Here is a 144,179-nt window from a genome sequence, read left to right as displayed (position 1 = left end):
GGTAACTCTGGGTCTTCCTTTCCTGTGGCGGTCCTCATGAGAGGCAGTTTCATCATAGCGCTTGATGTATTTTTGCGACTGCACTTGAAGTAACTTTCAAAGTTCTTTACATTTTCCGAATTGACTGATGTCTTAAAGTAATGACGGACTGTCGTTTCTCTTTGATTATTTGAGCTGTTCTTGCCAGCAGGTTTTTATCAATGATCTCTCTGTACTTCAGTCAGAATCAAGGGAAAGATGTACGTAGTAGTTTCCCAGTCCCTGCCGCTGAAAAACATCCCCACAGCATGACGCTGCCACCACCATGCTTCACCGAAGGGATGGTGGCTGGTTTCCTCCTTGGCATTCAGACCAAAGAGTTCAATCTTGGTTTCACCCGACCAGAACATTTTGTTTGACATGGTGGGACCTTTCCAAATATATATATATATATATATATATATATATATATATATATATATATATATATATATATATATATATATTTACAGTTGAAGTCAGAAGTTTACATACACTTAGGTTGGAGTCATTAAAACTCATTTTTCAACCACTCCACAAATTTCTTGTTCACAAACTATAGTTTGGTTAGGACATCTACTTTGTGCATGACAAGTCATTTTTTCAACAATTGTTTACAGATTATTTCACTTATAATTCACTGTATCACAATTACAGTGGGTCAGAAGTTTACATACACTAAGTTTACTGTGCCTTTAAACAGCTTGGAAAATTCCAGAAAATTATGTCATGGCTTTAGAAGCTTCTGATAGGCTAATTGACATATAGATAGATAGAACTGTTTGGCCATAATGACCATCGTTATGTTTGGAGGATGTTTGGAGGAAAAGGGGGAAGGCTTGCAAATCAAAGAACACCATCCCAACCGTGAAGCACGGGGGTGGCAGCATTATGTTGTGGGGGTGCTTTGCTGCAGGAGGGACTGGTGCACTTCACAAAATAGATGGCATCAGGAGGATGGAAAATTATGTGGATATATTGGAAACAACATCTCAAGACATCAGTCAGGAAGTTAAAGCTTGGTTGCAAATGGGTCTTCCAAATGGCAATGACCCCACACATACTTCCAAAGTTGTGGCAAAATGGCTTAAGGAAAGTCAAGGTATTGGAGTGGCCATCACATAGCCCAGACCTCAATCCTAAAGAAAGTTTGTGGGCAGAACTGAAAAAGCGTGTGCGTGCAAGGAGGCCTACAAACCTGACTCAGTTACACCAGCTCTGTCAGGAGGAATTGAAAAAAAATTCACTCAATTTATTGTGGGAAGCTTGTGGAAGGCTACCCGAAATGTCTGACCCAAGTTAAACAATTGAAAGGCAATTCTACCAAATACTAATTGAGTGCATGTAAACTTCTGACCCACTGGGAATGTGATGAAAGAAATAAAAGCTGAAATAAATCTATTATTCTGGCATTTCACATTCTTAAAATAAATTGGTGATCCTAACTGAACAGAAATGTTTTAAATGTATTTGGCTAAGGTGTATGTAAACTTCCGACATCAACTGTATATATACATACACACTATTTGAAGCCAGGTCTTACCTGGAGAGGCACCACTGTACAAAGCCCAGGCCGCAGTAGGGGTCCAGACAGATGGCTATTTGGCGCGAGGAGTAGAGCTCACACTGTAGCTTGATGGAGCGACACAGAGTACTGACCGCCGAGTGGGACATCTGACACACGCATACACACCACAGACAGAGACAAAAAAGGGAGAGCGAGAGAGAGACAGAAGACAGAAAGAAAGAAAAGAGATGCATTTCAATATATAATGCAAAACAATTACTATGGTGTGTTCCGAGTGGATACAGTATTTAAGTGTACATAGACATTGAGCAAATAAACTTTTTGTCTGTTCATGTTACTGCAGAGCCCTTACCTTGACCCCGGTCAGCATGCCTGTGGTGGACACACTGAAGTCCAGGTAGGCCAGCATCTCTGCTGTGGGGGGCTTGTAGAGCTGGGGGGGCCGCCTCCTGGGGAGGTCGTCTAGAAAGGGAGTGAGAGATTGAACTTAGGAAAAGATACGACCGTCTCAAAAGGTACGACTCTCACAATTAACAGCGGGTTCACTTCACTTCACTTCTCTCCTTGCGGTGAGCTTTGAATAGGTTACCACCAAATATCTCAGATCAGTACCTGTGTCTATGATAGTGGGCCAGGTCTTGACGTTGACGCTGGCAGCAGCCTCTCTGGACCGGAGGATCCTCATAAGGGGCTGGGTGGTTAGGATACAGGCTGCTTTACTCACCTTTAACACAGACAGAGACAGGAACGTTAAGAGTAGATGGGGGCTCATTTTTCAAGAACATTTCAGCGCTTACCAAAGTTTTCTTTGTACAACTATATGCATGTCTACATTTTATGTTGATCATTGAGGCCAAGCATCTTTTATAAAGCTGTTATGTGGCTGTAGTTGACTCACGTCGATGATCATGCGGACGGTGGGCAGGGTAGCAGCCAGGTTCTGGGGGTGAGGGGGCCGCACTGTTACAGGGATCACCCCCGCGTACAGACAGCCATAGAAGGCAGCTATCAGATCAATGCCTGGGGAGAGGGAGGGAGAGAGATGGGGAGGGGGGGGGGGGCTTTTAACAATAGCATATAACTGACTATTCTAAGGACTAGATTTAATTGAGGTGAGGAAGGCCAGTCGCAGCAGTCAGGTGTGTGTGTGTGTGCGTGTGCGTAGCTCCTCACCAGGAGGGTATAGCAGCACTACGTTGTCTCCAGTGTTGAGACCTCCTCTCTCCATCAGGGCTGAGGTTATCTTCTCTGCTCTCTTATGCAGCTGACTACATGTGGCCGTGCACACCGCTACCCCCTGCAGGATGGAGGTGGGAAAACAGATACCATATACACAACAGAACGGCTGCAGCTCAAATTCCCAGGAAAGTCTAGCAATTGTGACTGACCGGGGTTCGAACCCTGATCTCCTGCATGGTACCTGACTAATTAGCCCACTGAGCTGAAGGAACCGCAGATCATCCAGACGCTGTTACTCGTCAAGCGAGCACGGTTCCAAACTACCTGCCTAACGCGACCATGTTAATGCTTAGAAGCTCATAAAGAAAACGTGTGAACATGAATGTGTCGTGTCGTACCTTAGCGTTGAGCAGCACATAGAGGACGTGGTCAGGGTCGGTCTGGGCTCTCCACTGTAAGGCTTCAGACAGAAACTGGTGCTGAGAGAGAGAGAGCGAGAGAGGAGAAAGAGGGAGAGAAAGAAGAGAGAGAAAGCCGAGAGAGGGGGTGAGCTGTGAGAGCAGTCAGGATCATTCAATACAGATATTACGATTTCAGTTCAGGACTTTTCAGGGCCAATCACACAACCAAAGACCAGGGTACAAGAACAGGACGGTAAGGGTCACTGTAACTGGGGAGGGAGAACAGTTACAGTAGCAGGCAAGCAGCCACAGTAAAAACACACACTGACATAGTGAGTTCTCAGTTGCTCCCTGGACGGTAGCATGCTGAGCTTGATTCCCTTCTCAACCACAGCCAGCAGCAGAGGTGTACACTCAAATGACTATCACTGCAAAGCAGCATATCTGACAGAGGCAACAGGAGCCGAAGCAACACCCAGCTCAGCTAGTGGTAGACTTACCATCATGGTGGGCCAAGAACAGAGCTACCAGCGCCACCGACAGTAGAGACAGAACACAACACAACCTTAGGACAGGAAATCAGCAATAGTCACCCCTCCCTGACTCCATACCAGATATAAGGATCCTGCGTGGCCAACCTCTTTCGTACAATAATAAGGTTTAGTCAATGCTGGTATAATCAGTTGTGATGTGGTTTCTTCCAGGCGTCAGTCTGTTTAGGAGAGAAGACAGACAGTAGGGGCCAGCCTCACCAGGTACGTTAAGGTCTTACCTTCCTGACCAGGCCCTCTTCCTCCAGCACTCCCAGCTCTCTGCCTGCAGCCTGGGCCATCCTCTTCCCCGCTACCAGGTTACCAACCATGATAGAGGCCGGGCCCACACCAACTGTACAGGATAGGAGGATGGGTGAGTGAGTCAGAGATACACAAAGACTGAGACATTAGCGATTGGCTAGCCTATCACCCTGTTCTGTATACAAACACACAAAAGTTCAAGGTGCGAGACACAATCCCGAATCGCGCCAGTTCATGGGGAACTGAACCTCCCCCCAACATTCAGGACAGCCCATCGTCTTTACCTGGCTGTTTCTGTCGTGGTTTGGGCAGGTTGGTGACGCAGGTGTGTGGACAGAGGAGGATGTTACAGGGGTGCAGGTTCCCCTCTAGGAAGTTCTGTTTGGTCTCAGAGATGTGGATCCCTCCCAGCGGGGTCTTGGGTAACGTGTTGGCCGGAACCAGGGCCAGACAGTACAAACCCACCTGATGAATACTGTCTATGGCCTGCCGAGGAAAACACAGCATAATGGTCATGTTCAGCTAGGTGTGCTAACTAACAGTGTACATATCGATAGAAGATAGTGTACCCAGCTATACGTCCATCTAACTGTAACTGAAAGACCGATGCTATCCTAGATGAATGCTTAGGTGACATGCCAGGTTATGTGACAGGGTACCTGTAGTACTCGGCTCATCCACTGGAAGCTGTCCTCTTCACTGGCGTCAGGCCTCTGCTCTGCTACGATCACTATCCTCTCATCATAGAACACGGTCACTGAGAACACAGCGATCCTACACCAGGGGAGAGAGATTAGAGAGAGGGAGGGTCAGTCGGCAATAACACACAACCCTGTGAACTACCATAACACACACACACCAAAAGCAACGTACTCTGACAACACAACACAACACACAGTACATCAGGGAACACCGCCACAGAGAACACAGTGATCCTGGCCCCGGTGCCGAGAGGAAGGACAGCACGACCCCACACAGCACGGCACACTTTCATACCACGCCCTCACGCGGCCCTCTTACGTCACTTAAGGTCAGCACCACACGGAGACTACATTTGAAACGGATCCAAAACGTTTTCTCCAGTGTCGTGCCTACTAAACAGGACCCAGAAGCCTCTGTATATCTCACCTCCCTCCTCAAACCACACTTCTACAAAAGGCACACTTGAACACAGCATGTGTACATTCACACGAGAAACCTGAGCCCTCTGACACCCACCTCCCCCTGTAGACAGTTTTAACAGGCTCCACGGCCAGGGCGGTGGCCACCAGGTCATCAGCATTGTGTCGTCTACCACTGACCGTCAGGAGACCCTCGTTCTTTCCCACTACAAAGACCAGACTGCCCTGTGGAGAGAGGGAGAAGATCTTCACCTACTGCACATCAACCCACTAAAGAAGCAAATTCTAGATGGACAGGTTTTTTTCTATTCCTCCAGATCAGTAGAGAGCCTGGTCCCAGATCTGTTTGTGCTCTTGCCAACTCCATAGGTGTCAAGCCAAACTGTCTGGCCTCACTGCAAACTAGAAGCGGGAACTTTTTATCATTCAGCCAGACTGTACGGCAGGACAATTCCATAAGGAGTTGGCAAGAAAAAGGACTGGCACCCAGGCTAGCTCAGCATGGCAAGTCCAAGGGGGACTCAACGTGGTCTTACCGGCCCTACAAAGCCCAGCAGGCCAGTCCTAGTGAAGAGGATCTCTCCTAACGGAGCTCCCGCCTGGTTCACGGGAATCACCTGCATGGAAGACAGAGGGACACACGTTCAGTTATGGGGTTTACAGAAGGGGCCTGTATTAAATATATTTCATCGTGACCATCGTTTCAAAAACATCACATTAACAACACTTTTTTACTGTCAACACAACTCCTCAACTCAGTTTAAAGAGTAGAGAGTCCATAGGCAACCATGCCCAGTGAAGAATAAAGGTGGGGTAGAGCTTTTAGAAGTGTAATGCTCTGGCAGAGGAGTATTGTTTTTTTTTTAAGGTTGATGGCTACACAACAGTGCCAGTACACCACACGCCGGCCAGAGACGCAGAGGCTTGATGAGAGAGTACGGTAAACAGTCCTCTCCTCACCTCGAAGGTGTTCTTGGTGACTCCAGGTAGGCCGTAGTACATGGTTCCGCCAGCCCTGGAGTTCAACACTATCTCTCCGATCTCATCTGTCTTACAGAGCTGCGGAGGGCCGTCTGGCTTCACGATACACATCAGAGCTGAAACACGAGAGGACAATGACATTAGGGCTAAAACACGAAAAGCACACACACGTAAGAAACTAACTTTCCGAAGCGTCTTTGGGTCCAAGATAAGCGGAATATAAAATCTATGTATTATTGAAGCAATGACTCGAACGCTGAGCCAAGTAGACTTAACACCAGACATTGACATGACAGTAAAAGCCCCACTGTTAAAGTAAGCCAGTGAGGAACAACTGTGAAAAGGAATTGAACCATTACACAAACAGAATGTAAACGCGTGTACTGTAGTGTGGTGCACGGTGAAGTCAGTTCGCTGACCTCCAGGCATGACATGGCCCACGTCCTGTACAGTGAGGGCAGAGTTTTTATCCTCTGTGTTGACCCTGATGACCCCGTGACTCAGACCGCCCATGGACAGGATGGCTCTGGCTGGGAGGGCTGCACCACGGGCACCAGGCCTGGAAGGGGAGGGAGGGAGGGGGAGATGGAGAGAGAGGGAGAGTAAAGGCAAAGAAAATACGGGAGTGTGAGAGGGCTATGGAGACATGAGACACACGTTTTCTCAATTGATGTGAAGAAGATTACTTTATTGTTCATATACTACATGAGCACTGGAAACGGGTTGTGTGTACGTTTCCTTCGAGGTTGTATGTACAGTATATATATGTATGTACATATATATATATATGTAGTGCATCAGTAGCTGTGAACTGGTGCAGTGTAGTACCTGCGGATAGCCACAGTGAGGGCTTCAGGAGAGGAGGCACAGGGGCAGATGACCTCCGGCTTTAACCCGTGAGACTGGAACACGTTGAGGAAGGCGTCGCACGACGACACGGACCCTGACGGACATCCCAAATACAGTGAGTGTGTGTCAATATTCACACACACAATGCAATCTTGACTATACTTCCAATGTACTTTGATTAAGGTTAGATACAGTGCCTTGCAAAAGTATTCATTCCCCTTGGTGTTTTTCCTATTTTCTTGCATTGCAACCTGTAATCCAATTGAGAATCTGTGGTATGACTTAAAGATTGCTGTACACCAGCGGAACCCATCCAACTTGAAGGTGCTGGAGCAGTTTTTCCTTGAAGAATGGGCAAAAATCCCTGTGGCTAGATGTGCCAAGCTTATAGAGACACGCCCCAAGAGACTTGCAGCTGTAATTGCTGCAAAAGGTGTCTCTACAAATTATTGACTTCGGGGGGGGTGAATAGTTATGCTCAAGTTCTGTTTTTTTGTGTTGTTTGTTTCACAATAAAAATATATTTTGCATCTTCAAAGTGGTAGGCATGTTGTGTAAATCAAATGATACAAACCCCCCCAAAAATCTATATTATTATTTTAATTGTAAGGCAACAAAACAGGAAAAATGCCAAGGGGGGGGGGGTGAATACTTTCGCAAGCCACTGTATGATTGTTGACCGGCGGATGCACTGTAGCTTACAAATACTAAATCACAGTCTACCTTTGTAAATAAAGCAAGCACACTTCATGGCTTGCCATGTATATGCAACTCACAGGAAAGGTTATGTGTGTGTGTGTGCCCAAAGCATCCATGTGTCTGTAGCCCGCGCATGTGTGTGTTACTCACAGGGGTTGGCTCCATCGGCTACTATGAGCATGCGTATGGAGGACAGGTTGGTGTCTCTCTGGTCCCTGTGAGCCATCATAGCCCAGTGGAGGTCACGACACTTCACCAAGGCGACACGTGCTGCAGGGAGGGAGGAACAGTAGGGACAGCTCAGCCTCTCACACATAGTAGTTAATGACACAGGCGCTAATGCCAATTCCACACATTTAGGTTGTGTTCATTAAGGCACAAAATGGAAGAAACGTTCCAAAACAGAGTGAAACCGAGAGGTAATATCTGAATTTGCTCAATAAGAAACGCTTGTTTTCATTTCCCAGCAGACAACATCTTAAAACATTTTGCTACAATGTCTCCTAATGAACCCGACCCGAATTACCTTAATCCATAGTATGCAGTTTAGGATGCTAGTCTCTATGCAGTTTACAATACAAATGCTAACTGTAGCCTACCTTTGTGTATGTGGACCCTCTGCACCCAGGACATGGGACAGGCCTTCATGACAGCGTAGGGTACAGTGATGGTGTGGATCCTGTTCATCACACTGGTTAACACCCCATGCCACAAGCCCATGTCCTTCTTACAATCTAGCACGTTGACCAACGTTTCTCCTGAGAGAGGACACACACACTCAATTGAAATACTTGATGTCAATCCACAAATTACATTACATCCACAAAGGATTCCAACATTTCAACAGTTACAGATACTCGGACACTTAAGGATAGCGAAAGCAGCTTCTCCATATAGCTAGGCTGCCACAGGGCATATGATAATATGTCCTTTGATAAGTATGTAGGCTACAATAAAAGTAAACTAATTATGGACAGGGAAACACCGTGTTCCAGGAACAGTCTTGCTGCCTGCCTCTGTGGATTCCCCTCACAGGATCTAATGTTCTCTGAGACACAGAGGCTAAAGTTCCCTTTGTCTAACAGATGATCTGAGTAGAGAGAGGAGAGAAGAGAGACAGAAAGAGACAGAGAGAGTACAGGAGAAGAGACCTCAGGCCTGATCAATTATTTAACCTGAGCGTGAGTATTCATGGTGAAGACAAGAGTAACAACATCACCCTAACCTCCTACAAAGGTTCCAGTTCCTTTAGCTTCTTCATGCTCCTCCTTGCATAATTCACAAACTAGTTTTGGGTCATCTCTGTGTATCTAGGTTACTAAGAGGGCTTGAGTAGATATATTGTCACTAAAACAATGTGTCGGTGTGTGTTTTTCATGTACTGACCTTCACAGTAGTTGCAGGCCTGTGTCAGGGCCTGGCAGTGTGTCAGCAAGGCTATCTTAGACACGGCTACTCCCATCACTGTGCCCTCTTTACTGGCCTTGTACTGGAAGAGCAGAACACACACACACACAGTCAGTCATAGAGTTAAATTAATTCACAAAATAAATCTGCGATACACAGCATAAACAGAAAGACAAACGAGCATAATTTTTCTTATTTTTGTATTTATTTTTTCAAATCTGTCAAATACACGCATAAATTGTCTGTATACTTCCCACAAGGACTCTGGTCTCACCTCGATGTAAGCTGTGTCTGTGTTGGCGGTGGGGATGTGGGGCTGCCAGTCTTTAGAGGGCTTGGTCAGGTACTTGGTGTCTGTCACAACCCACTTCATACGGGGCCAACCTGGGAGGCAAAACAACATCATCAGCGGACACAGGACAATACTAGAAGTCAGTTTGACGACTGGACAAAGATCCACCGTGGATCGAAACCTTGTAGCTTTCAAAAAGGTGGTATTAGGACCATTAGTGTGTCGGCCTCATTTCGTTCATATGGGACAATGGATGTACAAATGTATATCTACCCACAGATAAACAGTATGATGAGCAATGATGAGTCCCAGAGAGAAAGTGAGTGGGGTGACAACTGCAGTGGAGCATTTTGTGGTGTGTGCTGACCTTTGAACTGCATGATCTCTCCCTGGGGTGTCTTGGGCAGTCCTTTGAGACAGATCTCGCTAGTCAGGGCCAGGCCTACCCCACAGCTGCCCAATAGGAAGCCAATCTGAAGACTGCCTGCGTCCTGGGATGTGAAACACAAAGGTAACCATTACAAATTGACAGAAAATCTATACTCCCACTATTGGTCTGTAATGAGTCAGGTGACCACTTGGATCTAGCTATGTTGTTTGTGTTGCTATAGCTGGTAAGAACTGGCCCATGTCTACTGCATAGTGACTGAAAGCTGGATTTATGCTACTCTGATTTGATTTGGTTATTTATCAGGAACCAAATATTCCATGAGATTGAGCTACATAGCTAACTAATGATGTCACTATAAAACACTCAACATCCTTGTCCCTTACCTGTCTAGACAGTGGTACCTCTATGGGTACAGGGATGACCTCTGCTAGGAGACAGCCATAGAAGGCCACCCAGAACATAGCAGGGTCACTGTTGGGGTACACCAGCGCCACCTAGGGGGCATAGACACGCAGTACAGTTTCAGAAAGAGCACCACACGTCACAACGGGAACATCTTACATGGTGTATTGTGTCGTCTGTTCATGTGCAATGCATCTAGAAGACACGTTTCACGTTTTTGAATAAAGATCAATCAATCAAAGTGGTCAAGTGGGAAGAAGAGGAATATCCCGTCTGAACGGCTGTGTGTTTTGACCACGTACCCTATCTCCAGGTCTCAGGACAGGCTCGTTCTTGGTGCCCAGTTTGTTCAACAGAGTGTAGGCCAGCTTCAGACTGCGGCTCCACAGTTTACCTGAGGGAGAGAGAGAGAGATACATACACCGTTGTCACAAGAGCAATTTCTTAGAGGAGATTAAAACGACTTGAGTTCTCCATAGATTGACTGAGAGGAGTGTGATCTTTGGTGTCGATGAACTACGTTAGCACAAGTCATAAACTAAAAAGGTCAGATCTGAGACACCCGCAATCCTCCTCCCACCTCGGCAACAGCATCCTCCAGGTCTGTGGGTTTCATGTTGCACTTGTAATGACTGGGAAGCCCCCTACCATGTTGCATGTAGAACACCCATGTTTCAGGAAATCATTCGCGAGCTATTGATGGTTTGATAGCCCAAATGTCTGGCGAATATCGAAACTCAAGCCAACTTGACCACGTTTTTTTTCACCAAGCTTTTAGCTTTGGATGTTTTTATCTGCTCTTAACGCGCACCTGTCTGGTAAGGTTGAACGCCTCCTCTCCTACTCAGCCTCCCGAAAAAAGCTGGTGTGACACCTACTCCCGTTGCCTGCTGCACTGCTGTTTGGATCCCACCCATCGATCTGTTCCCCGTCTGCCCTGGTCTGTCTCCCTACCCCCGGCACACTCTCCAGCACAAACGCACACACCGCACACACTGAATTTTATGTAGGCTAATTAACTTGTGGAGCTTATTACATGAACTTACTCAAACGCTTTAATTAACAAGTATAGGACTACTATTTATTGATTTTTATCTCAGACTTTTATAGCCTACTGGACTCAGAGAGCTACTCTCTCAAGTTAATTTGAGTGAGTGAGTGACTCTTTGAACTTACAATGGCTAGCCCAAAGTCATTTGTATCATTTTCATGTGCTTTACGTTACTTGCCCTATGACTCCTGCGTGCTTTGTTGACTACGAACTTGCTTGTTTACCCGACCGTGGGACAGCCAATGTTCGTTCCCACACTCGCGACTCGACTCTCTACTGGTTACTTCGGACTCTTGGCCTCCCATCCTATTCTAACCACCTCTCGCCGGCTTTGTATTTGTGTTACCTGATGAATTCGCTGTACAATACGATCTTGTTACCATCTGATGCACATTCAAATGTCATAGAGAATCAACACTGCAGAGCTCTCCCTGTCCTCTGCCGTGCCCTGATTGTATTACTGCTGATGATATCTGGAAATGTGCATGTACACCCTGGGCCATCTACTGTTGCTAGCCCCAATTCTGATTTATGCTCTGACATCCGTTTCACAGATTTCTGCTCTCGTAAAAGCCTGGGTTTTCTGCACGTTAACATTAGAAGCTTATTACCTAAAATTGAAAGTGTGGGTTCACAGCTCCAATCCAGATGTGTTGGTCATTACTGAGACGTGGTTAAGAAAGCGTGTTTTGAACACTTGATGCTAACCTTTCTGGTTATAACCTTTTTCTGCAAGACAGATTTTCCAAATGGTGGTTGAGTGGCAATCTTTACCAAGGAACACCTTCATTGCTCTGTTGTCTCCACCAAGTCTGTCCCCAAACAATTTGATCTGATGGGTTTAAGCATTACACTTTCAAATAGCTCTTTCTTGACTGTTGCTGGGTGTTATCTTCCACCAATAGCACCGGCGTGTACCCTACCTGCCCTAAACTCTCTCCTGGCCTCTTACACAAAGTCTGAATTTGTCCTGCTAGGTGACCTAAACTGGGACTCCCTAAATCTCTCTCAGATTATTACCAATCCCACAATGTATGACTCCAAATACCCAGAAAAGGCTACTCTCCTTGATGTTATCCTCACAAATAATCTGTTGTAATAATCTAATAATCTGTTTTCTGTAATGACCTTCATGATCACTGTTTACAGCCTGTGTTCATAATGGCTGCTCAGTGAAACAACCTGTCCTGATTTGTCAGACGCTTGCTGAAAAACTTTAAGGAGCAAGCCTTCCTTCATGACCTGGTCTCTGTAAATTGGTATAGAATCAGCTTGATCCCCTCTGTCGAAGACGCATGGACCTTCTTTTTTAATATTTTCAGTGGTATCATTAACAAACACGCCCCCATAAAGAGAAATTACAATTTTAAAAAAATGTTCAGCCCCTGTTTTGACCATGATCTGGCAGAGTTACTCCACCTCAAGAACACCATTCGGCGAAAGGCTCTGCACACAAATACTCAGGCTGACTGGCTGTCGTTCAGGCAAATGAGAAATAAGTGCAATCAAGCTATCTAGAAGGCCTTAGTTAGTTACTTTAAGGAGCAGTTTTCCCTCTGTGGGTCTAACCCCAAGAAGTTCTGGAAAACAGTGAAAGACCTGGAGAATAAACCCTCCTCCTTACAGCTGCTCATGGCACTTAATGTTTTTATTTTAAAAAGTAATTATTATTTAACTAGGCAAGTCAGTTAAGAACTAATTGTTATTTACAATGACAGCCTAGGAACAGTGGGTTAACTGCCTTGTTCAGGAGCAGTACAACATATTTTTACCTTGTCAGCACGAGGATTCAATCTAGCAAACTTTCGGCTACTGGCCCAATGCTCTAACCACTAGGCTACCTGCCGCCCCAAATGTTGATGATGTGGCTGTTCCTGACATGGAGCGCATGACTGAGCTCTTTAATCATCACTTCATTAAGTCGGGATTCCTATTTGCCTCCTTGCCCGTCCAACATTTCCTCATCTCCCAGCCCTTCAATGCAACTTTCCCCAATGCTCATCCCTATTTTCTACCTGCCCTGCTACACCACTTCTCCCCGAGGTACAAAGTAGCTCCTTAATGCATGACCATTACATGACCCCCAAAAACAGCTGGGTCAGATAGTTTAGATCCTTTCTTCTTTAAGGTTGCAGCCCCTATCATCGCAGAGCCTATCTCTGAACTTTTTTTTTTTTTACCTGTCTCTCCTCTCTGGAGAGGTTCCCATTGCTTGGAAGGCAGAACAAGCTGATCCTAACTGTTATAGGCCAATTTCTATCTTGACCTGTTTATCAAAAGTGTTGGAAAAACTTGTCAATCAACGGACTGGCCTTCTTGGGGTCTATACTATTCTCTCAGGTATGCAATCTGGTTTCCGCTCAGGTTATGGATGTGTCACTGCAACCTTAAAAGGTCCTAAATGATGTCACCATTGCGCTTGATTCTAAGCAATGTTTGTATTTTTATTGACTTGGTCAAAGCTTTTAATTCGGTAGACCATTCAATTCTGAGGGGTCCTTGGCCTGGTTTGCTAACTACCTCTCTCAAAGAGTGCAGTGCCTGTCACCAAGGGAGTACCCCAAGGCTCGATCCTAGGCCACACGCTCTTCTCAATTTACATCAACAACATAGCTCAGGCAGTAGCAAGCTCTCTCATCCACTTATATGCAGAAGATACAGTCTAATACTTAGCTGGTCCCTCCCCAGATGTTGTGTTTAACGCTCTACAACAATGCTTTCTTAGTGTCCAACAAGCTTTCTGGACCGTTTTATCTCCATCTCTAGATTCAAAGACTCAATCATGGACACTCTTACTGACACTTGTGTCTGCTTCGCGTTATGTATTGTTATCTATACCTTTTTGCCCTTTGCGCTGTTGTCTGTGCCCAACAATGTTTGTGCTGCTGCCATGTTGTGCTGCTGTCATGTTGTGTTGCTACCATGTTGTGTTGCTACCATGTTGCTGTCATGTTGTGTTGCTACCGTGTTGCTGCCAGGCTGTGTTGTCATCTTACGTCTTTCTTTTTGTAGTGTGGTGGTGACTCTCTAGTTGTGATGTGCTATATCTACATGTTTTATTTGAATCCACGCAGCAGGCCTTTTTCCTATTGGTAGGCCGTCATTGTAAATACGAATGTTTTCTTAACTGACTTGCCTAGTTAAATAAAAAAGCAAAATAAAAAAATTAAGTGGGTTAGCTGGAAATTACTCCCTATATAGCAGGGAATAGGGAGTCGAGTGCCATTTAAGACGGTGAGACCAACCGTATGTCAGCGTATAGAGGGGTTTCCCGGTAACGTCCAGGGCGGTGAGAGCGGGACTCTTGGCCTGTGTGGCTCCCCAGCGTGCCAGGGCTGCCTGAAGGGCCGGGGGCCAGTTACTGACCACCCCCAGGGGCTCCCCCTTCACTGGGATGATCTGACGGCCCTCTGGCCTGGGGGTGTTGGGGTCCGGCTGGGGCACTACGGACAGGGGAGGAGACGGGGATGAGGGTGAAGAGGAAGAGAAAAATAAAGTGGGGTATAGTGAGTTAAATGTCTACTGTCTATATATTTCTTTCAAGAAAGGAAGAATGCAAGTATTGGAATGTACAGTGCCTTCAGAAAGTATTCACACCCCTTGACTTTTTGTTGTGTTACAGCCTGAATTCAAAATGGATTACATTAATCTTTTTCCTCACCCATTTACACACAATAACACATAATTACAAAGTGAAAACATGTTTTGATAAATTGTTCCAAATGTATTTAAAATTAAATACAGAAACAGCTAATTTACATAAATATTCACACCGGGTCAATACTTGTTAGGAGCTTTCCGCACCTGGATTGTACAACCTTTTCCCATTATTCTTTTCAAAATTCTTCAAGCTCTGTAAAATTGGTTGTTGATCATTGCTAAACATACATTTTCAGGTCTTGCCATAGAATTTCAAGCAATTTAAGTCAAAACTAGCTTGGCCACTCAGGAACATTCACAGTCTTCTTGTTAAGCAACTCTATTGTAGATTTGAACTTAGGTTATTGTCCTGCTGAAAGGTGAATTAATCTCCCACTGTCTGGTGGAAAGCAGACTGAACCAGGTTTTCCTGTGCTCAGGATTTTGCCTGTGCTTTGCTCCATTCCATTTTATCTTGAAAAACTCCCCAGTCCTTAACAATTACAAGCATACCCATAACATGATGCAGCCACCACTTGCTTGAAAATATAGAGAGTGGTACTCAGTAATGTGTTGCATTTGCCCCAAACATAACACTTGTATTTAGGAAAAAAAGTAAATTGCTTTGACACTTTTTGTGCTGCATGTTTGGATATTTAAAAAAATCTGTACAGGGTTCCTTCTTGTCAATTAAGATAGTATTGTGGAGTTACTACAATTTTGTTGATCCATCCCCAGTTTTCTCCTATCACAGCCATTAAACTCTGTAACTGTTTAAAAGTCAGCATTGGCCTCATTGTGAAATCCCTGAGCGGTTTCCTTCCTCTCCGGCAACTGAGGAAGGACGCCTGTATCTTTGTAGTGACGGGGTGTCTTAATACACCCTCCAAAGGGTAATGAATTACTTCACCTTGCTCAAAGGGATATTTAATGTCTGCTTTTTTAAAATTTACCAATAGGTGCCCCTCTTTGTGAGGCATTAGAAAACCTCCCTGGTCTTTGTGGTTGAATCTGTGTTCAAAATTCACTGCTGGACTGAGGGACCTTACAGATAATTGTATGTTTGGGATACAGAGATGAGGTAGTCATTCAAAGATCTTGTTAAACACTATTATTGCACACAGAGTGAGTCCATGCAACTTAGTATGTGACTTGTTAAGCAACTCTACACCTGAACTTACTAAGGCTTGCCATAACAAAGGGGTTGAATACTTATTGACTCAAGACACTTCAGCTTTTAATTTTTTATTAATTTGTAAAACATAATTCCACTTTGACATTATGGGGTATTGTGTGTAGGACATTGACACAAAATCTCTTAATCAATTTTAAATTCAGATTGTAACACAGCAAAATGTGGAAAAGTCAAGCGGTGTGAATACTTTCTGAAGGTGCTGTAAGTATCAGAATGGAAGTATTGTATTTTATGGAGCCTTAAGTCTTGGAGCAGGTCCTCTGTGCTTCTTACCCTCTACGATCTCCTCGGAGTCATCCAGGAAGAACTCACTGAGCGCTTGTCTCTTGGGCCGCTTCAGAGTGTTCAGCAGCTGCTGGATCTTAGTGGAAACACGGCTGTTCACTGGCACACCTGGAGAGCACAGAGGTAGAGGCAGACAATCACAGACATGACCATAGACACAAACACACAATCACAATCACGCACAAAAACACACACACTCATACACTCAGACATTAAATAGGCAAGCACGCACAAACGGACACAAATGCTCACAAACGGACACACACAACAGGTAGATGCAACTTTATTCTTGGTCAAAAACAGAAGGATATTTCTATCTGTGGAGAGTAGATGGAGAGACAGGGCAAACAGACGACAGAAGAGGTGAAAAAGCAAGCTGATTGGAATTGATCCCTCCATCGCCCCTCCCCGGCCCCGTCCCATTTTGATTCATATTACCTTTTCGCTTTCCTTTTTTTAATGAAAGACACGACACGTACAGCCGAAAAAGGGATCACCCCAAAAAAGAACAAAATATAGTATGTTAGCAGCTTTCCCAACACAACGCCTGGAATGGGGATGAGAGTGAGTGAGATTCATTCAATGTTATTATGTCTTGTCAGTGTGTCATTATGTCTGAATAAAAATAGATTATTAAAAAAAGAGGGAGGTTGACATGAGCATGAGCACCCAAATCATCCGAATGGATTCACATAGGTACTGTCCCAAATGGCACCCCATTCCATATATGTACTGCACTACTTTGACCAGGGGGCTCTGGTTAAAAGTAGTAAAAGTAGTACACTATGTAGGAAATACGGTATCATTTGGGATGCTGACATAGCCATTTCAAACACGGTAGGGTAAACACACTGAATTGCCAGCTACATTCATAATTACTGCAAATGCAGTACAACAGTGCTTTGTCAGTTAGCCAAACCATCACCAGATTAAGGATGTTACAGACTAGAGATTATGGTTAAAACAGTGAGTGATCGCAGTGTGGTGGTTTTCTGCGGGGTGTTACCAGTCTGCTGCCGTGTGTGTGTGAGATCGTACATTCTGAAGTGTGTGGTTGTTGTTCTACAGTGTGTGGTTGTTGTCCTACAGTGCGTTCTATAGTGTGTGGCTGTTGTTTTACAGTGTGTTATACAGTGTGTGGTTGTTGTTCTAGTGTGTTCTATAGTGTGTGGTTGTTGCTCTACAGTGTGTTCTGCAGTGTGTGGTTGTTGCTCTACAGTGTGTTCTATAGTGTGTGGTTGTTGCTCTACAGTGTGTTCTACAGTGTGTGGTTGTTGCTCTAGTGTGTTCTACAGTGTGTGGTTGTTGCTCTACAGTGTGTTCTACAGTGTGTGGTTGTTGCTCTACAGTGTGTTCTGCAGTGTGTGGTCATTGCTCTACAATGGTTGTTGCTCTACAGTGTGCTCTGCAGTGTGTTCTGCAGTGTGTGGTTGTTGCACTACAGTGTGTGGTTGTTGCTCTACAGTGTGTTCTGCAGTGTGTGTGTGCATACCGTCAGCGGTGGTATCCAGCATGCTGGTGCGGCTCTGTCCTCGGGGCATCCCCCTGGTCATAGCATTGGGGGGCAGGTCCACCCTGGAGTCCACCCTTGAACCCCTCTCAGGGGTGTAGGACGTCACATCTGGGGGGACACTGTTCTCTGGAGGAGAAGGGACAAGGTTTAATACTCTGAGGTAAACTTGCCTAAAGCTGTGGAGCTACAGACAATACATGTTCTTAAAGAAAGTGTCTCTGAGGGTACGAAGAAGGGCTGTTATGTGTGTGCGCGCCCACCCTTGTGCGTGTGCGAGTCAGTTCTCCCAATGCGTGTGCGTTGGATTAAATGTGTGCAGGGTGTGTTTGTCTTACCTATGTGTGGGGTGTGTGTGTTTACAGAGTGTGTGTGTGTGTGTGTGTGTTACCTATGCGTGTGCTTGCCAGTATGTCGGCCAGTGCTGAGGTGGGCTGTGGCTGCGGTTGCGTCTGAGTCTTATTTTCCCCGTGGGACAGGGTGGAGGAGGCGGAGGAGGAGGTGGAGGAGCTCTGCACTGAGCGGTTGATCCAGTAGTCTGGGCTCTGGAGACTCTGGGCCAGCGCTGCACTCAGAGTCGCCTGGCGACGCAGAGAGCCTTCGTCCTCAGACGCTGACGATGTGTCTGACAGGGAGACAGAACGAGATCTATTTAGTAGATGGCGCGTGGTGAGCTTTGTCGCACAAAATGGCTGCCTTGGCAGCACCCCAGGTGGGTTATATACAGTGTTTGTGGACACCCAATACACCTTCTCTTATTGGGGCTGAAGCAGTGATAACCTAACCAACCATCCCTGGTCCTGATGATGAGCTACAGGGTATGCAGGATTTTGTCCCAACCCACACCTGAATCGACTCATCAAAGGTAGTCCACATCTAGACTTTGAATATGCTAAATCAGGTGTGTTAGTGCTGGGCTTTGAACTAAAAGCCTGCACAGCGTGCACCCTGTATTTTAGCTCTCTGGGTTAGTATTGAACACTACAGTGTACTACTCAAACATGGCAGGGTTGGGGTCAATTTCATTTCAATTCATAAAGTAAACCAAATTCCAATTCTAAAATCTCCTCATTGAAAAGCATTGAAGGGAATTGGAATTTCAGTGTACTTCCTGAATTGTGTGGAATTGAAATGGAATTGACCCCAACCCTCACACATAGAATATAGTTTGATCTCTATGGTAGTGACCTGGAGGGGTGCAGTTGTCTACGGGTGACTGGACGAAGGCTGAGCGGCGCTTGGTGGGCATGGGCAGTGCCATCTTCTCCTCCTTGTGTTTGGCCAACGCTGCCTGTACCGCCTCCGTGTGGATATCTGACAGAGACGGTGAGAAAGAATGAGAACAAGATCAGGACAGACCAAAAAACAGGGATGAGGAATGGAAAAAGTAGGTCAGTCACTGCATCAACTGTGTTCCATTAGACTCCTCTGTCACAATCAGAACCAACCACTATCCCTAAGCAAGGCAGCATCTCCCACACATCCCACTACTACTGTGGTGCCATGCATGTTAGAGGTCTGTGTCATTTTTATGAAATTGCACTTAAGTCTACTTCCCATGTAAATATCCTTTGCTATGTTGTTGCTTTTAAATCTGTAATTTCCTCTGAATGCACTGTGTTTTCTGCTAAATGAATGGCCTCATTGAGGACATTAACGTTTTTGGAATCTGAATCAGTGACGTATGAAAGTACAGTATGTGTGTGTCTGTACCTGATCTGTAGCGGTCATCCCTTGCCCCCCCGCTGCGGTTTCTGCGGCCCCCAGAGGAAGAAGAGGGACCAGAGGCCTCAGGACTGGCAGGGCTACGGTCAGAACTGGCAGGGCTGGGCTCACCACTGGTAGGCCCGGAGGACGACTGCTGCTGGACGTCTGGGAGAGGCAGATCCACACCTGGACAGAGAGGAACGATGAGATACTCAGCACCTAGCTCTAACACACACACACACACACACACCCTAGGGCTGGTCGATATGGCCAAAAATCATTTTTTTAAAAATTCAAACGGGCGATTCACAAAATACACTATATATACAAAAAAGTATCTGGACACTCCTTCAAATTAGTGGATCCGCCTATTTCAGGCACACACGTTGCTGACAGGTGTATAAAATTAAGCTCACAACCATACAATCTCCATAGACAAACATTGGCAGTAGAATGACCTTACTGAAGAGCTCAGTGACTTTCAACATGGCACTGTCATAGGATGCCACCTTTCCAACAAGTCCAGTTTGTCAAATTTCTGCCCTGCTAGAGCTACCCCGGTCAACTGTAAGTTCTGTTATTGTGAAGTGGAAAAGTCTACGAGCAACAACGGCTCAGCCACAAAATGGTAGGCAACACAAGTTTACAGAACAGGACCGCCAAGTCCTGAAGTGTGTAGTGTGTAAAAAATGGTCCATCCTCGGTTGCAGCACTCACTGCCGAGTTCCAAACTGCCTCTCGAAGCAACGTCAGCACAAGAACTGATCATCGGGAGCTTCATGAAATGGGTTTCCATGGCCGAGCAGTTGCACACAAGCTTAACATCACCAGCCCTAATATCAAGCGTTGTCTGGAGTGGTGTAAAACTCACCGCCATTGGACTCAGGAGCAATGGAAATGGGTTCTCTGAAGTGATGAATCACGCTTCACCATCTGGCAGTCCGACGGACTAATCTGGGTTTGGCAGATGCCAGGAGAACGCTATTTTCCCCAATGCATAGTGCCAACTGTAAAGTTTGGTGGGGGAAGAATAATGGTCTAGGGCTGTTATTCATGGTTCGGGTTAGGCCCCTTAGTTCAAGTGAAGAGAAATCTTAACACGACAGCATACAATGACATTCTAGATGATTCTGTGCTTCCAACTATGTGGCAACAGTTTGGGTAAGGACACTTCCTGTTTCAGCATGACAATGGCCCCGTGCACAAAGCGAGGTTCATAAAGAAATTGTTTGTCGAGATCAGGGCTCGCACAGAGCCCTGACCTTAATAACTCCATCAAACACCTTTGAGATGAATTGGAACGCCGACTGTGAGCCAGGCCTAATCGCCCAACATCAGTGCCCAACCCTCACGAATGCTCCTGTGGCTGAATGGAAGCAAGTCCCTGCAGTAATGTTCCATCAGTAATGGAAAGCCTTCCCAGAAGAGTGGAGGCTGTTTTAGCTTTATCAAGCTTTATTTATACAGCACATTTCAGACATGGAATGGAACTCAATGTGCTTTACAAGAAAATAAAAGCTGAAACATTTACTATACAACAAACATAAGATTAAAAAAACGAAAGAATGACAAACTGAACTACTAAAAAGCTCCTTTTAAAAATGTCCAGTTTCAGCCTCCTCAGGCTCTCTGGCAGGCTATTCCAGAGGCTGTGGGCACAATAATTAAAGGCTGCCTCTCCATGCCTCTTGGTCCTAGGCTTTGGGATAGTTAAAAGGCTAGTGCCAGAGGACCTGAGGGACCAACTGGGTGCTTAACTTAAAAGCATGTCTGACATGCATTGAGGTGCACAGACGTTGATTGATTTACAAAAAAAACAATATAAGAATCTTAAAATGAACTTAATTTTTTTTTTTTACTCGCATGCAGCTAGTACAGAGACATTAAAACTGGTGTAATGTGTGCTCTACATGTGGTCTTGGTCAGTACCCACGCTGCAGCATTCTGTATGCTTTACAGTTGAACAATGGCTTTCTTGGGTAGACCAGACAGGAGAGCATTACAGTATTCAAGCCTGCTTGTAATAAAAGCATGGATTAGTCTATCTGTATCAGCCGGAGAGAGAAACGGCCACAGCTTGGCAATGTTCCTCAGGTGTTTAAAAAAAAACATTTTTGGTTACATTCCTAATGTGCGATTCAAAATTTTGTTCAGAATCTAAAATAACACCTAGCTTTTTTACCTGGTTTTTTATCTCTATTGCCCGTGAATTAAAATGTGCGGCTCGATTCTCTCTCTGTGCTTTGACTCCAACAATAAGTACGTCGGCATTGCCTTGATTTAGCTGGAGGAAGCTGTGAGCCAGCAGTCTTATGAATATTAAAATCGCCCAACACATTGATTTTTTCATAGTTCTGAAGGAGTATAGACAATAGCTCAGATAAATCAGTGAAGAAAGTGGGGCAGTGCTTTGGTGGCCTATACAGGGTGGCCGACATTTAAACAGTGTGTCATGATGCTCAAAAGACCCAAAGTTGCCAAATGAAATTTACTAATGAAAGCATTTGTAAAAATAGAGGCTGTCTTCCCACCCCTTTTCTGATAGAGTATGGGGCGGCATGTAGCCTAGTGGTTAGAGCACTGGACCAGTAACCGTAAGGTTACCCCGAGCTGACAAGGTAAAAATGTCGTTCTGCCCCTGAACAAGGCAGTTAACCCACTGTTCCTAGGCCTTCATTGTAAATAAGAATTTGTTCTTAACTGACTTGCCTAGTTAAGTAAAGGTTAAACAAATACAAAATAAATGAAAAGCTGTAGTCCGGGGGCAGCCATGTTTCCGTGAGAAACATGCAATCAACTTTGCGCTCAATAAGGAGGTCATTCACGAGAGAGATTTTACTCCAGGCTGTATCACAACTGGCAGTGATTGGGAGTCCCATTAGGGCGGAGCACAATTGGCCCTGCGTCGTCCGGGTTTGGCCTATGTAGGCCGTCATTGTAAATAAGAATTTGTTCTTAACTGACTCGCCTAGTTAAATAAAGGTTAAATAAAAAAATATAAAAAATTGTGATTGCTCTAACATTTAAAAGCGCCATGTCCAATTGGTGTGGGCCACTGCCACTGGGGCATCTGCCTCGAGGTAACCAATGGAATAACAACCACGTTTTCTGACAGCCTCCAAATTTATCAGAATGGTAGGAAATAAACAGTTTGTATAAACTCGGTAGAAGGCCCGAGTTAAAGGAACATAAGTTAAGTTACTCATAGCGCCATTTCTACAGGAGTTTACATGCTTTCCAAGACCTGCCTTGCTTATTTTGAAAGGGAGAACTGGAGCACTAACAGACCAGGTACGTCCATCCCTAAAACAGTTTGCGATGTTGCGGGAAATAATACCGGAAGCCCTGCGGTTAGGGTGAATCCAGTCTCTCTCTTTTTTTTTTAAGTGCTGGTTGCTCCCACAGCAAATCAAAGGTTGTCACAAAAAGAGACATTCCTGTCGTTGATAAGCTTCTTCAAATACTCATCCAGGGCAATGAATCGGTTGAAATGTTCCGGACCCTTTCGGTACCGCGGGAGAAGGCCAGAGGTAACTACTCTCTTCCCTGTGCTAGCGACAGTGCTTAAAACGAAAGTCGTTAAAACCTACGTGAGTGACAATGGTGGCAATATTGTAGTAGTTGGCCAGAACCGTGGGCACTAGGGAGTTGATGTCATGTGCACGGACTCCTGAGTGACAGTGGACCTTGGTCAGTCCAAAATCTCTCACCATCGATCTTCCCACAATGATGGTGGATGTGATGGAATCCGATGGGGTAGCAACCTGCTGAACTGTGGTAGCCGTGGGGGAGGGGAGGGGGTGCCACTGGGCTTCGGAGTTGAGCTTAACGTTTATTTTTTTTATTTTTTAAGTTTATTTTTTAAGTTTATTTTTATTATTAACAACAAATCAATACATAAAGCACATGAGGGAACACAAGCATACATAGATTACAAATAATAGACAATCGAGCTAGGGGGTACAATATCACATTACAATTACACAAGGACCTTAAGGGACATGCATATACTTACAATTCTAACAGCTTTTTTGTTAGTAGAGCATTTAACCGTCTTAAAATACAGTTCAATTTCTTTTTGTAGGGTACGAAAATGTGGTTTTCTGTTTGTAAATTTACATTTGTGTATATGTAATTTGGCCAAAAGAATAATGAAATTAATTACATAAAAATGATTCCGCTTATTTCTATTGTATGTAAAGAATCCAAACAGTACATCTCTCCACAATAGTGTAAAATCTTCATAAATGTGTTCAATTATAAACCTACTGATGTCTTGCCACAGTTTTCTTACATGCATACAATGCCAAAAAAGATGCACAACTGTTTCTGGGTGGTCATTACAAAAGGAGCAATTTGAGTTGATGTTTTCCTTAAACTTCTTCATATAGTGGTTGGCAGGATAATATTTATGAATAATTTTAAAGGAAATTTCCTTAATTTTGTTAACAAGTAGGTATGTTTGTGGCAACATCCAAACTTTTTTCCAACAGATATTATCAATAAATCCATTCCAATAAGGCATGACATAAGGTATAGATACAACATCCTGCTTGTTGAGCTTAACGTTGGTCCGTTGGATTGGGACAGATCAACGCCACCCGACTCATTGACAGCTTTACCACAGGAGGCATTTAAAACTGAGATTTGGTTTGCCTGGGTTACAGCTAGGTCGGTGAACTTAGAAAGCAGGTTATCCTTTTCTTGCAACCGAGCTAACAGACGGAGGATCTCTTCCCTAAACTGCTTGATGGTGGTGCATTTAGGGCAGACAAATCCCTTGTCCATTTTACTGTTACACCGTATCTTCCTTCTGTGATTGTGTGGAAACATCTCACACCTGACGCACGTGTCCAGCTGTGGATAAAAACACTGATGGGCTAGCACAGCAAGCATTAGCCTGATCCATTTTCATGATGGCTAGCAGCTATCTGCTACATCTCCATTTTTTTTTTAAATGTTAAATTAGCGTCATTGTACAATTAAAGGTCAAATAGACTGCATTTAATTATTTTTGCCAAATAGTTCAACTTGCTTTTTTTGTTGTTGCAATAATCACTGATCTGGCTTTCAAGTCAGTCTATGAAAATTCAATTTTTTGTTACAAACTTAACTAGAACCATGCATAATGCACATTCACTAATAATGACTGAATTCTTGTAGCAGGCATTAGACTATAGAACATTAAGAGGTCTTATCAACAATCTCTCAAGCCCACGAGCTAGTGATTGGCCAGCTAATCTTCATATTTCAGGTTTAGCCAACTTGGAACTATTTGCTAGCTAACCAGGTTGAACAGTTGGATTGCTTTGAACACACCCTTCTGTCTGTCTCCAACTGTTTGAAAAACACGTTAGCCTGTCCAGATGTTGAAATGTAGTGGCCGACCTTATTTCTCAAAATGAAAACGAGTTGCCAATTCCTTATAGATTAAACAGCTAGTATAACAGTCTTCGGCTAAAATGCTGCTAGCGGTACATGGTACCCCAATAATGCTGCGCACGACAAACAGCATTCATTTTCCAGAATCAATGTTCAATAACACTCGTTTTAGTAGTGTCTGCTCTAAGCGCAATTAAAGTAGTGGAGACATAAAATGGGTATCGTTAGAAAATACCACTTCTCCTCTATTACAGTAAACTAAAGTCCCAATGTGTTTGAGTCCAGATGACCAATTATGTTGGACCAAACCTCAAATGCAAATAGCGAGTTAAAACCACTCGTCAGGGAGGAAGATGTGATATCTCAACGTTGTTGGCGTGAGAGGTTTCACTTTCTAAAATCTGTCCAAAATAAGGCCAATGTTTTTCTTTAGGCTTATTTTACACCTAAACTTGTCATCTGTTTTCCTGCCTTTGGGACAACAACTCCCATTGTTAGGGCTGAGACGTGCATCTCGTCATCATATAAAGATCTCTGTTAAAAATGGAAAGGCGCACAGAGGACCGAAGGAGACGAGACCAAAAATACAACACGAGAACAAGCGTACATAAACGCTCATAAAAAATGAAAACTAAACCTCGATTCTGCAATACAGGCATTCAAATTAATGTATTTAATATACCGCCCAGCACTAACACACCCACACAAACACACCATTTTGCATTGGTCAGGTAACTCTTGAAACAATATTTAATTTGATATAACCTTACTACTAACTAACAGACCACTTACAGTTGAAGTCGGAAGTTTACACAAAGTAGTTCTAATGACTCTAACCTAAGTGTTTCAACCACTCCACAAATGTATTGTTAACAAACAATAGTTTTGGCAAGTTGGTTAGGACATCTACTTTGTGCATGATACAAGTCATTTTTCCAACAATTGTTTACAGACAGATTATTATTTCACTTATAATTCACTGTATCACAATTCCAGTGGGTCAGAAGTTTACATACACTAAATTGACTGTGTCTTTAAACAGCTTGTAAAATTCCAGAAAATTATGTCATGGCTTTAGATGCTTCTGATAGGCTAATTGACATAATTTGAGTCAATTGGAGGTGTACCTGTGGATGTATTTCAGGGTCTACCTTCAAACTCAGTGCCTCTTTGCTTGACATCATGGGAAAATCAAAAGAAATCAGCCAAAACCTCAGGAGGTTTAGGCCTTTATGGCAAGACAGAAGCAACTCATTAAAATGCACATGACAGCCTGCTTGGAATGTGCCAAAAGGTACATAAAGACTCTCAGACCATGAGAAACAAGATTGAACCTGAATTGGCCTGAACGCCAAGCATAACATCTGGAGGAAAACAGGCACCGCTCATCACCTGGCCAATACCATCCCTAATGGTAAGGTGTGGTGACAGCATCGTGGTGTGGTGATGTTCTTGGGGACCTTCAATGCTGCAGAAATGTTTTGGTGTTCTTCCCCAGATCTGTGCTTCAACACTTTCCTGTCTCAGAGCTCTACGGACAATTCCTTCAACCTCATGGCTTGGTTTTTGCTCGGACGTTCACTGTCAACTGTGGGACCTTTATATAGACAGGTGTGTGCCTTTCCAAATCATCTCCAACTATTTGAATTTACCACAGGTGGAATCTAATTAAGGATGATCAGTGGAAACAGGATTAACCTGAGCTCAATATCTAGTGTCATAGCATTAGGGTCTGAATACTTATGTAAATAAGGTATTTCTGTTTCTCATTTTTATTAATGAACATGCATATCAAAAAAGCTGTTTTCGCTTTCTCATTATGGGGTATTGTGTGTAGATTGATGAGGATTTTTTATTTATCTAATACATTTTAGAATAAGGCTGTAACGTAACAAAATGTGGAAAAGGGGAAGGGGTCTGAATAATGTAGATACTGTAGAATTGATTCATCTAGCTCTAAACTCACGATGGCAGGTAGTCAGTTAGTCAGCCAACAGAGTACCACTGGATGATGTCCATGTCAAGTTTGTGGTGTGACCATCCCTGTAGTGCTCAGAAAAAAAGCAGAAGAAAGCAGATATGGCCTAACAGGCTTTGAGGGAAGTAGCTCACAGTTTTTAGTTTGTTTGTCATCTCGAACCAGTGGCCCAGAGGGACCTCTTGGGTCTTTAGTTGTTTCTACTCCCCAGTTGACCACAGCTCTCTGTTCAATTGGTTGGTTGTTCTCCCCAGTTTACCTCAGCTATGTCACATTGTGATTCTGTGTTTTCTGTGGACACAGTTGAATGGGGGGAACCTAATGATCAATTTGAAGTCGGAAGTTTACATACACCTTAGTCAAATAGATTTAAACTCACAATTCCTGACATTTGATCCTAGTAAAAAAATCCATGTCTTAGGTCAGTTAGGATCACCACTTTATCGGGTTGCCTTCCACAAGCTTCCCACAATAAGTTGGCTGAATTTTGGCCCATTCCTCCTGACAGAGCTGGCGTAACGGAGTCAGGTTTGTAGGCCTCCTTGCTCACACACGCTTTTCAGTTCTGCCCACAAATCTTCTATAGGATTGAGGTCAGGGCTTTGTGATGGCCACTCCAATACCTTGACTGTGTTGTCCTTAAGCCATTTTGCCACAACTTTGGAAGTATGCTTGGGGTCATTGTCCATTTGGAAGACCCATTTGCGACCAAACTTGAACTTACTGACTGATGTCTTGAGATGTTGCTTAAATATAGCCACATCATTTTCCTGTCTCATGAAGCCATCTATTTTGTGAAGTGCACCAGTCCCTTCTGCAGCAAAGCACCCCCCACAACATAATGCTGCCACCCTCGTGCTTCACGGTTGGGATGGTGTTCTTCGGCTTGCAAGCCTCCTTCCTTGGCCAAACAGTTCTATTTTTGTTTCATCCAACCAGAGGACATTTCTCCAAAAAGTACGATCTTTGTCCCCATGTGCAGTTGCAAACCGTAGTCTGGATTTTTTATGGCGGTTTTGGAGCAGTGGCTTCTTCCTTGCTGAGCGGCCTTTCAGGTTGTGTCGATATAGGACTCGTTTTACTGTGGATATAGATACTTTTGTACCTCTTTCCTCCAGCATCTTCACAAGGTCCTTTGTTGTTGTTCTGGGATTGATTTGCACTTTTCACACCAAAGTACGTTCATCTCTAGGAGACAGAATGCGTCTTCTTCCTGAGCGGTATGACGGCTGTGTGGTCCCATGGTGTTTATACTTGCGTACTATTGTTTGTACAGATAAACGTGGTACCTTAAAGCGTTTGGAAATTGCTCCCAAGGATGAACCAGACTTGTGGATGTCTACCATTATTTCTCTGAGGTCTTGGCTGATGTCTTTTGATTTTCCCATGATGTCAAGCAAAGAGGCACTGAGTTTGAAGGTAGGCCTTGAAATACATCCACAGGTACACCTCCAATGGACTCAAATGATGTCAATTAGCCTATCAGGAGCTTCTAAAGACATAACTTTTTTTTTTTTACAAGTTGTTTAAAGGCACAGTCAACTTAGTGTATGTAAACTTCTGACCCACTGGAATTGTGATACAATGAATTATAAGTGAAATAATCTGTCTGTAAACAATTGTTGGAAAAATGACTTGTCATGCACAAACTAGATGTCCTGACCGACTTGCCAGAACTATAGTTTTAACAAGAAATTTGTGGAGTGGTTGAAAAACTAGATTTAATGACTCCAACCTAAGTGTATGTAAACTTCCGACTTCAACTGCACATATGGTCACTGTGGGGACGATGTTGTCGATGCACTTATTAATGAAGCCGGTGACTGACGTGGTAAACTCCTCAATGCCATTGAATGAATCCCGGAACATATTCCAGTCTGTGTTAGCAAAACAGTCCTGTAGCTTAGCATCTGCTTCATCGGACCACTTCCCGAATTGAGTGTCACTGGTACTTCCGGTTTGAGTTTTTTCTTGTAAGCAGGAATCAGGAGGATAGAGTTAATCTCAGATTTGCGAAATGGAGGGCGAGGGTGAGCTTTGTATGCATCTCTGTGTGTGCAGTAAAGGTTATCGTTTTTTCCCTTGTAGTTGCACAGGTGACATGGTGGTAGAAATGAGGTAAGATGGATTTCATTTGTTCTGCATTAAATCACTGGCCACTAGCAGCTTCGCTTCTGGGTGAGCATTTTCTTGTTTACCTACGGCCCTACACAGCTTGTTGAGTACGGTCTTAGTGCCAGCATCAGTTTGTGGCGGTAGGCAGACAGGTATGAAAAATATAGATCTCTTGTAAATAGTATGGTCTACAGTTTATCATGAGGCATTCTAACTCAGGTAAGCAGAACCTCGAGACTTACTTAATATTAGAGATTGCCCACTAGCTGTTAACAAAGAGACACATACCCCCCCGCCCTTGGGTTTATGAGACGCTGGCGTTCTGTCCTGCCAATGTATAGAAAAAACAGAGATTTATATTAACCATGTCCTCGTTTGAAATTTAAAACGGTAAAGGTTAGGTACCGGCTTATGTTTAGAGTAAGGGTTTAGGGTAGGGTCGTCTGAAGGATTTCACTAAGCATCCACCATTGTACTTCGTTTGAGCAGCAATGCAGCTGTTCCGTCATCCACCACTAGAGTGCAGCAGAGAGCCATAAACTCTCCCATCGCCATAGGAACAAACAGAGGGAGGTCAAAAACAGATATAGTGGAAAAACAATCATGGGGAAGTCAGTTCAGTAACCCACTATTTGTGGAACAGTTTTGGTCTATCTGTGCATTCTTTCCCCATAAAAATGACTTGTTGGTACAAAACTGACTTAGTTGATGAGTTTGGTCATTGCTGTCAGTTGGATTGAAAAGGCATTTGTTTGAGTCTGGGGTTAGGCTGAAAACAGTCATGTCTTGTTCTCTCTGCTACTGTATCATCTGTGCGTGGATGACAAATCAAGGGAGGTCAGAAGAAGAGAGCAATGAGGAGGAAGACAATAGTGGAGCAGGAGGAGAAGGGACTGGAAAAGACGAGAGGAGATGTCATATGAATAATTTATAAAAGGACAACGACAAAAGGGACAGAAAGAAAAAGATAAGAGGGGGAGATGCATCTTACTGAGGAAGGTGAAAAGAGGAGGAGAAGGAGAGAAGAGAAAGGCCTGTACTTACTGGTGATCTGAGGGAGGAAAGGGGCCAGCAGCCTGGCTCGTTTCTTCTCATAGCCCTTCTGTGTGATGTCACCTAGCAGAGAAGAGAACAGGACACAGCCACATTAGTCACCTGTCAGTCAACACACACTACCATCAATCAATCAATCAACAAATCAATACACACACACACACCGACTGTCTGGGGTTTGAGTATTAGGCCTTGACTGATTGATAAACACTATTACAATCAATTAAGATATAGGGCATCAAGATTGAGAGAACACTAACTCTAAAGTCTCTGATTATAGACATGCACACGCTGGTCATCACCCCAGTTTTATTAACAGGGAGAAACATGAAATAAGGAGGGAGACCGATAGAGGACAGAGAAGTGTGTTGGGACTGGGTTTCGATCCCATGCGGTCAGGGGATTGCCTAGGTGCCGAGGGCGGCAACCTTAACCGCTCAACCACTCTCAGGTATCCTAACACACTTCAAAAAACCTTCCAGGGGAGATTCCATCAGCTTCGGGTACAGCTTCACATGTCCTGTGGCTCACTGCAAACAGAAACTAATGTTCATTTGTCACATGCGTCGTAAAACAACAGGTGTAGGCTAACAGTGAAATGCTTACTTCAGGGTCCTTATCCAACAATGCACAGTAGAAAAAAAGAACAAATATTGAAATAGTGACACGAGGAATAAACACACAGTGAATAATGTATAATAATATTGAGTAAAAAAGGATCAGGTAAGATTATCGTTTCCCCTCCTTAGTGGACACATATGACAAGAGCACACAAACCCCAGGGCAGGACAAGCAACTAACAAACGTTATTACAGCTACGGTTATAGTCTCCCACCAGAGAACAATACCAAAGTAGCTAATCGAGCCACAGAATAGTAAACATGGACATGGCTTGCATCTCAAATGGCACCCTATTCCCTACTATATATAGGGCACTACTTATGGCCCCTCGGGTACCATTTGGGATTGTAGCCATGGCAAAAAAAAGCAAAGAGGAAGCAATGGGAGGTAGTTTCACATGGAACCCAACTCCCCCCTCTCCTCTTTTCCCCTATTCTTCATTCTCTAGAGAGAGGGGTGTGGGGGTAGAGGGGAAGGGGGAGAGCATTTGGCCCAGCCCTCCCACAACTGCAAAGAGCAAAGTCCAAACACTCCCTAGGCTCCCCCAAAACACACACACGCACGGGCACGCAGGCACGGGCGCGTACACACTCACACACATCCCCTTATCTGTGACCAGCGATAGCGTCACAGGGAGAGATAAGAGTCGGTCTAAGTGGAGTAGAGAGGCCTGGGGGTCTGTATCTCCGCATCCCATTCCTCCTAAACCTCCCTTAAAACTGTGATGATTTGAAAAACTTTTTTTTAATAGAAACTCAGATGTTTTAGGCTTAGTTATAGTGAAACATGTCAATTCTGGTCTTCATTTTGACAGTTTGTTGCAAAAGTGATGTATTTTGATATTTTAGTAGGAAATCTAGCTCTTTTTGCCCCTAATGGTTCAACTCTACCATTGAAATCGTGATGTAGAGCCTCTCAGTCATCTCAAGGGGGGGGGGGGTTCGGCATGAAATACACTCCCTTCTAGATGTGCTGGGTGGTACCACCCCAAAGCTAACTATAAAAGCAAGTGACGGCGTGCCTTATTTGGCAATGGTTGTGATAAGTGGGGTGTGCCAAAATATTTAGCATATGACGCTTCCTTGACTAGACGACTGACGTATCACCACATTTGTTTTTAAAAGCAGTAAGGCACATTTCCATGTATGACCAAATTCAAAGTTTCTGCTTACCGTGCTTTTACGAAGAAAGAAAACGTATAGGCTATGAGGATTACACGCTTATACTCACAGCTACATCCATCGTAATAATGGGCAAAGGCTGAAATTGGGGTTGAGAGTTACCCTTTAAGGCAGAGTTACCCCCCGCATGCTTCCATCCGAAACAGTTCGACACAGCTTGTGCATGAATTATGTACGGTTTTGGTCTTCGGCAAGGTTTTTTTCCTGGCTGTTAGTGCACACGTCATTTATTCTTGAGCAAAGTCGAACTTCGGGAGCCGAAGTCTACGCCCCTTCATTTGTGATTCGTCAAATGTAAGGGTAAATCGAGGCTCTTCTTCTTCTTCTCGATTCAGCCGAAACTCAGTGTGGATTCAAAATGGCGAGCGACAACAACTTGCAGCGTCGCTTGGTCGAGGAGGTACAGAAGTACCTGCACCTCTACGATTCCAGCCCTTGCATCATATAAAGACTAGCATGTAAAAGGCCAATTCATCCTGAAGTACACAAAATGTTGCTCATCAATTGGGCGCATTTGTTGAACCAGCATGGCATACACCCCCCTCCGTTGTTCCTTCTCTGTTGAGTGGTCGCACTGACTATCTTCTCCCTTCACTCTCCTTTTATATGTGTTGCTAGGTAAAGTGATTTTAGTAGATACCGGGCCATTTTCCATTTTCTCGCCAGTCAAGTGTCTCTCTGTGAACACCATATTATTTCTATAGCGCGCCTCTTCCTTGTTTGGGTGTCGTCGTCACTTCCTTGTTTCGCCGTACTTGAGTATTACCAGCACTATTTCCGCTCTTCCCCTTTTCAAGCAAACGTCTTTAAAGGGAGTATGCAAGCGAGCACGCTCGTTCAGTTTGCTTAGCCAGGTTCTACTAGGCGCCAGCCGAACCTGTCTGGGACGGCTTTATACCCCTACACCACCTCCTACCACAACTCCCACTGACTTGTGGAGGGACAGGGGTGGTGTGTGCTGCAGCCCAGACTAGAGGAAGATAAACGTACAATGAGAGAAACTGGTTGGGGAAGTGAGAAGGAACAAATAACGCGAGGGAGCGAGAGAGAGAGACCGATGGAGGCGTTTGATAAGCTGCTGGGCCTGGGGTGGTGTGTGTTTTATCTTGAAGGCACCGGCATCTCTCTCTCTCTGCGCTTGATATTACTGAGTAGAACAACAACGATTGAACATGAGAGAACTACTGCTGTGGGTTGTTTTTGGGGGCAGTATTATTTGCAACGTCAATCAGAGAAAAGGGGCAGGGGCCACAAGAGCGAGAGAAAGTAGAGAGTGACTGCAGGAGTGAGAAAGAGTAACAAAAAGAGAGACCTAGTGGGAAAAATAGAAAGAGTGACAGAGAGGAGAGTAACAGAGTGATAGGTAGAGAAACCAACAAAGTGAGAGGAGAGAGAGAGAGAGAGAGTTCTGAGTGCTTTTTCATTCTGTGTCAGAGTGCTGTAGGGGCTCCCAGTATTCAGCAATGTGTTCATGCCTGGATACACACATTGTTACCGCTGCCTGAAAATCTGGCACGGAAACAGCAACTACAAGACACACACAAACAGGGACACACACACACACCCACACACAAACGTACGCAAAGACCTACATTACAGACAAACACAGTCTTTCCGTCTTTCACACACAAACACAGAGAGAGGGAGTTGGCCCCACGCTCTGCCACAGTAAGTGGTAGATTGATGTTAGTGAGGAGTAGTGGACTGGAGCGCCATTGTGTGAGAGAGAGTTCTGGCCTACTCCAAGCATGAGCTCTGAACTGTGACTGATGTTGGGTCATTAACACAGAGAGACAGAGGGGTGCCTGTACTGGTGATGGGGTGGGACACAACAACAGGCACAGACTGGCACTACCACACAGCACCGCCATAGACAGCAGCAGACATCCAGACCTGGAGTTGGAGCTGGGCAGACAGAGTGGGCTGTGACCTGGTCAAGTCTGCACTCACCAACAGCTTGTGAGCAACACTTGCTACAGTTTGTGTATTAGAGAGAGATAGAAATAATGCTTTTGCAAAAACTGTTTGTGTGTGCGTGTGCGAGAGGTCTAAGGGCAGGATATGAGCGTTACCCCACCCCATCTCCCCTGCCAAAAGCAGTTCGCAGTTTATTGAGACTACAGGAATGTGCACCAAATGGCACCCCATTCCTGAAATAGTGCACCACTTTTGACTAGGGCACATAGGGCTCTGGAAAAAAGTGGTGCACTATATAGGGAATAATGTGCCATTTGGGACACCACCTAAAGGAATGTGCTGATGGGAGAACAGTCTCCTAACTGACTGGGCCAACTGGCTCACTGGACAAACTGTGTATGTGCATGTGTGAGATGCTATTCTGATAGTGTGTGTGTGTATGCGCGTGCGTGCACAGTGCTTTTCTGTGGTGTGTGGGTGATGCTATACTGCGGAGTGTGTGAGTGTGTGTGTGTGTAACGCTGGAGCAGGTTAATGCAGGGTGGGGGGGTTACAGTGTTTAGAAGAATGAGTGCTGAATTAGCTAGCGATGCAGTGGCACGGTGGGCCACCAGATCCATATGTGTCAGCACAGCAGCACCAGTTAGGGCTGCAATAAATAGAATTCATATGAATGTATGTTTTTGCGTGATATTCCAAACGCATGTATCGCAAGAATCAAGGCTTTGTTCTTTTTATGGGCATTTATGTCCGCTGGTTTCAATGTTGTATTTTTGGTCTCGTCTCCTTCGCTCCTGTGCTGTGTTCACCTTCCCATTTACACCAGAGATCGGTGTATAATGACGAGATGCATCTCCGCCCTAACAATGGGAGCTGTTGTACCAAAGGCGGGAAGGCAGGCGTCAAGCTTAGGTCCCAAATAAGCCCATAGAAATGCATTGAACATATTTAGAAAGTGAAACCTCTCGCTTCGCCTCTTCTTCTGGTTTACAAACACCAAGCCCCTCCCCCTACCTCTCACGTCAACAACGTTCAGAGATCACATCTTCCTCTCTGACAAGCGGTTTCAACTCGACATTTGCATTTGAGGTTTGGTGCAACAGAACTGGTCATATGAACACAAACACATTGTTGACTTTATTTTACTGTAATAAAGGAGAAGTGATCTTTTCTAACAATACTCTTTTTATGTCTCAACTACTTTAATTGCATTCAGAGCAGACACTACTAAAACGAGCGTATCAATGAACATTGATTCTGGAAAATGTATGCTCAGTTTGTTCCGCGTGGCATTGGGGTACCAAGTACCGTACCGCTAGCAGCATTTTAGCCAAAGACTTATACAGTACTAGCTGTCTAGTCTGTGTTTCATAAATGTGTAATAAGCAGTGTTGTGTTCGAGACCACCTAAAACGAGACCGATTCAAGACCAGAGCAAATCGAGTTTGAGTTGTGACCGAGACCGGGAGGGGGAGCGAGACCGAGTCATGACCCGGGAGCGAGACATGACCGAGTCATGACCCGGGAGCGAGACATGACCGAGTCATGACCCGGGAGCGAGACATGACCGAGTCATGACCCGGGAGCGAGACATGACCGAGTCATGACCCGGGAGCGAGACATGACCGAGTCATGACCCGGGAGCGAGACATGACCGAGTCATGACCCGGGAGCGAGACATGACCGAGTCATGACCCGGGAGCGAGACATGACCCGGGACCGAGTCATGACCCGGGAGTGAGACATGACCCGGGACCGAGTCATGACCCGGGAGCGAGACATGACCTGGGAGCGAGACATGACCCGGGAGCGAGACATGACCGAGTCATGACCCGGGAGCGAGACATGACCGAGTCATGACCCGGGAGCGAGACATGACCGAGTCATGACCCGGGAGCGAGACATGACCGAGTCATGACCCGGGAGCGAGACATGACCGAGTCATGACCCGGGAGCGAGACATGACCGAGTCATGACCCGGGAGCGAGACATGACCGAGTCATGACCCGGGAGCGAGACATGACCGAGTCATGACCCGGGAGCGAGACATGACCGAGTCATGACCCGGGAGCGAGACATGACCGAGTCATGACCCGGGAGCGAGACATGACCGAGTCATGACCCGGGAGCGAGACATGACCGAGCCATGACCCGGGAGCGAGACATGACCGAGTCATGACCGGGAGCGAGACATGACCGAGTCATGACCGGGAGCGAGACATGACCGAGTCATGACCGGGAGCGAGACATGACCGAGTCGGGGAGGGGGAGCGAGACCGAGTCATGACCGGGAGCGAGACCGGGAGGGGGAGCGAGACCGAGTCATGACCGAGACCGGGAGGGGGAGCGAGACCGAGTCATGACCGAGACCGGAAGGGGGACAAGGGGTCCGAGCACAGAAAAATGTTCAATTCAAGACTTTGCTTGTAATTTTGTCAAATCACCACTATAATAAGAGTTCAAAATGTTCAGTATTTCTGTGTTCATATTTCAGAACATATGGATTCTTTATACATTCTGAACAGTGAAAAATTGCATGCTGAGGGAAAATAGAGCCACTCTACAAATTATTACTAACCCAAACACAGTGGGGAACAATGGGCCTTCTACGCCTTCAGAGAGGGCTAAGGATTTCTAAAATAAGGATTATAATAATAATATTAATTACAGTGCATTCAGAAAGTATTTCAGTTTTCAAATGTTAAGTTACAGCATTATTCTAAAATTGATTAAACCCCTACAGGGTTTGTAAGTAAGCATTTCAACATATGATGACCTTGGTCTCTACACTGATTGTATTCGGTGCATGTGACAAAATGAGATTCGATTTAAATGACAAAGCAAAAACAGGATAAGACATTTTTGCAAATGTATAATTACATTTTAAAAATGAAATATTACATTTACATACAGTACAGGTCAAAAGTTCGGAAGCAAAAATTAATTCCAGGGTTGATTTATTTTGACTATATTATACATTGCAGAAGACATCAAAACTATGAAATAACACATATGGAATCATGTCGTAACCCCCAAAAAGTGTTGAACAAATTAAATATATTTTAGATTCTTCAAAAGCAGCCACATTAATATATTTTGGACTTTCCCCACAATCGAAACTTACTGGGGAGAAATAAGATCTAACATTGGAAAAATAATGGGATTTGATATAGAACAAACATTCATTTCTTTGTACTTGGAGAAAAGTACCTCTTGAAGGTCCTACTTGCAGCCAGTAAAAAGGATGTCACTAAGGAAATGGCTACAAAAAGACCCTCCCACAGTGACACAATGGATAGACAATGTAAAAGAAATGCACCACATGGAGCGTATGACCTTTGCTTTAAGAACACAAGAGATCATACGTGAGGTCAGGAATACTTTAAAAACAGGTTTCATACTTGAAAAAGGTTTAATTCAAAGATGCCAATGTAACTAATATAACTGCCAGATCTTTTTTGTTCTTTTATTTGACTTGTTGTACTTTGTGTTCCTACAATAAAAACAAAGTATACTTTTTTTTTTTTAAGCGGCCACCCTTTCCCTTGACCGTTTTGCACACTCTTGGCATTCTCTCAACTAGCTTTACCTGGAATGCTTTTCCAACAGTCTTGAAGGTGTTCCCACATACGCTGCGTAGTTGTTGGCTGCTTTTCCTTCACTTTGTGGTCCAACTCATCCCAAACCATCTCAATTGGGTTGAGGTCGGGTGATTGTGGAGACCAGTTCATCATATGGCACTCCATCACTAAAGGTCACTAATAAGAAGTACTGTAGGTATTCAGACCCTTTAATCAGTACTTTGTTGAAGCACCTTTGGCAGCGATTATAGCCTCGAGTCTTCTTGGGTATGACGCTATAAGCTTGGCATACCTGTATTTTTATGGAGTTTCTCCTATTCCTCTCTGCAGATCCTCTCAAGCTCTGTCAAGCTGGATGGGGAGCGTTGCTGCACAGCTATTTTCAAGTCTCTCCAGAGATGTTTGATGGGTTTCAATTCCGGGGTCTGGCTGGTTCACTCAAGGACATTCAGAGACTTGTCCCAAAGCCACTCCTGCTTTGTCTAGGCTGTGTGCTAAGGGTTGTTGTTCGGTTGGAAGGTGAACCGTCGCCTCAGTCGGAGGTCCTGAGTGCTCTGGAGCAGGTTTTCATCAAGGATCTTTCTGTACTTTGCTCCGTTCATCTTTGCCTCAATCCTGACTAGTCTCCCAGTCCCTGCCGCTGAAACACATCCCCACAGCATGATGCTGCCACCCACATGCTTCACTGTAGGGATGGTGCCAGGTTTCCTCCAGGCGTGACACTTGGCATTGAGGCCAAAGAGTTCAAACTTGATTTCATCAGACCAGAGAATCTTGTTTCTCATGGTAAGAGTTTTAGGTACCTTTTTGGCAAACTCCAAGCGGGCTGTCATGTGCCTTTTACTGAGGAGTGTCTTCTGTCCGGCCACTCTACCATAAAGGCCTGATTGGTGGAGTGCTGCAGAGATGGTTGTGCTTCTGCAAGTTTCTCCCATCTCCACAGAGGAACTCTAGAGCTCTGTCAGTGACTATTGGGTTCCTGGTCATCTCCCTGACCAAGGCCCTTCTCCACCGATTGCTCAGTTTGGCCAGCTCTAGGAAGAGTCTTGGTGGTGAAGAAATTTCTTCCATTTAAGAATGATGGAGGCCACTGTGTTCTTCAATGCTGCAGACATGTTTTGGTACCCTTCCCCAGATCTGTGCCCCAACACAATCCTGTGTCGAAGCTCTACGGACAATTCCTTCGACCACATGTTTTTGCTCTTGCATGCACTGTCAACTGTGGGACCTTATATAGACAGGTGTGTGCCTTTCCAAATCATGTCCAGTCAATTTAAATTTACCACAGGTGGACTCCAAACAAGTTGTTGAAACATCAAGGATAATCAATGGAAACAGGATGCAACTGAGCTCAACAGGATGCAACTAAGTTTCATAGAAAAGGTTCTGAATACTTATGTAAATACGTTTTTAAAAAATGTTATACATTTGCAAAAAGTTCTAAAAACCAGTTTTTGCTTCGTCATTATGGGGTATTGTGTGTAGATGGCTGAGGATATGTTTTTATTTAATTTTAGAATAAGGCTGCAAAGTATCAAAATGTGGAAAATGTCAAGGGGCCTGAACTTTCCAAAGGCACTGTATATTATTATTTCCAAGGATGTTCTGATTTAATCTCCTTGGTTTTTGTTAGAAATTAAAGGGTTGACACCGGGGAGATAAGTCTAGCTAGCCAAGTCTGCCATTGGCTAGGCCATGAGAAGCTAGATGAAGGCATCTGTCATTCAACTGTATTAGGGCAAAATTTGTGAGTGACATTGGAATCAACCAATCACATCAAGTTAATGGGTGGGACATTTTTTACAAAAACGTATGGAAACTTCTGCCTTCTTGAAGAACAACAGGTCACTGTGCAATAGCGAGCAGTAGTTATCCCACGGTCTAGCTAGCTAGCTTTTGTTGTCGGCTAGTTTGCAGCGGCCGCAGCTACTGCAGATTTTATCAAAGAGGATGTTGTTGCTAATTTGTTAGCTTCACCCTTTTCAAGAATAACTTTCAACAAGAAGTAAGGTTCCAAATGATCATCTGGTGAGGGGAACTGTGTTGTTTATTGCGCTTGCTGCTGTTAGCAATCTCTTTGAAAATAACTTCTGTGTGTGAAACATTATTGCATTTAAAGTGGAACTAACAGCATTTTAGCTCAATTAAATCTTATAAAAATCTGTTCATATACACCCCCAGGAAGAATGACTCTGAAAAGCGACCACTTCGATATGGACATTTCATAAATTCTTAGAATGTTTAGGAATTACATATACTAAGGCATTTGAAAATTCGATAGCAATGTAGAGCGGGAAAGCGGCCGTGCGTTTGGACAATAGATAAATAAAATAGTTAATAAAACCAAATAAAAACACCTGTCTTGTCCAGGACTAACTTGTCCATGCTAACTGGCTAAAGTTGGCTAGCTTGCTACTTCCAGACACAAATGAAAGAACACCTCACTCTGACCATTTTATTCACCCTAACAGACCTGGTTAGGCTGTTTGAATGTTATCTGGAGCGTTCTTGAATAATTATGACTTTTATTGCCTATGTTAACGGACACCGGTCATATTCAGCGGATGTTGCGCGTTTGTAAATTCATCAGTTGTTCTGCGCTCTGACAAGAGTGCTCTGAAATCAGAGTAGATAGCCAGAGTGAATTTTCAAACACAAGAGATATGCTATATAAGTCGTTCAAGTTCTTGCTAGCTAACCAAATGACACCTGTATCTCTAGCTGTGTATATCCACCAAAAAAACAATATGAGGGGAAAAAGTCAGTGACTCACCCACTCCTCCAATGTCATGACATCCTGCTAGCAGTTAGCTAGCTAACATTAGGCTGTGTTTTTAGCTTGCTACATAAATAGATACGCTAGCCTATTAGCCACGTTACGACTGACTTGTGATCATTGACCGTGCTAGCTTGATTGTATTGACATTCCCAGCCTTAGTTACATTCGTCCCTTTTTGTCCAGAATGTTGAGTCATTTAAACTGAAACAGTGCATCCTGAACGGTTGGCAGAAAACAATGTACCAGGCCAGCTGTGGTTTACAACCTGATCTAGGACTACCAAGAAATGAATTGGTGAATTATATATTGAGTCAAATACAACCTATTTGTAAAGCCTCAAAGTTTTGACTGATATTATGATTGTTTGTTTCATATCTGCAAAGTAGGCAAAACACTGTCAGTTCCACTTGAAACTATAGGTCACCGGTTACTTTGTGTGCTGAACTTTGTGTGCTAAACGTGAAATGTTTTTTTTTTGTAATGGGAAGTAATAGTTGTACATTTCGATTGGGAAATGCTTAATGGTTGTGTTTTGTATTCTTATGATTGGGACCTAATGGCTTATTATGTCAGAGTTTATGGACTGCTTATCCTTTAGTATTATGCTGTGTGTGACTGCTCTTTCCATCGCCCTATGCAGTGGAGTAGTGGTGCCTGGAGAATTTGCTATACTCTAATTTTGCCCAGTGAAGGAAGTGTGCCTTAAAGAGTTTTCACTCCGAAAATCCCATTTTTTTTATTTAAAAAATACAAACATGATGGTTAAAGTCAACAACCATGCTTAAACCACATCAATCTGATTGGGTCCCCAGTGGGCCTCTGTCCACCCAGGCCCATCCATGTCTACTCCCCCGATGCAAACTACGCATGATGACAATTGCGCATCACAAATAGTCTACTAACCAACACTTCAGACTAAACTTTTTAAATACCTGGTTTGCATACCCATTGTTGATTTAGTTAGCTGGTATATAAGTTCAAACATCTTTCCTACCCAACCGGCTACCGATGTCATTCTTCTGTGAACAGCTCCATGCCAAAACCAGTTCAGAGCTGCACTCTTGCTGCCTGCAGATGATATTCCACTGAAACTAGGGGTGCATGTGAATATATTTCGCGTGCGTCACGATTGTGTAGGCTACTTTGTCCATGATTTCCCTATTGTACTACATAATTGATAAGTCGTATACCTTCACTACACTACTTTGATACGCATCAGTGGGGATTAAGAAGTGAGTATACGCAATGCCCACCGAGACAAGAAGAGACACTCAATGTGGTCTCAAGACCAGACTGGTCTCAGGTACTGAGAAATAAGGTAGGCCACTTGATTTCAACATCTGAACAAAGTGGACAGGCTAACATGCTTTTCAAACAGTTTAAGACAGACAGAAGGGTGTGTTCATAACAATTCGACCTTGTTAGCTAGCAAATAGATCCAAGTTGGCCTGAAATATAAAGATTAGCTGGCTAATCACTAGCTCGTGGGCTTTAGCGATTGTTGATGAGACCTCTTAATGTTCTATAGTCTAATACCTGCTACAAGAAGTTAGACGTTATTAGTGGATGTGCATTATGCATGGATCTAGTTAAGTTTGTAACAACAACAAAAAAAGCAGGTTGAACTATTTGGATTCAATTATTAGGTACTTATGGTTATGGAAGGCTTTTATTTTATTTTAATTTAGATATAACTTCACAATTTATTAGATTATGGCTGACTGTTTGAAATGCAGTGTATTTGACCTTTAATTATACAACAATGCTTCTTTAGAGGAACCCCCCCAAAAATTGAGATATACAGTATATCCTGAATCACCCATAAAATATATATATTTTTGTAAGCCATATCACCCAGCACCAGTATGTGTTTACACTTCATATCTGTTTCTGTCTCAGTGAGTGTGTCTCAGTCAGTGTGTGTGTGTGTGTGTGTGTGTGTGTGTTTATCAGTCGGATATGAGAGGTTTTGGGAGCTTCCTGGACTCTCTGTTCTTGGTGGGGAGGGGAAAGGACCCAGAGTACAGAGAGGAAGCGTGTGTGCGGTGCACGTCATGGCACCGTCGCACAGCTCCCGTCAGCAGGGCTGAGAGATCTGACTCCCTAAACATGATTAAGTTACACACTTATCATACACTGCCCTCATAACATTACCATCTTCTCCTTTTACTTAAAATAAGGTCTTTTAAGGGAGTATGCGAGGACACTTATGCGGTTAGCTGAGTTCGGCTAGGCGTCAGCCGAACTGAAGCATGCTGACGCCTTAAGGTCTGATCTCTGACAGACAGCTGAAGCACAAGGGTCAGCTTGAGGTCATTGACCCGCCTCCTCTCCCTCGCTTGTCACTGTTTCCAGACCAGTTTATAGAAATACAAAAACACACAGTTTACCTTAACTAGTTGTTTGGCTTTAATGTTAAAGCCATTCTGTCATTACTGACCCCTTTTTCGATTTAACCCATAGGGAGGCCAGGATGGATATTGTGCCATTTTATCAAGGAATTAGTCTGATGTTCCATTATATAGTCATTCAGCCACTCAACACCCTTGGACAGCTCATCCTTTCAGCTCAACCCCTTAGTTCACTGGTGATTATGTTTCTTCATGTTAAACTTGGACCTTGGTGGGGTTGAGGTCAGCACTGTAAATTCTGTATGTTCTAATATACAGACTAGTAACTGACCCCAGAGAGATCTTGCCATTTTTTTTTTTTTTTTTTACCTTTATTTAACCAGGCAAGTCAGTTAAGAACAAATTCTTATTTTCAATGACGGCCTGGGAACAGTGGATTAACTGCCTGTTCAGGGGCAGAACGACAGATTTGTACCTTGTCAGCTCGGGGGTTTGAACTTGCAACCTTCCGGTTACTAGTCAAACGCTCTAACCACTAGGCTACCCTGCCGCCATGCTAGGGTAGCAGTCTAGCTACCGTATTTCATTCAACTACTAACCGACACTTCTTCATGTATAACTCAACCAGAGTAAATGCTGTAACTAAAATGGTATTTAATATGTACTTTAGGCCTAAATATAAAATAGGCTACCATTTATAGCTTCCACAGCAGTATTGGTAGATTAGGAATATGGTCATGGTCAGTGATAACTAAGGAGAGAGAGAACTGTAGTAGTTTCTATTCTAAGAGACTTGGATGAGCCTGGGATGAGCTAATGGTTGATGCTAGCAGACAGGAGGACTGGGTTGGTGTGGTAATGCGCTGATTAAATGCCCACACACCCCCAACTAACACACACACACACACAAAATCAGATTAGACTACAGTCACTGTAAATACGCTAAACTAAGCATTTGAGACTAGGGGGCTTTGGGAATCCTGGCTCAGGGACACTAAGCCCTTCCTGAAACAGTTGAATTCATTGTGAAATGGTGTGAGTAAACAACATCTTTAGTAACAATGCATCTTTATCCATTTTAGAGCTTGTGTAACGGATTTAAGATGTACCGTAAACTCACTCCACAGCAGCTTGGAATGTCGCCGGTGGAGCTATCGAATTAGATATTTTTTAAACTCAAACGGCTGGTATGTTGTCAAAGAGGGCGGTTACGTGTGCACGGTTACGTGTGTTTGTGAGCAGAGGATCACTGGTTCGAGTCGGGTATGATGACAGGGGCAGCGGAGGAAGCTTTAATGTTAGCAGCACACTGACATCCAAAATGTAAAGTGATAAACTCAACATCATTCTCATTGTTATTCTTGAGGTTGTGGCTGAAAGTGGCAACGGATGTCAATCAATTCTAAACTGATCTGTGTCTTCCTGTGTCTACCCCCCCCCCCCCCACCCCCCACCCACGTGTACCACAGCGGAGCGTGAAGAACACAGCGAAAACACATGCTCATATAACGTACACACAACCTCTTGCTCTCTATAAATGTCTCTCAACATGTCGGTAAATGACCCCTCTGTGATCAGTCAGCTGAACGTATGCAGAACGTATGCAGATCGACAGGTCTAATTACGGTTGAATGGACGGATCGGACTGGTGGCTGGTCCCATGCAGCTCTGGGAGGAAGCAACATCTTTATCTCCCACTTCCTCTTTCCACAGGCACACTATCAGTTCCCCTCGGCCTGAACTAGGAACACTACAACATGAGACACTCCCACTGTCTTAACCAGAAAGACTTGTAAGAGAGGAGAGACTATACAACTCTGGCATCCATAAAGGTCCTTGCATCAATAACGGTCTATGAATTTGAGAATGGTTACATTTTTCTAGCCAGATCGCTCTTACCACCAAACCAAGTTGAGGGGCTGCTGTTGGGCTGAAAAACAAACTCAGAATTTAACCTGAGGTCCTGTTAATAGATCAGAAGGCAATAAAAATCTGCATTGACTCAGTTCATCATTATAACTAATACCATCTCTCTTCCATTAGCTGAGTAGTGCGTACAGTACAGGAGTGGGACATTCCCGCTGAGACCGCTCTATCATCTATTATCTCCATTCCAAACACACTCCCATCTCATGCCTGCCGTAATCCACAACTCCCTCTATAATCAGATTATTTTATGCAAAATCTGACAAGGGGGATAACTAGGGCTGACTGTCACTTTATCATAATCATGTCTCTCCGCCCTTGGCCAGTCTGTCCATGCCTGTAGATTAACTTGTATCACCTCACCTTTAACTGGTTTGTTATAGATTAGTTTCAATATGTTTACAGATCAAGACGGAGCCTTGGATGGTTGTGGTGGATTGAATATTTTTCCTATTTGAGGTTATCGTGAGTGGTGAAATGAGTTGTTCTAATTTAAGTAGCCGTCAGCCCTGGCCTGTATCACTTTACATTAATACTACAACATTACTGCAGTGAAACATGATACTTCACTTTCCCTGGTGGTGTCACACAGAGCTATGTTGAAACACTAGTCTGCCATGCAGTCAGGCAGCACTCCCTACATAACGGCCCTTTGTCTTTCTAAAGTGAGAGAGGAGGGTGTTAGAGCTCGAGTTTAGTTTACCTGTATATTAGCTAAACTTGTTTTTGTGATTGAAACATGGATGTCCCATGGTATGGTGGGGTATGCAAAATTGGTCAATTTATGCACCTCTAGCTCCTGATTGTTTTGGCATTCAGGTCCAAAAAGTTACTTCCCGAACACTCCTACCATGGACAAGGTTTTGTTCAAATCAAAAGGGGTGCAGTCAGAAACTGACTGAAATCATATGAAATGTCCCCTTAGTAAGCAGGTTCAATAGTCCTGACAGCAGGGCCATGAGCCATCATGTAGGCTACTGATGAGTGGGTGGGAAGGAGGAAGACAGTACCTGCCTGGGAGAGGTTAGCGAAGTCACACTAGGTCGGACTCCACACCACAGGGAAGTCTCTCACATGACCATGAAGCTAGCCTCGACTCTGGCCGTTCTAGGAATACGGTGGAATGTCTGGATGTGCAAGAATACTGTAGACTAGAGAGCTAGCATCAATGTAGGCTAAGGTCCCAACAGTAATCACCATTATTAACCTAGCCAGTATGCTAACAGTCAGACAACTGTGTAGCAGCAACAAAGTAGGTGTGTTTAGGTACCTTCTAAACCTTCACTGACTGACTCAGCAATTTACAAGCGCTACAAATGTTGAACTCTTTCATTTTGAGGAATGAAGTAACAAACTGTGGATTATCTATAAGAAGGCTTATAGGCTAGTCGTGAGAATCTGAGCAAGAACGATGAGACAGTTTTTGTGTGGAGAAAAAGTGTTGGCCTGGATCAGACAGTGTGGGAAAGTGGGACGGGAGGGTAAAGTAAGATGGGAAACTCCTATTCAAATGGAGTTATGGATGTTGGGAAGAAAGGTGCAGGGGGGAATGGAGGATTGGTCTTGAGCTGGAGGATGAGTGGAATTTGCTGAAGTGGGAGCCTGGGAGGCTGCTGCGCTGCACTGCAGGGGTGGAGGATGGAGTGGGTAGTGGAGATTGGAGAAGAGGAGGGATTTCTCCCTGCCTATAGCTTGGCTAAATGTAGCCTGGAGTCTGGCACAGAACAGAGCCGCCGTCTCCTCTCTCCCACGCCCCCACCATAGCTGGGGGTAGTAACTCCCCCTTGGGGTCTGCTGTTCATAAACTGCAGCCTAATCTAGAGTGGACTCAGTAAAGATGAAATCTTGGTTCAGAGCCGCTGGCCACGATGACATATTTACAAGCCTTGTTTAATTGGCTCTTATCCAGACGTGGAAGTATGATGATAGTTCACAGCGGTAAATGTATGTTTGACGCTTTAGCCTACTCTCCCCTACTGAACTCTACTATGTCACACTGACTCACTAAGGTCAACACACTCACAGTCGAGCTGGCCAAGGAAGAGTGCTGTCTGAAACACTACATAGTATGTTGTTGGCCGATACTAAAATATAAACTTAATGTAAAAGGCAAGAAGAGGTGCAAGATAGAATAGGCCGAAATGTATTATTGATAATCACATTCTCAAACCAAGGTTAGTTCACTGCTTGTATTTTTTATTTTATTGTTATTTTTTATTTGTGATACAGCCTGGAATCGAACCAGGGTCTGTAGTGACGCCTCTAGCACTGAGATGCAGTGCCTTAAACCTCTGCGCCACTCGGGAGGCAGGCTACATATTGGGCTAGGTAGGCTACATCTTGTAATCGTATTAGCTAGTTCCCACACCAATAGAGTAGTACTGTTTTGAACTGGTAGAGGAAGTCTTGATTTAAAGAAAGGATTATTCGGGTCTGGATTCAGGCAGGGTTTAAACTAACTGCATTCTTTAGAGCTCGTTGCAGTGGGTCAAGACAGAGGAGGAGCATGCCAGGTCTCTTTGAGGAGGGACAAGGCAGGAGTAGCTAGAGGTGAACAGAGGACCTCAGTCTTTGATACCATCCAGACCACCACAGTCATCAGTGTGTCATTGGAGTCTGTGTGGGAGAAGATACAGATGAACACACACAGAGATGAGTTTGTGTAACAGATACTGCTAGTCCTGCTTCCTTACCTCCCATTAGTCATCACAGTGACAGACGGATTACCTCATTACCCCCTCAGTCGTCAATGACACCATTCACTGACACAGGCTACTGCATAACATAACCCACTACTACAGCAATAAGACATCTTTAGCTGACCATAACATGACATGTTTTAGCTCATATTCAGGAAGTGACTAAGACTGGACTAATTTTCACTAATGGATTGTAATGGTTATAATAACACTTCCTCTACGGCAGGTATTCCCAAACTGGGGTACGCCCAATGCCGTCAGGGGTACGCCCAATAATAATGTGATTCACATAAAAATAATAATTTTGAATTCAATTTTATTCCCCCCACATTTTCAAACAGTACATTTAGATTTTCCAATAGGGCTATACATTTTTGACTCGCCTGAGTAGCCTCATTTCACTGCCAAAATTAAAATGAAACAATCTAGTGTTCAGAGAAATAACAACAATGTCAAATACAGGTAGCCGAGTCAAATAATGAACATCCGATCACATTAACCGTTACTCTCTCGCGGAAAACCTTCAGTCTTGCTCAGACATTTAGAAACGAAACACGCCAATTTGAAAAATAAGCCACAGGAGTTTTTGGAGCGAGAATTAAGATGACTTGAGTAGTAAGACATGTATAAAATGGATATTTTTCAAGTACTGGACAGCTTTGTGACATCAAATGGACTTTGGTAGTCAAGATGTGCTGGTATCTGTACTGATGGCGCAAAAGCCACGACAGGGAGACATAGTGGAGTGGTAATGCACGTGCAAGCATTTGCTCCCGACGCCACGAATACACTGCAGCATCCACCGAAAAGCTCTTGCCGCCAAGGGAATGCCTGACAGCTTGAAAGATGTTTTGGACACTACAGTGAAAATGGTTCACTTTGTTAAAGCAAGGCCCCTGTACTCTCGTGTATTTTCGGCATTATGCAATGATCTGGGCAGCGACCATGTAACGTTTTTTACAACATACCAGTGCACTGGTTATCAAGGAGCAAAGTACGGTACGAGCTTAAAGTTGTCTTTACTGGCCATGATTTTCACTTGTCTGACCGCTTGCATGACGACAAGTTTCTCACACGACTGGCCTATGTGGGTGATGTTTTTTTCTCACCTGAATGATCTGAATCTAGGATTACAGGGACTCTCCGCAACTAGATTCAATGTGCAGGACAAAATTGAGGCTATGATTAAGAAGTTGAAGCTCTTTTCGGTTTGCATTAACAAGGACAACACACAGGTCTTTCCATCATTGTATGATTTTTGTGTGCAAATTAACTCAAGCTTACTATGAGTGAGCTGGGTGTGCCATTACGCAGGTACTTTCCCGAAACGGACGACACAAACAACTGGATTCGTTATCCCTTTCATGTCCTGCCTCCAGTCCACTTACCGATATCTCAACAAGAGAGCCTCAATGATATTGCAGCAAGCGGTTCTGTGAAATATTGAATTTAATCAGAAGCCACTGACAGATTTCTGGATAGGGCTGCGCTCAGAGTTTCTTGCCTTGCCATATCTGGCTATTAAGGCACTGATGCCCTTTTTAACCATGTACCTATGTGAGAGTGGATTCTCGGCCCTCACTAGCATGAAAACTAAATACAGGCACAGAATGTGTTTGGAAAATGATTTAAGATTGAGCCTCTCTCCAATACAACCCAAAATTGCAGAGTTATGAGCATCCTTTCAAGCACACCCTTCTCATTAACCTGTGGTGAGTTATTCACAATTTTCGATGAACAAATAAAGTTTTATATGTACGATGGCTAAATAAAGAGCAAAATTATTTATTATTATATTATTATTTGTGCCCTGGTCCTATAAGCGCTCTGTCACTTCCCACGAGCCGGGTTGTAACAAAAACTCACTCATTCTTATGTTTAATAAATGTATTGTATAGTGTGTGTGTGGCAAGCTTACAATGATGGCAAAAAAAAACATTTGAGAGTGTGCTGACCCTGGTGCTAGAGGGGGTATGCAGCTGGAGGTTGAATGTTTGAAGGGGTCCAGAACCACTGCTCTAAGGTATAGTTCAATGTTATTCAGTTGTTGTTACACCGTTGCTATAGGCTACAGTTGGTATAAGCCTATGAAATGATAGCCTCAAACTAATAAATGTCTACCAGACCTTGATGTAGAGCTTATTACAGCCAACTGAACTTTTCTTTACCTTTTAAACCACACCCATTCAGTGTTTTCATACCCTTTGTTCTGGCTTTCCTCTAGAGAGTTGAATTAAGGGGTCCACACACACACACACACACAGCTTTGAGACAAACACAAATTATAAGGATCAGTGGGAGGGTGGGAGGGTTTCCTGAGGACTGTGAATTCTCACAAACAAAGTAACGGAAAATCTGTCCATAGGGATTTAGACAGACAAAACTTTGTTGAAATCAACCACTGGATTCCTGAAAAGTATCCCCAAGGCAGCGACATAGCCTGCACTAGAAAGATATAAACAATTGTTGAAATGACCACCAACAACTAGATTCCTAAAGATTTCCCCCAGTGACATATGCTACACATACCAGAGACAGTACTGATACTGTAAAAAACTATGCCCCCTATCAAAATCAGCCCTAAATCCCATGACATATCCATGAAATTGAATAAACCCAGTAACAGACCATACGTCCACAGGGATTTAGAAAGATATCAAGCACCATGGGATTCCTTTACACATACCACCCACCACACAGTCCAGTACCGTATCAAACTATGTTGCCCACTATCAAAAATCAGCTCTGGCTAAACCCATGATCTTGTTTTATATTTAGAAAGTGACCAACTGCTTAGAAAATGTTCAGTGCTCTCCACACCCTGTCCAAACAATCCACAGTCTAACGACCACATCCAGAGAGCCTAGCCCACTGTTATAAAGAGAGACCGAGAGACGGGGGGGGGGGGGGGAGAAGAGAGATTGAAGAGAGAGGACACTGGGAGAATGAGGACAAGATTAGAATGCTAAAACGTTACTGAGAGACTAAATATAGATTTATCCAAAGTCAAACAGCTTGTTTGAAGTTGCTTCTCAGTTCATAATCATACACAGGCAGACTGACAGAATCTGGTATTTTTCATCAAATTGACACCCATTAATCAAGTTGTTTATTTTTATCATAACACTCCAACTTGATCTCACGAGCGTAGGTCAAATACCACAGACAATGAGTTGATAAGAGATGAGAGAGATAATATGTACCTGTAGCAAAAAGTCAGTCAGTAGGCCAATGTCGGTAGGCCTAGTGGTTAGAGCGTTGGACTAGTAACCGAAAGGTTGCAAGTTCAAATCCCCGAGCTGACACGGTACAAATCTGTCGTTCTGCCCCTGAACAGGCAGTTAACCCACTGTTCCTAGGCCGTCATTGAAAATAAGAATTTGTTCTTAACTGACTTGCCTAGTAAAATTAAAATTAAAATAAAGGCCAATGTCGGTAGGCCGTGTGTGTGTGACTCGCATATGGCAGCCAAGCGGTTAGTTAGACTGACTGTGTGAAACAGTGTCAACAAACCATTCTGCTTTGGCTGTGCAAGCAGGGCACAGGAGAAGAGAAGAGAAAGAGAACAGACAAACACAAATATGCCTGCCTTACCGAGTCCTACATGGAGCCTCTAAGGGGGCCCTACTTCAGCATAGCTTTTGTGAAGTGGTGTCAAAGAGTGGCTTGTTTTCCCCCTGCTCAGCCATGAAAGTGAATTTGTCTCGCCAGGTTTATTTGGTCCTATATTTAGTGAGAACAGCATTCTCCAACATCACCAACAGTCACATGGTTGCCATGGATAACATGGGGCTGGAGGGGAAGATTCCAGACTCCAGAACAAGAACATTATCGGTTAGCACATTCTGACAAAAGGATTGTGTTCATTCGGCACCAATTGGAACAAAACAGACTGGATCAGGGAGGGACTAACTGGAGTTGTCCAATAAGAAGCACTGGTTTTCAGGGTCCGTTGCACGTTTCGTTAGTCATAATGAACACGACCCAGGCAAAGACACCAAGGCTGTAGAGCAGTGTTCCTGTCTCTAGGCCCTTGAGAGAGTCACAAGGTGTGCAGGCTTTTACTCTAGCCTAGCACTAAAACACCTGATTCAACTGATCATAATCTTGATCAGTTCAATGTAAGTTAGTTGTGTAAGGCTAAATACTGGGTTGGAATAAAACCCTGCACACCCTGTAGCTCTCAAGGACCAAGCGTGAGGATCCTCCTATCCCGGAGCTCTAAATCAGAGAAAGTGACAGTTGTATTTTAGTACCAACGCCCATCTTCTCTGCTGCTTCAGTGTGATGATAGAGTTGTAACTTGTAACGACTGGGTGTGAGTGAGTGACTGGCATGTGGTGGTTATAGTGGTGGTAGGTGTTAGCACATGTCTATGAGAACCTGGTGGGCCTCTGACAAAGGCTGGCTGACTGACTCCCAGGCAGTTTAGTAAAGCAGCTCTGTGCAACCCATCCTGTGCAACAGAGGTGCTTCAGCAGCACAACACCACCACGTATCCTTGATTTCAGGTTTGTCCGGTGACATGAACTACAAGTGCCTTGGCTTGTTGTTGTGACTTGAGAGTAATCTTGGAAACCCAGAACTAAAATCTTTCGGAGTTGCATCAGATGCTCCATTAAGTTCTGTGGGCAGACGTGTTAGAAAAGATACTAGAACGAGGAGCTGAAGCAGGACTGTAGCTCCACCCCGCTCTCTCTGATGGGCCAACTGTTGCCTCCCCTTCCGAAAGATGCGATCACCTGCGAAGTCGTGATTTGTCCAAATGACCAGTGCTGAAAAATAAGGGCACCAGAGAAGGAAAAAAAAATGTCCTTGTCAGTCATCACATCCAATTTATGTTACGTGTGTCTGTCCTTGAGAAATGAACTTGAGTGAATCACCCAACTTCTCAAGGCCCCCTATAACCACCCGTCATAGCTCTATGAATCATAGCTTTAATGTGAAAGAGGTGCATCCCACTCACAGTAACAAACAGCCCTACGGTGACTGGAGCACTGAACAGGTTCTCTCGCTCTGCTATGCTGTGACTGACAGCGTTGCCCTGAAGGGGAGGACGCTGATCTTAATTGCATTGAGTAATGCCCCTAATGCTAACTTCATGCATGGTTTAACAGTGAGAATATATATAGATCATGTCCGGGGCTCTAAATTATAATTTTTCATTGATAGCACTGGTGCTCCTACCTTTAAAAGTTAGGAGCACCACATGAAATTTAGGAGCACCAGAAAATAAGACATTAAATTGATTGAGATACAGCCTATATTGGACCTGAATTAATTTGAGCTACTTTCAAAGCACATGTTGTGCCCCACTTTATTATAAAAGCTAAAATGTTGATACAAAATACCCATCATTGAACTTACAAAGTCATTTTTGGAATATCAGGTTTCGACATTGTGCAAAAGCACTATACTCCTATTGAGATGCAATACAATGCAAATTGTACACAGTCTCTTTAGATTTATGATGATCATTGATCTCCCTTTTACTTTCTTCATGTGCCCCCAAATGTTTGCATATTACTGGTCAAGTTAGTGTAACAGTATAAGCTTCCGTCCCTCTCCTCGCCACTACCTGGGCTTCAACCAGGGACCCTCTGCACACAGACAACTGACACCCACGAAGCATCGTTACCCATCACGGCCCTTGCAGGGCAAGGGGAACAACTACTTCAAAATCTCAGCGCAAGTGACGTCACCGATTGAACCGCTATTAAGCGCGCACCACCGCTAACTAGCTAGCCATTTCACATCGGTTACATTAGCAGGTTGTTAGCTAGCTAGCCAGCCAATGGGGGAACATAATTGGACAATGTAAACAAATGGTTGACGACTTTGAGATGCGAGTAGTTTTAGAACTGCCCACCACATGGTTTATGAATGTAAAATGTGGTCCCGGCCTTCCGCTATGGTGCCGTTCATATGGGTCAGAACTTTTGCCCTGGTTGGGCTAGAAGCAAGCCGTTTTCGCTGTAGTAATGGTGCAACCACTTGTTTCTTTAGGGCACTCGGAAACAACGGTACAGCGCGAAAACTTATGAATACAATTATTATCTGGGAGAATTTTTGTTCATAGTCGCAGTGCTCCCAAAATAAAACTCCTGGTTGCACAGCAAATTATTTAGTTGCATATGCGACCAAATTGGTCACACTTTAGAGCCCTGACCATGTCAAAAGTCATGCTTTTGTCAGTATGATTTAAGCCAAGAGACAATATCTCCTGTCTGAGTCAGCATCTGGAGCAGGCCTCATATTCTGTATATTTTCACCCTCAACTCAAAAGACAACATGCCAGTGTACAATAGCGAAGGTGCATAAAGATGACGGCCCCCATGCACTCACCACAAATTTCTATGTTCACCTGTATTGTACATTGCTCTCGTTACTCTTTTTTTGTATGGTCATTTGCAGAGTAAACATGAACCCAATTTTAGCTAGAAGACACCGACAATTACAAAACCAAGTAGATTTAGCTGATTTATCGGAACACTGAACCAAATTGCGCGGCGTCGTAATTATATATATTTTTTAACTCACTGGATGGTGCTAAAACAACGACGTCATATTTGAATTTAGCTAATCTTCATGCGCGTTCGCCATTAGGTAAAATGGTGACTTATAATACAAGTTAGTAACGATATTGGGATGCGAGCACTGTCGTAAAAAAAACATTTCTTATGGGATTCATTCAGGTAGTACTCAACCCTCTACCCTCGCTCTTCCTACCCTCGCTCTTCCTACCCTCGCTCTTCCTACGCTCGCTCTTCCTACCCTCGCTCTTCCTACCCTCTCTCCTCCTACCCTCTCTCCTCCTACCCTCTCTCCTTTCATGCCAACTGAACACGACACAGGTCGTTGCCACATACGCCTCAACTCTTAACTGTGAAGTAGGCTGACAGACACACACACACACACACACACACACCTACACACACCTACCTCCTGGGACAGAGGCCGAGTGGTGACAGCCTTGTCTCCTGGTGTTTAATGAGAGCATGTGAATTATTCATTCAGCCCTGAAGGAGTGAAGGGAACACAGCCCTTGGTCCATCCTAAAGGAGAACCATGGGATGGGAGACATCATTAACTATTCACAGCCCACAAGCTGTTTGGACTAAATCGTTATATAGCCTAGCCTAACAAATAATGAGTTAAGGAGATGCTACCCTGCGCTCTATTCTCCATTAGACTTGGCACAAAATAGAAGTCACAGATGCAGCCTGAATACAACAACTGGCTGTCAATTTGATATAGGCTAGCCCATTTCAATATGGTATGAATTGGAAGAGAAAGCTTTACTGCATTGCCGATGTACTCACAACAAGTGCTTGGTCAAAAAAGCTCTACTGTAAAAGTAGACTGACAGCAAGTGCTTGTTCCAAACAAACATCTGGTACAAGAAGGCTCAGTGTATCATGGCCAGTGGATTCTAAAGCCCCTAGAGAGGAGAGCGATGATTGGCTGAGATTCAAGCTAGATGTACTTGCATGGCTCAGCTTTAAAGCCCATGTTCCCGTTCCTGGCCGGACTCAAACTCTCCCTTCTCCACCATACATGCAACACAACACAAAGGCTCATCAGCTGTTCTAAAACAAGCGGAAGGAAGTGTCTGTCAGTCACAAGCTTGTCATCTCTCTCAACTGAATCGCTCTAGGCCCTGGCAGGCATGCACACAGAACAGCATGCTACTTTACTGTAGGCTCAATCCCATCCACGTCGTCCACAGTTCAGTTCAGACAACTTAGTATTTCTTAGGAAAACAGCAGCTACTCTTCCTGGGGTCCACGTAAAACATTACATTAATAGGCAAGCATAGCACAAGGGCAGAACTACATACATTTAAAATGAGAAATGCACGCTTTCATGCATTTGCATTCCATGCATCGTGTACTCATAACAGCAACACTGTAGTCATTAATTTCCCCATATATATTGTTATCCCTTGCTGTACTGCTACAATTGCTTTGTCTAAGCAGGTCCTGATATCCTAATCTCACAGCACCGGTTGTTCTGTAAACAGCAGAGAGAATCTCAGGAGGGCAGGAACCATCTGTGTCTTTGGGTCAATATCATGTGACTCAGACGCAAGTGCAACACACGAAAACGCAATAATATTGGGGGGGTGGTGGGTTCACCGAAGTCGTTAACTGCTGCTCAGTTCCCCTGGCATGAACAGAGGCACATATCATATGGAGTTGCACCTCATTTTCACCCCTACCATGTTCCCCTGGTGGGAATGCGGCAACAACGAGAAGGAAGTGGACATTAATAAAGGCCCTATGCAGTCAAATGGGATTTTCCTGTGTTTTATATATATTTCCACACTATGAGGTTGGAATAATACTGTGAAGTGGTGAAAATGATTTCTGTTCAAACAGATAGAAAAGATGGTGTTAGAAAACACCTACCAGAAAAAGGTCAGAAAAGGGTATTAGAAATACAAGGCCCCTCCCAAATAATAGCAACACATATTTTGTTTGGAAGAATTTTCTTGGCCTTCTGTAAGAAACATTGCCTTATGCCTAAAAATACCATTTACCCCAAATCCCACATATCTTTAAGATACAGTGCCTTCAGAAAGTATTCACACCCCTTCACCTTTTCCACATGTTGTTGTGAACAAAGTGGTATTTGAAATTGATTTAATTGTCTACACAAAATACTCTAATCTCAGAGTGGAAGAAAAATTGTAACAAATAAAAAAAATATATATATCTTGATTAGATCAGTGCTAGAGGCGTCACTACAGACACCCTGGTTCGAATCCAGGCTGTATCACAAGCGGCCGTGATTGGGAGTCCCATAGGGCGGCGCACAATTGGCCCAGCTTTGTCCGGGTGTGGCCGTCATTCTAAATAAGAATTTGTTATTAACTGACTTGACAAATAAAGGTTCAATAAATAAATAATAATATAAGGATTCAACCCCCTGTGTCAATACATGTTAGAATCACCTTTGGCAGCGATTACAGCTGTGAGTCTTTCTCGGCAAGACTAAGAGCTTTCCACTTGTGATTGTGCAACATTTGCGCATTATTCTTTTAAAAATTCTTCAAGCCCTGTAAAATTGGTTGTTGATCATTGCTAAACAACCATTTTCAGGGCTTCTCATAGATTTTCAAGCAAATTTAAGTCACAACTAACTCGGCCAATCAGGAACATTCACTGTCGTCTTAGTAAGCAACTCCAGTGTAAATTTGACCTTGTGTTTTAGGTTATTGTCCTCCTGAAAGTTGAATTTACCTCCCAGTGTCTGGTGGAAAGCAGACAACCAGGTTTTCCTCTAGTATTTTGCCTGTGCTTAGCTCCATTCTGTTTCTTTTTTAAATTCAGAAACACTCCCCAGTCCTTAATGATTACAAGCATACCCATAACATGAGGCAGCCACCACTATGCTTGACAATATGTAGAGTGATACTCATCAATGTGTTGTATTTGCCCAAAACATAACACTTTGTATTCAGGACAAAAAAGTAATTGCTTTGCCACATTTTTGCAGTATTACTTTAGTACCTTGTTGCAAACAGGATGCATGTTTTTGAATATTTTTTATTCTGTGCAGGCTTCCTTCTTTTCATTCTGTTGTTGATCCATCCTCAGTTTTCTCCTATCACAGCCATTAAATTATTTTAATGTCACCATTGGCTTCATGGTGAAATCTCTGAGCTGTTTCCTTCCTCTCCGGCACTGAGTTAGAAAGGACGCCAGTATGTTTGTAGTGAATGGGAGTATTGATACACCATCCAAAGTGTAATGAATAACTTCACCATGCTCAAAGGGATATTCAATGTCTGCTTTTTTATTTTTACACATCTACCAATAGGTGCCCTTCTTTGCGAGGCATTGGAAAACCTCCCTGGTCTTTGTGGTCGAATCTGTGTTTGAAATTCACTGCTCGACTGAAGGACCTTACAGATAACTGTATACGTGAGGGTAGTCATTAAAAAATAATGTTAAACACTCCCGAGTGGGGTTCCCAAGTGGCGCAGCGGTCTAAGGCGGTGTTTTTACTGAAATCAGTTTTATTCATGAGTTATTAAGTGATTAAAACTGGAAATTCAATTGGCTACAATGGGAAATCATAGTAGTCACACACATCAGTTGGGTTGACAAGTTTGGACAGCACAGTAGAGTATAGTAAAGTACAGAAAAGTACACAGAGCACACTAAAGTGGAGTACACTATAATATACTGTATTGTACTATACTCTACTCTGCTGTACTGAATTCTACTCTACTGTCCAAACTTGTGAAACATAGACGTCTATGATTGGTTCAGATGTAGTCCGGTCAGGACAAACCTAATTTGGTCGTGTTTGGGAGCAGAGGTCATTTTAATAATAGCCCGTTTGAAGCATATCCAAATATGCAAGGTGGATGTTGCATGTTTTGTGTACCTATTTAGGATACATCCCCATGAAGACAATGACATTCATTTCCATAATTATGCATTTCTGTGTAGTACAGATCAGGGACCCACAATGTAAATCCACTTCACTTCAATAACCAAAATACATTTTCAAGGTCAAGGTGCCATGTCATAGATGACACCCCATTGTCTCTGCAGACATCTTTGAATAACAATTCAGAGCACAGAGTTATTGTAAAAAGTGGACACAACCACAACCAGCAAATTCCTAAAAGTAGTCCTTCTGCATTGGTTTGTTCAACTTTGAGATCAATGGTTTTTGTTTGGCATACATTTTAAGGGAACATTCTGAGTCTCAGCACAATTCTGTTACTGTGGAATTTCCCTTTTTAGACCAATAAGAATGAGATCCAAACCTCTATGCTAATAACAGCTAGTTCAGTTTTCCCCTCCCCACTCAGAACACTCCCAGAGAGTCCATCAAAATCCTTGCTTGAGAAATTGCTCTTTGCTAAGAAGCTATTTTTGTTTCTTTTTGACCACTAACTGAAAACAATTGTTACCCAGAAATTATTTGACATGGAGATAAAAATGGCTGCATTGGACCTTGAAGGACCTGCCTTATTCTTGTTCTCCATCATCTCCTATCTACAGTGCTGTCACTAATGGGTGCAGTTGGTGGATGATAGCATCAGCTATCACTGGGGTTCAAATAGGATTCAAATTCTTTCAAATACTTTAAGCTTTGGGCAAGGTTTGCTTTGCACTTTTGGGACTATTCTGTTGGTTACCTTGCGCCAGGGCGAGCTCAAATCGAACACAGCTCAAAGCTTTTGAAAGAATAGGCCTACTTACTTGAACCTATAGGTCTGCTGGGCTGCCACTAACGGCTAGATAATAGCGTAGCACGGCATTGTGCTGCTGCGGATGCCCTTATTTCTCAGACTGGGCCTTTTTAGATGCTGTTCCTCTGCTGTGCTGCCTGACCCACTGGATAAATGACTCAGATAGGGCACAAATGGCTGGCTGGCCTAGATAGGAGGCAACTGGCAATAATCTGGACTCCCAATCACACACTGGCCACAGCAGCAGGCAAAGTCAGTAAGTACGTAGGGCAGGACCTCATCATACTGTATTGTATACACGCCGATGCACACACCCACACACTCATGCCACATTATGTTCCAGAAAACACTCAAGAGGATTTTTTTTTATTTTTTTACGGTTTCCTATTGAACAATATGAAAGCAGCAACCGACAAAAAAACAAATTCAAATATCAAAAACACCCCGAATAATCTATCATTCATAAGTAAACTCAGTGAACCCTTGCTGATGAAAGCAAATACCTCTGAAAGCAGAAAATAGCCAAATGCTTCTGTAAACTAAGGACGGAAGGACATTTCTCAACTCTCAATGAGGAGAAACTGCCGTTACTCACCTTTCCTAGGTAACTCACGTCTAGTCACTCCTGGCTGAACGCTAACACAACAACACGGGGGGCTTTGAACACACACAGTACACTACAGTACATCATCCTCCGAACTATGTCCAACCCCTCCCCTCCCTTTTGTATAAGAGCAGCTCATTTCTACTGCAGCACGCAAAATCTGCATCCCAAATGGCACCCTATTCCCTATACAGTGCACTACCCAGGTCAAAAGTAGTGCACTATAAAGGGAATAGGGTGTCAATTGGGACACAGATAAAGAGTTTAGTTGAATGGCCTACTAAATGCCACCATGGCCGTGACCAGCTGAATGAGGCGCATTGTGTCCTCACTGGTCACTGGGGGCTTTGCTCACACACCCACACACACACACACAGAACTGGATTGTTATTTAAGAGGCCACTTGGCTTGCCTCTGTTTTCATCTAAGCAACCCAACAACAGGCATTTCCGCCCCGACTCGGTTCTGTGGTGGTGTTTGTTATGAGCTGGGCAGGCAGGGGACAAAATATGGTTGTGTATGTCACTCTTTTTTAGACGCTTGTCCCTTGAAGCACACTCCAGCATAGATTAGCTACTGTCACAGGGGTGGTGTGTGTCACACAGGCTAGCCTACTGAATCTGGGCTAGGGTGGTCATTCAAGGGGCTGCATCTAAAAAGAGTCTGGATGGAATGAGTCATGTGAAACATGTTAATGACATCTAGTCTCTACTTTCCACTTTGTGACCATGTTATCACTCCTTTATTACACGATCTGAAGGGCTATCTTTCTAATGATCAATCACAATCCATAAATCAGTTGGTTAGGTGATGGAGCGAGCAAACTTCTCCAGCTGAATGCATTCAGCCCAGGGATGTTTTCAGTGAAGTGTAACGGTCAGATTGAACGTTGCAGATAGGCTAGAGCTGACACGCTTCAAACCCTCTACCTGGCCGACATTCACATCTGTTGGCTTATATTTTATATGTAAACATTCTGAAACGTTGCACCCTCCTGAACAGACCCCAGGGGCACGTTGAGCAGGGCACAACATTGTGTAACGTGCAGATAGAATGTTACGTAGAACAAACTTGTTTCTCTCACATGTAGAATAAGGAATCATGTCAACTATATTCATGACATTTCTATTGGTAACGTTCCACAACATCTGACTTCTGAACGTTGCCCTGGTGTCAGGGAGGAGGAGACCCGGGCTGCGTTCAGTTCGGTTCAACGTTTCCTATGTCGCGTGGCAGTTTGTACTGAATGACTCATTACTCTAAAACGGTGCGAGCCATTCTTCCTCCCGTTTGGTGCGTGCAATGTGGCCTCATCAATATGGGTGTGACCATTAGAAGTTGCAGCACACCACCATAATCAGGCCCTTCTTCAATCAACTGGTCGTTTAGTACAGTACCGATTCCGTTGAATTAAATGTTTAACACCATTCTGTCATACCCTGTGTTGCAGCTGTTTGAGATGGGAGGGAAGGGGGTGGGCATGTGCCACATGTGCACACACACACACACACACACATCCCCACCCCAACAAACACACAGCTCAAGTTAATATTGAGTGTGCCTCAGCAAACAACGGAGCCTAAATGTCATTGGTGTCCAAAGGTTACCCTATCTGGTCAAGCCATGCAGAGGACCGTATGATGTCACATCCTGTCATGTGCTATGAGGTTGTCATACCAACATAATATAGCCTAGACTGGCTACAGGTGCATTTATGATATGTGATGACTATCAGTACTCATGTTTCATTTCAATGATGTTGTCATTAGTCATCTCCAATTCTTCCAATCACAAACCCACAGATTGAGTCGCAGGTTGTGCAATGCAGAATTAACCAACTGAAAACCCAACATTACACTACGAAATCCACTGACTTACTGGTTATTGACGCCAACCCTGAACTGATGGTCAAGAAGACCCATGATTGCTAAAGACAAAGGCTTTGGCTAAAACCAAGCTGTCATAGCCAGATGACTCTGACAAGTTTGGCTTTGACATTAAATCACAACCGAAATAGTATTAGTATTTATCTGCATAGTTATCTACAGATGAATCAATGGCTTAACATATAAAATAGCTATGAAACGATTGAACCTAGATTGAACGTAGACAAGTACGAGACGGTCACAGACTAGAGCCCATGGCCACAGGGGTTGAGCCATTCTCTTTCTGCTGTCTGTCAATGCAATGCTAGCAGAAAAGGGTTGCTAGCTGGCCAGACATTGGCAGAACACGATTGTGTATGGCTATAATACACTCAAATGTTGCAATTTGCCTTGTATACTCAAAGAGATACATAATACATAGCGCTAATTTGATAGCCGCAACTGGTGTCTATCTATCTAGCGTAACTACATGAGGTGAATTTGAATTCACTACTCTAGCTTGCTGGCCTCATCCCCTCGTCGCCCTCCTTACCTTCCGATAGCTCCAATTCCAACTCTGCCAAATGGTCTCGAAGCTCTTTCGGTATACCCGAGAAATCCACGCCACGGTCTGCCATGACTTAAAACGAAGTGTGGTTGAAGTAAAACGAAGTGTGCTCTAAGTAAAAACCAAATCTATTCTGGATTAAAATTCCAGCATCAAGACACAAAACATGAATTTGAAAAGAAGAGACAATCCATTCTCCGCCATAATGGGGAGAGCTCACCAATGGCAATGAGCCGTCACGTGATCTCTCACATACAAGCGGCCAGGCTGCACCCAAAACAGGGTGTATGGATCGAGTCATACAGCTTGTGCTCCCTCTTGTGGTGCTCTAGAGATAGTACAACTGTGCACAATGGATTACAAAATAATCCTTTGATAGTGAGTCCTAAATTAGCATTAAGGTAGAATTGTAAATGTACAGTTTAACTTGACTTCATTTGTATGACACCAGATGACCTGACATGTGGCCTACCATCTCAAATAATTATCTGTGTGAATCATAGACTGTATAAGATTTGCAAATAAACTCAAACTTTATTTGTCACATGCGCCAAATACAACAAGTGTAGACATTACTGTGAAATGCTTACTTACAAGCCCTTAACCAACAGTGCAGTTCAAGAAGAGTTAAGAAAATATTTACCAAATAAACTAAAAGTAAAAAATTATAAAAAGTAACACAATAACATAACAATAATGGGGCTATATACAGGGGATACCGCTACTGAGTCAGTGTGCGAGGGTACAGGTTAGTTGAGGTAATTTGTACATGTAGATAGGTGAAGTGACTATGCATAGATAAACAGCGAGTACGGGGGGGTTCAATGTAAATAGTCCGGTGGCCATTAGATTAGTTGTTCAGCAGTCTTATGGCTTGGTTGGTAGAAGCCTTTTGGTCCCTAGACATGGCGCTCTGGTAACGCTTGCAATAACGGTAGCAAAGAAAACAGTTTATGACTTGGGTGACTGGAGTCTCTGACAATTTTATGGACTTTCCTCTGACACCACCTATTATATACACTACCGTTCAAAAGTTTGGGGTCACTTAGAAATGTTGTTGTTTTTGAAAGAAAAGCACATTGTTTTGTCCATTAAAATAACATCAAATTGATCAGAAATACAGTGTAGACATTGTTAATGTTGTAAATGACTATTGGAGCTGGAAACAGCAGATTTTTTATGGAATATGCAATTCAATGGCTTTATTGAACAGTAAACATTACACATACAGAGGTTTCAAAACAATAAAGACATTACAAATATTACGTATATACAGTGTTGCAACGATGTACAAATGGTTTTCCCTTGTACCACAAGGGAAAATAAAAAGCATAAATATGGCTTGTATTTACAATGGTGTTTGTTCTTCACTGGTTGCCCTTTTCTTGTGGCAACAAGAATATCTACATAAGTGTACAGAGGCCCATTATCAGCAACCATCACTCCTGTGTTCCAATGGTACGTTGTGTTAGCTAATCCAAGTTTATAATTTTAAAAGGCCAATTGATCATTAGAGGACCCTTTTTGCAATTATGTTAGCACAGCTGAAAACTGTGATCCTGATTAAAGAAGCAATAAAACTGTCCTTCTTTAGATTAGTTGAGTATCTGGAGCATCAGCGGTTGTGGGTTCGATTACAGGCTCTAAATGGCCAGAAACAAAGAACTTTCTTCTGAAACTCGTCAGTATATTCTTGTTCTGAGAAATGAAGGCTATTCCATGCGAGAAATTGCCAAGAAACTGAATATCTCATACAACGCTGTGTTCTACTCACTTCACAGAACAGCCAGGAAACCCCCTGATATACACTACCTTTGAAATGTTTGGATACACTTACTCATTCCGGGGTTTCTTTATTTGTACTATTTTCTACACTATAGAATAATAATGAAGACATCATACTATGACATAACACATATGGAATCATGTAGTAACCAAAACCAACCAGCTTCATGAGGTAGTCACGTGGAATGCATTTCAATTAACAGGTGTGCCTTGTTAAATTTGTGGAATTTCTTTCCATCTTAATGCGTTTGAGCCAATCAGTTGTGTTGTGACAAAGTAGGGTTGGTATACAGAAGATAGCCCTATTTGGTAAAAGACCAAGTCCATAATATGGCAAGAACAGCTCAAATAAGACAAGAGAAACAACAGTCCATCATTACTTTAAGACATGAAGGTCAGTCAATCCAGAACATTTAAAGAACTTGTGCGGTCGCAAAAACCATCAACCACAATGATGATACTTTTTAATTACAGTTTATATTTTAGGTTTTTCCCTCCCTCAACTTTTTTTTCCATTCAAGTTTTTCACTCCAGACGCTTTATCTGGACGTGGTTCGTCAGGACCTCCACCAGCGGAAGCGAAGTAGTAACATTAACATGATGCCTTCTAATTGCAGTCGCTGTACTCATGATATACAGGAGAACGATCGCCTTACAGCGAGGATAGCTGTGCTGCAGGCCCAGCTTCAGACACAATCGTTAGGCAAGGGTAATTTCAGTGTAGGAAAGGATGAAACAGCGTCTGTGCCACCAGTAAGTACAGATAGTAGTATAAATCCCCTCGCACAGTCCCCGCAGCCGGACAACTTTCTTATGGTTTCTGGAGGGAAATGCTGTAGGAATGCTCAACCGGTGTCGCTCATTCAGCCGACATACTTTCAACCGGTTCTCCCCATTAAGTAGAGTCGGAGTCAGAGGCCGAGCCTTCTCTGGTCTCTACTCCTCCTGTTATGCGGTCTGAGACGCCCCCCCACCATTAGCTCTGACAAATTGAAAACCCTAGTCATTGGCGACTCCATTACCCGCAGTATTAGACTTAAAACGAATCATCCAGCGATCATACACTTTTTACCAGGGGCCAGGGATACTGATGTTAAGGTTAATCTGAAGATGGTGCTGGCTAAAGCTAAAACTGGCGAGTGTAGAGAGTATAGGGATATTGTTATCCACGTCGGCACCAACGATGTTAGGATGAAACAGTCAGAGGTCACCAAGCGAAACATAGCTTCAGCGTGTAAATCAGCTAGAAAGATGTGTCGGCATCGAGTAATTGTCTCTGGCCCCCTCCCAGTGAGGGGGAGTGATGAGCTCTACAGCAGAGTCTCACAACTCAATCGCTGGTTAAATACTATTTTCTGCCCCTCCAAAAGATAGAATTTGTAGATAATTGGCCCTCTTTCTGGGACTCACCCACAAACAGGACCAAGCCTGGCCTGTTGAGGACTGACGGACTCCATCCTAGCTGGAGGGGTGCTCTCATCTTATCTACTAACATAGACAGGGCTCTAACTCCCCTAGCTCCACAATGAAATAGGGTGCAGGCCAGGCAGCAGGCTGTTAGCCTGCCAGCTTAGTGGAGTCTGCCACTAGCACAGTCAGTGTAGTCAGCTCAGCTATCAACATTGAGACCGTGTCTGTGTTCGACCTGGGTTGGGCAAAACTTAACATGGCGGTGTTCGCCTTAGCAATCTCACTGGACTAAAGACCTCCTCCATTCCTGCCATTATTGAAAGAGATTGTGATGCCTCACATCTCAAAATAGGGCTACTTAATGTTAGATCCCTCACTTCCAAGGCAGTTATAGTCAATTAACTAATCACTGATCATAATCTTGATGTGATTGGCCGGACTGAAACAGGGCTTAAGCCTGATTAATTTACTGTGTTAAATGAGGCTCACCTCCAGGTTACACTAGTGACCATATCCCTGTGCATCCCACAAAGGCAGAGGTGTTGCTAATATTTATGATAGTAAATTTGAAATTTACCCCCCCCCCCCAGCCTACTGTAACGGCATTCCTGCTCTTCCTCTGAGGAGGAGAAGCGAGAAGGATCGGAGGACCAATGCGTGTCCATAATGTTTTATTTTAAGATATAAACTGAACACTATGAAAATACAAAACAATAAACGTGAACATGAACAAAACCGAAACAGTACCGTGTGGCAACAAACACACACATGGAAAACAAACACCCACAACTCAAAAGTGAAACCCAGGCTACCTAAGTATGATTCTCAATCAGAGACAACTAACGACACCTGCCTCTGATTGAGAACCAAGGCCGAAACAGAAACCCCAACTCACGCCCTGACCATACTAAATAAAGACAAAACAAAGGGAATAAAGGTCAGAACGTGACAGTACCCCCTCAAAGGTGCGGACTCCGGCCGCAAAACCTGAACCTATAGGGTGGCGGCTCTGGTGCGGGACCTGGACCCCACTTCACCACAGTTTTTGCCCGCTTCCTCAACCGCCCCCGTGGCCTCTTATGAGTGGCGACCCTCGCCGCCGACCTCCGACTGGGGATCCTAGCCATGGGTCCCGAATGGACAGGAGATTCCGGCAGCGCCGGACGGAAGGGAGACTCCGGCAGCACCGGACAGGCGGGAGACTCCGGCAATGCCAGACAGGCGGGAGACTCCGGCAAGCTCCTGAGTGAAGGGTGATTCTGACATCACCTGGCTGACTGACGGCTCTGGCAGCTCCTGGCTGACTGACGGCTCTGGCAGCTCCTGGCTGGCTGACGGCTCTGGCAGCTCCTGGCTGACTGACGGCTCTGCCAGCTCCTGGCTGGCTGACGGCTCTGGCAGCTCCTGGCTGGCTGACGGCTCTGGAAGCTCCTGGCTGGCTGACGGCTCTGGAGGCTCCTGGCTGGCTGGCGGCTCTGGCGGCTCCTGACAGACTGGCGGCTCTGGCGGCTCAGGACAGACTGGCGGCTCAGGACAGACTGGCGGCTCTGGCGGCTCAGGACAGACTGGTGGCTCAGGACAGACGGGAGACTCTGGCAGCTCAGGACAGACGGGAGACTCTGGCAGCTCAGGACAGACGGGAGACTCTGGCAGCTCAGGACAGACGGGAGACTCTGGCGGCTCAGGACAGACGGGAGACTCTGGCGGCTCAGGACAGACGGGAGACTCTGGCGGCTCAGGACAGACGGGAGACTCTGGCGGCTCAGGACAGACGGGAGACTCTGGCGGCTCAGGACAGACGGGAGTCTCTGGCGGCTCAGGACAGACGGGAGACTCTGGCGGCTCAGGACAGACGGGAGACTCTGGCGGCTCAGGACAGACGGGAGACTCTGGCGGCTCAGGACAGACGGGAGACTCTGGCGGCTCAGGACAGACGGGAGACTCTGGCGGCTCAGGACAGACGGGAGACTCTGGCAGCTCAGGACAGACGGGAGACTCTGGCGGCTCAGGACAGACGGGAGACTCTGGCGGCTCAGGACAGACGGGAGACTCTGGCGGCTCAGGACAGACGGGAGACTCTGGCGGCTCAGGACAGACGGGAGACTGGCGGCTCAGGACAGACGGGAGACTCTGGCGGCTCAGGACAGACGGGAGACTCTGGCATCGGCGGACAGGAGGAAAGCTCTCGCAGTGCTGGACAGGCGGGAACACCAGTAGGCAGAAGACAGAGAGACAGCCTGGTGCGGGGGGCTGCCACCGGAGGGCTGAAGCGTGGAGGTGGCACCAAATAGACCGGACCGTGCAGGCCCACTGGAGCTCTTGAGCACCGAGCCTGCCCAACCTTACCTGGTTGAATGCTCCCCGTAGCCAGGCCAGTGCAGCGAGGTGGAATAGCCCGCACTGGGCTGTGCTGGTGAACCGGGGACACCATGCGTAAAGCTGGTGCCATGTACGCCGGCCCGAGGAGATGCACTGGAGACCAGATGCGTAGAGCCGGCTTCATGGCACCTGGCACTCTAGCCCGGGCCAATACGAGGAGCTGGAATGTACCGCACCGGGCTATGCACACGCACAGGGGACACCGTGCGCTCCACCGCATAACACGGTGCCTGCCCAGTCCCTCTCGCTCTCCGGTAAGCACGGGAAGTTGGCGCAGGTCTCCTACCTGGCTTCGCCACACTCCCCGTGTGCCCCCCCCACAACCAAGACATTTTTGGGGCTGCCTCTCGGGCTTCCAGCTGCCGTGCTAGCTCCTCATAATGCCGCCTCTTTGCTTTCGCTGCCTCCAGCTCTGCTTTGGGGCGGCGATATTCCCCTGGCTGTTCCCAGGGTCCATTACCGTCCAGAATCTCCTCCCAAGTCCAGTTCTCCAGGTATCACTGCCTCTCCTGCTGCTGCTGCTGCTGCTGCCTGTTACCACGCTGCTTGGTCCTCTGGTGGTGAGTGTTTCTGTAACGGCATTCTTCCTCCTCTGAGGAGGAGAAGCGAGAAGGATCGGAGGACCAATGCGCAGCGTGGTAAGTGTCCATAACGTTTTATTTTAAGATATAAACCGAACACTATGAAAATACAAAACAATAAACGTGAACATGAACGAAACCGTACCGTGTGGCAACAAACACACACAACTCAAAAGTGAAACCCAGGCTACCTAAGTATAAATTCTCATTCAGAGACAACTAATGACACCTGCCTCTGATTGAGAACCATACTAGGCCGAAACAGAAACCAAACATAGAAAAACAAACATAGACTGCCCACCCCAACTCACGCCCTGACCATACTAAATAAAGACAAAACAAAGGAAATAAAGGTCAGAACGTGACACCTACTCAATCAGCAGCCTACTGGGCCATATACAGCGTTCCTCACTGAGTTCCCTGAATTCCTATCGGACCTTGTAGTCATGGCAGATAATATAACATTTTTTGGTGACTTAAATATTCACATGGAAAAGTCCACAGACCCACTCCAAAAGGCTTTAGGAGCCATCATCGACTCAGTGGGTTTTGTCCAACATGTCTCTGGACCTACTCACTGCCACAGTCATACTCTGGACCTAGTTTTGTCCCGTGGAATAAATGTTGTGGATCTTAATGTTTTTTTTCCCTCATAATCCTGGACTAACAGACCACCATTTTATTACGTTTGCAATCGCAACAAATAATTTGCTCAGACCCCAACCAAGGGTCATCAAAAGTTATGTAATAAATTATTGGACAAACCCAAAGATTCCTAGAGGCCCTTCCAGACTCCCTCCGCCTACCCAAGGATGTCAGAGTACAAAAAATCAGTTAACCACCTAACTGAGGTATTCAATTTAACCTTGCGCAATACCCTAGCTGCAGTCGCATCCCTAAAAACAAAAAACATTTGTCATAAGAAACTAGCTCCCTGGTATACAGAAAATACCCGAGCTCTGAAGCAAGCTTCCAGAAAATTGGAACGGAAATGGTGCCCCACCAAACTTGAAGTCTTCCGACTAGCTTGGAAAGACAGTACCGTGCAGTATCAAAGAGCCCTCACTGCTGCTCGATCATCCTATTTTTCCAACTTAATTGAGAAAAATAAGAACAATCCAAAATGTATTTTTGATACAGTCGCAAAGCTAATTTAAAAGCAGCATTCCCCAAGAGATGATGGCTTTCACTTCAGCAGTGATAAATTCAGAACTTCTGTCACGACTCCTACCGGAGGTGGCTCCTCTTCCTGTTCAGGTGGCGCTCGGCGGTCGTCGTCACTGGCCGACTAGCTGCCACCGATCCCTTTTCCCTTTTCTGTTGGTTTTGTCTAATTTGTTTCACCTGTTTCTTGTTTAGATTTTGAGTTGGGCTATATAAGCCAGTAGGCCCGCCTGCTCTTTGTGCTGGCTTGATTATTTTTCCCACTGTGTTGATGGGTGGTAGCGCGTGTTGTTTAGTTACCTGTTTTGGGCATTTGTTAATTTACGCCCAGTTTCGTGAAGAGTACAACTTTTTCCCTGTGCGTAATAAAGCGCAATTCTGAACTTTCTGCCTCCTGCACCTGACTCCGCACCCACTACGCCTAGTGTGTTACAACTTCTTTGAGGGAAAGATCATGGTCATTAGAAAGGAAATTACGGACTTCTCTTTAAATGTGCGTATTCCTCCAAAGCTCAGTTGACCTGAGTCTGCACAACTCTGCCTGGAACTAGGATCAAGGGAGACACTCAAGTGTTTTAGTACTATATCTCTTGACACAATGATGAACATAATCATGGCCTCTAAACCTTCAAGCTGCATACTGGACCCTATTCCAACTAAACTACTGAAAGAGCTGCTTCCTGTTCTTGGCCCTCCTATGTTGAACGTAATAAACAGCTCTCTATCCACCGGATGTGTACCAAACTCACTAAAAGTGGCAGTAATAAAGCCTCTCTTGAAAAAGCCAAACCTTGACCCAGAATATCGGCCTATATCGAATCTCTCATTTCTTTCTAATTTCAGAAAAAGCTGTTGGCGCAGCAACTCACTGCCTTCCTGAAAATAAACTATGTATACGAAATGCTTCCGTCTGGTTTTAGACCCCATCATAGCACTGAGACTGCACTTGTGAAGGTGGTAAATGACCTTTTAATGGTGTCAGACCGAGGCTCTGCGTCTGTTCTCGTGCTCCTAGACCTTAGTGCTGCTTTTGATACTATCGATCACCACATTCTTTTGGAGGGATTGGAAACCCAAATTCTACACGGACAAGTTCTGGCCTGGTTTAGATCTTATCGGTCGGAAAGATCTAAGTTTCTTTATTTTTTTATCATAGTTTTTTTTAACCCCTTTTTTCTCCCCAATTTCGTGGTATCCAATTGGTAGTAGTTACAGTCTTGTCTCATCGCTGCAACTCCCGTACGGACTCGAGAGAGGCGAAGGTCGAGAGCCATGCGTCCTCCAAAACACAACCCAACCAAGCCGCATTGCTTCTTGACACAATGCCCATCCAACCCAGAAGTCAGCCGCACTAATGTGTCGGAGAAAACACCGTACACCTGGGCGCTGGGCCAATTGTGCGCCGCCCCATGGGCCTCCCGGCTGCGACCGGGAAGCACAGCTAGCATTGCAATGCAGTGCCTTAGACCACTGCGCCACCTGGCAGGCCCTGGAAAGATATCAGTTTGTCTCTGTGGATGGTTTGGTCCTCTGACAAATCAACTGTACATTTTGGTGTTCCTCAAGGTTCCGTTTTAGGACCACTATTGTTTTCACTATATATTTTACCTCTTGGTGATGTCATTCAGAAAAATTATAATTTTCACTGCTATGCGGATGACACACAGCTGTACATTTCGATGAAACTTGGTGAAGCCCCAAAATTGCCCTCGCTGGAAGCCTGTGTTTCAGATGTAAGGAAGTGGGTGGCTGCAAATGTTCTACTTTTAAACTCGGACAAAACAGAGATGCTTGTTCTAGGTCCCAAGAAACAACGAGATCTTCTGTTGAATCTGACAATTAATCTTGATGGTTGTACAGTCCTCTCAAATAAAACTGTGAAGGACCTCAGCATTACTCTGGACCCTGATCTCTCTTCTGAGGAACATATCAAGACTCTTTCAAGGACAGCTTTTTTCCATCTACGTAACATTTCAAAAATCAGAAACTTTCTGTTAAAAATTGATGCAGAAAAATGTATCCATGCTTTTGTCACTTCTAGGTTAGAATACTTCTAGGTTAGACTATTAACTTCAGTTAGTGCTAAACATGGCTGCTAGAATTTTGACTAGAACCCAAAAAATGTATCATATTACTCCAGTGCTAGCTTTTTATGGCTGCAGGGGCAGTATTGAGTAACTTGGATGAAAAGGTGCCCATTGTAAACGGCCAGCTCCTCAGTCTCAGTTACTAATATATGCATATCATTATTAGCATTGGATAGAAAACACTCTGAAGTTTCAAAACTGTTTGAATTATGTCTGTGAGTATAACAGAACTCATATTGCAGGCAAAAACCTGAGAAATTCCACTTTCTGTTTGTCTTTTTTCTGGGGGTGGCAGATTTTCAACCAAGCTCTCATTGAAATTACAGCGAGATATGGATGCGTTTTCACTTCCTACGCCTTCCACTAGATGACAACAGTCAATAGAACTTTGTCTGATGACTCTAATGTGAAGGGGAGTCGAATGAGACAGAAAATAGTCACCAGTGCCACGAGTTGACCATTCTTTCACCATGCGCGTTCACAGGGGAAGGACCTGCGTTCCACCAGTCATCTGAAGTCATCCTAATCCTCCGGCTCGAACATTATTCAAGATATATGTAAACAACATTCTAAAGATTGATTCAGTACATCGTTTGACATGTTTCTACTGACTGTTACGGAACTTTTGGACATTTCGTCACATTATAGTGGACTCGCTTTGTGACTTTGGAATTGTTTACCAAACGCGCTAACCAAAGTAGCTAATTGGACATAAATAAAGGACATTTTCGAACAAATCAAGCATTTATTGTGGACCTGGGATTCCTAGGACTGCATTCTGATGAAGTTCATCAAAGGTAAGGAAACATTTATCATGTATTTTCTGGTTTCTGTTGACTCCAACATGGTGGCTAATTTGGCTACTGTTCTGAGCTCCGTCTAAGATTATTGCATGGGTAGCTTTTTCCATAAACTTTAAAAAAAAATCTGACACAGCGGTTGCATTAAGGAGAGGTATATCTATAATTCCATGTGTAAAACTTGTATTATCATCTACATTTATGATGAGTATTTCTGTTGAAACGTTGTGGCTATGCAAAATCACTTGATGTTTTTGGAACTAGTGAATCTAATACGCCAATGTAAACTCAGATATTTTGCTATAAATATGAACTTTATCAAACAAAACATGCATGTATTGTGGAACATGAAGTCCTATGAGTGTCATCGGATGAAGATAATTCAAGGTTAGTGATTAATTTTCTCTCTATTTCTGCTTTTTGTGAATGCTATATTTCACTGGAAAATGGCTGTGCTTATTGTGGTTTGGTGGAGACCTAACATAATCGTTTGTAGTGCTTTCGCTGAAAAGCCTATTTGAAATCAGACACTTTGGTGGGATTAACAACCAGATTAACTTTAAAATGATATAAAACACATGTATGTTTTAGGAATTGTAATTATGAGATTTCTGTGGTTTGAATTTGGCACCCTCTATTTTCACTAGTAGTTGTCATATCGATCCCGTTACCGGGATTGCAGCCATAACAAGCTAGCCTCTACATTGGCTTCCTGTTAAGGCAAGGGCTGATTTCAAGGTTTTACCTCTAACCTACAAAGAATTACATGGGCTTGCTACTACCTATCTTTCAGATTTGGTCCTGCAGTGCATACCTACACATACGCTACGGTCACAGGAAGCAGGCCTAACTGTCCCTAGAATTGCTAAGCAAACAGCTGGAGGCAGGACTTTCTCCTATAGAGCTACATTTTTATGGAATGGTCTGCCTACCTACAGTATGTGAGAGACGCAGACTCGGTCTCAACCTTTAAGTCTTCATTGAAGACTCATCTCCTATGATTGAGTGTAGTCTGGCCCAGGAGTGTGAAGGTGAACGGAAAGGCACTGGAGCAACGAACCACCCTTGCTGTCTCTGCCTGGCCGGTTCCCCTCTCTCCACTGGGATTCTCTGCCTCTAACCCAATTACAGGGGCTGAGACACTGGCTTACTGGTGCTCTTCCATGCTGTCCATAGGAGGGGTGTGTCACTTGAGTGGGTTGAGTCACTGACATGATCTTCCTGTCTGGGTTGGCACCCCCACTTGGGTTGTGCCGTGGCGGAGATCTTTGTGGGCTATACTCGGCCTTGTCTCAGGATGGTAAGTTGGTGGTTGAAGATATCCCTCTTGTGGTGTAGGGGCTGTGCTTGGGCAAAGTCGGTGGGGTTATATCCTGCCTGTTTGGCCCTGTCCGGGGGTATCGTCGGATGGGGCCACAGTGTCTCCCGACCCCTCCTGTCTCAGCCTCCAGTATTTATGCTGCAGTAGTTTGTGTGTCGGGGGGCTAGGGTCAGTCTGTTATATCTGGAGTATTTCTCCTGTCTTATCCGGTGTCCTGTGTGAATTTAAATATGCTCTCTTTCTTTCTTTCTCTCTCTCGGAGGACCTGAGCCCTAGGACCATGCCTCAGGACTACCTGGCCTGATGACCCCTTGCTGTCCCCAGTCCACCTGGCCGTGCTGCTGCTCCAGTTTCAACTGTTCTGCCTGCGGCTATGGAACCCTGACCTGTTCACCGGACGTGCTACCAGTCCCAGACCTGTTTTCAACTGTCTAGAGAGAGCAGGAGCGGTAGAGATACTCTGAATGATCAGCTATGAAAAGCCAACTGACATTTACTCCTGAGGTGCTGACCTGTTGCACCCTCGACATCCACTGTGATTATTATTATTTGACCATGCTGGTCATCTATGAACATTTGAACACTCTTGGCCATGTTCTGTTATAATCTCTGCATTTGTGGTTCCCACACTGAAGCATGGAGGTGTGATAGTATCACCAGCAAAGCACTGTCTGATTTATTTAGAATTCATGGCACACTTAACCAGCATCGCTACCACACCATTTTGCAGCGATACGGCATCCCATCTGGTTTTTGCTTAGTGGGACAATCATTTGTTTTTCCAACAGGACAATGACCCAAAACACACCTCCAGGCTGTGTAAAAGGCCTATTTGACCAATAAAGAGAGTGATGGAGTGCTGCATCAGATGACCTGGCCTCCACAATCACCTGACCCCAACCCAAATTAGATGGTTTGGACCGCAGAGTGAAGGAAAAGCAGCTAACAAGTGCTCAGCATAAGTGACAACTATTTCAAGACTGTCGGAAAAGCATTCCTCATGAAGCTAATTGAGAGAATGCGTGGGGTGGCTACTTTGAAGAATATAAAATATATTTTGATTTGTTTAACACTTTTTTGGTTACTACATGATTCCATGTGTTAATTCACAGTTGTCTTCACTATTATTCTACAAATAGTAAAATAGTAAAAATAAAAACTCTTGAATGAGTAAGTGTGTCCAAACATTCAACTGGTACCGTGTCCCCCCATTTTTCACTTATCCCTGATGTTGACTATTGGCTCTATCATTATTTTCCTCAGTAAATATCTGATGCTGTTACAGGTGGCAACACTGGCATGCATGTATGTATCTAGGGTGATCACAAGATAAGATACAGCACAGATTGCACATTATTAGTTGGACAAAAATCTTTAGTACAGAGATTGATTGCTGAAATCAGCATTGACCTATGAAGTGACCATGTAAAACAAACAGACTGAATGAGATCTATTGTGTGAAATTATCTGAATCAAATGATTCAGAAACGGTTGATTAGGTCCTTTTGTTTAATTAAATCCGCAGCACTGTAAGTGTTCATAGTAGTTCCACTTGGACATGCATGGGAAAGTAAATATATTCATTTAGTACAGATGTACAGTACAATAAAGGACAATTTCAGAAATGATTATTTCAATTCTGTGTGAATGAACAATTCAAATAACTAAATAGCAACTGTCATGTCTTCTCATACATAAAATTGTAAATTTTTCTTATACAATTCTGTTACTTGTTCACAACAACGGTTAATATTTTGAAATATTTATAATTTTAAAAAAACATTGATTTCCATGAAACCAATGCAACAATAACTTAGTTGGTTTGTGAGTTATGGGCAGTCCAGACAGAGCAGAGTTCCAGCCATCGAATTAGAATCATGATTTAAACTCTCTGGTTCCGGCACAGTCCGGCTGATACAAACAGTTGGGTTACATTAAAAGTATTTTAGATAGGAAAAATAAAGAAAACGATGTTCTGTTACAAATTCATTTCTATATCTCATCATTACAACACAAAAATATAATAGAAGCGTTTATTATGCCAGCGTATTTATATATAGTCCTGATGACAAACAATATAGCACGCAATAAAGAAAATACCAAAGACAAAAATGAGAAGAAACAAAGTGCCAATGACAAGATCAACTAACATGAAAGCTAAATACATTTCTTTTTTTTCTTTTTTTATACCATTTCATATGAACAATCGTCTATTAATAAGGGACAGCTAGCCAACTATAGCGTCGGGCTCAGAGTACTACACAATGCCATACAGGGTCACCAATGGGATTGTCATTGTTGGGTAGCATCCCAAATCACACCCTATCCCCAATATAGTGCAGTACTTTGACCAGAGCCCTGGTTACTATTGGGATTGTAGGCGTAGAACAAAGAAGTTCAGTCATTTGTGAGCTGTGTCAAGTAGTTACTGAGTAGCAATCCTTATTGGACTAAGTACTTTCAATTGCGAATGTCCGTTGAACATGCTTTAAAAAGTTTAGAACCAGGCTAAATCTGGATCCGAGAAACAAGCCCATTATGTATAATATACATTATCAAGACAAAATAGCCAACTTTTGATGTCACTGAAAGTATTCAAATTAAACCAAAGTATATACAAACACAAACAAAACACATAATGAATGATAAACCTGCATATTTAAGTGCCTTTAGACATGTCCTTATGTTTTTTTGACTGATACTCTAGTTACTTCTGCAGTAATACACCCTGCAAATTGTTACATACATTTTCAGATGGATTGTGGGGGAAGTTACATACAAATGCAAAACAACAAGATTATCCCTTGTTTAGGAGTTGTTTTTCTAAAACAAAATGTCTAAAACTTTGTTCAAAAAAGGGGATCCCTGAAGAATTGAAACTGTTCCCAGACTGCCACAGGAGTTCTGAAAGAATTTCCCTCAAGGTCCATGTCCAATTCCCATCCTTGTGAGAAGGTGAAGTTCCTCATGCTCCACTAGATGGCAGCATTATAAATCACCCAACAGTGAAGTGTGGTGACTGCAGTGGTGAAGTGTGGTGCCATTTTACTCCTGATTTTTTGAAGGCATCTTCTATACAATCAGCATATAAAATAAATGAATCTATTGTTACTCCTTGTGAATGGCTTTTAACTTCTGAGACCATTATTACTTTTTTTCTTCCTAAGGCAGAAGCATTATGTTTTATCATGCAACCCAATCGTCTTTGAGGGGTATTTAGGAGGCACTAAAGTGATTCTTTAAGGCAAAATTGTTTTCAAACACATTGTGTGTGTGTTTGTGTGTGTGTGTGTGTGTGTGTTGAGCAGAGATGGAGCTGTCACTGAGTGAGTGCTGATCCACAGTATAACAGTTCGGTTAAATGTTTGTTCATGTGTCAGTGCCGTTTGTAGACACACAAACGTTACAGGGGAACACGGCTTTGTTTTGGATAGTCATTCATAAGAGCAGCAACGGTCCTGTTCATTAGGGCGCCCCAACAACAACAAAAAACATTCCAGAACGTTTTGTAATGGCAAACAAAAATAATCATTTCTTATTGGACAGATCCAGGTAGTTCCTCATCGTTTCAGTCCATTTTTGTTCCGTTTGGTGTCTAATGAACACGACCTAGAGAGACTAAAGCGCAGCACATTCCACTCCAGAAAGCAGCAAGGATGAACTGCTACAGTACCACAAAAAGACTAGAGAAAGGCCAGATAGACAGCCAGACAACCATTAGAAGAAAAGCTTTCTGCCAGCTAAGATGTCATAAAAGATGGTAAACGTTTAAAAACTAATACATAAAAACATTGCATGGGAAAGAGGAAATGGTTACAGAGGAGAGGGGAAGTAGTCCGGAAAAAAATTCTGTGTATAATACGTGTATAAGTCATTTAGAAATTACGGTGTACAGTGAATCTATTACTTTTAGCTTTCCGTTTCTGTCGCACGGCTTCAGTGACAACCAAAGACACAATTTGGTTCGCTATGGACCAAGCTTCAAATAAATGTGCCGTTAACGTAAAGAAAGCTGCACAGAAACACAACTAAAATGCTAATTAAAAAAATATGTCACATGCTACCAAACCGGATCTTAGTGTATCAGATATTGAAAGAACAAATTGCTATTTTCTGCTGTACATAAAAACACACACGGTTTATTAAAACGTATCATAAAAGGCTATAAATGAGGTCCACTTTTGTGAACGACTGACACAGATGCTCAAAATGAAACCACTTACAAACTACTAGGGATTCAGGAAAACAGACCAAATTGAAAATATTGGATCCGACCATCTTGACAATGAAAGTATAAAAAAAACAATGCATCTTTGGATTCGGAGCATCAATCATCTTTGTGAGTGTGAATAAAACATGTCAACATGTGCAGGAGAGCAAGGCCACAATCCCTTCTTACAATAATATGGACCCCTGCAGTGCTCGGTGTTTTGGTATCTCACGTGATCAACAACAAATGTGAATCAATGCAATGTTTACGTTGAGTGTATATGTATGTCTAGTATGTGCACGTGGGTTGTGTGAGTTTGACCGTGTGTTACCTGTATTTGTTAATTAAAGTCTGAATGATGAGTTTATCACAACGACCATTACCACCCTCAGGAAGATGCTATGCAGTCCTACAGTTCAGTGAAGTTCATAAGTGCTTGAGGGTGAGGTTTGTAGGGAGATTTGGGGGGGGGGGGGGGTTGAGGGGTGTGGAGTCCAGCCCCTGTATGTTGTCTATGGCATAGTGAACAGAACATGAAGCTCTTTCTCTCTTATTGTCCCAGTCCATTCCCAGAAGGCTGTTGTTGCTGAGCTCCAGCAAGGCTCCAGGCCTGAGACAAAATGGCTGACACAAAATGGCAACCACAGCAGGGGGAAAGAGGAGGAGGAGTTTGTTCCATTTTAGTAGGAAGAGATTATTTCTTCGGGTGTCCCTCCTCCTCCCATTGTCTTACGTCAGGTCGCGTCACTCCTACGCAATGCTCAGAGGCAGAATTTTCACGCTATCTGATGTAAGACAACGTTTCCTTCCTACTCTTCTGGTCACCTGAGAAGAGAGGAGTTCTTTTTTATAGATTTTGTATATGTATATATATATATATATATATATATATATTTTTTTTTTTAACTATCTCCTCCACTCTCCTCCTGCCCGTGTGGGGTGGTGTCGCCGTAGAGTCCCGGGCCGTGATGTGTGATACGCTCATCATCTGGCAGAGTGGTGCGACTGTGTAGCCATGATGACGTGGGAGGAGGGACCATCCCTCCCGTCTCTCCCTCCATCCCTCTCATCTCTCCCTCCATCCCTTTCTCCTCTCCTCTGCTGGTGTTGACCCATCCCAGCCAGCACGGACATGGCCATGGCCTCGGCAGCCGCCCGGGCGCCCATGCCGTTGGGGCCCGAGGAGGGAGAGGGGCTGGGCAGGGAGCTGTGTTGGATGACAGGGGCTGGGGAGCCGGTGGGCTCCGACATGTCTCTCATAGGACTGTCCTCTCCTGTAAGACGAAGACACAAGAACAGTGTGTGTTACAGGGATGGGCTTACCAGAGTGACTCTTCATCAGAGATGGGCAGCTTTGGTGGAGGCCACAAAATTTAAAAAACGAACTCATCTGCGTACCCACATCCATACCCACAGCCGGCCGGCCCTAGCCTTTTGGGGGCCCTAAGCAAAATTATTTTTGGTTTGCTGCAATTCTACACATTTTGCCATTCGGCAGAGAGAAAAACTAGCAATTTTCTAACACTTTGTAATGTGCAGTTTTAGAGCAAATGTCTTGCAATACTATAGATTTTGCTACAGGGTGGATTGAAATGTTCGGTAATTCGACCTTGATTACTAAAAGTTTAGATAGATTGGTAAGTCTAGTGGCCAGCGAACACATTTTAGCTGCTATGGGCTACTTGAGTGACTGACAAAATAAGAGAAAAACTGCTGATGCACAACCAAATTTTGAAACTCCACCTTATGTATTCTACTATTCTAGAGTAAATTGAGACCCCAAATGAGTTCCCCCTGAAAAAGAGAGAATTGATCCGCGGGCCACCAGTTGCCCGTCCCTGCTCTACAGGGTAGAAGGAATCGAGCTACCAGAAACCACAATCAGCTATTTCAACCACTATCCCCTATAAATTAAGAGATTTAGTATTTTTTTTATTTAACCTTTATTTAACCAGGTAGGCAGGTTGAGAACAAGTTCTCATTTACAACTGCGACCTGGCCAAGATAAAGCATAGCAGTGTGAACAGACAACACAGAGTTACACATGGAGTAAACAATTAACAAGTAGAAAAAAAAGAGAAAAAAAAGAGTCTATATACATTGTGTGCAAAAGGCATGAGGAGGTAGGCGAATAATTACAATTTTGCAGATTAACACTGGAGTGATAAATTATCAGATGGTCATGTACAGGTAGAGATACTGGTGTGCAAAAGAGCAGAAAAGTAAATAAATAAAAACAGTATGGGGATGAGGTAGGCAAAATTGGGTGGGCTATTTACCAATAGACTATGTACAGCTGCAGCAATCGGTTAGCTGCTCAGATAGCAGATGTTTGAAGTTGGTGAGGGAGATAAAAGTCTCCAACTTCAGCGATTTTTGCAATTCTTTCCAGTCACAGGCAGCAGAAAACTGGAACGAAAGGCGGCGAAATGAGGTGTTGGCTTTAGGGATGATCAGTGAGATACACCTGCTGGAGGGTGTTGCCATCGTGACCAGTGAACTGAGATAATGCGGAGCTTTACCTAGCATGGACTTGTAGATGACCTGGAGCCAGTGGGTCTGGCGACGAATATGTAGCGAGGGCCAGCCGACTAGAGCATACAGGTCGCAGTGGTGGGTGGTATAAGGTGCTTTAGTAACTAAACGGATGGCACTGTGATAAACTGCATCCAGTTTTCTGAGTAGGGTATTGGAAGCTATTTTGTAGATGACATCACCGAAGTCGAGGATCGGTAGGATAGTCAGTTTTACTAGGGTAAGTTTGGTGGCGTGAGTGAAGGAGGCTTTATTGCGGAATAGAAAGCCGACTCTAGATTTGATTTTAGATTGGAGATGTTTGATAGGAGTCTGGAAGGAGAGTTTACAGTCTAGCCAGACACCTAGGTACTTATAGATGTCCACATATTCTAGGTCGGAACCATCCAGGGTGGTGATGCTAGTCGGGCGTGCGGGTGCAGGCAGCGAACGGTTGAAAAGCATGCATTTGGTTTTACTGGGGTTTAAGAGCAGTTGGAGGCCACGGAAGGAGTGTTGTATGGCGTTGAAGCTCGTTTGAAGGTTAGATAGCACAGTGTCCAAGGAAGGGCCGGAAGTATACAGAATGGTGTCGTCTGCGTAGAGGTGGATCAGGGAATCGCCCGCAGCAAGAGCAACATCATTGATATATACAGAGAAAAGAGTCGGCCCGAGAATTGAACCCTGTGGCACCCCCATAGAGACTGCCAGAGGACCGGACAACATGCCCTCCGATTTGACACACTGAACTCTGTCTGAAAAGTAGTTGGTGAACCAGGCAAGGTAGTCATTAGAAAAGCAGAGGCTACTGAGTCTGCCGATAAGAATATGGTGATTGACAGAGTCAAAAGTCTTGGTCAGGTCGATGAAGACGGCTGCACAGTACTGTCTTTTATCGATGGCGGTTATGATATCGTTTAGTACCTTGAGCGTGGCTGAGGTGCACCCGTGACCGGCTCGGAAACCAGATTGCACAGCGGAGAAGGTACGGTGGGATTCGAGATGGTCAGTGACCTGTTTGTTGACTTGGCTTTCGAAGACCTTAGATAGGCAGGGCAGGATGGATATAGGTCTGTAACAGTTTGGGTCCAGGGTGTCTCCCCCTTTGAAGAGGGGGATGACTGCGGCAGCTTTCCAATCCTTGGAGATCTCAGACAATATGAAAGAGAGGTTGAACAGGCTGGTAATAGGGGTTGCGACAATGGCGGCGGATAGTTTCAGAAATAGAGGGTCCAGATTCGATAATCATGGATTTATGGGTGGTGACCGTGTTACCTAGCCTCAGTGCAGTGGGCAGCTGGGAGGAGGTGCGCTTGTTCTCCATGGACTTTACAGTGTCCCAGAACTTTTTGGAGTGAGAGCTACAGGATGCAAATTTCTGCCTGAAGAAGCTAGCCTTGGCTTTCCTGACTGACTGCGTGTATTGGTTCCTGCCTTCCCTGAACAGTTGCATATCGCGGGGACTATTCGATGCAATTGCAATCCGCCACAGGATGTTTTTGTGCTGGTCGAGGGCAGTCAGGTCTGGAGTGAACCAAGGGCTATATCTGTTCTTAGTTCTGCATTTTTTGAACGGAGCATGCTTATCTAAAATGGTGAGGAAGTTACTTTTAAAGAATGACCAGGCATCCTCAACTGACGGGATGATGTCAGTGTCCTTCCAGGATACCCGGACCAGGTCGATTAGAAAGGCCTGCTCGCAGAAGTGTTTTAGGGAGCGTTTGACAGTGATGAGGGGTGGTCGTTTGACTGCGGATCCGTAGCGGATACAGGCAATGAGGCAGTGATCGCGGAGATCCTGGTTGAAGACAGTGGAGGTGTATTTGGAGGGCCAGTTGGTCAGGATGACATCAGAGCATTAAGACTCCTTCCCTTTTCCCACATTTTGTTGTTACAGCCTCTAAAATGGATCAAATACATTTGTTTCCTCATTAATCTACACACAATACCCCATAATGATAAAGAGAAAACAGGATTTTAGATGATTTTTTATCTACTTAAGTATTCACGACCCTTTGCCATGAGACTCGAAATTGAGCTCAGGTGTATCCTGCTTCCATTGATCATCCTTGAGAAGTTTCGACAACTTGATTGGAGTCCACCTGTCGTAAATTCAATTGATTTTACATGATTTGGAAAGGCACACACCTGTTTATATAAAGTCCAACAGTTGACAGTGCATGTCACAGCAAAGACCAGGGATTGTCTGTAGAGCTCAAAGACAGGATTGTGTCGAGGCACAGATCTGGGGAAGGGTACTAAAAAATTGCTGCAGCATTGAAGGTCCCCAAGAACTCAGTGGCCTCAGTCATTCTTAAATGGAAGAAGTTTGGAACCACCAGGACTCTTCCTATTAGCTGGCCACGGGCCAAACTAAGCAATCGGGGGAGAAGGACCTTGGTCAGGGAGGTGACCAAGAACCCTAAATTTACTCTGACAGAGCTCCAGAGTTCTTCTGCAGAAATGGGAGAACATTCCAGAAGGACAGCCATCACCAAACAGGCTTTTATGGTCGAGTGGCCAGACGAAAGCCACTCCTCTGTAAAAGACACATGGCAGCCCGCTTGGATTTGCCAAAAGGCACCTAAAAGACTTTCAGACCATGAGAAACAATATTCTCTGGTCTGATGAAACCAAGATTTAACTATTTGGCCTGAATACCAAGCGTCACATCTGGAGGAAATCTGGCACCATCCCTACGATGAAGCATGGTGGTGGCAGCATCATGCTGTGGGGATGCTTTTCAGTGGCAGGGACTGGGAGACTAGTCAGGATCAAGGGAAAGATGAACGGAGCAAAGTATAGGAGAGATCCTTGATGAAAACCTGCTCCAGAGTGCTCAGGACCTCAGCCTGGGGCGAAGGTTCACCTTCCAACAGGACAACGACCCTAAGCACACAGCCAAAACAACGCAAGAGGGGCTTCAGGACAAGTCTCTGAATGTCCTTGAGTGCCCCAGCCAGAGTCCAGGCTTGAACCGGATCGAACATCGAGAGAGACCTGAAACTAGCTGTGCAACGACGCTCCCCATCCAACAGAACAGGTATAGACAAGAACAACATAAGATAATATTACAAAAGTACATAGAGTTTTCCATGTGTTTTCTAGCTGCTGCTAGCTAGCAGGCTCACCCATGTAGGCAATCTTCTTCTGTAGAGTGGTGACAGGGCAGTCCTTGTGAGCCAGCAGTAGCTGTTTGAGATGAGCCACCTCATTCCTCAGGAGAGACACTTCATTCTGAAGAAACACAGTAACACAATGAGTCAATACTCTGTCTCTACCCAGTACAGCCAGAAGAGGATCGAATATCTTCTATTTTCAAACTGGTTGAAATGTTTCAATGAGTAAGTGGTTCGGAGAAAAGGAGAGATGAGACGAAGTACAGTGCGGCTTTGAAAACCATCACACACACCGCCAGCGAGACGTTCATGGAGACGAGCTCCTCTGCCTTCTTCTCCAAGGAGTTGACCCAGACTTTGCGTTTCTGTCGGCAGCGCGAGGCGGCCGCCCGGTTCCTTTCCAAGAAACGCTGTCGACGGTCGTCCGGGTCGTCCTCCGCCGCACGCCGCCGCCGACCACCAGTAGGCTGGGCCGGAGACACCTGGAAGGAAGGGGGGAGAGGGCGTGGTGGAAATGGAGAGAGAGTGAGGTGGGAGAGAGAGTGAGGGTTTGAGTCAGATTGTCAACACCTAAAACAAGACTGATACAAAATTGTCTTTCAGTGCCTAAATTATATTGCCCCTGCCCTTCTACTGATGTCAACGAATGAAAGGTCATGAAGATCCAAGTCAAGAGGAAGATCCAAGTCAAGAGGATTTTGATAATATTCTACTGCCACCAGGGTTGGGGTCAATTCCATTTCAATTCAGGAAGTACACTGAAATTTCTATTTACTTTCAGAATTGACTGGAATTTAAATGGATAGACCCCAATCCTGATTGCCAGAGAGTAAAGCCTTCATGTGTATTCTTTACAATGAACATGCATGTATGTGAGTGAGTGAGTGTTTGAGGGAGTAAGAATGTGTCCATGTCTCCACGTCGTCCTACCTGTGGTTGTGCTGGGGAGGGTGCGTCCGGGTGCTGCACCAGTAACTGGCTCTGTTCCATCCTCTGGGGGTGCATGGGGCTGCCGGCCATACCTCCCATACCATGACCTCCTGAACTCTGCTGGGCCAGCGCTGCCTTCAGCCTCTACAGGAGACAGGACAACCAGGACCATTTTAACATTAAACACACACATGGACTAAATACACACACAAAAAAAAACACAAACACGTGTTCCTTTATGTTATCACAATTGCTTCTGGACTATGCCATCTCAGTCACGTGACAAACAAACCGAGATAGAAGGAGGGATCGAAGGGTAAAGGGCAACGAAGGGAGATAGACACATGGATACAGTTTAAGTCGGAAGTTTACATACACTTAGGTTGGAGTCATTAAAACTCGCTTTTCAACCACTAACCGACATCTACTTTGTGCATGACACAAGTCATTTTTCAAACAATTGTTTACAGACAGATTATTTCACTTATAATTCACTGTATCCCAATTCCAGTGGGTCAGAAGTTGACATACACTAAGTTGAATGTGCCTTTAAACAGCTTGGAAAATTCCAGAAAATGACATGGCTTTAGAAGCTTCTGATAGGCTAATTGACATCATTTGAGTCAATTGGAGGATGTATTTCAAGGCCTAACTTCAAACTCAGTGCCTCTTTGCTTGACATCATGGGGAAATCAAAAGAAATCAGCCAAAACCACAGAAAAACAATTATAGACATCTACAAGTCTGGCTCATCCTTGGGAGCAATTTCCAAACACCTGAAGGTACCACGATCATCTATACAAACAATAGTACACAAGTATAAACACCATGGGACCACGCAGCCGTCATACTGCTCAGGAAGGAGACGCATTCTGTCTCCTAGAGATGAACGTACTTTGCGAAAACTGCAAATCAATCCCAGAACAACAGATAAGGACCTTGTGAAGATGCTGGAGGAAACAACAAAAGTACATACAAAAGTATCTATATCCACAGTAAAACGAGTCCTATATCGACATAACCTGAAAGGTCGCTCAGCAAGGAAGAAGTCACTGCTCCAAAACCGCCATAAAAAAGCCAGACTACGGTTTGCAACTGCACATGGGGACAAAGATTGTACTTTTTGGAGAAATGTCCTCTGGTCGAATGAAACAAAAATAGAACTGTTTGGCCAAAATGACCATTGTTATGTTTGGAGGAAAAAGGGGGAGGCTTGCAAGCCGAAGAACACCATCCCAACCGTGAAGCACGGGGGTGGCAGCATCATGTTGTGGGGGTGCTTTGCTGCAGGAGGGACTGGTGCACTTCACAAAATAGATGGCTTCATGAGTGAGGAAAATTATGTGGATATATTGAAGCAACATCAAGACATCAGTCAAGAAGTAAAAGCTTGGTCGCAAATGGGTCTTCCAAATGGACAATGACCACAAGCACTCTTCCAAAGTTGTGGCAAAATGGCTTAAGGACAACAAAGTCAAGGTATGGGAGTGGCCATCACAAATCCCTGACCTCAATCCTATAGAAAATCTCTGGGCAGAACTGAAAAAGCATGTGCGAGCAAGGAGGCCTACAAACCTGACTCAGTTATGCCAGCTCTGTCAGGAGGAATTGGCCAAAATTCAGCCAACTTATTGTGGCAAGCTTGTGGAAGGCTACCCAAAACATTTGACCCAAGTTAAACAATTTAAAAGCAATGCTACCAAATACTAATTGAGTGTACAGTATGTAAAACTTCTGACCCACTGGGAATGTGATGAAAGAAATAAAAGCTGAAATAAATCAATCACTCACTACTATTATTCTGGCATTTCACATTCTTAAAATAAAGTGGTGATCCTAACTGACCTAAGATAGTGAATTTTTACTAGAATTAAATGTTGGTAATTGTGAAAAACTGAGTTCAAATGTATTTGGCTAAGGTGTATGTAAACTTACGACTTCAACCGTACATACATAGAGATAGGAGAAAAGGGGGAGATCGAGGGGGAAGGGGGGAGGGGGAACCAGAGAGAGAGAGAAGGTGGGTGAGAAAGAGCACCAGAAATAGAGATAGATCTCACCATTTTGGTTTCAAAGTGTGTGGTGCACCCGAAGGGGTAGACCAAGGGGGACAGAGAGCCTATAGGTCTACAGAATAATTTGCATAACTGAGTGTAATTAAATTGGCACGTGTGTATTTTCATTAGTTTGTCATGCGTCTTAATTATCACACGGGCACCACGCGCATTAAAAAGCCTAGTTTGAGCGGACAATCACCCGTCAGACACCGAGAGCAGCAGGGCCCGGTTGGATAAAACATTAAAATACATATTCCCCTTTTCCATTACAGTTTCCTTAACTTCAAGTCAGTTGCAAACAACTTTTTAAGGTGAATTTCCCCTTTAAATTAAGTGAAAATGTTCACATTGAGGGCCCGGTTGCATAAAACATCTTAAGTGTTTCCCTTAAGGGTTTATTTACCTTAAGGAATACTTTTCCCTTACCTAAGGGAATTGTTTAAGGGCATTGCATAGAGCCCCACAAACATTTCCTTAGGTAAGGGCAAACAACAATGCTTAATCCCCATCAGGATACATTTTTATTTTGGGGTGTAGTTACCCTTTTATTCAAGTGTGCACCTAGCAAAAGGATGTTGTTTAGCAGTGTTTTTGTAGGGCACTTTGCAACTCCCTTATTTGTTTTTGGTTTGCAAAACAAATATCTGCTGGATTGATGAAAATAATCATGACATGATTCTGTCAGGTAAGCATAGGCTAATTTTTAGTTAGCATTTCATTGAGAAGGCTTTTGAGAAACATTTCCATCTACACACAGACATTCCCATTGCCTCTTCAGAAAGTTGCAGGAAATACAAATCACTGATGCATTCTGTTCATGTCTTATGATAAACTTGGGCAAATTAATAATTGTTCGATACATTTCGTTGATTCCCTACTAAAAAGGTAAATAATTTTAGAATATTGTTGAAATCCGTTTTAATACCTGGATTACGTGAGGGACCTAATTATGATATTTGGACCAGAATGAGGCTACCTATACTACCTATTGTTCCTGTAGTGATGATTCACCATCTTCATCTTTTCATACATTATCTGCAGATAAATCGCCAAAAAGTAGACTATGGAAATTAGGGAGTCAAATGAACGGCTCTCTAATCGATGCGATTCGGTAGGCTGACGAGACGAGTCACTCACTTTACCGTCACTGTCTGGCAAGCCCCAAAATCCTAGGAAAGGAAGCCTAGGAAATATGAATGATACCAGAAAACAATCATTAGGATTTTGACTCATCCTTACCACTTACATTACATGGGAGGTGCAAATTCACGAGCATCATGCTCTCTCCCTCCTCCGTGCAAAGAAATTTGACTGCAACCAACCATAGCGCACACAAATGATATCGGGGAGGCGGGACAGACAGCAGGTGCCTATTCTATCAATAGATCACTAGAAGATGCATACCGTTCATTCTAGCGAGAGAGGGCTTGACGGACAAGCTAAATGAAAGTAGCCTACTTAATTTGAAGTGGAAAATTTGTCGGTAGCCGCAGCCGGCGCTAATGGAAAACCCTGCTTGCTATTGTTTCAATAGTTAAAAAAAATGTCTGTTGTTTGTATGAACGCATAGTATTTTCTGTTGGTCACATCATTTTTACTGTTTGGAACAAATGTAAGCGTTTGGTTAAGCGATTAATGAGGGTCAGTTAGATGGCAGAAAAATTGACAGGAATGTGCATCCCTAATAGAGAAAGATAAAGACACAGAGACACACACAGAGAGAGAAAGACACAGAGACACACAGAGAGAGAGAGAGAGAGAGAGAGACACAGAGAGACAGATGCATCTGTTCCTAACCATTTTGGCCTCCGAGTGTGTGGTGTACCCCGAGGGGGAGTTGGAGCCGCTGCTACCACCTCCCAGAGGAGGACCAGGGATGCCGGGAATGTTTGGAACCATGTGCATGGGCCGGGCCAGCTAGAGACAGATTGCACACACACACACACATTTTAACAACCAAGGTTGGGACTCATACAGTGTTTCAAAGTGCTTCATGTATTCTCCATGTGAATTAATACTCATTATAGACAAATAGTGCAAGCGTACAATTGAATTATTATATGATCAAACTAGACTCTCTGACTGATATGTTATTACTCTGTTAGTAATGTAATAATAATAATAATAAATGCCAGTCATCTGTGCAAACATTTTACATACGGGCATTCCGAGAATCGAACCCACTATACTGGCGTTGCAAGCGTCATGCTCTACCAACTGAGCTTACGGGAGACCAGCTTCCAGGTAATGGTCAGCTTCCACTTGAATCCAAATTGGCAACAACCAATTCAACAAACCAGAGAAGGACAGAGCGATGAAGGCAGGTTACTTACAGATATGACAGAGGCTATCTGCATGGGTCCAGGGAGGAGCCCGTTGGGAAGGTGCATCATCATGGGGTAGTGGCCTGTGGGAGAGCTAGAAGAGAGAGGTAGAGGGTTACTGATGGGAAGAAAAAAAAAATCTATTTGGAAATCTTCATCTAGGATACACTTATCCAATCCTTTCAGTTCTACAGAAATGGCCTAGGGGGTAGGGATTGTAAAAAAAAAATGGGGTTGAAGTGGGATTCGGCATATAACAGCCATCTTTAACTGGATCTCCAGGCCCCACAGAGGACTAGCTTGGTTCCAGAACTGCTTATGCCATCTTCAGATCTGGAACCAGGTTTGTGGCGAGAAGACCAGTCACTCACCCCAATATGGTGCGGTTGGATGGTGGGGTGGGTGTGATGACAGAGGTGGGTGAAGGCATGGTGGGCTGCAGGGCGTCGAAGCCCAGGTGGAGGGGCAGAGAGCCTGGTCTGGGCCGCACCGGGAGGGCGCCTGGTCTCATGATTGTGGGGGTGGGGGCCGAACTCAGCGCTGGCCTCGGGGGAGTGTCCTGAGGAGAAGACAGGAGAGATGCTCAGTTCAACACCGGGTGAGTATAAGGTCCGCATGAGGTCAATAATGACTTGTTTCCAATGCATTCTGGAATGTTCCTTGATAGCACATAGACATAGTAAAGGAGGAGTCCTCTATCCTGTCATCCATTCGATCCCCATTAACAAACCACAGTGCCCATCCTGGTCTCTCACACCTACTTACTACGTGTTCCTCTGGCCCGCCCCTGTCCCCTACCTTTGGGTGTGACTGAAGGAACGTGACTGGCATGCCAACCCAGAACTCTAATCCTAACCAATTAGGTCATTCAACATGGGTTTGCTGGTCAGTCATGTCCCCTTAGTTTTGACCCCTACCTTTCCTCTTCTCACCATGGTGTCCCTGCTACTGTCTGACATGCTGGAAAAGGAATCTGGACTTCCTGGTGGGGAGGAGTCAACCTCAACAGGCGTCTCCTCCTTCACCTTCACGGCTTCTGCTGAAGGCGTCTGCAGGCTCATGTCCAGGGCCACCTCCCTGTTCGGGGCAGGGAGCTGGAGGAGAGGGGGAGAGAGGGAGACTGTGAGACACTACAAAGCAAAGCACAGGAGAGATAACCCTTCAGAAGACTCCAATCCCATTCCACCCCATTGCTCATGTGACTGACTGGGTTCCGATCCTAGTCTTCTGCGTGCAACACTACCATTAGTCCACTGACCTAAAGCCTAGAGCTTACGCAAGTCTTCAGGTCTCAGATGGAGTAACTCGTTAGGCAAACCACCTGGATTCTACTCACAGGGTTCTTGGCCCGCTTGTCGTCATCCTCCTGGGCCTTCCTGAACTCCTCAGCGAAGGAGCTAGCCAGCTCGTTGAACAGCCCCACCTCCTCGCAGTTCTTCAGGAAGCGAGTGGGAGTAGGGGTCTGGTCTGGAACAGGAGGAAATGAGACACAGAGAAACGTCTATTTTAGAAAATCTCTCACCTTTTTTTCCATACTTAGCGTGCAAACAAACAGCCAACGGATGGATGTTTTATTCTGAAACATTTTGGCGTGGAGATTTAAAGCTAGAATCCTTAGTTGCTACATACATTTTTGGACATAGAAATTAGTTATATATACACCCATTGATTATTGAATATAACTTAGAAATGGCTCATGAGCTTATATCAACTACCATACCCCATCAGAACCCAAAATATAAACTTGAGGGCATTCGATTATCTAGCCCAGGTTACCCCAGTGGAAGGAGTTTGCACTGGAAAAGTGACTGCATTCGTTTTGGAATCGGGCTGCCTCCCGGGCAGTAAGATGGAGATCACAGAGGTTCTTTTTTTATGAGTGTATTTGAGTGGCTAGTTTGCATCAACTACCACTACAAAGGTTATGCCTGCAAACTTGGGTTTTGAATTGCGGAGATATGGCATGTCTGCCTCGTGATTCGTTGGGAGAGTCCCCAGAATGTGTTTTTTCCCCTTTATCGACGTAGGCAGTGGCGTAGTTCCTCTATGCCAAAAGAGTCCATCAGTGTTGCCTAGGGTCGGGTTTTCGAGACTATATATTTTTTTAGGAAAAGGTTGTATGTTTCTGGATGTTGCACCACGCTGCCTTGTTGACAGCCTGACAGTGAGGTGCAGGGGGACGCTCCTCCCTCACCACTTTTGACCTTTCACATCACGGACCATACACCGGTGCACCACGGCTCAGGATAACAGAACTCCCTCCTCGTTTTACTCCAATGTTTGTAAACAATAGCTAAAACTATCATTTTGATATCATGGAAGGTCATTTATTGCATCCCTAGCTCTATGAATTTGAGAAAGGCTACATTTCTCCAGGCCCTTCCCTCAGCTCCCCCCCAAAACAAAGGCAGGGTGACCCTTTGTTATTCTTCAACTAAGAATTGTAGATTTAAAGACAAACAAAACGATCCAATATTCAACTAAAGGTATTCAGGGAAATAAAACAGAACAGGACAGGTGGTGACAGAGATGCCATTTCTGACTAAAATGTTTCAGTGATCACAACAAGTGACAAGAGTACCAAAGTAAAGAGGTGACAGTAGAGTAATAAAGTTGAATAGACCAGACTCACTAGGAGAACCAGTACCTTGGATAATGACAGAGTCAGTCCTGGCAGGGGCAAACTTCAGACTCATCTCATGTTTGTGTTTATGTACAGCCAGGTGGTCCTCGTTGGTAAACCTCTGAAGAAAGGGGGGGGGGGGGGGGGGAGAGTTTATGAAGATAATTAAAACGCACGCACACACATACACAACTAGAGGTCTCCTCGGATCCCGAAATGAGATCCGAACCGGATCCACAAAATTCCCACCCGACCCCGACAGGATCCAGTCATTTTCTTAGAAAATCCGATTCAGATCCGAGGTGGACCAGATGTGACACGAAACATGTCAGAGTTAAGAGAGAATCTAATCCAAATTGGATCGGGTCTGCATTCAATCCAAATTGATTCAAAACATTTCTTTTGAATTTAGCTTTTACATACGGAGACCAGCAAATAATTCACTTTAGTCTGTAATCTGTAATATTCTGTATTCGTATACTGTTCAACATTAAAATCTAGTCTATTTAACTGTTTTGATAATTGATTTAGACTAAAAAAAGGTAGGCTATAGCCTGTTTGACCAGCAAGCTTCAAATAAAATATAAACGTTAAATAGTCTATGGAAGGTCTGCTGCATTCATTTGCAACAATTGGGATTTAAAGCGAACATGTAGGCCTACCATCCGGAGAGTTAATAAAAATTGAAGAGAGAAGTCCTGATACTTCTTATACCATGCCTTACACAATGAATCAAATCGGGAGCCTTTCAACATAAGGAGACAATATTTTCTACAATATCAGTCTACTGTACAAACACAACATGAGCAGATTAATAAACAACATTATTGACCAAGTTAAAGACGATCTGAAAGAATGTGTTGGTAACTCTGCATTAAATTATATAACTTATTTATTTTGAACGAAAGCCACAAAACTAGCGTATGAGCGAGTCCTAGCTTTATGCCTACAAATAGCCTATCACTCGAGTCATTCAACATTACTTACTTAGACTTGTTTTATTAAGATAGCAAAATAGCCTAAACAAATAAATTGGATAAACTAGTAAATATGCAATAGTTACGGTCTGTAAAATATGGGCAACCTTTCTCCCCTCTTTATATACAATGTGCATAAATGAGGCCCATACAGACGATTTGGCCGTCGGTTTTTCCATCCCTGGCCTGTAGGCTACTCTCTTTCATTCAGTTTCTTCTTCACGTCAGCAAAGAACGACTCCATGTCTCAGAAACTCACTTCATATAACCAATGGGCTATCCCCGATTTCCGCTGCATCGTCGTCCTCTCCTACAAGTAGACTATTTTACCATGCGTCACGTGCAGTGCACACTGGCTCGTTTTCATAATCTGAGGGTTAACTACAAAATGTTTTAATCTGACCTGGTCGGATCCCGGGTAATCGGGTTGGGGTAGATCCGTGAAAAAACAAACAAAGAGACAGACAGAAGGAGAGAGAGAGAGAGAGAGAGAGGGAGAGAGGTGATAATCTATTAGGCCTGATGCTCAGTCGGTTAGGTGCAAGAAAGCACCTCAATATCAGATGTCAAGTCACAGAATCATATACATTTGACTTGCTATCTTTTGGAACACATTCATACTGTATCACTTTGGGTTGCACCACAAAGAATATCTGTGATGTACAATACACTCTGGTTTTTGTACCGCAGCCCTTTCAAACTAGACAACATGTCTTGGAAGAGCCATGGCTGACTATCGCTATATGCCACAAAATGCTGCTGACACTGAAAACACATTGACTCAACAGTTTGCTCAGCAGGGAAGTGGAATGCTAGGCCTGCGTGTTGGCTTACTGTACATCATTTGTTCTTAACTGACTTGCCTAGTAAAATAAAAAAGGCAAAATAATTGATCTAGCATCTGCTGTGCACTTGTTCTACTACTGCATTTGTAAAACATATTGTCCACTAAACAAGTAGCCTAGAGCACAAGTACGTGTTCATTCAAGGTATGCGTTCTTCTCTAGTGCTACAATAGTCTTCCTCTGTCAGTCTTTCTGTATTTGTTATCTTCCCTTTTGGAGTTGCTTTGGTTTAGTTTTAGTTTACAGAACTAGGTTGTGTTCATTAGGCACCAAACGGAAGGAAACGCGCTGAAACCGGGATGGACTACGTGGCACTATGTCCAATAAGAATAACAGCAAACTGAATTGTTTCAAAACTTTTTGATACATTTTACCCTGATGAATGTGACCGTGGAGGTGAATCAGGAGGGGATGCAGTAGGTGGAATTTGAATCATCATGGCTTTAGCATTTAGGCTGAGGCCCAAACGTTACCCTATTTCCTATTTAATGCACGACTTTGATCACGGCCCAAAGGCTCTGGCCGAAAGTGGTGCACTACATAGGGGATAGGGTGCTACTTGTGACGCAGATTTTAGTTTCTCCTCCGTCGTCTTCTGAAATGAAGGCTATTTCTGGCTGCGTGAGTGTCACAGTAACAAGTTCAGTTGTGAGAGAGGGGGGAGAGAGGGAGACAAAGAGAGAGAGCGCCAAGTGGAAACACTGTCAAGTGTCAGGAGCATATTTTTAGCCAGTACCAGCTAGCGGTAGCATCACCAATACACTCATACGTCTCACAGACTGACAGTATCTTTCCTGTGACCAAGACAACTGGGTCGGGCTGGGGGAAACCATCTAAAATTAGCCTCTTTGACCTGTACATACGTAGGAGATACTGGAAGTAAGGATTATCATATCTAACAATAAATAGCAAACAGGTCAAAATGGAGACCCTGTCGCTGTAAACTCAAATTGTACAGAAGGATTCTTGGAAAGGCCAGACTAACACCAGGACAAGGTTTCCCCGTATGAATATGCTATGTGCCATAGCAAGACAAGGTCTGGACATGACCTGAATAAAATCATACTTCTGTTCTGTTTGGACTAAATAACACAGACACAAAAAGGGCAGCCAAGTGTTTGAGTGTGAAGGTGTCAAAACACACCCAAGGAGCATCAACACACTATGCTATGATGATTCACAACGTGTTGACACACACACAGACATTAGGGTTGGGCGATGTCAATCTTCATCCTATCGTGATTATGTAGTCATAAAACCCCACATTGTGATATACGAGGGTATTGCCCCCTATTGGCCAACCCCATATTATTTTTACTCAGCTAAAATTACAGTTAGGCTATAGTGTGAAATCGAATAATTCAACAGGACAAATCATGACAAAAGATAATGTTGAAAGCCCAGGTAGAGACTAAGTGCAGGCAAATCTTTTCTAATATTTATTTCTGATGGAGGAGCTGCAGCATATAACAGGTGTGTGTGTGTGTGTGTGTGTGTGTGTGTGTGTGTGTGTGTGTGTGTGTGTGTGTGTGTGTGTGTGTGTGTGTGTGTGTGTGTGTGTGTGTGGCGCCCACATGATGGAACGGTGACTGTCTGATGAGGAACGGTCTTACCGTAGTGAGTAAGTAAGAGAGCACTCTAGGTTCTTCAGAACTGGAAAATAAATAGCTTAATTCGCCCCATAAAATAATAAATAAATAATATTGTTTCTTCTATCTCTCGTAAAGCTTTGATTGAGAAGAGCATATGCCTAGGCTATTAGACTTCCATTCTTGCGATTTTTGAAAGCAGCAACTTTATAACACCAGGCTAGAATATTTGGCAAATAAGTGACTGACTAACTTGTCTTATTTTTTTTTTTAAATAACCTGTCTTAAAAAAAATGTCATAATAATGTTGCATGGAGGGATTTTTCTGGCCCACATGGATCATTTCTTTCTCAATAAGCTTAAACTTGATTTCGTTTTTCTATTGATATTGTTTGTTCTCGCTCTCTCCCTCTCATTATTAGTAATTTTTACATTTGAATCATTTTTAGCAGATGCTCTTATCCAGAGCGACTTACATTAGTGGGTGTATGAATGTTAATTTAAAAACAAATGTGTGGTCCTCTGGCTACCTTGGGTTTTTAGGCTGTTCAAACAACTTTTTAAGATGGAACTCCGTTACGTTTATTGTTTGATCAGGAGAAAGCCACGCATAAAACGATCAATGTGTAGCCTATAGCCCAAAGTCATATTCATAGCCTATCGAATGGAGAGAGAGAAGGCTATATTGTATATAGCCTACGTTTTTTTTTTAAACAGCTCCACACAAGATAGTTAAGTAGTGTCATTTTACGCCGCGTCGGTGGAATTCTCGGCTCCATCTGGCCTATAATTCCTCGCTTGCGTTCTGCATGCAACATACTTATCGAAATAGGTTTAAGCAAATAGGAATTACCCAGAACGTCACTTGTGCTGCCGTGTTGTGCACTTCGAGACACCGTTCTTTCCTGCCAAGTTCAAATAGGCTGAAGCATCGTCTGTCACATCATGTCAACCATCGTCAATCATCGACGATACTATCATAATATCGCTCAACTCTTCACACACACACACACACACACACACACAAGTCAGCTACAGACAGACATCAGTGTTGATTCAACCAAATCTCAAAGGACATTCTGTACCTTTTATTTTAGCATCCATTGTAGCCTTTCTGTAACTGATTAATAAATGAATCATGTCAATAAATTAAATATGTTACAACATTGTTGTCCTTACAGAAGCAAGTCAAGTGGAAGCTGAAGTGTTTGTTGTGGTAGCTTGAATTTCCTAACAGAAGCAAGTCAAATGGAAGCTAAACTCAGTGTTGTGGTAACTTCAATCGAGTCTCTTGGTGTCCTGAAGGTTCCGAGAGGGAAAAGGAGCCAACAAGCAATCAATTATTCATTCCAGACGCATGTTACGGTGTGTGTGTGTGTGTGCGCGGCACAGTGTCTAAACACTAAAATGCAGAGGACAACACAGACTACAACACTAATGATTTATTCTATAACAAAAAGAGACAAAGTAATAACATCAATAATTCCATCGCCACTCTCTTAACAATACAGTCGTCTGTTGCCTGCAAGCTGTCCACAGTAATATATGTGGTAACACTTTTAGAAGCATGTGGGAGCCTTTATAATGTTTCCTAATAACAAGGCATATAAGTCTCAAGTCATGGCATCAATAGTCAAGGAGGGAAGAACCAGAGAGCTTGAGGTGTTGAAAATACATCTTTCTTAACATCTTCACTAGAATTGTATTGTAATGTTGTACTAGGCTTTAAAACAACTAGCCTATAGGTGAAATCTAGCACCTTAGGACAGAGTACAACAACACCTGTCTTGTTATGACTGCTATTCATCATGTTCTGCTGGCCAAAACCAACATTACATTAGACATGATTGTGGTTTGTGTAGTCGTAGACATACATAACTGCCAAAGCAGTCACTCGTGTTGCGCGTCGCTAACCTTCAGTACGGTTGCATCCCAAATGGCACCCTATTCCATATATAGTGCGCTACTTTTGATCACAGCCCTATGGGACTAGGGTGCCATTTGGGATGCCGTCAGCCACAGACATTTAGTGCCCAGCAGAGTCACTATATGGGTCTTCAACCTCCGTGTCTGCAGGGCAGTAGAAGTGAGACAGAGACGGGTTGAAACAATAACGGCGCCTAGATTACTCATCTGTACTGCCTGCTGCCTGTGACTCACTGGCTGGCTGAATGGGAGGAGACACATCCTTGTTAGCAATGTATCGCAACACCGCTAGGCTAGCTGTCTCTGCCAGTGATCAGTGTATTGTCCATGCGGCCTCTCACTGAGAAAAAGAAGTAGCCAAGAGACCCATGTTCGACTAGCTAGCTATCATTAACAGTGCGATCAGTGTGTGTGTGTGTGTGTGTGTGGTCCATGATGGCTCTTCCAGAGAAACAGAAGAGCTAACCCATTAAATATCCTACATTAAAATTGTTTCGCAATTCTAACTTCCTAGCTAGTCATTGTCAAGCCAATAAGGAGTTGGCGAGAGAACAGAAGCAGACTGGCAATAGGAACGTGTTGTGTTGTCCATGTGGACACTCAGTCAGTGACAGAAACAGACTGGCAATAGGAATGCGTTGTACATGTGGACACTCAGCCAGAAACACAAGCCGGTTGATGGCTAACTAAAACATGGTCTACTCTCTACCCATGTTCTATTCCACTGACAGCAGTGGGAAATTCCATTCATTTCACTATAGAACTAGGCCATGTACAGTATGAATGAATATCGTCAGTTTCAACTTCCCAATCAACTGATTGAGGAGGATGCTCACTTCGAGTTATTCCAGAGTCAACTGCTATAGACAACACACACTAAACACAAAGCCACACACACAAATACCAAGTACAACCATACAAGCACACACACTATTGTACAAACACACACAAATACCAAGTACAACCATACAAGCACACACACACAAATACCAAGTACAACCACACACACACACACACACACAAATACCAAGTACAACCACACACACACACACACACACCTGAAACCCGAGACAAGACAGAGGTAGTTGACGGCTTACCTGTCCACAGCCCGGAGCGTTGCACACAAAAGGTCGGTCGTCCCCCATCTTTGCAAAGAGTTTGCAATGTAACTGTGGGAAAGGAGAAGAGAACATGGTTGTCTTTTCTTTTCTTAAATTTCCTCAAAGTGGTTCAGTTGGTCCTCCAGTAGACTAGTCCAGAAAACAACAAAGCAGGAATACTCCTGTCCTGCTGGTAGGCTAGCTGTAGTCAGGGCAGCCAGGAAGCAGAATGGATTTAAAAATAACCTACCCAAGCAGGGAGGAAAACACACACACACACACAAAGCTAGGCAGCGAGATCAGGTCTCCCTGGTGGTGTTTCCTTCATACAAGGGGCTTTCAGCTGGCCAATGAATGAGGAGAAGCTTACAGGGGAGAAGTAAGCTAGCATTTGGTTAATACATAGACTTCTCCATCACACCCACCACTAGTCCCCAAGCACCCATTCTTGACTCCGTCTCTCGCTCTTTTTTTCTGTAGGCTCTCTCGCTCTCCCTCTTTTTGCCAGCTCCCTTAATCTTTCAGATTCAACTACCACTCTATAGTCCTGTAGCCTACACGTCAATGCCCCCCCCCCTACTTTTTGAAGGATGTCATCTCTAATTCCACAGCTTAAATATCTGTGCGCCATACTACCCCCCTAGTGACCCTCAACAACCATCTTTCAACTCACCTCGGATACGTCCCAAATGGCACCCTGTTTCACTGCATATTGCACTACTTTTGACCTCAACCCCATGGGCCCGGGTCAAAAGTAGTGCACTACATAGGGAATAGGGTGCCATTTTGGACGTAGCCCCTTATCGTATGATCTCATTTGCCTTTTCTTGTCTGCTGCTGTCACCCCACTTTCTCAGTGACTTTACTGCCACAAGCAAAACAGAAACCAAGCACGTTCAGAATGCCGTACCAAGAACCCCTAGTCTAACGAGAAGAGACATAGCTCATAGCTGAGAAGGGAAGGGCACTACAGTTGATGAATGGGAGACACACTACTCTCAGCTGGTGTTGGAAGGTGTGAATTGTCAAGAGTTTGAAACTCGCTTGTCAAAACTTGTTGCCAATAAGGTACAACACTGTAAATTCGATTTAGGCCTATGCTGCTCTGGGTCGTACTCATTAGTTCACAACGTAGCAAAACATTATGCAACAGAAAGAAAACAAGCATTGGACAAAATCAGATTGTATTGGACAAATTCCCTCCCGGTTTCAGGACATTTCCTCTAAGGCCATTTAGGCCCACCCACCTTCTCTCTAATCTGCAGTTTCAGGTGATTTCACCCACCTCTCTCAACTCACATTTCCTTGCATATGCCTATACTCTACTATTGACAAATGTGACATAACACACATACAACACCGTTAAGTTTCTCCTCCCAGACCGTGTGCGAGTACAGTTGAACTGACATGACCTAAAAGCTTGTTTGGCGGTTACAGGCCTGGGTTCAACTTTGTCTGTCAACTCTCTGTGGAGTACTCCTTCCCTCCCTTGCTCGCTCTTCTCCTCACCTCTTCTATCCCACCCTCTCTTCTAACCCACCCTCTCTTCTATCCCACCCTCTCTTCTATCCCACCCTCTCTTCTATCCCACCCTCTCTTCTATCCCACCCTCTCTTCTATCCCACCCTCTCTTCTATCCCACCCTCTCTTCTATCCCACCCTCTCTTCTATCCCACCCTCTCTTCTATCCCACCCTCTCTTCTATCCCACCCTCTATATTTTCCTCTCTTCCCCACAGTGAAGACAGGTTGGGAAGTTTAGTAAAGATAACTTGGTCATGAAATGTTTATCATGGGATGTGATGTAATGTTGGGGATAGGACATTAACATTGAATGACCAAGTAATCTTTACTAAACTTCCCAACCTGACTTCAAGTGGAGCATGGGAGAAGAGAGGGATGGAGAGACAGGAGAGGGAAGGATGAGAAGAGATGATAGTTGGGGGCGGGGGGCGTTATGGCATACATTTTTCAGCAGCACTCTGTTCTAACGTCCCAACACAAACCTCTAGATGACGTCTGACAACAACTATTACACAACGCAAGTCCCACAACACACACACACACAACAGATTATACAACAGCATCACGTTCTCCTCCAATAACATCCACTGAAGATGCCATGTAGATCGGTAACCATGTAAATATCTGTAAGAAACCAGGTAATTACAACCTGTTATAGGCCTTTTTACATGGTAATTACATTGCCAGGTAGGCCTACTGTGTAACCGTATTGTAACTGTACATTTACATACTTGACTTACAACCTTTTATAGACCACTAGTTTTAGTAGCACTTATCATGTTTCCACTGTTCAATCTCTCGTCTCTCTCGAAAAATACAAAGGCTGCATCTTATTTGCCTATAAAAAGCAGGCTGGCCTATCCTTCCCCAGTGTGATCAAAAGGAGGAAACGGAACACATACAACGCAGAGGAGCAGAGGGCTTGATTCCTAACAGACATCACAGGCTGTGGCAGCGTCCCAAATGGCACCCTATTCCATATTTAGTGCACTTCCTTTGACCCTTTGGGCCCTCGTCAAAAGCAGTCCCCAAATTCAGTAATATGATGACATTTGGGATGCAGCCTTGTGTGTGGAGCGGAGAGCAGCAAGCCAATACAGCAGGCTGGTGTTAGGCCTCTTACACTGCCCACACTAAAACACAATTCTCTGAGTCTATTTGGGCATAGATGTGTGAGTTCAGTCCGTCTACACACGACAATACACCAGCAACTCTTTACACTCATGGTGTGGACAAAAACTAGACGGAGCAGAAGGCGGGGTGGGGGACAGACTTTTACTTGTACACTTGATTACATGGATATGCTTCTTGAAACAAGCCATTACACTTTGTAATTATCATGGCATTTCAATATTATTCAGGTTATTACTTCTAAATATTAAATTAACAAATTAAGAAATGCCAGGTTGGACAGGATCTGTCGCATTTTTTGTATTGACAACATTAACAGAGTCAAAATAAAGATATGCCTAACTTGTCCTTGTCTGTTGGCTTTTCTGCACAAAAGTTTTTTTTAATACAGATTCTATCTCGACGCACAAAACCACTCAAACAAAGTCGGATGGATTTTTTACCCCACTTTTCCCAAAATATTCACATTACGTCACAGACCTTGCAGCTGCGGTCATTTGATGGCAGTGGCAGAAGTTCTTCAAAGAGAGAAGGCTGTCGTGAGAGAAATCATGTAGCTTAAGCTACTGAAAATAGGCCTTTTACTAGATTAAATCATAAAAAGGAGTGTTTGAGTCTTATTAAAAGAGATAGGTATTTTAGGAAACTTTCTTAATGGAAGTCCAGTGCATTCGGAAAGTGTTCAGACCCCTCAACTTTTCCCACTTCGTTACGTTACAGCCTTATTCTAAAATGGATTAAATACCTCCCCCTCAATCTAAAGCCCATAATGGCAAAGCAAAAACAGTAGTAGTTTGCAAATGTATAAAAACCTTTTTTTAACTGAAATATCACATTTACATAAGTACTCAGACCCTTTACTCAGTACTTTGTTGAAGCGCCTTTGGCAGCGATAACAGCCATGACACCATAAGCTTGGCACACCTGTATTTGGGGAGTTTCTCCCATTGTTCTCTGCAGATCCTCTCAAGTGCTCTCGGGTTGGATGGGGAGCGTCACTGCACAGCTATTTTCAGGTCTCTCGAAATATGTTAGATTGAGTTCAAGTCCGGATTCTGTCTGGGCCACTCAAGGACATTCAGAGACTTCAAATGAAATCAAATTGCGCAACAGGTGTAGGACCTTACAGTGAAATGCTTACTGACAAGCCCTTAACCAACAATGCTTTTAAGAAGTAAAGAAGTTAAGAAAAAAAGTGATGTACTGGGCCGTACGCACTACTCTCTGTAGCGCCTTAGGGTGGGAGGCCGAGCAGTTGCCATCCCAGGCTGTGACGCAACCCGTTAGGATGCTCTTGGTTGTGCAACTGTAGAACCTTTTGAGGATCTGAGGACCCATGCCAAATATTTTCAGTCTCCTGATGTGGAATAGGCTTTGCAGTGCCCTCTTAGTGGGTTTGGACCATGACAGTTTGTTGGTGTTGTGGACACCAAGGAACTTGAAGCGCTCAACCTGTTCCACTACAGCCCTGTCAATGAGAATGGGGGCTTGCTTGGTCCTCCTTTTCCTGTAGTCCACAATCATCTCCTTTGTCTTGATCATGTTGAGGGAGAGGTTGTTGTCCTGGCACACACAACCAGGTCTCTGACGTCCTCCCTATAGGCTGGGTCATCGTTGTCAGTGATCAGGGCTACCACTTGTGTCATCGGCAAACTTGATGGTGTTGGAGTCGTACCTGTCCGTGCAGTCATGAGTGAACAGGGAGTACAGGAGGGGACTGCCTTCGTGTTGAGGGATCAGCGTGGAGGATGTGTTGTTACCTACCCTTACCACCTGGGGGTGGCCCATCAGGAAGTCCAAGATCCAGTTGCAGATGGAGGTGTTTAGTCCCAGGCTTAGTGATGAGCTTTGAGGTCACGATGGTGTTGAACGCTGAGATGTAGTCAATGAATTGCATTCTCACATAGGTGTTCCTTTTGTCCAGGTGTGAAAGGGCAGTGTGGAGTGCAATAGAGATTGCATCATCTGTGGATCTGTTGGGGCGGTATGCAAATTGGAGTTGGTCTAGAGTTTCTGGGATAATGGTGTTGATGTGAGCCATGACCAGCCTTTCAAAGCACTTCATGGCTACAGACGTGAGTGCTACGAGTCAGCAGTCATTTAGGCAGGTTACCTTAGTGTTCTTGTGCACAGGGACTATAGTGGTCTGCTTGAAACATGTTGGTATTACAGACTCAGTCAGAGACAAGTTGAAAATGTCAGTGAAGACACTTGCCAGTTGGTCAGTCCATGCTCGGAGTACACGTCCTGGTAATCCGTCTGGCCCTGCGGCCTTGTGAATGTTGACCTGTATAAAGGTCTTAATCACATCGGTAACAGGGAACATGATCACACAGTCGTCCGGAACGGCTGGTGCTGTCATTCATGTTTCAGTGTTACTTACATAGAAGTCATTTAGCTCGTCTGGTAGGTTTGTGTCACTGGACAGCTCGTGGCTGTGCTTCCCTTTGTAGTGTGTAATAGTTTGCAAGCCCTGCCACAGCCAACGAACGTCGGAGTTGGTGTAGTACGATTCGATCTTAGTCCTGTATTGATGCTTTGCCTGTTTGATGGTTCGTAGGCTTCCGGGTTAGAGTCCTGCTCCTTGAAAGCAGCAGCTCTACCCTTTAGCTCATTGCGGATGGTGCCTGTAATCCATGGCTTCTGGTTGGGGTATGTAAGCACGGTCACTGTGGAGACGATGTCATTGATGCACTTATTGATGAAGCCAGTGACGGTTGTGGTGTACTCCTCAATGCCATCAAAAGAATCCTGGAACATATTCCAGTCTGTGCTAGCAAAACAGTCCTGTAGCTTAGCATCTGCTTCATCGGACTACTTTCTTATTGACCACTGGTGCTTCCGGCTTTATGGTCAGACTTGCTAAATGGTGGGCGAGCTTTGTATGTGTCTCTGTGTGTGGAGTAAAGGTGATCTAGAGTATTTTACCCTCTGGTTGTACATTTAACATGCTGATAGAAAGGTAAAACTGATTTGAGTTTCCTTGCATTAAAGTCCCCGGCCACTATGAGCGCCTCCTCTGGATGAGCGTTTTCCTGTTTGCTTATGGCTGTATACAGCTCATTGAGTACGGTCTTAGTGCCAGCATCGGTCTTGCGTGGTATATTGACAGCTACGAAAAATATAGATGTAAACTCTATTGGTAAATAGTGTGGTCTACAGCTTATCATGAAATACTCTACCTCAGGCGAGCAAAACCTTGAGACTACCTTAGATTTCGTGTTGTTTACAAATATGCATAGGCCGCCTCCCCTTGTCTTACCAGAGGCCGCTGTTCTATACTGGCGAAAAAGCTTAAAACCCGCCAGATGCATGTTAATCATGTCGTTGTTCAGCCACGACTCGGTGAAACATAATATATTACAGTTATTAATGTCCCATTGGTAGGATATACACAATCGTTCAAAAGTTTGGGGTCAGTTAGAAATGTCCTTGTTATTGAAAGAAAAGCACATTTAATGTCCATTACAATAACACCAAATTGATCATTAACGATGTCTACACTGTATTTCTGATGTAAATGACTATTGAAGCTGGAAACGGCAGATTTTTTATGGAATATCTAAATAGGCGTAAAGAGGTCCATTATCAGCAACCATCACTCCTGTGTTCCAATGGCACGTTGTTAGCTAATCCAAGTTTATAATTTGTACTACTTTGTGTACTACTCCCTTCACAGAACAGCGCAAACTGTCTCTAACCAGAATAGAAAGAGGACTGGGAGGCCCCGGTGCACAACAAAGAGGACAAGTACATTAGAGTGTCTAGTTTGAGAAACAGATGTCTCACAAGTCCTCAACTGGCAGTTTCATTATGATTTTTCACTACCGATTATTGGAGGAACATAAAAGCCGATACCAATAACTCGGCCGATCGTTTTTTTGTAATAATGACAATTACAACAATACTGAATGAACACTTACTTTAACTTAATACATCAATAAAATCAATTTAGCCTCAAGTAAATAATGAAACATGTTCAATTTGGTTTAAATAATGCAAAAACAAAGTGTTAGAGAAGAAAGTAAAAGTGCAATATGTGCTGTCCCTGAACGAGGCAGTTAACCCACCGTTCCTAGGCCGTCATTGAAAATAAGAATGTGTTCTTAACTGACATGCCTAGTTAAATAAAAAAAGATATAAAAAAAATAAAAATAAACTTAAAAATAAAATAACAATTGGCAAATCGGCGCCCAAAAATACCGATTTCCGATTGTTATGTAAACTTGAAATCGGCCCTAATTAATCGGCCATTCTGATTAATCGGTCGACCTCAAATCTCAACGTCAACAGTAAAGAGCCGACTCCAGGATGCTGGACTGATTGGAGTGCTGCTGAGATGGTTGTCCATCTGGAAGGTTCTAGTGGTGTGGGGGCTGTACTTTGGCAAAGTGGATGGGGTTATATCCTGCCTGTTTGGCCCTGTCTGGGGGTATCATTGGATGGGGCAACAGTGTCTCCCGACCCCTCCTGTCTCAGCCTCCAGTATTTATGCTGAAGTAATTTATGTGTCGGGGGGCTGTATGTTATATCTGGAGTACTTCTCCTGTCTTATCTGGTGTCCTGTGTGAATTTAAGTATGCGCTCTTTAATTCTCTCTTTCTTTCTCTCGGAGGACCTGATCCCTAGGACCATACCTCAGGACTACCTGGCCTGATGACTCCTTGCTGTCCCCAGTCCACCTGGCCGTGCTGCTGCTCCAGTTTCAACTGTTCTGCCTGCAGCTATGGAACCCTGACCTGTTCACTGGACGTGCTACCTGTTCAACGCTCTAGAGACAGCAGGAGCGGTAGAGATACACTGAATGATCAGCTATGAAAAGCCAACTGACATTTCCTCATGAGGTGCTGACCTGTTGCACCCTCGACAACCACTGTGATTATAATAATAATAATAATAATAATAATAATAATAATAATAATAATATTATTAGACCCTGCTAGTCATCTATGAACATTTTAACATCTTGGCCATGTTCTGTTACAATCTCCACCTGGCACAGCCAGAAGATGACTGGCCACCCCTCATAGCCTGGTTCCTCTCTAGGCTTCTTCCTAGGTTCTGGCCTTTCTAGGGAGTTCTTCCGAACCACAGTGCTTCTACACCTGCATTTGCTTGCCGTTTGGGGTTTTAGGCTGGGTTTCTGTACAGCACTTTGAGATATCAGCTGATGTACGAAGGGCTTTATAAATACATTTGATTGATTGATGATCTCCACAGAGGAGCTCTGTCAGAATGACCATCGGGTTCTTGGTCACCTCCCTGACCAAGGCCTTTCTCCCGTGATTGCTCAATTTAGCTGGGCGGCCATCTCTAAGAAGAATCTTGGTGGTTCCAAACTCCTTCAATTTAAGAATGATGGAGGCCACAGTTCTTGGGGACCTTCAATGTTGCAGCAATCTTTTGGTACCTTTCCCTAGATCTGTGCCTCGACACAATCCTGTCTTGGAGCTCTATGACAAGGTAAAAATCTGTCATTCTGTCTCTGAGCAAGGCAGTTAACCCACTGTTGCCCGGGCGCCAAAGATGTGGATGTCGATTAAGGCAGCCCGACCCCCGCACCTCTCTGACTCTGAAATGTGGAAGACACAGGCCCCACAGTTGAAGGCATTCAGTTGTACAACTGACTAGGTATCCCCATTTGCTTTCCCTTTTTACACACAATTCCTTCGACCTCATGGCTTGGTTTTTGCTCTGACATGCACTGTCAACTGTGGGGCCTTATATAAACAGGTGTATGCCTTTCCAAATCATGACCAAACAATTGAATTTACCACAGGTGGACTCCAATCAAGTTGTAGAAACATCTGAAGGATGATTTGCAAAAAATTCTAAAAACCCGTTTCACATTGTCATTATGGGGATGTGTAGATTTTTTTATTTTTTATTTCACCTTTATTTTATTTATTTATTTAAATCAGGTTGGCCAGTTGAGAACAAGTTATCATTTACAACTGCGACCTGGCCAAGATAAAGCAAAGCATTGCGACACAAACAACACAGAGTTACACATAAACAAACGGGTTTGGTGACAAATATGAAGCGAGGGCCAGCCAACGAGAGCATACAGGTCACAGTGGTGCTTTGGTGACAAAACGGAAGGCACCATGATAGACTACATCCAGTTTGGTTTTTTTATTATTTCATTATTTTTACCCCTTTTTCTCCCCAATTTCGTGGTATCCAATTGTTTTAGTAGCTACTATCTTGTCTCATCGCTACAACTCCCGTACGGGCTCCGGAGAGACGAAGGTTGAAAGTCATGTGTCCTCCGATACACAACCCAACCAAGCCGCACTGCTTCTTAACACAGCGCGCATCCAACCCGGAAGCCAGCCGCACCAATGTGTCGGAGGAAACACTGTGCACCTAGCAACCTTGGTTGGCGTGCACTGCGCCCGGCCCGCCACAGGAGTCGCTGGTGCGCGATGAGACAAGGACATCCCTACCGGCCAAGCCCTCCCTAACCCGGACGACACTAGGCCAATTGTGGGTCGCCCCACGGACCTCCCGGTCGCGGCCGGTTACGACAGAGCCTGGGTGCGAACCCAGAGTCTCTGATGGCACAGCTTGCGCTGCAGTACAGCGCCCTTAACCAGTTTGCTGAGTAGAGTGTTGGAGGCTATTTTGTAAATGACATCCCCGAAGCCAAGGATCGGTAGAATAGTCAGTTTTACAATGTTATGTTTGGCAGCATGAGTGAAGGAGGCTTTGTTGCGAAATAGGAAGCCGATTATAGATTTCATTTTGGATTGGAGATGCTTAATGTGAGTCTGGATGGAGAGTTTACAGTCTAACCAGACACCTAGGTATTTGTAATTGTCCACATATTCTAGGTCTGAACCGTCCAGTAGTGATGCTAGTCGGGCAGGAGGGTGCGGGCAGCAATCGGTTTTAGAGCATGCACTTAGTTTTACTAGCATTTAAAAGCAGTTGGAGGCCACGGAAGGAGTGTTGTATGGCATTGAAGCTCGTTTGGAGGTTTGTTAACACAGTGTCCAAAGAAGGGCCAGAGTCGGCCCGAGAATTGAACCCTGTGGCACCCCCATAGACTGCCAGAGGTCCGGACAATAGGCCCTGACAGGCCCAGAGGTCCGGACAACTGAACTCTGAGAAGTAGTCGGTGAACCAGGCGAGGCAGTCATTTGAGAAGCCAAGGCTATTGAGTCTGCCGATAAGAATTTGGTGATTGATGAAGAAACAATTTAATTTAATCAATTTTAGAATAAGGCTGTAAAGTAACAACATTTGGAAAAATTGAAAGGGTCTGAATACTTTCTGAATGCACTGTATAGGCATTGGCCTAGAGAGAATCATAAAACTCACACACCCCCATAAAAGTCAGGCACAACCTAATATTTCTGTGTGGTTTCCACCGTGAAGCATGGAGGTGGTGGTGTGATGGTGCTTTGCTGGTGACACGGTTATTGATTTATTTAGAATTCAAGGCACACTTAACAAGCATGGCTACCAGAGCATTCTGCAGCGATACACCATCCCATCTGGTTTGCACTTAGTAGGATTATAATTTGTTTTTCCAACAGGACAATGACCCCAAACACACCTCCAGGCTGGCCAAGAAGGAGAGTGATGGAGTGCTGCATCAGATAACCTGGCCTCCATAATCACCTGGTCTAAACCCAATTGAGATGGTTTGGGATGAGTTGGACCGCAGAGTGAAAGAAAAGCAGCCAACAAGTGCTCCGCATATGTGGAAACTCCTTCAAGACTGTTGGAAAAGCATTCCTCATGAAGCTGGTTGAGAGAATGCCAAGAGTGTGCAAAGCTGTCATCAAGGCAAAGGATGGCTATTTTGAAGAATCTAAAATATATTTTGATTTGTTTAACACTTTTTTGGTTACTACATGATTCCATGTGTTATTTCATAGTTTTGATGTCTTCACTATTATTCTACAATGTAGAAAATAGTAAAAAATATAAAAACCCTTGAGGTGTCCAAACTTTTGACTGGTACTGTATATTTAAAAGGACTTTGTTGACATACTGTGTGAGGTGAAAAAAAAATTACTGAGAAGCCCAGCTGGGCTCTTTCCTACATTTGACATTTGTTAGAAGCAGACCAGATACTTCTATGCTCGCTCCGGCAACATTAACAGGACAGAGAGACCAGTCACTTGCTCATTGCTCACATGGAGCGCGTAAATGATGGTATGAAATAAACCAAAACTTGTTTCTCACAAGTGTAGCAGGATGTGAACTCTGCAAACAACGTTTCCACTCAGAGAAGGAGAACAGTAAATTACTGTAATTAATACATGCATTAACAGAAATTAATATAACCAAATGACAGGGATTAACGGTAAATTGCCTGTTTTATAAACGGTAGGCTACCACATGAGCATTCATTAAAGGGCATTGTGAGCCGACACTGTATAGCTTAGCCTACTATTCTACTTTGCGGGGATTGGTGGGTCCGGCATTATTCGCCTAGGGTGGAATATTGGACCCGGCCTGATCAGCGTTGATTAGTCTATACATTTAAAAGTAAGAAAAGATTCTGCATCAAATTATACCATACCAGGTTAGATAGGATTGGCGCACTGTCCATTTGACACAACATTAGCGCATTATAGGACAACCTTGTCTACTGCTGTTTAATGAGTCATGAATAGTCAGACATGTCCAACCTTTTTTAAAGGAAGACCGATGTATTTATTTACTAGCAAGCAATGAAAATGTGCATTGCATGAAAGTTCACACATCCTATAGTGCTCTACACCCCTGTGTATCTAGCGTTTTAGCTGCTGCTCGAGCATCAAAGCACAGTTGGAAAGAGAAGGAGATGTATAAAGTTTGACAGACTAAGTCAGCAAAACAATTGCTTATAATCATTAGTCAATCACAATCACTCCCGCTATTGTGTCAACTTTATCTACACTGAAAAAATATATAAACCCAACATGTAAAGTGTTGATCCCATGTTTCGTGAGCTGAAATAAAAGATCCCAGAAATGTGCAACACACACAAAAAGCTAATTTCTCAAGAATTGTGCACAAATTAGTTCACATCCCTGTTAGTGAGCATTTCTCATTTGCCAAGATAATCCATCCACATGACAGGTGTGGCATATCAAGAAGCTGATTAAACAGCATGATCATTACACAGATGTACCTTGTTCTGGGGGCAATAAAAGGCCACTAAAAATGTGCAATTTTGTCACAACACAATGCCACAGATGTCTCAAGTTGAGGGAGAGTGCAATTGGCATGCTGACTGCAGGAATGTCCACCAGAACAATTCCCAGATAATTTAATTTTCATTAATCTACCGACGTCATTTGAGGGAATTTGGCAGTAGGTCCAACCAGCCTCACAACAGCAGACAGCGTGTATGTTGTTGTGTGGGTGAGCGGTTTGCTGATGTCAACCTTGTGAACAGAGTGCCCCATGGTGGTGGTGGGGTTACGGTATGGGCAGGCATAAGCTCGAGACAACCAACACAATTGCATTTTATCAATGGCAATTTGAATGCATTGTCATGCTATTTATCCGCCGCCATTACCACGTTTCAGCATGCCTAGTTAAATAAAAAAATATGTTTTTAACCTTTAAATGCACGGACCCATGTCGCAAGGATCTGTACACAATTCCTGGAAGCTGAAAATGTCCCAGTTCTTCCATGGCCTGTATACTCAGACATGTCACCCATTGAGCATGTTTGGGATCCTGTGGATCAACGTGTACGACAGTGTGGTCCAGTTCCCGCCAATATCCAGCAACTTTGCACAGCCATTGAAGGAGGGTGGGACAACATTCCACAACGAACAGCCTGATCAACTCTTCGCGATGGAAATGTGTCACGCTGCATGAGGCAAAAGGTGGTCACACCAAATACTGACTGGTTTTCTGATCCACGCCCAACCTTTTAAGGTATCTGTGACCAACAGATGCATTCTCAGACTAGGGTCCACAAAATACATTTCGGTAAAATCTTTGAATAGTTGCATGTTGCATTTATATTTTTGTTCAGTGTACATGAAAATATAATTCATACAAAATGTTGAGGAAAAAAAACAAAATGAAAGTAGGCCTATTTAAATTAGGGATGCACAATATATCGGTGAGCATATCGGAATTGGTCGATATTAGCTTAAAATGCCAACATCTAGTTTAATGCCAATGTGCAAATCCAATGTCAAAGCTGACATGATATAGGCATGCACGTATGTAGAAGACGTAATGACTCCGCGAAAAATACAGTGCTACACAGAAGAGCAGAAAAAATACTAAGCGCACACTTCCAACAACTAAACAAGTTCCAAGTCGAGCAGTCATTTGAAAGACTTCCCTTGACAATCAACCTGCTGTGGATGATGGTGGCTTTCACCGACTGGTCTAGCACCTCGAGCCCCGGCACACGTTATTTTATTTTTCAGGTGTTGCCCTACCGGAGTTAAACAGTATTGTTGAAATGCACATCTATGAGCTACTTGCTATGGGCGTCACTGCTATTAGCTTCACGATTGACTGACATTTGGACCAGCGATGTCAGCCCCATGAGCATGCGGAGTCTGACAGCACAGGGGGTCGACAACGATTTCGTACAGAGGAAAGCCGTATTGCATTCTCAAGAATGTGCCGGTTCTCATACCGCTGCTGCCATTTCAATGGCATTTGAGAACATGTTTGAAACACGAACAACTGACTCGAGAAATAAACTAATCAACTGTCTGCAGCAGACGTGATACCCTCTGTCATGGCATTGAAACTAGAGGTCGACCAATTATGATTTTTCAACGTCGATACCGATTATTGGAGGACCAATAAAAGCCGATATATATATATATAAAAATCTGTTTGTAATAATGACAATTACAACTATACTGAATGAACACTTATTTTAACTTAATAGAATACATCAATAAAATCAATTTAGTCTCAAATAAATAATGAAACATGTTCAATTTGGTTTAAAGCAACTTAAAAAAAAAAATTCTAATACAAAAACTGTGTTGGATAAACAAGTAAAAGTGCAATATGTGCCATGTAAAAAAGCTAAGGTTTAAGTTCCTTGCTCAGAACATGAAAGCTGGTGGTTTCTTTTAACATGAGTCTTCAATATTCCCAGGTAAGAAGAATTAGGTTGTAGTTATTATATGAATTATAGGACTATTTCTCTCTATACCATTTGTATTTCATATACCTTTGACTATTCTTATAGGCACTTCAGTATTGCCAGCCTAATCTCGGGAGTTGATAGGCTTGAAGTCATAAATATTGCAATGCTTGAAGCACAGCGAAGAGCTGCTGGCAAATGCACAAACGTGCTGTTTGAATGAATGCTTACGAGCCTGCTGCTGCCTACCACTGCTCAGTCAGACTGCTCTATCAATTCATAGACTTAATTATAATAAAACACAGAAATACGAGCCTTAGGTCATTAATACGGTCAATTCCGGAAACTATCATTTCGAAAACAAAACGTTTATTCTTTCAGTGAAATACGGAACCGTTCCGTATTTTATCTAACGGATGGCATCCCTAAGTCTAAATATTGCTGTTACATTGCACAACCTTCAATGTTATGTTATAATTATGTAAAATTATGGCAAATTAATTTCGGTCTTTGTTAGGAAGAAATGGTCTTCCTAACACAGTTCGCAATGAGCCAGGCGGCCCAAACTGCTGCATGTACCCTGAGTCTGCTTGCACAGAAAGCAAGAAAAGTAACACAATTTCTATAGTTAAAAGAAATTCATGTTAGCAGGCAATATTAAACTAAATATGCAGGTTTAAATATATATACACTTGTGTATTGATTTTAAGAAAAGGCATTGATGTTTATGGTTAGGTACACATTGGTGCAACGACAGTGCTTTTTTGGCGAAGTAGGCTGTGATTCAATGACAAATTAACAGGCACCGTATCGATTATATGGAAAGCTAGATAAACTAGTAATATCATCAACCATGTGTAGTTAACTAGTGATTATGTTAAGATTGATTGTTTATTTAAAAGATAAGTTTAATGCTAGCTAGCACCATACCTTGACTCCTTGCTGCACTCGCATAACAGGTAGTCAGCCTGCCACGCAGTCTCCTCGTGGAGTGCAATGTAATCGCCCATGATTGGTGTCCAAAAATGCCGATTACAGATTGTTATGATAACTTGAAATTGGCCCTAATTAAAATCAGCCATTCCGAAATACCTACTCAACAAATCTGCCGACAGACAGTGGGGTTAACACTTGCAAAAGTACTCTACAAGAGGCTGTGAACAAGTGATGCGGTGGAATTCTCTGAGCCTCTTTACTGTGTTGCCACCTTTGTCGATGCTAGGTACAAGGGCCGCTACTTTGATGCAGACAAGAAACTGGGTTTACATGAAATGTTACAGACACAGCTGGAGAAGATGGAAACGGACACAGTGACAGTGTACACTGAGGAAGAGCGGCGACAGACAGACAGAGCTGACACTTCACTGCTTGACATGTATGATGAATCCTGGTTGAGACTGAAATGACTGACCAAATGAACAACGAAACAGCACAGCAAGTAAGTGAAAGAAATAGGTTTTGATTTGGTTTTATTGGTAATGGGGACATGCGTAAATGCCAACAAAATAATGTTTTGGTAAGTGTGGTGTGTGTAACCTTCATTTAACTAGGCAAGCCAGTAAATAACAAGTTCTTATTTACAATGGCGGACAAACCCGAACGACGCTGGGACAATTGGGTGCTGCCCTATGGGACTCCCAATCACGGCAGGATGTGATTCAGCCTGGATTCGAACCAGGGACTGTAGTGACGCCTCTTGCACCGAGATGCAGTGCCTTAGACCGCTGCATCCATATGTGTGTGTGTTGAATATTTAGCTGTACTAGGATGCCTAAAATGCAGCTAAATTTTTCAATATTTGTTATCGGCATAGGTTGTTATTTTTTGGCAAGGGAAAGAGGAAAAAAAATGTGGATATCGGTATCGGCCAAAAATGTCATATCGGTGCAGCCCTAACTTAAACGGTTTTGACAGTTATTTTATTTTCATGACAGTCTTCATCCATAACCGTTAGTTACACGGTTATTCAATTATCATCACAGCCCTAGTCCCATCGTACATCCTGATATTATCAGGTTCTGACCACTAGATGGTGTTATTCCAAGAGATTGTTGTTTTAAGAACCCCCTCCCCCTTAATGGAAACAGAATAGTTCACAAAATTACATATTGGTCTCCTTACCGTGTAAGCAGTCTATGGACAAAATATGACAGCAACCCATGCTTTGGTTATGTATACCTGGCCATGGTTTCAAATGCTTACTTTTTTGCATTTGTGGCAAATGGTACCAAAGGAGGTTGGTGGAACCTCAATTGGTGAGGACGGGATCGTGATGCCATTACATTCTCTCCGTTCCGGCCATTATTATGAGCCATCCTCCCCTCAGTAGCCTCCTGTGAATGGTACCTATATGAGCATTTTCCCACTTAATTGAGTTACACAACACATTAATAGATACTTCATGTGATTTAGACATGAAGCATGAAAATGCTAATATAGGTACCATTGACTTGCGTTGTATTTGTGCCACAAATGCTAAAAGGTTTGCCTTTGAAACAGTGGACAACAAAACCAAAGCATGGATTACTGTCATGCCTTTTCCATAGACTGCTTACAGGGTAAAGAAACCAATATGTAATTTGGGTGAATTCTCCCTTTTTACAATTTCTTGGAGATAATTTTTTTTATAAAAATCCCCTGGAACAGCACCATCTAGTGGTCATAACCTGGTAATATCAGGATGTAGGATGTAATTGACGTGGGGTGTGGCAGGAAGGCCGTGGGTAGCTTTTGACTATTTCTTTGGATTCCTCGTGTCTAACTCATAGCTGTAAAAAAGGTTTGGTCCAAATCAGATGTTGGGTACTATATTTATTGAATATTACATTATTTCTATAAATTATAATAACCAATTTGTTTGCGATAAATAAGAAAAAAAATGCAGAGCTCAAATTATATTTCAACAAAATAAATGTTGCAGAAAGACTAATTGTATCTGTGTTTCTACAACAGAAACAATTTCAGAAGAAGCAAAGATTGTGGGTGTCTAAATCTTCCTTGTGCTTTTTGAGGTAAAACGCCTCCACATAAATCCTTTTCATATCCATTTCAGACATGCGATAGCCTACATATGAGTCAGACTCAGAGTCAGTCCACCCATCTATTTAAGCTTCCATTCATCCAAGGTGACATGGAAACATTAAAAGAAGTCAGCGCAGCCAGTGGGCCCTATTCCAATTGCTCTCTCGGAGCCTGCCGGCAATGTCCCCGTCGCTGTTAACTTGGTCTGCGTCCCAAATCCCAAATGGCCAGGGGAGCGAGCAGGTCGAGCAGTTCTCTGTCTATAATCAGCTACAGGCCTGCAGTGTTTGATGCAGCCTGCTAGGTAACTAGCTAAACAAACTTTATTAATAGTTCTATCTGCCTGCAGCCTTGGAGCCAAATGACTCAGGAATCTACAGGGCTAGAGTTGCCAGGGTTAGAGGGTATGGGAGACCAAAAAAAACAAAAAAACAAACATACACACAGAGAGAGAGAGAAAGAAAGAGAGAAAGAAAGAGAGAAGAAATTGGTTGACTCGGACTTTACTGTGAGATCAGGTGATGTATATAAACCCTGGATTGCTGATCCTTTGTATTGGCCATTGAGAGGCTTTGAAGCCACAGGTCAGCCATATTGGCACTCCCCAGTAGGAGCAGTCCTCCAAAGGAATGAATGGAATTCCACGGTATTTAAATGAGATGTTTCGTGCACAAAAAGTATTTGTTGTAGCGGTGTCAGTATCATTAGTAATCTAAAAGAGTATACTTTAAAAGGAAAACGTTTTAATATATACTGAACAAAAAAATAAACATGCAAAGTGTCCCATGTTTTATAAGATGAAATGAAAGATCCCTGAAATTTTCCATCCTTACAAAAAGCTTATTTCTCAAAAATTGGGCACACATCCCTGCTAGTGAGCATTTCTCCTTTGCCAAGACAATCCATCCACCTGACAAGTGTGGCATATCAAGAAGCTGATTAAAACAGGTGGCCACTCTAAAATGTGCCGTGTTGTCACAACACAATGCCTCTGATAGCTCAAATTTAGAGGGAGAGTACAATTGGCATGCTGACTGCAGGAATGTCCACCAGAGCTGTTGCCAGAGAATTGAATGTTCATTTCTCTACCATAAGCCGCCACCAACGTTGTTTTAGAGAATTTTTCAGTATGTCCAACCGGCACCACAACCGCAGACCCCAATCAACAGCCTGATGAATTCTATGCAAAGGAAATGTGTCGCGCTGAATGAGGAAATGGTGGTCACACCAGATACTAACTGGTTTTCTAAACCACACCCCTACTTTTTTTAAAGTATACTATATATAGTGTGTGTACACAGATTCAAATTAGCGGAGTCGGCCATTTCAGCCACACCCATTGCTGACAGGTGTATAAAATCGACCACACACCCATGCAATCTCCATAGACAAACATTGACAGTGGAATGGCCTTACTGAAAAGCTCAGTGACTTTCAACGTGGCACGGTATTAGGGCGGTGCCACCTTTCCAATAAGTTAGTACGTAAAATCTCTGCCCTTGTTAGAGGTGCCCTGGTCTTTAGTGCAATTATTCCAAACTGCCTCTGGAAGTAAGTCAGCACAATAACTGTTCATCGGGAGCTTGATGAAATGGGTTTCCATGGCGGAGCAGCCGCACACAAGCCTAAGATCACCATGCACAATATCAAGCGACGTCTTGAGTGATGTAAAGCTCGCCGCCATTGGACTCTGGAGCAGTGGAAACTTGTTCTCTGGAGTTATGAGTCACGCTTCAACATCTGACAGTCTGACGGACTAATCTAACACTCACACCTGTGTTAACGAGAGAATCACTGACATGATGTCAGCTGGTCCTTTTGTGACAGGGCTGAAATGCAGTGGAAATGTTTTTGGGGGTTTCAGTTAATTTGCATGGCAAAGAGGGACTTTGCAATTAATTGAAATTCATCTGATCACTCTTCATAACATTCTGTAGTATATGCAAATTGCCATCATACAAACTGAGGCAGCAGACTTTATGAAAATGTATATTTGTGTCATTCTCAACTTTTGGCCACGACTGTAGGCTGTTATAGCAGCAAAGGGAAAAGCAACTCCATATTAATGCCCATGTTTTTGAAATTAGACGTTCGATGAGCAGGAGTCCACATACACTACATGACCAAAAGTATTGGTGACCAACAGATTCATTTCTGTATTCCTAGTCATGTGAAACCCATAGATCAGGGCCTAACAAATTTATTTCAATTGACTGATTTCCTTATAAGAAATATAACTCAGTACGTTTAAAAAAACAATCTGTGTATTTAAAAAAGTATATATATATATCTCATAATAGGCATATCATTTTAAAAGTATTAATAAAATTAAAAAAAGGTACAATATGCAATATTGCCTGGTTGCTAAAATACTAATAGTTCACCTAATTTAAATTTGTGTGACAAAACAAGCAATTGTGTAGAGTAGGTATTCTCCAGGGGTATGCGCAATGCTGTCGGAGGTACGCCAAATAAAAATGTGATTCACATTTAAAAAGAATAATTTTGACATTTCCCCCCCACATTTTCAAACAGTCCATTTATATTTTTTTGCTATACATTTAGGTGAGGTTTTTGACTCGCCTGAGTAGCCCCATTTCACTGCCAAAAATAAAATTAAACCATCTAGTGTTCAATGAAATAACAATGTCAAATAAAAGGTAGCCTTGTCAAATAATTAACATCCAATCACATTACTCTCTCGTGGGAATTCCAATAACGGTCCGTATGAAGCCAAACGTAGCAGATGCTCATTCCGTTTGCTAAAAATGTTATAAATGGTTTTTTTTTTTTAAATAGGCCCGTTTCCATAGAGACACACATACCAGCTCTACTGGTAGTACTGCTATGACCAGCAATACTACACCTGCACCTGTCGACGACACAAGTTGTTCAGCTTCCACAAGCACATCCAATGCTAACATCAGTAATTCTACATGTTGTAGTTAGCCCAGCTGGCATGGACACTTACAGTTGTGAATCTGACGGGGCCAAAGAGCTACTGCCCCTTCACCCGGGACAGCACCGAACAACAGACAGGGGACGCTGGACAATCAAAGAGGTGCAAATATGATGAGAACTACATTGATTTGGGGTTCACCTTTCCTTTGCCTTTGCCTTTCCTTTGCCTTTCCTCAGTTCTTTTGCACATATAATACACTGTGGCTCTCTCACAACTCGATGAAACCTTCACTCTTGTGCAGACATTTAGAAACAAAACATACCAATCTGAAAAAAAAAAGCCTCAGGAATTTTTTGAGCGAGAATTAAGACGACTTTCGAGTAGTAAGACATGTATAAACTGCAACAGATACCTTTCATAAGAAGGTGCTAGAAGCGTCTTATATGGTGAGCTACCGAGTGGCTAGAACAGGCAAGCTACTATTGTATACTATTGTGGAGGACTTAATTCTTCCTGCTGCAGAGGATATGGCTAGGACAATGCTGGAGGAAAAGGCCCCCCAAAAAACTATATAGACAATGCCTTCATCAAACAACACTGTTTCACAACGCATCAGTGACATGACAGGAGATGTTTTGAAACAATTACTGGTTCGCATACAAGCCAGTGAATTATATGAGTTACATCTGGATGAGTGGGGGGATGTCAATTAAGACATCTTCTGAAAACCAGGAGAGGATATTTTTAAAGTACTGGACAGCTTTGTGACATCAAATGGACTTGTGGTCAAGATGTGTTGGTATCTGTACTGATGGCGCATAAAGCCATGCCAGGGAGACATAGTTGCTGCCAAGGGAATGCCTGACAGCTTGAAAGATGTTTTGGACACGACAGTGAAAATGGTTAACTTTGTTAAATCAAGGCCCCTGAAACTCTCGTGTATTTTCTGCATTATGCAATGATATGGGCAGTGAACATGTAACGCTTTTACAACATACAGAAAGTGCGCTGGTTATTAAGGGGCAAAGTATTGACACGAGAGACAGGCTTAAAGTTGTCTTTACTAACCATAATTTTCTCTTGTCTGACCGCTTGCATGATGACGAGTTTCTCACCTGAATGATCTGAATCTAGGATTACAGGGACTCTCCGCAACTATATTCAATGTGCAGGACAAAATTGAGGCTACGATTAAGCAGTTGGAGCTCTTCTCTGTCTGCATTAACAAGGACAACACACAGGTCTTTCCATAATTGTATGATTTGTGTGTGTGCAAATGAACTCACGCATACGGACAATGTCAAATGTGATATAGCGAAGCACCGGAGTGCTGGGTGCGCAATTACGCAGGTACTTTCCCGAAACGGATGACACAAACAACTGGATTCGTTATTCCTTTCATGCCCTGCTTCCAGTCCACTTATAGATATCTGAACAAGAGAGCCTCAAGGATATTGCAGCAAGCGGTTCTGTGAAATTTGAATTTAATCAGAAGCCACTGACAGATAGGGCTGCGCTCAGAGTTTCTTGCCTTGCCATATCTCGCTATTAAGACACTGATGCCCTTTGCAACCACGTACCTATGTGAGAGTGGATTCTCGGCCCTCACTAGCATTAAAACTAAATACAGGCACAGACTGTGTGTGGAAAATTATTTAAGACTGAGCCTCTCTCCAATACAATCCAAAATTGCAGAGTTATGAGCATCCTTTCAAGCACACCCTTCTCATTAACCTGTGGTGAGTTATTCACTATTTTCGATTAACAAATAAAGTTTTATATGTAAGATGGATAAATAAAGAGCAAAATTATTGATAATTATTACTATAATTAGATTATTATTTGTACCTTGGTCCTATAAGAGCTCTTTGTCACTTCCGACAAGCCGGATTGTGACAAACTCACTCATTATGTTTAATAAATGTATATATAGTATAGTGTGTGTGGCAGGCTTACAATGATGGCAAAAAATAACATTTGAGAGTGCGCTGACCTGACTGCTAGAGGGGGTACGCAGCTGGAGGTTGAATGTTTGAAGGGGTACGGGACTATAAAAACTTTGGGAACCACAGGTGTAGAGAATCATTGTACCATCTAAAGCGGAGTGAAATATATTTTCTATAACCAAAATGATTGTATTTTCAGCTGTTAGAAGCCGGTGTACAAAATCGAAGACGCAAACACTAAACTTAAGAATGGGAAGCATGAAAATCTACACATCATAGACTTGCTTTCAATAAGAATGACAGATGCATAACTGAGATATATGTAAATTTGGGCAGGGGTTGTTAAAAAAGTTGCATATTGCAGCTTTTCGGCGTCTATAATATAATAAATATGGCAAAAACAAAAATGTAGACATTCATAAATTAATTTCTATAGCTTCCAAATATATATATTTTTACAATCGTGGGGGACTGCCAAGATGGAGGCATGGTGGCTGTGGCCTCCATCATTCTTTAACGGAGGAAGTTTGGAACCACCAAGAATCATTCTAGAGCTGGCAGCCCGGCCAAACTGAGCAATTGGGGTAGAAGGGCCTTGGTCAGGGAGGTGACCAAGAACCCGATGGTTACTCTGGCAGAGCTCCAGAGTTCCTCTGTGGAGATGGTTGTCCTTCTGGAATGTTCTCCCATTTCTGCAACACTCCAACAATCAGGCCTTTATGGTAGCGTGGTTAGACGTAAGCCACTCCTCAGTAAAAGCCACATGACAGCCCGCTTGGAGTTTGCCAAAAGGCACCGAAAGGACTCTCAGACCATGAGAAACAAGATTCTCTGGTCTGGTGAAACCAAGAATTAGCTCTTTGGCCTGAATGCAAAGTGTCACATCTGGAGGAAACCAGGCACTGCTTATCATCTGGCCAATACCGTCCCTACGGTGAAGCATGCTGTGAGGATGTTTTTCAGCGTCAGGGACTGGGAGAAAAGTCAGGATGGAGGGAAATATGAACGGAGCAAAGTACAGAGAGATTATTGATGAAAACCTGCCCTAGAGTGCTCAGGACCTCAGACTGGGTCAAAAGTTCACCTTCTTTATTTTTTTTACCCCGTTTTCTCCCCAATTTCGTGGTATCCAATTGTTTTTAGTAGCTACTAGCTTGTCTCATCGCTACAACTCCCGTACGGGCTCGGGAGAGACGAAGGTTGAACGTCACGCGTCCTCCGATACACAACCCAACCAAGCCGCACTGCTTCTTTAACACAGCGCGCATCCAACCCGGAAGCCAGCCGCACCAGTGTGTCATAGGAAACACCGTGCACCTGGCAACCTTGGTTAGCGCGCACTACGCCCGGCCCACCACAGGAGTCGCTGGTGCGCGTTGAGACAAGGACATCCCTACCGGCCAACCCCTCTCTAACCCGGGCGATGCTAGGCCAATTGTGTGTCGCCCCACGGACCTCCCGAGTCTCTGATGGCACAGCTGGCGCTGCAGTACAGCGCCCTTAACCACTGCGCCACCCGGGAGGTAGGTTCACCTTCTAACAGAACAACGACCCTAAGCACATAGCCAATACAATGCAGGAGTGGCTTCAGGACAAGTCTCTGAATTTCGTTGAGTGGCCCAGCCAGAGCCCAGACTTGAACCCATCTAACATCCCTGGAGAGACCTGAAAATGGCTATGCAGCGACGCTCCCCATCCAACCTGACAGAGCTTGAGAGGATCTGAAGAGAAGAATGGGAGAAACTCCCCAAATACAGGTGTGCCAAGCTTGTAGCGTCATACCCAAGAAGACTCGAGGCTGTAATCGCTGCCGAGGTGCTTCAACAAAGTACTGAGTAAAGGGTATGAATACTTACGTAAATGTGTTATTTTTATTTAATACATTTGCAAAAATTTATAAAAACCTGTTTTTGCTTTGTCATTATGGGGTATTGTGTGGAGGGGGGGGCGAATTTAAATACATTTTAGAATAAGGCTGTAAGCTAAAAAATATTGGAAAAAGTCATGGGGAAAGCTAGCGAAAACTCCCAGTGCTAACTTCGTACATCTCCCAGATGATTCCCCCTGAACATAATCTTGGTGATGAGCTAGTCTTGGAGATACATATATTTTTTATTTAACTAGACAAGTCAGTTAAGATCAAATTCTTATTTACAATTACGGCCTACACCGGCCAAACCCGGGAGACGCTGGGCCAATTGTGCGCCGCCCTATGGGACTCCCAATCACAACCAGTTGTGAAACAGCCTGGATTCAAACCAGGGTGTCTGTAGTGACGCCTCAAGCACTGAGATGCATTGCCTTAGACAGCACCACAGATATAACACCACACTTCGATTTGATATCTTTATTGACTTAGCAGACAACCAAACAAATACTTGTGAATATGGACACATCACAGAACCAGACAAAGTCCCAGACATGGACCCTCAAATCCTCAAAAAGTTATACATTGCACTAGAGGTCGACCAATTATGATTTTTCAACGCCGACACCGATTATTGGAGAACCAAAAAAGCCGATACCGATTAATCGGACGATTTTTTTTATTTATTTGAAATAATGACAATTACAACAATACTGAATGAACACTTATTTAACTTAATATAATACATCAATAGAATCAATGTAGCCTCAAGTAAATAATGAAACATGTTAAATTTGGTTTAAATTATGCAAAAACAAAGTGTTGGAGAAGAAAGTAAAAGTGCAATATGTGCTATATAAGAAAGCTAACGTTTCAGTTCCTTGCTCAGAACATGAGAACATATGAAAGCTGGTTCCTTTTAACATTAGTCTTCAATATTCCCAGGTAATAAGTTTTAGGTTGTAGTTATTATAGGACTATTTCCCTCTATACCATTTGCATTTCATTAACCTTTGACTATTGGATGTTCTTATAGGTACTTTAGTATTGCCAGTGTAACAGTATAGCTTCTGTCCCTCTAGTTAGTGCGCGCTAACCAGCCAGCCATTTCACTTCGGTCACACCGGCCTCATCTCGGGAGTTGATAGGCTTGAAGTCATAAACATCGCAATGGGCGGCAGGGTAGCCTAGTGGTTAGAGCATTGGACTAGTAACCTAAAGGTTGCAAGCTCAAATCCCAGAGCTGACAAGGTACAAATCTGTCGTTCTGCCCCTGAACAGGCAGTTAACCCACTGTTCCTAGGCCGTCATTGAAAATAAGAATTTGTTCTTAACTGACTTGCCTAGTAAAATAAAGGTTAAAAAAAAGATATATATATTAAAAAAATGCTTGACGCACAACGATGAGCTGCTGGCAAAACGCACAAAAGTGCTGTTTGAATTAATGTTTACGCGCCTGCGTCTGCCTACCACCGCTCAGTCAGATACTTGTGTGCTCAGTCAGATTATATGCAACACAGGACACGCTAGATAATATCGTTAACTAGTGATTATGATTGATAGTTTTTTAGTTTAATGCTAGCTAGGAACTTACCTTGGTTTACTGCATTCGCGTAACAGGCAGTCTCCTTGTGGAGTGCAACGAGAGAGAGGCAGGTCGTTATTGCGTTGGACTAGTTAACTGTAAGGTTGCAAGATTGGATCCCCAGAGCTGACAAGGTGAAAATCTGTCATTCTGCCCTGAACAAGGCAGTTAACCCACCATTCCTAGGCCGTCATTGAAAATAAGAATGTGTTCTTAACTGACTTGCCTAGTTAAATAAAAAAGGTATAAAAAATAAAATACAGATTTCCGATTGTTATGAAAACTTGAAATCGGCCATTCTGATTAATCGGTCGACCTCTACATTGCACCATTGAGAGCATCCTGACTGGCTGCATCACAGCTCGGTATGGCAAGTGCTTGGCATCCGACCCCAAGGTGCTACAAAGGGGAGTGCGTACATCACTGGGGCCGAACTCCGTGCCATCCAGGTTCTCTCTACCAAGCGGTGCCAGAGGAAAGACAAAAATGGTCAAAGACTCCAGCCACTCAAGTCATAGGCTGTTCTGCACAGCAAGTCTGAGACCAAACGGCTCCTGAACAGCTTCTTCCCCCATGCCATAAGATTGCTGAACAGTTAATTATTTTATTTTTTTTTACCTTTATTGACTTAATTAAATGGCTACCTGGAATATTTGCATTGACCCCCTTTGTTGTACTGACATTCTTGTACTGGCTCCAATGCACACTCACTGCACTCTACTAATAATAATCTTAGACCACCATGCCACTCGGGAGCCTTGTCAAACAAATTCATTAGGCCCTAATCTAAGGATTTCACGACTGGGGATACAGAAATGCATCTGTTGGTCACAGATTACTTTAAAAATAAAAAAAGTAGGGCGTGGATCAGAAAACCGGTAAGTGTCTGGTGTGACCACCATTTGCCTCACACAGAGCAACACATATCCTTCACATAAAATTATTCAGGCTGTTGATTGTGGCCTGTGGTATGTTGTCCCACTCCTCTTGAATGGCTATGCGAAGTTGCTGGATATTGGAAGGAACTGGAACACACTGTCGTACACGTCGATCCAGAGCATCCCAAACATGCCCAACGGGTGACATGTCTGTTGAGTAGGCCATGGAAGAACTGGGACATTTTCAGCTTGCAGGAATTGTGTACAGATCCTTGTGACATGGGGCAGTGCATTATCATGATGAAACATGAGGTGATGGTGGCAGATGAATAGCATGACAATGGTCCTCAGGATCTTGTCACAGTATCTCATATTCATATTGCCATCGATAAAATGCAATTGTGTTCGTTGTCCGTATACCTGCCCATACAATAACCGCCACCTGGGGCACTCTGTTCACAACGTTGACGTCAGCAACCCGCTCGCCCACAACGCCATACATGCTGTCTGCCATCTGCCTAATACAGCTGAATCCGGGATTCTTCCTTGAAGATCACACTTTTCCAGCATGCCAGTGGCCATCAAAGGTAGGCATTTGCCCACTGAAGTAGGTTACACTACCGAACTGCAGTCAGGTCAAGACCTTGGTGAGGACAACGAGCATGCAGATGAGCTTTCCTGAGACAGTTTCAGAAAATTTTATCAGCTGTCCAGGTGGCTGATCTCAGACGATGCCACAAGTGAAGAAGTCGGATGTGGAGGTCATGGGCAGGCGTGGTTACACGTGGTGTGCGGTTGTGAGGCCGGTTGGACCTACTGCCAAATTCTCTAAAACGACATTGACGTGGCTTATGGTAGAGAAATTAATATTCAATTCTCTGGCAGCAGCTCTGGTGGACTTTCCTGCAGTCAGCATTCCAACTGTACGCTCTCTCAAAACCTGAGACATCTGTGGCATTGTGTTTTGTGACAAAACTGCACATTTTAGAGTGACCTTTAATTGTGCCCAGCACAAAGTGCACCTGTGTAATGACTATGCTGTTTAATCAACTTCTTGATAATCCATCCCCGACAGGTGTGGTCTATCTTGGCAAAGGAGAAATGCTCACTAACAGGGATGTGAACAAATTTGTGGTCAAAATCAGAGATAAATAGGCATTTAGTGCTTAAGGAACATTTGGGATGGGGCGGCAGCGTAGCCTAGTGGTTAGAGCGTTGGACTAGTAGCCTAGTGGTTAGAGCGTTGGACTAGTAACCGGAAGGTTGCGAGTTCAAACCCCCGAGCTGACAAGGTACAAATCTGTCGTTCTGCCCCTGAACAGGCAGTTAACCCACTGTTCCCAGGCCGTCATTGAAAATAAGAATTTGTTCTTAACTGACTTGCCTGGTAAAATAAAAAATTATGGGATTTTTTATTTCAGTTTATGAAACATGTGACCAACGCTTAACATGTTGCATTAATATTTTTGTTCAGTATAGATGTCAATACAGATAACAATAGTATCATAATATTAGACTAGGATGAGGTAGAGTTATTATAACAGTGTATAAATATATGGCTGAAGTTAAAGTCACAACTGGCAATAGAATGGAGGATTGTATATGTTGAGGAATTTGAATCTAACAGTTTTTAAAGAATCAAACTATACTGTAATTTATTGCAGGTTATTCTTTCAGCTACACATGGTGTGTGGATCGCTTACGATGATGGAGAAAACTTATTGTTAGCTAAAGTTATGAAATTCTCTTCTCAATAAGCAGAATCGAAATCATCTTCTCAAGAAGCAGAATCGCAATGACTTAACTTCTGCTAAAAGTTGAAACCATCAGACTTCTGGCTAAATTAGATGTCTAGCCAAGTTAGCATGCTAGCTGAGACCCTAATACCCTTAACACACACAAGACCTGCCTTTTCCCGCATGAGACCGCCCTTTCTTTTCAAGGATTGGCTACCGACATGTCAATCACCATGATCTCGTACCCTTATCGCACATTGGGCTGTCAATCAATTCTGATAGAAGAATGTGATTGGTTCATGACGATTCCACTCAAAAGATGGGAGTTTTCGCTAGCTATAACTTTCCCCAGTGCTAACTTCGAACAGGCCGCTACCACAGCCAGGGAAAAGCAATGTGCAGGACTAAAACCTCATCAACAACAACGAACTTCATGCATGACAACATGAGCATGTCATATAGTCGTGTAGTTTTGCTGATAAATAATTAGTTGACACTTTAGTTAGCTAAATACTAACCAACTTGTTAGCTAAAATATGCACTCGAGTGCGAGCGAGAAGACAGACCACAACAGTTCTGTCAACTAACGTTAATTACCCACTCATATTTCATGGCCGACAGGGCAACGATAGAAACGTACACACTAACTGTAACGACTTTCAATACTTCTATGTCACATTTCCATCGGAATTACGCGTGGATTGTACATTTTGACAATGATATACTGTTTACAAACTCACCGTTGCGCCCCTCTCTCCTCTTCTCTAGTCTTGGAATTTGACACTCCCCTCCTTGAATCATCGCGAGGTTCTACGTCGAGGTCTTCGTAATCAATTTTACTCAAATAAAAAACAGTGTACGGAATTTACTTTTTTTTTTTAAATACAGTAGACTAGGCCTAATTCAAAGCTTTTTATGTATTTTTTATTTTACATATGCCTACATGAATTATTTTAAGATGTAGTAGTAGGGGGTGCACACAAAATGGTATAATCTTTTTTCCCAGGGGCAACATATTCTATTCACCCTGTGTAGCTGTTGTTTGAAGTGGGGTGTCATAAGCCTACCATATTTCTGACTTAACACAACACTGAATTTCATACTCACATTGCTCATACTTACAACAAAAAAACAGGCACCTTTGTTTTTGCAGCTGTTTTGGTTACCTCAATAACCTGTTTCTGGAATGTGGCGATGAAATGCATGAAGTTTGTCTATCTATCTCCTTCTATATAGAATAATAGATACTGTCTGTTTATGGGAAAGGGAATGTGCACAGTGTAAAGCTTTGTTTGCAATCAATCTAAAGTTGTTAAAGCTATAATAGAAGCTGGTCGCTTTATAAGCTGTCCGGTTCTAAATGTATAGTTTGGAACCGTTCACATGTAGCAGGTATTCAATTCAAGATGCAACATAGGAAACTGCTTAAACAGTACACTGTACACTACCAGTACACTGTACTCTCTCCCCAAGGACACCACCCAGCAATGAGTGTTGCTCATAATTATTGCTAACATAACATTTTCAGCTCATTTGCTTTGTTTGCCAACTGTGCTGTTGCAATATTCTGTATCCCGACTGAGCCAGGAGTCTGTGGACAAGAAAACCATGTCTTCATCCCAAATGGCACCCTATCTCCTATATAGGGCACTAAAGGGAAAAGGGTGCCTTTTGAACTCAGACTATGTAATGAATTATGTATCCAGTCCCTAAGATCACAGTTTGCATAACAACCACTGGCCTGGCCTGCCTCCAACCTTGGGCATGTGGAGCCACATAACTAGAGTGATTCCAGAACTAGAATGACCCCAGTTTATTATATTGCTATGTGTAGAAGGAGCACTGTTGTGAGGTATTGTTACAACATTATAGACCATCTCTGGTGAGGGCAGTTACACCAATGCTCTGTCAAATTTCAAATGTCACATTTTCGCCTATCGTTTTTAATTTAATTTTCTCTTAACATTTTTTTCTTTCTGTTTTACATTTCCAAGCCTGATTGATATACAGTGGGGAGAACAAGTATTTGATACACTGCTGATTTTGCAGGTTTTCCTACTTACAAAGCATGTAGAGGTCTGTAATTTTTATCATAGGTACACTTCAACTGTGAGAGACGGAATCTAAAACAAAATTCCAGAAAGTCACATTCCAGAAAGTCACATTGTATGAAAGTCACATTGTATGATTTTTAAGTAATTAATTTGCATTTTATTGGAAGCCAGATCATTTGATGCACCACTCCATCACTCTCCTTGGTCAAATAGCCCTTACACAGCCTGAAGGTGTGTTAGGTCATTGTCCTGTTGAAAAACAAATGATAGTCCCACTAAGCACAAACCAGATGGGATGGTGTATCGCTGCAGAATGCTGTGGTAGCCATGCTGGTTAAGTGTGCCTTGAATTCTAAATAAATCACTGACAGTGTCACCAGCAAAGCACCCCCACATCATCACACCTCCTCCTCCATGCTTTACTGTGGGAACCACACATGCAGAGATCATCCGTTCACCTACTCTGAGTCTCACAAAGACATGGCGGTTGGAACCAAAAATCTGAAATTTGGACTCATCAGATCAAAGGACAGATTTCAACCGGTCTGTCCATTGCTCATGTTTCTTGGCCCAAGCAAGTATCTTCTTATTATTGGTGTCTTTAGTAGTGGTTTCTTTACAGCAATTCGACGATGTGAGTGAATGATAACTACTGTATTGTCCTGTTTTTAAGGAAGGTAGTGTGAGAAAGTGCTGAGAGGGGGCCTTCTTCCTCTCTGTGATGCTTTAGTTTCCTTCCAGAAATTCTCCCCCTTTTTTTCTGGTTTCCACTAGCTTCTATAGCCACCACGTCAGATTCCAAAGCCACAAAGTCAAAATTAGAAAGATGCATGATATTTTTGGTCTTAATTTATGGTTAGGCATAAGGTTAGCAGTGTGGTTAAGGTTAGGATTAAGGTAAAAGTAAAAATAATAATGTAAGATGATCAATTGTAGAAATGGGCAGGGTTTATGAATTTCTGGCTATAGAAGCTAGTGACAAACCTTTTTTCTCTCCCTGGGAAGCAAACGTCCTGTCTGTGTCGGGATATGGGGCCAAAATATAGCATTGGAAATATCGAGAGACAATACCGAAGTAACTCAACAAAGGATTATTATTGAGTGGTACTTTTGAACCTGCTCATATGTCATCAAAGGGGAAGCAGCCAATTAAAACAAAGGCGGGATTTGAAATTTGTCCAATTGCTTTGTTTTTTTACACAGTGACGATAAAGTTAACAATTAGAGTGGCAGCCACTGTAAATACAGATAAACAGTGAAATATATGTTGTTTACAACAATTCAACTGTCATGTCTTCAGTGGTGCCACACCAACAATGACATACAAGAGTACACTGTATTATCCTGTAAATAGGATGTTATTTTGGCACAAGGTGTATACAATCATTTTGAGTAGAGTATATACTTCTCAAGATGTTGTTAAACCAACCTTTCTTTCTTGTCATATTTTCCCAACAACACAACACAATCACTGAAGATTATTAACACATTTTCCAATGCTATACTTAGATTTCCTGCTATTGAAGCAAATACAGATTTATGCAATGCCTTTAGAAAGTATTCACACCCCTTCCTTGACATTTTCCACATTCTGTTGTGTTACAGCCTGAATTTTAAATAGATTAAATTGAGATGTTGTGTCACTGGCCAACACAGCAATGTTGTTAATTGTAATCCCATAATGTCAAAATTGAATTGTTTTTAGACATGTTTACAAATTAATTAAAAATATAAAGCTGAAATGTCTTGAGTCAATAAGTATTCAACCCCTTTGTTATGACAAGCCTAAATAAGTTCAGGAGTAAAAATTGCATAGACTCATTCTGTGTGCAATAATAGTGTTCAACATGATTTTAGAATGACTACCTTATCTCTGTACCCCACACATACAATTATCTGTAAGGTCCCTCAGTCAAGCAGTGCATTTCCAACACAGATTCAATCACAAAGACCAGGGAGGTTTTCCAATGCCTTGCCAAAGAAGGGCACCTATTGAAAGATACAAAATTACATTTTTTTAAAAGCTGACATTGAGCACGGTGAAGTAATTAATTACACTTTGGATGGTGTATCAATACACGCAGTCACAAATATACAGGCGTCCTTCTTAACTCAGTTGCAATGTGGAAGGAAACCACTCAGGGATTTTACCATGAGGCCAATGGTGACTTTAAAACAGTTACAGAGTTTAATGGCTGGAATTAGAGAAAATTGAGGATGGATTAACAACATACTAACATAAATGACAGAGAGAAAGGGAAGCTTGTACAAAATCCAAATACTTCAAAACATGTATCCTGTTTGCAATAAGGAACTAAAGTAAGACTGCAAAAAAATTGGCAAAGAAATGTCCTGAATATAAATCGTTATGTTTGGGGCAAATCCAACACAACACATCACTGAGTACCACTCTCTATATTTTCAAGCATAGTGGTGACTGCATCATGTTGTGTATGCTTGTCATTGGCAAAGACTAGGAAGTTTTTTTATGATAAAAATAAACTAAATAGAGTTAAGCACAGGCAAAATCCTAGAGGAAAACCTAGTTCATTCTGCTTTCCAACAGACACTGGGAGACAAATTAACCTTTCAGCAGGACAATAACCTAAAACACAAGGCCAAATATACACTGGAGTTGCTTAACAAGATAACATTGAATGTTCCTGAGTGGCCTAGTTACCATTTGTACATAAATTGGCTTGAAAATCTATGGGAAGACTTGAAAATGGTCATTTAGCAACTTGACAGAGCTCAAAAATATATTAAAAGAATAATGTGCAAATATTGTACAATCCAGGTGTGCAAAGTTCTTAGAGCGTTACCCAGAAAGACTCACAGCTGTAATCACTGCCAAATTTGATTCTAACATGTATTGACTCAGGGGTGTGAATACTTATGTATATGAGACATGTATTTTTACATGTATTTTTACATACAATAAATTAGCAAACATTTCTAAAAACATGTTTTCACTTTGTGATTATGGGTTATTGCGTAGATGGGTGAGAATCTTTTTATAATTTTTTATAAATTTGGATTTCAGGCTAACACAACAAAATGTGGAATAAGTCAAAGGGTATGAATACTTTCTGAAGGCACTGTTGCAGACTAAAGACTCCTGCTGGACAAATTCAAAATTGCATGTGATGAAACCACATGCACATGATAAGTTGTTGCCAATATCCCTACAGGAGTTTTGGTGTCTAAACTAAAATAACATAAAAACAAGAGCAAGGCGGTACATAGTATAAGGGAAGGCGTTTACTTTTTTTTTTTTTTCATTATTTAACAGAAAAATTCACTTTATAGGTTTACATTGGTGTCTAAGAGAACCAAATGAACTATCAATGTTATGCATGTACACACCTGGCAAACAAGCAAACAGAAACAAACACATTAAACAACTGTCAAAAATGTGTCACTACAAACTAAAGTACATTGGTCAAAGCTTCTATAGTTTATATATTTTAAATACAATTTTTTTTTAAACATCCAAATTCATGCCACTATGACAATTTCTACAATTACTGAAAGCTTTTGCCTAAAATAAACAATTTTGAAAAATACCTTTATATGGTTTGCTGGTTACATTGTTTATGGTCACATTTAAATCTGTGGTGCACAAAGTTTTGGACCAAAAAATGGAAAATCCTGATGTAAAAATTCTAAAATAAAAGTTTACCTAGGTTCTATAGAAAAAATATCTATAGTTGGCTGTACATCAGCATACCTCAACTAAAATAAGCCAACATACACATTTTTGAATGGAAAAAGGTACAGTGTATAGCTAACACAAATAGCAAATCACATTTTGACACATATATTTGACCAGCTGGCAATACCCATATATTTAGTCCAGGATGCAGGGTTGGGGTCAATACAGAATTTCTGAATTGAATTGAAATTCGCCACACAAATTGAAATTTGAATTCGCCACACACGACAGGAAGCAGAATTTGAATTAAAGTAGAATTCAATTAAAAACCAATTCAAACTTAGATATGAAATATCAAGTTTCATTCCTTTGACAAATATTTTGCCAGAAGCATCTGCCACCTATTACTGAAGAATACAGATACCATTTCAAATATTTGCTTTATTATAACTCACAGATGTTTGTATTTTTGTCATGAGATGTTCTGAGTGGTTGAGCTAATGCATTCTGGAAAACATTTTTATTTTAATCTAATAACATGTAAGTGAATATGAATTATTATAGACAACCTTCAAAATGATCTTACAATATTCCAAACCACTGTAATTATATTAAACGCTTTGAAGGATAATGAGTTTTAAATATAGTATTGGTAACCATACATGTCAAAATAAACATGTGCAGAATGATGTATGCAATAAATGACCCATTTGAATTTCAATTCAATTTCAAATTCTGCTTCCTGTGGGGTGTGGCCAATTCAAATTCAAGAATGGAATTAAACACCAATTCGAAACTTTATTCAGAATTGACCCCAATCCTGCCAGGAAGTGCTATATGATACAGATGATTGTGTATAACAGTCACATATCTGTTAATCAACATTATGTAACAACATTACCCAGCACACTGATCTCTATAATATATTAGTGATTTTAATTGTAATCTACAATTTTTTATTATTTTGTAACATGAAGTGATTATACTCAGTTATTATGAAATGCAACATTGAATGAAATGCAATTCCATATTTTACACTATGTTTTTTGGGATTGCAAGGCTGATTCTGCAGACCCACTGACGGAGAGGGAAGCACTGAGAAAAAGCGAATCACTCAAATTTTACACACACAACCACATAAGAACTAAATACTTCCTTCTCATTGTGACCTTTTGGACTGCCTACAACACCTCATACTATCTAGAATCAACATCATTCCTCATTACGGTTGTCAGAATATATGCATCATAAACTGTTAAATAGGTGCGTGCAACTCTGAGCTAATTTGAGCTAAGCACAGATTTCCAGTCTGAATACGATTGATAGTGATTAAACATCCTGTCACCTCTAGTCCCACCCCCTGTAAGTTCAGTCTCTCAGCAGTAAGTACTCTTTGACCGACTCTGGTAAAGGCAGCTCTTTGACTGCAGTGGGGAGGAATCTCACCCCCAGGCTCTGTCTGACAGCACACCGTGACAGCGCGCGTAGCGTCGGTGCTTCAGCCACCATACTGGTCAGCTTGGCCAGGAGCTGGGGATCCTTACTGAGCTCCCTGGGTAAGGTACCATCTGCCCGGCGGATCTCAAACCTCCCCGCTGCCTTATACAGCAGCTCCAGACACTCCTCCTCCTGCTCTGCCCCCAGGCCCCTGGCAAGTAGGGCCACCAGGCGAGAGATGGGTGTCTGGCCTTTTAGGTTAGTAACATGGACCTGGCCTCCGTATTCTAACAGAACCCTCACACTCTCTAGGTTGCCTTTCATGGCGGCCCAGCTTAACGGAGTGTCATTGTTGTAGTCCCGTGCGTTGGGGCAGGCATTGCTCTCCAGCAGAGCCCTGACGCACTCAGGGTTGTCCTTGAAGGCCGCCCAGTGTAGCGGGGTGTCCTTGTTGCCGTCCAATGCATTGGGCTGGGCCCCGTACTCTAGGAGGAGTTCCACACAGCCCTCGTCCTTCTCTGCTGCGTAGTGCAGCGCTGTGCGGTTGTAGCCGTCCAGGGCATTCACCTGAGAAGACAGGTAGGGATTCAAAGAATACAATAAAACTTTGTTAGTCCATTTGAGAAAGGGAGAGAGAGCATGGTACATTTTACAAATAGTAGCTATTATAGACCTAAGTTCAAAGACAAGAGATCCACTATTATTTTCTGAGATTCAGGTGAAGGGGATTCAAGTGGGAGTAATCAAGAGCAGGGTAGATGTATCGATGCCTGCAGCATGTACAATATAAAAACAAAAAATATATATTTCCTCAGGATGTTAAACTTTTTTTTGTTGAACATTACAACATAACACCACAGGCTAAGCAAGTAGCTAAATATTTTCAAACAAAGTTAAAGTTGGATGAGTGAGAGTTAAAACCATGCCACCATACATACCTCTGCTCCTTTCTCCAACAACAACTCGACACAGTCGGCATCCGCCACCATACAGGCACAGTGCAAGGGCTTCAGAGTTCCGTGCATACGGTTCACGTCAGCTCCCTGAAGGTAGACATGCAATTATGTCATTTTCAACCGTATGCAAAATATGAATAGATACTGATACCAGACACAACAAGTCATATTCAACTGAATAACATCAGGCACTCAAAATTGTGGCATAGTTAAAAGATAGCTATGAAACTACAAAACATTGACACAATTAAAAATGTGCAGAGAGAATGTGAGGTTGAGGGAGTTATTTTACTACAAAAAAGTCAACTCTGGGACACAACAAATTATATAAGTACAGTGGTGTTCGTGTTAACATTTCATCTCTACAGTTCAAAGATAAGCCAACCAGCCAACCTACCCTTCGAATAAGATCCTCCACATTGTCGTGTGGGAAAGAGCGTATGGCAGCAATGGTGCGGATGAGCCGCTCGGACAGGGAATATTTACTTTGAATAGATTGCATGATGTACCACATAGTAGAGCTCATGTGGAGCTGAGGAACATTGCACCCAGGCTGGGGTGCACTGACGCCACACCACACTGTCTACAACACCTGGCTGGCCAAGTTGGAGTTAAAGATCTGAAAGAAAACACAGTGTTGGTATTATTATGGTAAAGAATTACAGGTGTTCACTTTGGAGACATGCGTGTTTTTAGCTAGGTATACTATATATTCTAGGAGATCAATTACGTGCATAGGTATGGCAATCCCCCTCTGGTGAATTTGTAAATGTAACGTTGACTGACATTATGTGCATCAGATAATAACAACTCTCTTTTGACACCCGCCCCCACAAACTGAATGGCTACTACTCTGTACACGACAGCTATCATTTCCCAACCTAGCAAAAGTGTTTTTAGTTTTACCTGTGCATCATTTGGCAAAAAGTAGAAACTTTGCAATTTAGCTTCTTAGGTTAAAGGGTAACGTTAGCTAGCCTGTTAACCAGCTGTTGCAACACGTCAACTAGCAGCTAATGCTGGCTACTAAATGGCCAACTACGAGTTAGCTAACTTACTTGCATTAGTTAAGTTACCGATATATAAACAATAAAGCTAAGCTATCTAGCAAAATTCTTAGTCATAATTGCAGTTGCTAACCAAAACACAATTTAGCTTAACTAAATGGCGCGACCTCAAGCAGCAGTAACGCTAGCTAGCTAGCTAGCGCGCTAATCGGCTCGCTGTTTTCCACTCCAAATGACAGTTCCGCTAGCAAAGATGACCAGTATTATACATTTTATTGATTGTTTAGAATGTGTAAAATATTTCCATAGCTTGTTTTAAAATTCAAGTTGCATCGTTGGTATCTCGATATTTTGGGCCCTTACATACCGTTTATGGTCCACAGTTTCAAGGAATGCGCTGTCCAAGCTTGACAAAAACATGGAAACGGCAACGTCATATCATTTGCTGCGAAAACATGCGACTGGGCTACGCCCATAAAATATCAGCGGTGGGAAAAGTACCCAATTGTCATACGAGACTAAAGTAAAAGTAAAGATAGTTTAACATAAATTGACTCAAGCAAAAGTGAAAGTCACCCAGTAAAATATTACTTGAGTAGAAGTCTAAAAGTATTTGGTTTGAAATATAATTCATTATCGAGAGTAAAAGTAATTGTTAAAATATACTTTAGTAAAAGTATAAATCATTTAAAAATCCTTATATTAAGCAAAGCAGACCATTTTCTTGTTTAAAAAAAAAATGTATTTATGGATAGCCAGGGGCACACCAACACTCAGACATCATTTTCAAACGAAGCATGTGTGTTTAGTGAGTCCGCTAGATCAGAGGCAGGGGATGACCAGGGATGTTCTCTTGATACCTGCGTATATTGGACCATTTCCTGTCTTGCTAAGTATTCAAAATGTAACGAGTACTTTTGAGTTTCAGGAAAGATGTATGGAGTAAAAAGTACATACTTTTCTTTCGGAATGTAGTGAATAAAAGTAAAAGTTGTCAAAAATATAAATAGGAAAGTACAGATACCCCAAAAAACGACTTAAGTAGTACTTTTTTTCAAGTATTTTTTACTTTAAGTACTTTGCACCATTGGAAAATATACACAGGAATCTTCTCTGACTTAGAATTTTGTGTTTTTGTAATGTTGTTCAGCATCTTACATGTGTTATTTTAATAGTAACAGACTTCATGTAGTGCTGGCATTTATTACATACCATAGTAGCTATGCTTCCTCTCCAAGTATGGACATCAGATGGCTCCATTGCTCTCTCTGGGAAGCACTTTAAAAGTCTGACTGCTTGGCAGTGCTGTTAAATACCTTGTAGTGAAATGCAGCACAGGCAATGCCCATTAATGTGTGTGTGTATGTGTCAGATGTTAACATTGCGTGAGCCATGACATCTATCTATCTAGACACAAACGTAATATTTGCTGACAGATTGAATCATTACATACAGTGCCTTGCAAAAGTATTCGGCCCCCTTGAACTTTGCGACCTTTTGCCACATTTCAGGCTTCAAACATAAAGATATAAAACTGTATTTTTTTGTGAAGAATCAACAACAAGTGGGACACAATCATGAAGTGGAACGACATTTATTGGATATTTCAAACTTTTTTAACAAATCAAATACTGAAAAATTGGGCGTGCAAAATTATTCAGCCCCTTTACTTTCAGTGCAGCAAACTCTCTCCAGAAGTTCAGTGAGGATCTCTGAATGATCCAATGTTGACCTAAATGACTAATGATGATAAATACAATCCACCTGTGTGTAATCAAGTCTCTGTATAAATGCACCTGCACTGTGATAGTCTCAGAGGTCCATTAAAAGCGCAGAGAGCATCATGAAGAACAAGGAACACACCAGGCAGGTTCGAGATACTGTTGTGAAGAAGTTTAAAGCCGGATTTGGATACAAAAAGATTTCCCAAGCTTTAAACATCCCAAGGAGCACTGTGCAAGCGATAATATTGAAATGGAAGGAGTATCAGACCACTGCAAATCTACCAAGACCTGGCCGTCCCTCTAAACTTTCAGCTCATACAAGGAGAAGACTGATCAGAGATGCAGCCAAGAGGCCCATGATCACTCTGGATGAACTGCAGAGATCTACAGCTGAGGTGGGAGACTCTGTCCATAGGACAACAATCAGTCGTATATTGCACAAATCTGGCCTTTATGGAAGAGTGGCAAGAAGAAAGCCATTTCTTAAAGATATCCATAAAAAGTGTTGTTTAAAGTTTGCCACAAGCCACCTGGGAGACACACCAAACATGTGGAAGAAGGTGCTCTGGTCAGATGAAACCCAAATTGAACTTTTTGGCAACAATGCAAAACGTTATGTTTGGCGTAAAAGCAACACAGCTCATCACCCTGAACACACCATCCCCACTGTCAAACATGGTGGTGGCAGCATCATGGTTTGGGCCTGCTTTTCTTCAGCAGGGACAGGGAAGATGGTTAAAATTGATGGGAAGATGGATGGAGCCAAATACAGGACCATTCTGGAAGAAAACCTGATGGAGTCTGGGGCGGCAGGGTAGCCTAGTGGTTAGAGCGTTGGACTAGTAACCGGAAGGTTGTGAGTTCAAACCCCCGAGCTGACAAGGTACAAATCTGTCGTTCTGCCCCTGAACAGGCAGTTAACCCACTGTTCCCAGGCCGTCATTGAAAATAAGAATGTGTTCTTAACTGACTTGCCTGGTTAAATAAAGGTTAAAAAAAATATAAAAATAAAAAATAAAAAAAAAAAGACCTGAGACTGGGACGGAGATTTGTCTTCCAACAAGACAATGATCCAAAACATAAAGCAAAATCTACAATGGAATGGTTAAAAAATAAACATATCCAGGTGTTAGAATGGCCAAGTCAAAGTCCAGACCTGAATCCAATCGAGAATCTGTGGAAAGAACTGAAAACTGCTGTTCACAAATGCTCTCCATCCAACCTCACTGAGCTCGAGCTGTTTTGCAAGGAGGAACTGGAAAAAATGTCAGTCTCTCTATGTGCAAAACTGATAGAGACATACCCCAAGCGACTTACAGCTGTAATCGCAGCAAAAGGTGGCGCTACAAAGTATTAACTTAAGGGGGCTGAATAATTTTGCACGCCCAATTTTTCCGTTTTTGATTTGTTAAAACAGTTTGAAATATCCAATAAATGTCGTTCCACTTCATGATTGTGTCCCACTTGTTGTTGATTCTTCACAAAAAAATACAGTTTTATATCTTTATGTTTGAAGCCTAAACTGTGGCAAAAGGTCGCAAAGTTCAAGGGGGCCCGAATACTTTTGCAAGGCACTGTATATCCATACACGCATGCATACATATACACATATATATATATATAATTATTTTTTGATCTATTTTTTTACCTTCATTTAACTAGGCAAGTCAGTTAAGAACAAATTCTTATTTTCAATGACGGCCTAGGAACAGTGGGTTAACATACCTATATAGACATACTTTTTAAAAGAATATACCTTTATTATTATTCCCCGCAAACCCTACCACCCTTCCCCCAATTGAAGTAAACTAATAAACACTTCGGCTTTTACCTTCAATTTATACATCTTATACACATTTTACTGACAGTCTACTTTACAACAGTTCTCTCTTGTTTGTTCTTAGTCCTTCCTCTATTTCTGATGTCCATCCAGTTTGATTTCTATTTGCCATATATTTGTAACTGTGCTATTTCACCAAAGTTCTGAACCTATATACATTTTACAGACCCCGTATGTTTTACATTGCTTATCTTGTTATTAGTCCAACCTTTCAGCTCCATTAAACCCCTCCCATCTATATCTCAACATCATCCATTTTGGATTTCGATTTGCCATATTTTTTTCAACTGTGCTGTGATGCTTCACAAAATAATTGAAACTTTCTATTCTCATAGCTTCTGCAGATTGTAAATTAAAAATAAACATTTTTGCTAAAATAATTATTATATTGATTGATTGACTATGGCTTTTCAAATCACCCAGTATTGCTATCTGTAGCGTTAGTTCTAGGCAAATGTTGCAATTCTTCAGCCATTCCTTGGACCTGTGACCAAAAATGAGCTACATATGGACAATACCAAAATAAATGATCTAATGACTCTGCCTGCTCACAGCAGAATCTGCAGAGCTGGGAAGATTGTATCCCCCATATATATAACATTCTATTAGTTGCAAGAATTTTGTATAGTAATTTAAATTGAAAAATTCGAAGTTTTGAATCCAGCGTTGTTTTGCGTATCAATTCATAAACCATGTGCCATGGAATGGGTACATCGAAAATCTCTTTTGCAATTTATGGCAATTTATTTATGGCAATTTATTTATCACACTTTTCTTTAACCAATTCTGTTCTTTAATACAGGGCCGACATACAAGTTCCTTACTTTTTTCCCCCTTCTACTTGCCTCTTCCGTTTTTGTGGTAATGCTGCAATTAATTGGTTGTAATTTTGGGTAGAGCAGACATTTCCATATGTCTGTGTTAGCTGCATGTGTGACATAACTCCACCATTCCTATTTATGATATCATTCACTAAAATGATACCTTTTTTAAAAAATGTCTTCGAAAAATACAGTTTTTTAAAATCAATTAGTATATTTGAATTTAACCACAATATTTGTTGTATTATTTGTTCTGTCTTTTCAGGAGGATTAAACTGATATTGCAACCAACTTTCTAAGGCTTGTTTAAAAAATAAAGATATTTTGGAGATTATTTCCATTTCAAACACCTGAAAGTGAGCAGGTGTAATCTGAATAAAGGGAAAAAGGCCCTTCTTGAACATAGGATGAGACATTCGTAACAAATTACTAGAGAACCAGTTTGGATTTAAGTATAACTTTTGTATGACTGATGCCTTTAGTGAGAGGTCTAAGGCTTTAATATTTAATACTTTTTGCCCTCCGAATCCATATTCGTTATACAAATAGGCCCTTTTAATTTTATATGGCTTGCCGTTACAAATAAAATTGAATATTTTTTGTTCATATAATTTAAAAAGCAGGTCACTAGGTGTAGGCAAAACCATAAGCAAATAGGTAAACTGTGATATGACTAAAGAGTTAATCAGGGTGATTTTTCTACAAATAGACAGGTATTTTCCTTTCCATGGTAGCAAGATCTTATCTATTTTTGCTAACTTTCTATAAAAATGTATTGGAGTGAGATCATTGGGATTTGTATACTGAGTATGTCCAAATCTCCGTCAGACCATTTAATTGGTAAACTACATGGTAATGTAAAATTTGCATTTTTTTAGTGATCCAATACGTAACACACGCAAAAGTATCTAGATCCTCTATGAGGCCGTGGAGTGACGCTAATTGTGGATTTAAAAGAAAACATGAATCATCAGTGAACACTGACGCCTTAGTTTTTAAGCCACGGATTTCTAATCCCTTAATATTATTGTTTGATCTAATCTTAACAGCTAACATTTCTATGGCAATAATAAATAGATATGCCGATAGTGGACAACCTTGTTTTACTCCTCTGGATAGTTTAAAACTTTCTGAGATGTAGCCATTATTTACTATTTTACACCTAGGGTTACTATACATAACTTTAACCCATGGTTTTAACCCGTGGGTAGCATTGGAATCAACATGAGCCAGCATCCCTTTGGAACGCTTTCAGCACCTTGTAGAGTCCCTTCCCAACGAATTGAGGCTGTTCTGAGAGCAAAAGGGGGTGCAACTCAATATTTGGAAAGTGTTCCTAATATTTTGTACACTACCCCCATATGAAGGGTCTTACATGTCTCAACTTTCACAGTGAATGCTTTTATTTATATGTTTTGTGGGTATGAATTGAATATTGCAAATGCATAAATAAAACATATTGCACCTATTTAAGTAACCCTTGCTGTTAATAGATTACAAAGCAGAATACAACTGACCTAAATGTTTGGAAATTATCAATTCACTTTCTCATCGGTGTCCCTCTACCGGGACGGTTGAGCTTAAGTGCGCTAATGTGATTAGCATGACGTTGTAAGTAACAAGAATATTTCCCAGGGCATAGACATGTTTTATATGGGCAGAAAGCTTCAATTCTTGTTAATCTAACTGAACTGTCCAATTTACAGTAGCTATTACAGTGCAGAAATACCATACTATAGTTTGAGGAGAGTGCACAACAACAACAAAAAATGCATCACTGCAACTAGTTTGATACATACACCTCTGAAGGTAAATAATGTACTTACATAAAGTAATCTTGCTCTGATGTGTCATCCTGAGGGTCCCAGAGATAAAAATGTAGCATAGATTTGTTTGATAAAATCCATTTTTAGATTCAAATGTAGGAACTGGGTGCTACAGTTTGAACCCCTGATGTCTCTGGCTCCACACCCACGCAACCCGGCCATCTAGATGTGTAAAAGGTAGTGTATAAGCTAATGAGCTATCATGTATGACATTCGTGGGAGTATGTAAACTTACATTTTGTATTACCATGTCATTTTTGTATGTTTTCTATAGTTATGTACTTGAAAATGTATCAATTGACCAATCTGGCACATTTGGGCAGACTTCATACAAAATATTGTCCAGTATTGCAATACTTCACTGGATCAATCAACTATCTCAGTTTGATGGCCTAGAGAATGTTAATTTCAGCGCCGCCAGGCCAAGCCGCTCCCCGGGTAAAGTGTGCGCCCCCGGGCTCTCAGACTCAGGAGAGGGCAGTGAAGAGAGCGGGTCTTGTAGGCCGGGTTTTCTCAAAGTCATGCTTTTGGCCTTATGTTTGGTCGACATGCTGATATTCGGAAGCAAAGTAGTCTTGATTTTTACGGAAAGGGATCACCAAATTAATATTTGAAAATAAATACGGTTCTGCTGCAAAATTCACATAAACTTTCCGAGTACCACGGGAGCAAACGGAAAACACGTCAGTCGCACATAGCGTCCCTCCTATCCCCCCCGGTTTATACTTTTTAATTACGGTTTATATTTTTAGTTTTTCCCTCGCTCAACTTTTTTTCATTCAACTTTTTCATTCGGGATGCTTTATCTGGACGTGGTTCGTCTTGACCTCCACCAGCCGAAGCTAAGTAGTAACATTAACATGATGCCTTCTGATTGCAGTCGCTGCACTCATAATATACAGGAGAACAATTGCCTTACGGCGAGGATAGCTGTGCTGCAAGCCCAGCTTCAGACGCAATCGTTAGGCAAGGGTAATTTCAGTGTAGGAAAGGATGAAACAGCATTTGTGCCACCAGTAAGTACAGATAGTAGTATAAATCCCCTCGCACAGTCCCCGCAGCCGGACAACTTTCTCATGGTTTCTGGAGGGAAATGCTGTAAGAATGCTCAACCGGTGTCGCTCATTCAGCCAATAGAAACATTAAATCGGTTCTCCCCATTAAGCAGCGAGTCGGCGTCAGAGGCCGAGCCTTCTCTGGTCTCTACTCCTCCCGTTACGGGGTCTGAGACGCCGAGGCCTCCCACCATTAGCTCTGACAAATTGAACACCCATTGCCGACTCCATTACCCGGCCTCATCACATCCAGCGATCATACACTTTGTACAGGGGGCAGGGCTACCGACGTTAAGGCTAATCTGAAGATGGTACTGGCTAAATCTAAAACTTGCGAGTGTAGAGAGTATAGGGATATTGTTATCCACGTCGGCACCAACGATGTTTGGATGAAACAGTCAGAGGTCACCAAGCGCAACATAGCTTCAGTGTGTAAATCAGCTAGAAAGATGTGTCGGCGTCGAGTAATTGTCTCCGGCACCCTCCCAGTTAGGGAGAGTGATGAGCTCTACAGCAGAGTCTCACAACTCAATCGCTGGTTGAAAACTGTTTTATGCCCCTCCAAAAGATAGAATTTGTAGATAATTGGCCCTCTTTCTGGGACTCACACACAAACAGGACCAAGCCTAACCTGTTGAGGACTGACGGACTCCATCCTAGCTGGAGGGGTGCTCTCATCTTATCTACGAACATAGACAGGGCTCTAACTCCCCTAGCTCCACAATTAAATAGAGTGCAGGCCAGGCAGCAGGCTGTTAACCAGGATGCCAGCTTTGTGGAGTCTGCCACTAGCACAGTCAGTGTTGTCAGCTCAGCTATCCCCATTGAGACCGTGTCTGTGCCTCGACCTAGGCTGGGCAAAACTAAACATGGCGGTGTTTGCCTTAGCAATCTCTATTTTTCTTTTCTCTCGCCAATTGGTAGTAGTTACAGTCTTGTCTCATCGCTGCAACTCCCGTACAGACTCGGGAGAGGCAAGGGTTGAGAGCCATGCGTCCTCCGAAACACAACCCAACCTAGCCGCACTGCTTCTTGACACAACGCACATCCAACCGGGAAGCCAGCCGCACCAATGTGTCGGAGGAAACACCACCCCGGACAATGGATCGGATCTCAGCCGGCGAACCAGTACAACGACGCCGTAAAAGGGGCAGACGAAGCGGTCTTCTGGTCAGGCTCCGGAGACGGGCAAATCGCGCACCGCTCCCGAGCATACTACTCGCCAATGTCCAGTCTCTTGACAACAAGGTTGATGAATTCCGAGCAAGAGTAGCATTCCAGAAAGACATCAGAGACTGTAATGTTCTTTGCTTCACGGAAACATGGCTCACTTGAGACACGCTATCGGAGTCGGTACAGCCAGCTGGTTTCTTCACGCATCGCGCCGACAGAAACAAACATCTTTCTGGTAAGAAGAGGTATGCCTTATGATTAACAAGACGTGGTGTGATCATAACAAATACAGGAACTCATCAAGTCCCTCTGTTCACCTGACTTAGAATTCCTCAAAATCAAATGTCGACCTCATTATCTACCAAGATTATTCTCTTCGATTATAATCACAGCCGCATATATTTCCCCCCAAGCAGACACATCGATGGCCCTGAACGAACATTATTTGACTCTCTGTAAACTGGAAAGCACATATCCTGAGGCTGCTTTCACTGTAGCTGGGGATTTTAACAAGGCTCATCTGAAAACAAGACTCCATAAATTCTATCAGCATCTCGATTGTGCTACCAGGGCTGGTAAAACCCTGGAACATTGTTATTCTAACTTCCGCGACGCATATAAGGCCCCCCCGCCCTCCTTTCGGAAAAGCTGACCACGACTCCATTTTGTTGCTTCCAGCCTATAGACAGAAACTAAAACAGGAAGCTCCCGCTCTCAGGTCTGTTCAACGCTGGTCCGACCAATCTGATTCCACGCTTCAAGATTGCTTCGATCACGTGGCTTGGGATATGTTCCGCATTGCGTCAAACAACAACATTGACGAATACACTGATTCGGTGAGCGGGTTCATTAGCAAGTGCATTGGCGATGTCGTACCCACAGCAAAGATTAAAACATTTCCCAATCAGAAACCGTGGATTGATGGCAGCATTCGCGCGAAACTGAAAGCGCAAACCACTGCTTTTAACCAGGGCAAGGTGACCGGAAACATGACCGAATACAAACAGTGTAGCTATTCCCTCCGCAAGGCAATCAAACAAGCTAAGCGTCAGTATAGAGACAAAGTAGAGTCGCAATTCAACGGCTCAGACACAAGAGGTATGTGGCAGGGTCTACAGTCAATCACGGATTACAAAAAGAAAACCATCCCCGTCGCGGACCAGGATGTCTTGCTCCCAGACAGACTAAACAACTTCTTTGCTCGCTTTGAGGACAATACAGTGCCACTGACACGGCCCGCTACCAAAACCTGTGGACTCTCCTTCAAGACAGCTGACGTGAGTAAAACATTTAAACCTGTTAATCCTCGCAAGGCTGCAGGCCCAGACGGCATCCCCAGCCGCGTCCTCAGAGCATGCGCAGACCAGCTGGCTGGTGTGTTTACGGACATATTCAATCAATCCTTATCTCAGTCAGCTGTTCCCACATTCTTCAAGAGGACCACCATTGTTCCTGTTCCCAAGAAAGCTAAGGTAACAGAGCTAAATGACTACCGCCCCGTAGCACTCACTTCCGTCATCATGAAGTGCTTTGAGAGACGAGTCAAGGACCATACCACCTCCACCCTACCTGACACCCTAGACCCACTCCAATTTGCTTATGCCCCAGTAGGTCCACAGACGATGCAAAATCAACCACACTGCCCTAACTCATCTGGACAAGAGGAATACCTATGTGAGAATGCTGTTCATCGACTACAGCTCTGCATTTAACACCATAGTATCCTCCAAACTCGTCATCAAGCTCGAGACCCTGGGTCTCGACACCGCCCTGTACAACTGGGTACTGGACTTCCTGGCGGGCCACCCCCAGGTGGTGAGGGTAGGTAACAACATCTCCACCCCGCTGATCCTCAACACTGGGGCCCCACAAGTGTGCATTCTGAGCCCTCTCCTGTACTCCTCGTTCACCCACGACTGCATGGCCATGCACGCCTCCAA

General features: G+C 43.2%; 3 protein-coding genes across 7 annotated transcripts in view; all 3 read right to left on the bottom strand.

Annotated features, from left to right (window-relative positions):
* Positions 1-61,529, bottom strand: part of LOC109869674 (disco-interacting protein 2 homolog B-A) — a 73,178-nt gene extending 11,649 nt beyond the window's left edge. The window contains exons 1-31 of one of the 3 annotated variants that reach the window (XM_031803507.1): positions 61,270-61,362; positions 53,975-54,087; positions 29,969-30,040; positions 19,456-19,635; positions 18,931-19,056; positions 18,134-18,367; positions 17,725-17,871; positions 16,671-16,682; positions 16,221-16,340; positions 14,359-14,556; positions 10,365-10,456; positions 10,044-10,154; positions 9,637-9,760; positions 9,252-9,361; positions 8,957-9,059; positions 8,170-8,328; positions 7,721-7,840; positions 6,851-6,965; positions 6,442-6,581; positions 6,002-6,138; positions 5,578-5,658; positions 5,139-5,266; positions 4,580-4,694; positions 4,205-4,406; positions 3,899-4,011; positions 3,124-3,204; positions 2,720-2,843; positions 2,445-2,566; positions 2,159-2,270; positions 1,899-2,008; positions 1,562-1,692 (exon numbers count right to left, since the gene is read on the bottom strand). In XM_031803507.1, coding sequence (XP_031659367.1) covers positions 1,562-1,692; positions 1,899-2,008; positions 2,159-2,270; positions 2,445-2,566; positions 2,720-2,843; positions 3,124-3,204; positions 3,899-4,011; positions 4,205-4,406; positions 4,580-4,694; positions 5,139-5,266; positions 5,578-5,658; positions 6,002-6,138; positions 6,442-6,581; positions 6,851-6,965; positions 7,721-7,840; positions 8,170-8,328; positions 8,957-9,059; positions 9,252-9,361; positions 9,637-9,760; positions 10,044-10,154; positions 10,365-10,456; positions 14,359-14,556; positions 16,221-16,340; positions 16,671-16,682; positions 17,725-17,871; positions 18,134-18,367; positions 18,931-19,056; positions 19,456-19,635; positions 29,969-30,040; positions 53,975-54,032 — 3,677 coding nt within the window. In that variant the 5' untranslated portion in view covers positions 54,033-54,087; positions 61,270-61,362. Of the gene's footprint in view, positions 1-1,561; positions 1,693-1,898; positions 2,009-2,158; positions 2,271-2,444; positions 2,567-2,719; positions 2,844-3,123; positions 3,205-3,898; positions 4,012-4,204; positions 4,407-4,579; positions 4,695-5,138; positions 5,267-5,577; positions 5,659-6,001; positions 6,139-6,441; positions 6,582-6,850; positions 6,966-7,720; positions 7,841-8,169; positions 8,329-8,956; positions 9,060-9,251; positions 9,362-9,636; positions 9,761-10,043; positions 10,155-10,364; positions 10,457-14,358; positions 14,557-16,220; positions 16,341-16,670; positions 16,683-17,724; positions 17,872-18,133; positions 18,368-18,930; positions 19,057-19,455; positions 19,636-29,968; positions 30,041-53,974; positions 54,088-61,269 lie in introns of all 3 variants that reach the window. The other 2 variants (XM_020459943.2, XM_020459945.2) reach the window with 2 other exon arrangements.
* A 13,301-nt stretch (positions 61,530-74,830) lies between these two features.
* On the bottom strand, positions 74,831-125,490 carry atf7a (activating transcription factor 7a). Of its 3 annotated transcripts, none has more exons than XM_020458963.2 (12): positions 125,432-125,490; positions 97,023-97,094; positions 90,613-90,709; positions 89,302-89,432; positions 88,883-89,059; positions 88,337-88,524; positions 87,975-88,059; positions 87,439-87,558; positions 83,585-83,728; positions 82,948-83,136; positions 82,667-82,772; positions 74,831-78,295 (listed from the first exon to the last, which is right to left on the bottom strand). In XM_020458963.2, exons 2-12 carry the CDS (start codon positions 97,068-97,070, stop codon positions 78,006-78,008), a joined length of 1,575 nt encoding a protein of 524 aa, XP_020314552.2. In that variant the 5' UTR covers positions 97,071-97,094; positions 125,432-125,490; the 3' UTR covers positions 74,831-78,005. The 3 variants fall into 3 exon arrangements, with proteins under 3 accessions (XP_020314552.2, XP_020314554.2, XP_020314551.2); XM_020458965.2 differs by having other exon boundaries at positions 76,055-78,295; positions 88,898-89,059; positions 125,432-125,485; XM_020458962.2 differs by having other exon boundaries at positions 76,055-78,295; positions 88,898-89,059; positions 90,598-90,709; positions 125,432-125,480.
* Positions 125,491-129,986: 4,496 nt separating this feature from the next.
* asb8 (ankyrin repeat and SOCS box containing 8) lies at positions 129,987-134,300 on the bottom strand. Its single transcript, XM_020459101.2, has 4 exons — positions 134,168-134,300; positions 133,191-133,412; positions 132,776-132,880; positions 129,987-132,404 (listed from the first exon to the last, which is right to left on the bottom strand). The coding sequence occupies exons 2-4, from the start codon at positions 133,317-133,319 to the stop codon at positions 131,769-131,771; spliced, it is 870 nt and encodes a 289-aa protein (XP_020314690.1). The 5' UTR covers positions 133,320-133,412; positions 134,168-134,300; the 3' UTR covers positions 129,987-131,768.
* Positions 134,301-144,179: the final 9,879 nt, after the last annotated feature.

Source organism: Oncorhynchus kisutch, linkage group LG24, assembly GCF_002021735.2.
Source record: "Oncorhynchus kisutch isolate 150728-3 linkage group LG24, Okis_V2, whole genome shotgun sequence".
NCBI lineage: Eukaryota > Metazoa > Chordata > Actinopteri > Salmoniformes > Salmonidae > Oncorhynchus > Oncorhynchus kisutch.
The sequence above is the reverse complement of the archived record's forward strand: the minus strand, read 5'-3'. Positions and strand labels throughout refer to the sequence as shown.

What these genes read in the sequence shown, in the direction of transcription:
- atf7a (XM_020458963.2), bottom strand. Translation starts at nt 97,070, where the DNA reads ATGGGGGACGACCGACCTTTTGTGTGCAACGCTCCGGGCTGTGGACAG. An exon ending in ACGCTCCGGGCTGTGGACAG is followed by an intron (nt 90,710 to 97,022) that starts GTAAGCCGTCAA and finishes CCCTTTCTTCAG; the next exon opens with AGGTTTACCAACGAGGACCA. An exon ending in ACAAGCGGGCCAAGAACCCT is followed by an intron (nt 89,060 to 89,301) that starts GTGAGTAGAATC and finishes CCTCTCCTCCAG; the next exon opens with CTCCCTGCCCCGAACAGGGA.
- asb8 (XM_020459101.2), bottom strand. Translation starts at nt 133,319, where the DNA reads ATGAGCTCTACTATGTGGTACATCATGCAATCTATTCAAAGTAAATAT. An exon ending in TGGAGGATCTTATTCGAAGG is followed by an intron (nt 132,881 to 133,190) that starts GTAGGTTGGCTG and finishes GTCTACCTTCAG; the next exon opens with GGAGCTGACGTGAACCGTAT. An exon ending in TGTTGGAGAAAGGAGCAGAG is followed by an intron (nt 132,405 to 132,775) that starts GTATGTATGGTG and finishes CTGTCTTCTCAG; the next exon opens with GTGAATGCCCTGGACGGCTA.